This window comes from Leuresthes tenuis, unplaced genomic scaffold (assembly GCF_036924035.1).
Source record: "Leuresthes tenuis unplaced genomic scaffold, fLeuTen1.0.hap1 SCAF_19, whole genome shotgun sequence".
Classification (NCBI taxonomy): Eukaryota; Metazoa; Chordata; class Actinopteri; order Atheriniformes; family Atherinopsidae; genus Leuresthes; species Leuresthes tenuis.
Window position 1 is genome coordinate 32,257,837 of NW_027325373.1, and position 121,896 is coordinate 32,379,732.

Below are 121,896 nucleotides of genomic sequence, written 5' to 3' on the forward strand. Positions count from 1 at the left end.
ACAGTAGTCCAATCTTGAAGTAACAAATGCATGGACTAGTTTCTCTGCATCACCCTGAGACAGGATGTTCCTGATTTTAGCAATATTACGAAGGTGAAAGAAGGCAGTCCTAGAAACCTGTTTTATATGTGCGTCAAATGATAAATTCTGGTCAAAAATAACTCCAAGGTTCCTCACTGTAGAACTAGAAGCCAAGGAAATACCATCTAGAGTAACTATATAACTAGACAATTTCTCCCTGAAGCGCTCAGGTCCAAAGAGAACAACTTCAGTTTTGTCTGAATTTAAAAGCAGACAGTTCTGAGTCATCCAGGTCTTTATGTCTTTAAGACAGGCTTGTAGTCTGACCAACCTGTAGGTTTCATCTGGTTTCATAGATAAGTACAGCTGAGTATCATCAGCATAACAATGGAAATTTATGCCATGCTGTCTGATAATGTTACCTAATGGAAGCATGTATAAAGTAAAAAGAATCGGTCCAAGCACAGAACCCTGAGGAACTCCATGACTTACTCCAACGTGTGAGGAAGATTCTTCATTTACAAGAACAAACTGGAATCTATCAGATAAATATGACTTAAACCAGCCTAATGCAGTTCCTTTAATCCCAATAACATGTTCAAGTCTCTGTAACAGAATGCTGTGATCGATCGTATCAAATGCAGCACTGAGATCCAACAGGACAAGCACAGAAACAAGTCCGCTATCAGAAGCTAACAGGAGATCATTGGTAACTTTCACCAGTGCCGTTTCTGTGCTATGATGCACTCTGAATCCTGACTGAAACTCTTCAAACAGATTATTTCTATGTAAATGATCACAAAGTTGAGCTGCAACTATTTTTTCAAGAACTTTGGACAAAAAAGGGAGATTGGATATAGGTCGATAATTAGCCAACACTTCTGAATCAAGAGTAGGTTTTTTAAGTAAAGGTTTAATTACAGCAACCTTAAAAGTCTGAGGTACATATCCTATCAACAAAGACCGATTGATCAAATCCAAAATGGAAGTGTCAATTAAGGGGAAAACCTCCTTGAACAGTCTGGTTGGGATTGGGTCTAACATACAAGTTGATGGTTTAGAAGAGACTATTGCTGTTGTTAGCTCAGAAAGATCAACTGGACAGAAGCTGTCTAAATACAATTCAGGTTCCAAAGATACTTCTAAAGCTGCTCTACTTGATGATACATCAGTGATAATAATGGGAAGGATTCCATTAATCTTCTCTCTGATAGAAACAATTTTAGATTCAAGATTCAAATGCAAGATGGATGATTTTGGTAGGATTTGGTCCCCTTTCTTTAAGTATGCAGGTAAAAGACTCACAACCATTGTATTAAAAGGGATGTTAGATGGCAATGAGGGGAACTGGTTAACTGATGTTTTTGGATCATAAGGTTAGACATTAATTTACTCATTTGTTTTTAATCTATTCATTTTCCTTAAAAAAAAAAGATAGCCTTTTCTCTCTAAATTGACTGTTATTTTCTTTATTACTTTTCTTTCTTTGTTGATATGTATTTGCTGCATCGCTGTCAATGGTAACTGGACTGAGACATTTTGGAAGAGCAATCAGAACAACAAACATATTTTTGACTTCCCAGCTTCTTGTTTGTGTTTTCATATCCTTCAGATTGTCATCAATGTCAGGCAGTGTTGCTAATTTACAATTTCAATCAAAAGTAAAGATTCTTGAAGAGTTTCAGTTCACCTGCACAGGAAGGGAAATTTCTTCTGAAAACAATAAGCTTGGATTGGTGTTACGTCTCGCTCTAAATTATATTCAGTTATTTAAGTGTAACAATGGAAAGGACAACTATAGCTCCTTTAAAAACAAAATTAAACTTAGCTAAGCCCATCTTCAATTACAGCCAGAACCTCCACATCCCCCAATGAACACTGGACCCTCGTAAGGAAATAAATCCCACGTTATTAACAAAAACCTCTTGAATAGTCTGTACCTATCTCCTCAGTGAAAGATAGACACACAAGACAGAAGATCAAATGTGATTCATTGCACTTAAGTCTAAAAATAAAACACATCAATCTTGGGAACCACATGCAGCAATTTTTGTAGAATACAAACAAAATTACATTAAATGAGACAGGCAGAGAAAAGCAGTTTGATTTGGGGAGAGTGGATGCACAGAGCAGAGACAGCGCATCCTTCCCTCAGTAAACAATGACGCACCAACTGTTGAGTGTAAATCGAACCAGCGTGTGAAAACTGTCACGGATGATGAAGCACAAACATCAAGCTGCCAACAAACCTTGAGGGAAGAACCTGCTCCTGCAGATGATGTAACAATAATAAACATTTATGTAACTGTAGAAACCACAGTTTGGTGCTTGTTCTCCTGAGAGCTGCATGTTTGGAAAAGGATTCCTTCAGTTCAACACATCATAATATGGCAAATACAGGGATTTACTTTGATTTGTGTACATCATGGAATTGCTTTAATGATATCTTTGATATGCAGGTTGTGTCTCTACAACAAAAAACACAATATGGTAATTTCAAACTAAAGCTTTACATGGATCATTAGGGCTCCTTCTTTTATTGGAATGAATAATTCCACTCAAGTTTTAGATCTCTTTATGTTGTTCAATTGTTGGGTTCTATTTGTTTGTTCGTTTTATTAGTTTAGGATTTTAATGTTGGATGAGTTATGAAAATCCTAGTGGCTAACAAGAACATTCTCTGAGGGTTTTTTCTTATTTAAAAGGTAGAGGGCATAAGTAAATGAATGATCAATTAATGTCCCCAATGACCACAAGAAAAAAAAAAACCTAACATCCCCAGTGACCAACTTTGAAAACAACATTACCTTTATTTACATCACTCAACTCCTCAAGTGACCTCTGCAACCACAGAAAGGGCCCAAAACATCCCCAGTTTCCAATAAATGGACGAAATGACCATTAAAAAGAACTAAATTGATTGTTTTGAATGTCAAACAATCTAAAATATCTGTAAACTTTAAAATAGACCTCCAAAACCCTTCCTTACAAAGTAGATAATTAGAGCTCCTTCTTTTATTGGCATGAATAATTCCACTCATGTTTTAAACCTCTTTATGTGATCAGTCATTTACTGATGCCCATAAACCTAACTAGTGACTACTAAGATACCTTAAAAGAAAAGTAGGGGTACTTGTAACATACAGAATTGTGTAAATTATCTACAGACTAATCACTGACTTATGGAAAATTCACAATGACCAATAGAAAAACCAACAGAACTTTTAAAACGCGTTCTTAAAGTAGACTCCAAACCTGTTAAGGGTCTTGTTGAACTTAAAGGAACATTATGGTGCACTAAAATACATATAGGGATCAAAACCTTTTATCTGTTTTATAGCAGAACCTCATAACCACAAAATAATTTTGTTCCAGAGACGCCCACAAAACAGTGGAGCCTTTGTTTGTTTATTGAATGTCAGATTAAAAACCTCCATAACCTACAATTTCCTAAATAATAATAGAACTTCAAAATGATCACAAGAACTTCCTAAAGAACGATTTAAAAGACTTATGACATAAGTATAAGACCTTTAAAACAAGGACACATAAAGACCAGTAAATAAAAAGTAAATAATGACCAATGGAATAACTTGACCCATATGATTTCATAAAGGCTCTCTGGGTTACCCTTAAAACATCCACAACCTCGTCAATTACCTGTTGAACTCACCACTGATAACTACTGTGTGTATTATTATATACTTTTTGCCAATGAGCTCATCTATTAAATGCTCTGGTGTAGAGCATTTCCCTATAAACACCAAGGATATAATGAAAGAAAAAGTCTACAACCTGATGACCAACAGAACATCCTCAATAACAAACAGAAAAACCATCTTCTAAAACATGTTCTGAAAGTGGTCCAAAGACCTGTTAAGATACCTATAAAACTTATAGAAACAAACAAGACTGACATCTAAAATTAGCAACATAAAAAAAGAACCTCCTTAATGACTAAGAAAGTGTTTTGTACTTCCTTAAATAACAGTAAATATACTTCTATATCTTCAGAACTTCAGAAAGGCTTCCAGAACGTCCTTAAGATCAACTGGTATCTCCTCACTGACCACTAGAACCACCTGCTAGGCTGCAGAACCTCTTCAATTGATCATAACGGGGCTAAGAGAGATGCCAGTGGCATTGATCAAATCAGTGATTAATAGAATTTCAGAAGTTGTTTACTTGATATAGAATATATTTCATAATTTTGTCATCCCACGTAAGTTCCGGGTCAGTGTACATGACCTTTTTCCTAGGTTTCCATAGGTTCTTGTTTATTTGTAGTTGTGGATGTGTATCATCTGAAACCCAAAGTTAGAAGCCATGCTGGCAGAGTTCAGACTTCACTTCAGATGATAATGAGGTAAAGTGTTTGTGATATAGCCAAAAGCCGGTCCTATCTGGGTCTCACATGGAATCATCTAATGAAATTATTAAAAAATGCCGCTTCGAATAACTGGAAAGCAGGCTGAAACACATAATTGGTTAGATGCTTTTTTAAAGCATGCTAAACAGATTAGGAATAATGTTTTCACTTGTTCCAGTCTGGAGTTTTAATTAATAAGGTTAGAACTGCAATGTCTCATGACTCAGACATTAATCTGGTAAATTTAGGCTTGTCTGTCCTGGTTGATCCACCTAATCAGAAACCTCCAGGCTCTGTGTGTTCATACCAAAATATAACAGTTAATGAGCCACGCAGTAATGCGCACGTGATTGTGAGGAACTTTAAACAGAATTGGGGTTATTTGCAAAAGCCTGCAGCCATAATGGCAGCCTGAACTTATAGACGTGCATGCTTAAAGCTAACATGATCATATTCAGAAGATATAAAGCTCAGTATTCTAGTCTTGTAGGAGCATGCTATAATTTGCATTAACCATTGGAGATGCCAAGAGGTTTAGTTGATCATTATTAAAGGGTTAGGATGCAATGTTTTTCTACATATTCACCCAAAAAGGACATCTAGAAACTCATTGTTTCATTCTGTTAGTTCCTCCTGAAGACTGTGTAAGGCCTCTTTATTTATGACTACAACCATCTTTAAATTTCCCTAAAGGATCTACAATGACTTCGGGTCCTCCTAAAGGACCTAGACTCCAGCAAATGACCAAGGATATTCTCATTGTTTCATGATTTATGCTACATAAACACTTTTTCTGTTTAGTCATTTATTGTAAGTTTTCTTTGTATTTATGGTGCACACTTTTAAAAAAGATCTGTTTAGTTTTAGTTTGTTGTCCTAGTGGAGCTTGGTCCCATCATGTTGTGATGGGATTGGACACTCACTGCTGCGGCACAATAAAAAGGTAGTATATATCTGTGCTTAGTTTCAGAATATGTGCTTCTTGGTAACCCCTCTACTGTTGTAAATTTCTCTTTTCATCTCTAAATGTGCTTCAGGTATGCTAAAATGTCTATGTTTTGTGGAGATCAACCTTTGTGCCAGGAAATGGGATTAACAACTTAGTGAACATGCCAAAATGAGTCACTCGCTTGGCAGTCTATCATATTGCCATCTTCAAATGACAACTCAAAGTCAAATATAGACAACATTGGTTTTGAAATGCCATCCATTTTCTACATCTTTTCCTTGACTGTGTTGCGGGAGCAACAATATAAGCAGAGATCTCCAGACCTTCCTGATCCCAGCCACCCACTTCACCTCATCCAGTCGGACTCTGAGTTGTTCCCAGTTTAGCTAAGAGATCTAATCTCTTCAGCGGATCATGGCTCTCTACCAAGGCCTCCCCCCAATAGGACTTGTCTGAAAGCAGATAGATCCAGATGAGTCTACTCTGAGACACTCCTGAATGAACTAACTCCTCCTATCCGTTTGAGGAAGCACATTCCACCCTCTTGCATTTCTGGTTTCTTTCTTTTGGCCCTTACCTACAGCTAACTACAATAATAATGTAGATGACTGCTCTGTCTTTAGCTTTGACTTTTGGCTTAGGTTTCTCTCTACCAAAACAGACCGGATCAGGATCATTGCAGATAGTGCCCCGATCCACCTGAACATAAATGCACTTTATGTCAAACACTAGGGACCATGATCCATAATTCGGACTGAATTACAGACAGAATACACACGTGTAGAAATGAGGCATCTAAAGAAATCCCACAGAGATCTTTGTTTATATGTACATTCTATTTTTACATCTTTCATTTCCCCACCTGTTCAGTCTGAGTGCTTCTTCTTTTAAAACATTTTCACAAAGTGGTACCTCTATGGCAGCCTCTGTGTGCCCTGATAACGTCTTTCCTCTGACCACCTCGCTACACTCAACCAGTGAACACATCACACATATTTACCTGTAACGCGTCAACACAAGTGTGTTTCTACATTCTTCAGTTTAAACGCATCTATTATTAATCTTAAGATAAGAGATGGAGCCTAAAATGTCCTGGACATCTGATTCACACTTTAATTATTTACCATTCAGTGAGGCACTTGGTGTCCATACTGAACACAACATATAAGAGGCTTCCAGAATGTGGTTTTCAAAAACATATTGAAATCACAGTTACATAATGAATATAGATTTAAAGTGCTAAAGTGTTCCATGAATTACAGCTCTTTTCAGGGGCTTGAATGTAACTGGACGATTGACTCAAGTTGTTTCAGTTTCAGTTGTAACAGTATTGGATATTCCTTCATTGTTTCTTCTTCCATTAAGCAGGTAAACTGGGATTAAAAATCAAGGCAGTGGTAGACGATAACAAGATCAAGGCCTAAAGAGAAGACTTTACAGAGTTCACCATCAGCTTTATACCTTTCATTTGCTTCAGGAACAGAAAGGTCAGATTAGAATTAGTTAAAGAAAATATAATAAAAAGCCACATTCGGTCTTGAACAGCATTATTTGTAGAGGTGAAACTAAGATAATCTTGAACCAAATGGACGGGAAGAAAAAAAAAGACTGATTGGAAATCATTCGAACTACAACATGATGCACTGGTTCCATATTTGGTCCATTTGATTGGTTGAAGTGTGACTTTGATCAAATAGATGCTTTATCCAATCAGCTCCTAAACATTGTTTGAAAGTTTCAGTTTCCAAACATTTTCCATCAAAGACTTCTCAGATCGTTCTGTGAAACAAACCACGAGGTGCATCAGGTTAAGCATATTTCTTCCAGTGGTACTCGATCACTTGTGCTTATGATGCCAAAGAAAATAGATAAATTATTCATTTTGTGTCTCTTAGTGTACATAAAGATACTACCTATCCCAGCTCAGTGGGGTTGCTTTGACTTTATTATAACAAGCATGCAACATTCAAAGTGATCAAAGTTAGGACGAAGCATTCTCCACAGCAACAATCTGCTTTTATAGATAGATAGATAGATAGATAGATAGATAGATAGATAGATAGATAGATAGATAGATAGATAGATAGATAGATAGATAGATAGATAGATAGATAGATAGATAGATAGATAGATAGATAGATAGATAGATAGATAGATAGATAGATAGATAGATAGATAGATAGATAGATAGATGGATGGATGGATGGATGGATGGATGGATGGATGGATGGATGATGGATGGATGGATGGATGGATGGATGGATGGATGGATGGATGGATGGATAGATAGATAGATAGATAGATAGATAGATAGATAGATAGATAGATGGATGGATGGATGGATGGATGGATGGATGGATGGATGGATGGATGGATGGATGGATGGATGGATGGATGGATGGATGGATGGATGGATGGATGGATAGATAGATAGATAGATAGATAGATAGATAGATAGATAGATAGATAGATAGATAGATAGATAGATAGATAGATAGATAGATAGATAGATAGATAGATAGATAGATAGATAGATAGATAGATGGATAGATAGATAGATAGATAGATAGATAGATAGATAGATGGATAGATAGATAGATAGATAGATGGATAGATGGATAGATGGGACTGAAAATCAGCCCATTAAGACTATGTGTCAGCTGGTGCTCACTTAAATTTTGGAAAATTTGGACTTGGAAAATTAATTCAGCTGTACTTACATGTACCATGATCTCACACAGAGGAAATTAGAAGCAGCAGGATCTTTTGAGGGTTTTCTCACACAGCATCAGACAGACTTCAGATAATAACCTTTCATTTCCCTTTATGAGACTGGGACTGGAACAAGTACTGTGGTTCAGTTTAATGGTCCAGTCAAGCTGTAACCATGAACCTGTAAGCCTGCCTCTGTGTGGACTTTGAGGTTTTGTCAATTATTTCAATAGGAAAAGATCAGTTTAAGGGATGGAACTAAATTTATTGATGGACAAAAGATGTATTTTAATCAATTTTGTTTTCTGATTTGTCTCTGATGTATCATCAGGACTGGACACCCAGAGTCTAGATAGAGCAGAGTGAAAGAGATGGAATGAAAGTCAGTCGGGAAAGAGGATAACACAACGATTGGACAAGAGTCATAATGACAATGTGGAAAATAAATGTGATGAAAAGCCCAAACACCACAGAATGAGGGCAGATGTGAGGGAACAGATCTTTCTTTTCAAGGTTACGCAAAAGCTTCATGTCAATTTATTCAACGTGAACATCATGCAGACATATTAGACCCTTCATCCAGACAGCTAAGAACAGCAAAGAAAACAAGGCAAAAGCAACTATAACAACCTGTTGATTAGACAGTAATGCTGACTGGGGAATTCTGAACTCTCAGCAATTTAAGAAGCATTAGCTACACTGCTCTCATGGCTGAACTGAGATTGGTTATTCAGAAAGGCTCCACTGTGAGGTCCTCCTGGGTCAGAGGAGGAGGATGTTTAAATATGTTGAACCAAATCAGTTCTGTTTACACAGCTCAGTATCACAAATAGCCTAATTTCCTCAAGGCACTGCAGAGCATCAAACAACATCCTCTATCCTGAGATGCTCCAGTCAGGAAAAAACTTTAAACTAAAAACATGTTGGGGAAGAAAACGTTTCTCCTGAGGAAGTTCACAGAGAAAGTGATGGAAATGTTTGAGAAATAAACCAAAAAACAACAACTGGAGGAGACTTTTACACCTTCTCCATCACCTCTACATATGTGACCATGTATGAAGGCAAGTAACTGTTTTCAAAGCGTTTCAAACGTTGACCATTTTGGTTTCACTCTGCCAGCAGGTGGTGCTGTTGTCCTGTTTAACATGAACCCTTACAGCTATTTGAACCAGCATTATCTCCAGCCAAAAGAGCTAATGCTGGAAAACAATGTGTATCTATAATGTTGTCCCAGCCAAAAGAAGAGTCCTGCTCCAGAACACAGGAGATAAAGAAAAAAGAAACCCAGAAGGACTGACTGATGTGTGGAAGGCTTCCTCCATTATCATTCCTCAGTCCATTCCAGCACTTTTCATGCATAATTGAGACGCATTTTAAGCTTTATGTGTATAATTTTACGCTGTTCAAATAACATGTCAAATGGTTAGGGTTAGGGCAAAAATACAGGGCAGGACATAATTTCCTCAAAATACATAGCGTAAAAATCAAACGCAACAAAAAAGATTTGTAATAACACAGCAAAAGATGTGGCGTGCAATAGCGACGCCTTTTCATAGGACCTGGCTGTGCAGTGACTCACAGGATGACTGTGAGTTATAGTAGTCTAACCAGGTCTAACCAGGTAACCTGCTGCTCGGACGAAATTGTTCAATTTCTCTGTCTGAAGTGGCTGGAAAGGACTTTTTGACTGAACTGATGCCTGAACATCATGAATTAAAGTGACCCGAGCTGTTTGTGTCTTTGTGGTCCTTTTGTGTCCCTTTGCAGTTATTTTGCATCTCTTTGAGGTCGCTGAAATTACCCATCTATACTTCTGAGACACTCTGCCTCTCTAAGGTCCTCTTTTATACCCAGTCATGTTATTGACCTGTTGCCAATTAAAACTAATGAGTTGCAACATATTCCTCCAGCTGTTTCTTTTTCAGTACTACTTATTTTTACAGCCTTTTTCTACCCCTGTCAACTTTTTAAAAACCTGTTGTTTTGCTGTCATGAAATTCAATAATTTCAAGCTAATATTTTGATTAAATAATATGTTTTCTATATTCTAGGGTAAATAAAATATTGGTTTGTGGGATTCACTAATCATTGCATTCTGTTTTTATTTACATTTTCCAAAGCGTCCCAACATTTTTTGGAATTGGGGTTGCAATTTTGTGCTCCTTTGTTGTCATTTTATATCTTTTAGTGGCTTTCATGTGCCTCTGGATTTGTTTCTCTTCATTTTTCTGTTTCTATTTGTGGCCATTTAATGTTTCTTTATGTTTATTTTCTCTCTTTCTGCTGCCATGTGGTGTCTCTACTGCCTTGTTGATGTTGCTAATGTTCCTTTTTCTTTCTTCTCTCTTTCGAGTTTGAGACATGATTTTACTGTTGTCACACATGCACACCTACACACTGTCAGCCGAGTACTGTGTACATTTCTTAGGTATTTAAAGCCAGCAGAAGGTTTAATACACACTGAGCTCCCCCAGCAGGTTGAAAAACACCTCATCAGAGCCTCAGGAGGCACGTGTTGTTTCTGTTAGCTGCTGTGTGCGCCTCCTCTGTGAGACTTATTCACATACATGTAACATAGCATTCAGATGTCTGAAACAGTCGTGGAATCAAACCAGTGAGATTTCAAGAGATCACTAAACATACGACAGAAAAAAAACGTGTCTACAGATCCAACGTTTAGGAGCTGCAGCTTCCTGTTGTCTGTAGCCTGAAGCAAAGAACTGATCAGTACTCAGATCTGCTGCAGCAGTTCTGTTAACTCTGACAATGCAGCAGAATCTGACAGCAAGTTGGTGCTCAGAAACCTCTGGGAGCAGCTTATTTTTGAGCAAGGAGGTGAAACAGTGCAGAAATACACATGTAAGGTTCCAACAAACAATTCAGCTGCTATTTAAAACTCAGAAGCTCCTCCAGCTGAGTTCCAGAGAAACATTTTTAGTTTTAGTAATCAGTTCTACTGTGTCAGCATTTATTTGTAGAAAATATATATTTAACTCTCAGAGGGTTTGTTCAGAGCTTGCTGCAGATTGGTGACAGATATTCTTAAAAAGCCTAATCATCCATGTGGAGGAAACTAACAGAACCGGGCCTCAGACAGAACCCAGAGGAGCACCACACACAAAAGAGAGCAGCTTCTATCTGACAGCTCCACCTCATACAACCTTTGTATGATGCTGTAGGAGCCACATTCACTTCTTCTTCTGTTTGTTTTTCATGTGTTTTAAGTCTGGGTTCATGACACATGATGAGGAGAATTGAGACATAGAAACCTCAGAAACACTATTTTTACATTTTATGGAAATGTAAAAATCTCCTTGTGATCATTTTTCTGTATGAATGTCTTTGTCTTGTGCCTCTATTTTTTCTTTGTAATTGTTCTTTTCTGTCTGTGGGGATTTGTTGTTTTATTTCTGGTAGTTTGGTTTTTGTGGTAGTTTTGAGTCCTTTTAAGGTAATTTGTTATCTTTTATTTGCTTTTTCTGTTTTTTTTGTAGTGATTGTGTTTTGTTATCTGTTTTTTGGGGTCTGTTTTGTCTCCCACTAGAACATGAGTGCTTCTCAGTTACTGGACTCTCACGTGGTGTTGACATTGTTTTGTACACAAGGAAGAAGAGGAGTAAATACTGCTGCTGATAGAGGAGGAAGAGACAGAGGAGGACGGCTTCTTCTTTGTCTCTCCTCCCCCCATCTCTCCTCTTCCTCCATCTGCTCCCCCTGATGTAGTCTGAGGAGCCACCTGTGTCCTCCCCCTCCTCTTCCTCCACTTATTATTTCCTCTTAACCTCATTCACTTCCATTTCCTCCTTCTATTTACTCTTCATCTTCTCTCAGCCACCCACACCGACCTTCCTTTTTCTCATTCCATGCTGTCTCCTCGCAAACAGCATGTACGCGTCTTCCTCATGTGTGGCAAACCACTGACTTTCATCTTCGGACTCTGTCATGTCGGAGCGTCCTCCTGCAGAGACCCTCTGTTCTTTAATCAATTACCCAGCAGGCATGTGGGTGCCAACATACACCTGTGCACCCACTTTTTGGTCGCCATGCACCCGTGTGGAGCATGAAAGCATACAGTGTTGATTTGTTGTCTAAAACTCTGATATCTGAGGCAACGCTGCCCCCTGCAGCCTCTTCTCACCTCAACTGTAGACGGAAAAGTCCTCTCCAGTTCACTTTCAGGTTAATAAAAGCATGTGTGCGCTGTACACGTGTGTTGAGAGAGGTTCTGTGCCAAAACAGAGCAGTACATTTTCTAAACATCAAAGAGGAGATTTAGATTCAGCTTCTCCTTAAACAGTGAGTGAGTAGCAGAGAAGAGCCTCTCTGTGATGATGAAATGTTTAACTCATCGGAGCAACACAACACAGCAGGAGGCGGCCGGTCCAGTCATCTGGAAGAGCACATCCAGAGACATCTGACTGATGTGGGATCAGCTGAAGCTGCTCAGCACAAAGCAGGCTGTGTTACAGTTCAGGAGCCCGCTGTTAAAGTGTGACCTGAGCAGGATTTTAACCACTCAGTAGAGAACAGGAGAGCAAACCTTGAGCCCCGCCTCAGGGAAATAACAGAAGAGACTTACAGGCACCATAAAAACAGACAAGAAACAACAAAAAAAGACAAAAATAGATACAAACTGGCCAGAAAGACAGAGAAGCAAATTCACAAAAAGAGGTGAAAAGAGATGCCACAAAGGAAAACAAAATAACATAAATAGACATAAAATTGTTGCAAAATTATGCAAAAGATATTATAAAAACACATAACACATAATATGATAAGTATATTATACTATAATACGTATATATACACATAATAACCAAAAATAAACGTGCAAAACAACAACAAATAAGTGAACAGTTGACCAGATATCCAAAACTGATATGAGGACTATCAAAATTATACCTTAAATAAAAATACAGTGAGAGAATGCAAAACAGTCATAAATACAGAACGGAAATTTAATCACCAAAAAGAAGAAAGAAAGAAAAAAGAGGAATGGAAAACGCTCCCATGAAGTAACCACAAAGGGCAATGAAATGGTCACAAAAACCTACAAAGCAAATAAAAACTGGATGCTAATCAATTGTATAACAATGCAAAATTATGAAAATTATGAAAAAATCAACAAAGTGAAATCAAAAGTGAAATAACTGAAAATACCACAAAAATATGCAAAATTTCAACAAATAAAAAAAAAAACAATTAAATAGATATAGAAAAATGATATTATTACCACCAAGGACATATCTTAAAGAACCACAGAGAGACACAGTAAAATAATACAAAACACTGACAGATAATACACAGAAAACAACAGCAAGTCAATGACCAAAATGAAGAACTAAGAAAATAACAAAAACAGACATGAATTAACCACAAAGGGCCTCAAAATGAAGCAAAACAAAAATGTGGTCACAAAACAACCACAGAGAAACAAACAGAGAAAATAAGATGACTGAAGAATATCTGTAACAACATGCAAAAGAAGCATAAAACACACAAAATGACCTCAGACACACACCGCTACAAAGAGAAATTATGCAAAATGATGCAGAACAAACACAATTTTTTTTATATAAAAGTATCAGAAAAGGAAACTGAATTATATAGAACTCAAACAGGACGTTTGTGAACTGTGGTGACAAACCTTTACTTAAGTAAAATGTTGTCACGTTGCTCAGTTTGACAGTTTGACTGCCTATGTCCTGACAGGAAGTGAAAGCGTCCATTTGATTCTTGTGGGGTTTGCTGTCCCCTTGTGGCCACAACAGGAACTGCACGAGCTGCAACAAGCTGACGGCGACAGAACAACCGCTTTGTTTCCCCAAAACTTTATTCACAACTCGATCTGAACAATTTACATTCGCGAGAAAATATTATATTTTATTCATAAGTCAAAATGAATTACAACACAGTTTATGTGATGACGGTTATCAGAGATAAAACGAAGCATTTCACAGGAGTTTTAGATTTTCAGGATTTTTGTATGAACCTCTTTTAGCAGATAAAATGTGAGTTTAATTGTAAAAGTCCACAGAATATTAATTAAGAGGTCTAATTCAATTTGATTTGGTTTATTTATATAGTGCCAATTCACAACAAACATATCGAGGCACGTCAACGATACAGTTCAATTCATTGTAATCATAATCACAATCCAGTCAAAGCCAAATCATTAAATTCAAAACATGAATAATGTAAATGAACCAGCGTATCCACCTTTCAGAATGTGGAACATGGAACATGGACACATGAACAAAGAAAAACATGTAAAATTAGATTAAGCGCAACAGAACCATGGTCACGAATATTCCGAGGACACGTGAATGCGTCACAACCTTCTCCATTGTCACAATTCAGGTGTTTATTCTCAAAATTAGATTGATTTAATTAACAAATGTCACCCTTAAGTATTCTTTAATTGCTATTTAACAGAAATCAGATCAATGCATTAATCATCTGCACATAAAACACAAGAAATGAAAAATGTGCTTGTTTTGTGTTTTTTTGTAAAAAATTCGGTTTGTTTTCAGTCAGACAAATATTTCTGTTTCTTTTTATTGGTATTATCTATCTATGTATCAACCTATGTGTTTCTTTGTGTTTACTGAGTATTTTGTGTCCCCTGGGGTCTTTTCATGTCTCTCATGTAAACTGAAGCAAAGCGTTGGAGTAAAGATGACCAAAACAATATTTTCCTCTGAAAAGTGTGGAGTTAAATTATGAGATAGTATAACCTGGGAATGCTCAAGTGAAGTACTTCAAATCTGTTTATGAAATATTTTTAATTTCCACGACAGTTCAAATGAAGGAAATGGAACAGGGGCCCCTGACTCTGTGGCCTCCTGACGCTATGTCAGAGACACTTTTACAGGTAGAAAAGTCTCTAAAACAATCAATTACCCTGATAAGAATGTCTTACAATCTAAATAAAACACCGTGTTAACCTGAACACCAGATCTGTGACAAATTTTAAAAAATTATGAAATTACAGAATTAAACAGTAAAACAGAACAACTGCTTTATGGTCTGATCAATAAGCTTGAATTATTAGTTGTGTCATGTTGCCTTTTTGTTCAGTTGTGTTGTGTTTGTTTGTGTTCAGATGTGTTGTTAAATAGTAATTGGACTATACTTATATAGCTAAATAACATGGTTATTTTTTCTATTATTAGTTTTGTTGGTTTATTCGTGGTTTTTTTTGTTAGTTTATTTTTGTCTTTTCTTAGTTTATTTGAGTTCAGTTGTGATGTTGTGGTGTTTTGTTGGTTTACTTTGTGTTGGTTAAATTATAATGTATGTATCTTATAAGGATTAATATTGTTATATTCTGTATAACACGCGTTTAGTTAGTTAATTTAGTGTATTTGTGTTGTTGTGAGTCCACTCGCTGGCATGAGTGAGGAGTGTTCCCAGCCGCTTCCAGCAGGGGCGCTGTTGTCTCCTTCCATACCCATAAGCGGGGGAGTGAGAGGTGCATGAAATGGAGAAAAATGGCGGATCATGTGCAGGTAAGCGGAGGTTTCATGTTTTTGTTACCGACAGTTCGTCCAGGAGCGCATGGATGAGGCTGAACGCAGATCCGGGTGCGGTGTTGTCGGCAGGGAGGTGGTGTGCGGCCGCTGGGTGCAGCAGGTGGTGGTTAGCGGGCTGTCGGCGGTAAAAGAAAGGATGAGGCCGCCTGTGTTGACTCGTGGCCTGCTGTCACTGCGTTAGCTTGAGCTAGCTGCAAGGGGGGGGACGACAACAAACACCGGGGCGCATCGCGGGTTTCAACCTGTGTGATTCCAGTGTCCATGTCGGTTGGAGGCTCATCGCCGCGGGTTAACGGCATGTTTTCTCTGCATGTTTTTGTAAAGTAAACATTACAACATACATAGCTGGCGGCGGACTGGTAGCTGTCAAGCTAACACGCACTGTTGTACTGTCATTTGGCGCCAGTATGGTCCATATTAGGGGCATTTATGACCCCCAGGAGCCGGGAGCCGGATTCTTACTGAGGTGCTTTATGTACCTGGATGTGTAAATATTTGTTTTCTGTTTTCAGTTACCATTAGCTGAGCTCTGATGCGTGCTAGGCTAACGCTAGCCCCAGCCCAGACGTCAACTTCTCCCGCCCGAGCCCGTTTGAAAACATGACTCGGTCTGTTTAACTGTTGGTCGGAGAAATTGGCTCCGTGCCCACGGCTTGTGGATACAGGGAGCACCGGATTGACGATAACTAGGAGGGTTTGCACCTTTGTAGTTGATGTACGTAGCCATGCTCGGTTCAGCTAGCCTTCCTGAAGCTAGCTCCACTGCTCCATGGTTAGACCCGGACACATGTGCGGGAATTCAGGCAGAACAGGGTTTAACTTTCTGTTTCCCGGCTGGTCCTCCATGATGTCCTGAGAGAGACCTTGCTGTGTGGGATTCAGAGCACCATGATGCTGCTGCTTTGCCATCCTGGGTTTTTAATGTGAGAGCTAGAAGTTAACTGATAAGATTGACAGCCTTGTCTTTTTAAACTGAAACAGCAGCCAAACACAGCAGAGATTACATATAAAGAGGCTGTGTAACATGCAGGAGCTGCATCTGACTTTCTCTGGGATCCAGCCCAACATTTGCCTCGGTGATATATAACTGTATATGAAAAGAGACCAATATTCAACATAAATGCTACTATTTGATACATTGTACCAGAGTTAGCTTTAAGCTAATTTAAATCTGCTGTCCCTTGACAGGTTTCATTTAAAAAGTTATAGCAGTAAAATATCACAACATCACACACATTCACAGACATGTTATTCAAATGAAAACAGACATAAAATCAATAGATATTTAGTGGTTTCAGTCCAGCTCTTAGTATCATCAGGCAGAGGAAGCTGATGCTCCAAAAGCTGTATGGTGGATAAAGTTATGGATCAGTCTGTAGTTGAAGATGTTCTTGTTCATTTTATGGATACCTCTGAGCAAAAGTTAAGAAAGTGACATAGTGGAGGAGGAGCTGAGCCCTGTAAGATTTGAAACATTTATAAAAACTCAGGTGACAGTGCTCCTCCAGACTCTTCCAGTGGTGGTGTTGCATAGATTTGTTTATGGAGATTCTCCATAGAGGTTTGATGACCGTTTCCAGGCTTTTCCCCTGCATGTTATACAATTATGGCATAAGGGACAGAATCATGGAAGTCATTGCAGCATCCTCAGAGAGACTCCTTCATGTGTCTAAAATCTGACAAGTTGGACTTGTTCTTATCCCGAATGATGCGCTCCAAGAGAGGATGTGATCCAGATGGGAAATAAACTCTTCAATAAGTCATTTAATTTAATGGCATCTGTCTGTAAAATGAAGGTCGCATGACTGCTGTGTCCACTTTTAAAAAGTTATTCAGTTTATGGTGATTAAAAAACAGAAAATAAGACCAACATATGCTCAATCTGTTTACCTAAAATGTAATTTAAACATTTATTAGATTGTTTACAGATTTGATTACTAATCATTTTCCATCCTGAAGGATGGCTGTAACTGTTCAGTCAAAATTAAAAGCAAATTATTTAGTTAGTAAGCAGTTGTTTAGCCAATAAATGTCAGAAAAGTGCAAATAAGACATTTATACGTATAGTCTCCTACAATTGAGTTGTGTTCAGTTTATGATCTTAAAGAAAATCACATTCTCACGACTTAAATAGCAAAAACTGGTCTGCTTTCACACTGTAGATGTTCGAGAATAATATAGAAAATAAAGTCCCTTTTCCAGATGTTATTAAACAACTCTCATCTGCTAATAGCTGGCTCTTGAGAAAGTGTTTAATCGGCATTCAGTCCTGGATCCAATGACTGCACATTTGTAGCAGATTTTTGCCTTTGGAGCATGACAGCCGAGTTCAGCTCACAGAGAGAACGCTGCTCAGTTTCTCTTTACAGAAACTTGTTCACAGACTCTAACGGAGGCTCTGAAACTGACGGCAACAACTCAGAGACAAACAGAGACCAGACTGATGGATTTTACAGTCTTCTGTCCGGGACACGGTGTAATTCCATCCCCGTGGTGGTACTCACTGGACCGGTTGTGAATACACTGTAGCTCTCAGATCAGTGAGCGTAAACACACTGATGCTGGTGATAGGAAAGCGTTTAATCAGCTTAGATGAAAATGGCATAATAAGTAGATCTGTTTCATGAAAAAGGTAAGATTCAGCTGAAAGTTACACTGCTCAATCAAAACCACACATTTTTTAAGTACATTTCCACTTTCTTCAAGCTGTGTTGAATTTTCAACAAGTGACCACGCAATAAGAGACATAATAATCTGAGGCTTCACCCAACAGATATTTTATTATCCAGTCAGTTGATGGATTGGTTTAGTCCTCAAACTGTCAGCTGATTGTAAGAAATCCCATTTTTCCTCCATTGGAACATCACCAAGGCCACGCTGATGTCTCCAGTTGTCTTTTTTTCTGTTTAAAGGCAGCAGCAGTCCAAAGTATGTCACATGGTTTGTGTTGTCACAGTTTATTAATTTTGTGTTTGCCAGACGGAAACTTTTTCACTTTTATTATTGCATAAACTCAGTAAAAACTTTTAAGGGCAAAATTGAGAGTTCAAAACATTGTTTCCCTAAAGTTTTTAACAACTACTGACATCTGGTGGTCCAGTTGGAGATGTCAGCCATCTTTAAATCCATCCACCTGCCACATAAAAACAAACTGCTTCTGTGTTCGTTTGAGAAGAAAATCTGCAACTTTATCTTCTTTAAAGTCTTTTTATCTTCATTTACACGGGTGTTTGTTCTTGTTCTCTGCCTCGATCGATCCTGAAATCACACGCCATCATCTGGCGCCCTCTTCTTCTTTCTTTGCTGCTCTTTGAACCGTCCTCTTCTTCTACGCACCTTTAATGATGTTATTGTCGAGGTTCATGTAGAAAAACCCGCTGCACAGATATATTTGCTCATAAAAACAGAACAATTCATTCAAGAAGAGGATTAAATGTGAATAGAAAAATAGTTTTTTGAATATGTTTTTCCCTCGTTCTTCTAACTTTAATATTTTTGTAGATGTAATTTTTCGCTTTTCGTTGCGTTAACTTGAATTGTTTTGGGGGGTTTTAGACCTTTAAAGCCATCACACCGGACAGGAAGAAACCTTTCTGCAGTTTTCTGACATTATATGAATGGAAACATTAGTAGAATAACTGAAATAATCAGGCTAAGTTGCCCTAAAGTTAATAAATGTAAAAGTTGAAATACTATAGGTTACATCCTGATGTATTTTTAGATTTTACGCAGTATCCAGCTCACAAGCTTCTGACTGGATTAAGACAACCAGTTACAGCTGCTGCTTTGTTGGGTGTGACAGAGATGACAAATATAGATTACTGATGTGATCACAGCTGTATTCAAACCCGCAGCTTCACTGTTCCAGGCATGACTGTCAGTATTTTCTCTTCTTACTGCCCTTTATTCGTTGTTTGTTGACTAAAGCGAGACATTTTTAAACTAAATCGGTCAGTTAACGTTTAGTTTCTTTATGAAGATGGATGTGTCTCTTCATCTCTTTATTGTAATAATTGCATAAATGTATCTCTCGAGGTTGAGAAATGGCTTTAGTAATGCTGTCTATATCCATGTGGTGATTAGCCATGTGCTAATAGCTTTACGTTGAACATCTGTCACCAGTCGGAGGTTTTGTTGGCAGGACATAATCTCCATGTGTGCGCGTCCTTTGTTTTAGACGGATTAACGCCCGTTTGGAAACGTTTATTTAACTTCATAATTGAGTCATCTTCGGTGAAGTTACTGAACTTTTATTTACATGATTAAAATCTGTGTTTTTTTACCTTCACATGAAGCCTTAGATAGATAAGTTACTCAACTCCAAATTCTGAGTGCTCTTGTTGGCCTCTAACAGGATGCAGCAAACGATTGATTAGGTTCTGTTGTTTAATAAGATGAGAAATTCTTCATGAACCAGCTTTTAGTCGCAGTTATTTCTGGGTGAAAAAAAAATGTATTTCTCTCCAAACATTCCTCCTCCTGATATTGATATTGGTTATAATGGCGTTACTACCGGCATTATTTTTTTTCAGTAACGAGTAATCTAATGAATTACTTTTCGTTGCAACACCGTTGCCATTACTGAGAATGTGAAGTGGTGCGTTACTCCAATTTGGCTGAATGAAGCGCAAGGTGTCAGGTTTTGGCAACACATCAGCTGCCTGGAGAGAGCAGGGGTGGGGATGATGACACCGTTGTAAATGCGATGATGATTGGCTGGGTGGGCGGATCATGACCTGCTCACACTGTCTCATTGCACGCTCTGACTGCCAAACATAAAAAAATAGCGACAAGCCAGGGAAGTTCAAAGGTAGCGTCCTCACATTAGAAGTACCGGCAATAAAAGTAAAGGCAAAAATGGTTCTGTAACATGCAGCTATGCCCAGGAGAAAAGACTTTATCCACGTCTGCCTCAAGCAACTCTAATCTTATGAAGCACCTCGCATCCACACATGCTAACATGACACCTGCTGCTGCTGCTGCTAACCCAACCCCAAGCCAAAATATATCAATATCGTGTTCTGTTTATTGTGCAGTAAGTCTAAAGTACAGTTACAGAGATTTGCACTACTTAATGGCCAGATTTTCCTTTGTTTTTGTTTTACCCAAGTTTACACGTGTTTCTTAATTTTGCACTTGAATTTTATTTTCAATATTTATTTTTTATATTTTTATTTTTATGGATGTCATATGGCAGGCTGCAATCTATTGAGTTCAAATAAATACCAAATGTTCTAAAATACTGTGAATAGGGTTTTTATTCTTCAATCAGTTAATATAAACATCCTTAAACATGATCATCGTTAAAGATGTAATTAAATTACAGAATAGTGTATAGAACATGAAAAATAACATCAGTTACTTTGCTGTGTAACCAATTACTCTTACAGTGAGGTAACTGAGTTACTAACTCAATTACTTTTTGGGAGAAGTCATTTGTAACTGTAACTAATTACTTTTTAAAAGTAAGATGACCGAACACTTGATAACGGGACTATAGAGCAGCAGCTATTAGCTTTCTAGCTAACTTCCAGCTGTGTTAACATCTGTTAGCTTCTCTCCTACTGTCTCTGCTTTCATAAACTGTATTTTAACGCAGCTGAAATCCTAATAAAGCCTCTTATTTCCTGTTTTATTGTCTGTTATCAGACAACACAGTGACTCAGAAACGGAGGGTGAAATAACAGCACGACACCTTAACCCGCAGTCTCTGATTTTACAGATGCAGATGTTTTATTCTGGTTGGACTATGATGTGACTCAGAATATTAGTTCACATTAACAGCTTACAGACTGAAGCTGCTCTGATGGTGACAGAAATTAGCCACCATTTGTCCAACACAATAAACACAAATTGCCTCAGCTTCCTTCTGTTCTCTACTAGCGTCCTTATCAGCTAAAAGCCGACTGATTTCCATTAAAATGCTAACATGAAATGTTCCTTTGTATTAGTTCCGCTCAGTGGACTCGATATGGCTGTTTTCTGCTGAGATGCTGTACTATTGACTTTGTGCCATTGTGCTACGCTAACTAGCTTTTACAATAGTGGAGATGGAGTGATTTTCGATCGGATCGTCTCGGCGATCGAAGGGAGGATCGTGATCTTTTTTTTTTTTTTTTTTAATGGCGATCTTTAAGGAGATCTTGAATTAATTTAATGCCATAAGATGTAAAAGAAAAATCTCCAGAACCTGCGCTTTATTGTGTACTTAAAAATGTTTCTCATGCAGCAACATGTCAAAGCCGTTTGAGAAATATTTCCTGCCAGGCGGCTCATATTGCGCATCCAGTGTAGCCAGCATTTTTTTTTTTAAACTTTCTCAACTGTCTGAAATGGGACTGACTCCTTCGCCAGATATCTTGCAACAGCTGTTGTACACTGGGCCCATCTTTCGCTACCAAAATTTAGTCGATTTTGCAAAAGCTGCCAATGTTGTGGGCTGCCGAGATGCATTTGTGCGTAATCCGGCCGCAGCACCTGATATCGCAGCGGTGCTTTGGGCTATTTTTGCGGACAATTTTCCTCTGTTTTTGCTCCTCGTTGTTTCCGCCATCAAATCAAGCTGCTACAAACGCAACACGTATGCACGTTGTGCGACAGTGATAACTGTCCGTGTGAAACAGAGCGGCCGCTGTGAGCATGTTGGTGGGAGTTAAACGAAGCATCGAAGCAAATAATTTACATCGAGGATTGTTTTGTATTTGAGTTACTCGGTTAATCGTTTCAGTGCTACTTGCAGCTTTCTTATGATTAGGAAAAAATTATTTGATCTTTTGTTTTAGTGACCACCTGTCAAATTATTTATGATGAGTATCAGCCAATAACGACCCCAATGTGATCGATCGGAGAACCCTTAGTGAGCAGATGCTTGGTCACACATCTGGACGCACTGGTTTTATTGAGTTTTCTGGTACATTGTGTACAACATAAGTTCCACCTTCAATAATGTTGCCGGCTCAGTTCATCTGGACCTCTTCATTTGCTCAGGTGGTCTGCTGGATCCTTCTAAAAGGCGACGTTGTCTTTAGGAAACCTAACTCGTTCCACTGTTCTGGATACTTTAATTCGAGTCAGCAAAGTCTGCATCTGGAAATTGAAGGTTGTCTCTCCTGAGGCCGTCCATCTGTAAACTGATGCTTGTGAGTTGTAATCCAGTGACTGAACTTCCAAAGAAACAGTAAAACCATCTCCTGTGACTCAGCAGCCGGTTGAAGCCTCCATACAGAACAATTCACAGTTAAGTTCTGATGAATGAAGTCCGGCTCTCTGTGGGTGTTCAGACGCTCAAAAACACCTCAAGTTTTCCAAGTTTAGGAATGATTCTCACTTTTAATCTTTCTCCAAACAACTGCCAGATGGGAACAGGATGTAAACATTATGTTCTTTGTGACTAAATTTAAAAACAGTGCCGTTTATATCTGCAACGATGTACTGTCAGCTTCAGATGGAATCATGGAGCTTTATGGCGCTGGGACTGAGGAAACAGGTGATTTAAAGAACAAGTAAATGATCCCAAATGATGACTGAGGTGACAGAGTGGAGTTCCATCTGTCTGTGTGAAGGGATTTTTCTGTAAAAAAACAAATATTAAACACATCTTCCTGCTCTATGAGCCGCTCTGAAGCCTCCGCTTCAACCTATGCTCATCGATATATTTTCAGGCTACAAGTGATCGAATTTGGACGAGAAGGTAGAAAAGAGTCGTTCTGATGTGAGGATTGAACATAACAAAAAATGTTTCCGCTAAAAAATAAAAGAGCTTATTGATCCACAGAGCAGTAGCCTGTTCTGATGTGGATAGAAGGAGAAGAAACTGAAGAGAAAGAGAAGTCAGTCGTGGTTGAATTGTCCTGTAACGGTTGCTTTGGATCATGTCGGGTTCAGGTGGCTGTTGTAACACACACAGCAAAAAAAATCTAACTTTTTCCTGCTCAAATTTGATGTTTTTTGTGGGATATTTAGGTCCAAAGAGTTAATACAGTGTCAAAATAACTAAAGTCACATGTGAGGTTGTGCTGAGAGAAGAGACACCAAACAAGGCAAGATAAAAGGCTTTAAAAACGAGCAATTATACCATGGACCCCAGAGCGTTAAGAGGCTGTTTGTTGTCACCAGCTTCAAACTTCGGTGCCTCTGAGACCATTTAAAGAGTTTTCCTTCATCACATGGCAAAATAATAATAGTATGTAGGACTTTATTTATCAGCTACATGTATGTGTTGATATATTAACACGTGGAGACATTCAGCTTTTAATTAAATAACTGTAGCTAACATAAGTCCAGCTGCTGGAAACAGCTGCTCAACATCCAGATGAATAACCACTGACCTGCATCCTCACGTAGAGTCTGCAATCTCCTCCCTGATAAAACTGTGTTTAGGTCACATTTAAAAACTATAAATAAGAAAACATCCGCCTGCTGTGAGAGAAAACCAGAGAAGAAGTGTTTGATTTAATATTGGAAGCCCAGAAGTATCTGAGCTGGCACACACTGTAAATGTCCTGATCAGACCAGCTCCATCCTCCTGCTTCGGACCTTTAAACCTGCCACAAAGCATCATGTCGTGTTCACAGAGCGTGCACGTACTCCTGAGCGTGCACATACTCCTGAACAGGCCCAGATTTCACCAGCCAACTGTGCTTCAGCTTTTTAAAATAAGCTCAAATGGAAGATTTGTACTAACTTTCTCTCCATCAGCTGATCTATTTTGCAACCTTTTTGAATATTTTCTACATTTTATTATTATTTTTTTTTACTGTTTGAACCTCAGCTGGAAGCTTTGTGGTTTTCTTCTTCTTCTGTTTAATAAAACCGACTTAAGAACTGGCTCCTGGATGAGCGGCTGTAGATCTTATTTGGACTGCACTCTCTGCAGATGGTTTAGTTTTTTCACCTGGACCAAAGGTCTGTTGTAGCAGAGTAAAATGACCCCTCCAGCTCTCTGAGATCACCTGTTCAGGTTTCCAGCTTCCTGTATATACTTCCTGCTTGGTAGCACATACCTGGGTCCAAATTGTTCATCCTGTGGATAAACCCGGCTTTTCCATGGTATTTAATGTCCAACATATCTTTAGCAACATGCATGGGAATCATAATCTTTTCCCACCGGGTCCCCTTCTGTCATACGGACACGTTGAAAATTATCCCACTAACGATACCTGCTTTGTAGCAAGTGGTGGGCTTTAGCATCTGGTAGGGAGCCACATTTCTCCACAACTCTGCAATGGAGCGTGGTTTGTTCCAGGTCCAAACCAGGTCCAGGAAAACCAAACCAGTTCCAAACCTCAGCAGAAACTGGACCTTTACTGGGTTTCCCAACATTTTGCTGTTTGGCTCCCTGTGGGAAGGAAATGTCGAGGCTTTCTAAACTACAGAAGCCCAGAGGAAGAGAAGAGAAAGGAAGAGAAAATATGTTTTCTTTGAAAAGAAGAAAGTGTCCTAAACCACAAAGTTGAATTAAGTCCTAAAGAAACATCACCCTTCAGCTCGACCTTCACGTCCAGATGTCAACAACACACCCAACAGGAGACATGGTCCACACTTCAAGTGTTTCTCCTTCATACAAACACTCACGCAGCCTGTCTTATTACATATTTGCCTTCTACACACAGATTATTAATACTAAGATCATGATTATTCCCGGATTTTAGTGAAAAACTACATTTTTATTTCTCTTTGTGTTTGAATGACTCAAACCGAGTTGGGCCAGTTGATGTTGGACCTTTCAGGCGGTCAGCAGGGAGCGCCTGGTTTGATTTGCTTTGTGTTGCATTTTAAATATCAGGTGATTGTGTCCGTTTAATTGTTAGAAGTCAAAATCCAGATTAAAATTAGATTACCTGTACAGCTCCAGATTGGTTGCATAAAAGCTTGTTTTTGTTATTCATCTGAGAAAAATGGCCTTATTGTGCCTTAACCCGGACCCACGCAGATTCTGATAGATGTGCAATTCTGTTGAATCCAGGAAACCGCGTCCAGACGCCTGCTTGTTTGAATACTTTCAAACGTGTGATGTTGCTGTAGTTTCTGCTTGTGTTTATTAGTGCAGAGTCGGCTTCAGAGCTGCTTTTTCATCATTGAATTGAGCTGTCAGCAGAGCTGTTCATTTCGTCTGAGATTAGCTGTTTTCAGTTGTCATCTTTCCTTGTTTTTGCTTAAAATCCGACAGTTTTTAGATTTCACAAGACTCGAACTGATCCGAGTGCCCTGTAGAGAGCTCAGGACAAATACCGTTACTCCCCAAATAATCTTTTTTTTGGAACTTTATCAGTGCGAGTTAAATGTGTTTGTGCTCATGTCACGCAGCAGATGTCACGTGCAGTCAGGGTTTGGTGCCGAGCGCTTATCTGAGCTCTGCAGAGCGACCACGCGCCGCAGTGTCCTCACACTCAGGTGTGGGCAGCAAACGCACTGCCGCTCGGATGTGATGAGCAGACCCCCCCTCCCCCTCCTCTGCTGGTGTTCACTAACCTGACCGCACCTCCATTTTGAGCTTATCAGTGACCGGCATCTCGCTGCGACTGTGCGTGACTCAGCACTCTGCTGCCTGTCTGCTGCCCGTCTGCCACATTCATGCAGCCTGATATCAGCAGTCTGTTCTTCCTCAGAACAAAAGAAATGTTTATATTTATGTGGTGTTTTAACTGGAGACAAAAACCGCTTCAGGTTTTGGTGAATGACGTGTAGAATGAAGCTGAACTGTTGACATGTTTCATATTTATTCATCATGATTGTTCATGAAGTCCGTTCTCCTGTTTTGTTGTAAAATCCTGAAAGTATTGATCTCTTGTGCGTCACGTGCCTGCCGGCTGCTGATAAGTCTGACGTTAATGTCTCTGTGTTTATCTAGGGCCTTGCCCAGCTGGAGATCCTATGTAAGCAGCTGTACGAGACGACCGACACCACCGTCCGGCACCAGGCAGAGAAAGCTCTGGTGGAGTTCACCAACAGCCCCGACTGTCTCAGCAAATGTCAGCTGCTGCTGGAGAGAGGCAGCGTGAGTGTTACTCTGAGCCGGGAAGTCTTTTAGTCGAGTTGAAACCGGAGCTGTTTCTGGGACTAAAGTGACTCATGAACATCAAATATTTTTCAGGAAAAAGTGAAAAAAAAACCACTTAAAACTTTATTTTGATTTTAATTGGGTTCTTATCACCAATCATTAATAAACTTGATGGAAACGTAATTATTTATCTCGATATTTTTAAACTTCTCAGTCAGAAGATCCCATTGGTCCCATAGTTTTGAAGTTGTCATTGATCAGAACTGTAGAGATTTTTATGGCTTAAATGCAGATATCAGCCTAAAGAATGACGCCACAGATGATGTTTGACGCTGTCGCTGTTGAGGTGACGACGGCAAAGGTTGCATTAAACTGTTCTTCATCATTTTTACCGAATCCGAACCACTTCCATATCCCTGACATAGAGGAAAAAATAACATGAGCTCAGTTTGAGCCTCACAGCTTCCGTTGCTCGCTTCGCTTTCTTGGCCACTGATACGTATTTGTATTTACTTTTCCCTTTTCCTTTGGGTTTCCTTGGCGGTTATCAACCAGCTCAGATGTTATATTACTGTCACCTAGCGTGCTGCAGGAGTCACCGACTTAAATTTAATCTAGTTTCTACCATCTTCTGCACTTGCTTTGCTAACTTATCCTCACAGCTTGATCGATGTAAACTCATTTTGCAATGTAGCAAACATATCAGCTTTCTTAGACATTCGGGCAATTTCTTTAGATATTTCTGAGTGATGTTTGAAAGGTAAAAATATGAGAAACTTGAGAAATGAGAATGACAACGAATGACTGAGTCATGACCTTAAATTGTATCAAATGAATTGAATTTAAATGGACTGAGTTCATTTGAGAGAGTTTATTCACTCCAACCAAGCTAATGAGCATTTCTATGGGAAGAAATCAACAGAAATTGGTCCTCAATGCTCCTCAAAGAACTCAACACACCAGTTTGCATTGTTTAGTTCTGGTTGGACTAAAATATAGATTTTTAAAAACTGAAAAAATGACAGATTATTCTGTTGAATAAAGTACTACTTAAATGTCTCTAATATTTCCACTGATGTTATATTTTTTTCCCTCATTGCAGTCTTCATATTCTCAGCTGCTCGCCGCCACCTGTTTATCTAAACTGGTGTCTCGGACCAGCAACCCTCTACCCCTCGAGCAACGTATCGACATTCGTGAGTACCTTTTACTTTAAGGTAGATTGCTGCTGAACTGTTTATAAAGAAGCTTTTCCAGGGTCCATTTCCGATTGATTCAGTGTTCCCGGTATCTTTCCACCTTTTTGGCTCAGTAATCTCCACAATAGTTAAACTATTAAATAGTTGTGTAAGAGGAACAGTGGAACCGTTCGTAAACTTTTGCAACAATTCCTCCTCTAACAAAAATATCCGCTTCGTTTAACTCCAACCAACATGTTCTGCTCAGTGGTCGCCGTTTCACACGGACAGTTATTACAGTCGCACAACGTGCTGCGTTTGTAGCAGCTTGATTTGATGGAGGAAAGCGGAGAAAACAACCAGGAGCATTTCAGAGAAAAGAAAAGAGACATTACTGTTGTAAAAGCCAGTTAGCTTAGCACGATAGCACAACATCAATGCTACAGCATCTCAGCAGAAGAGTCCACTGAGCAGAACAAACAAAAGGGAACGTTAGCATTTTAATGGGAATCAGTAACTTGTTAGCTCAGAAGGACGCGAGCAGAGAACGAACATCCGATTACTTGAGCAGTCGATGGAATGAGCGATACTTGAGTACCAAAACTACTTTGTTTTAAGCAGTTACACTGTGAACACACACAACCCACAGAAATATGAAGCATTAAAAGATTATTCGTTTATACAGCTGAAGCGCTCCTTGAATGTCTGCTCATTGGCTGAATATCCAGGTGGATCAGACTGTTAGAAGTGATGTGCCTTCTGATCCAGCAGAACCATGAAAGAACCATGTTTGGTTCCCATTTGATTTCTGGGAAAAGAAGCAGGTCTAATGACCCCAAAGACTTAATCGGCTAATCTGCCCTTCAACTCGATCTCTGTAGAATGCATCCTGAAAACAGCCCCAGGCCATCTAAGTTCTGGGTACTTTTGGATGAAATGTGCCTTAAAGCAGCATTTTGTCTAAATGTTCTCAGGGGGTTTTATTGTAGATTGTTGTGCTGTTTTTGACCAGGAAGTTCCAGTTTTTGTTTGTTCTCATGGTCACCGCTCTGGCTCCAGAATGTTGTGTTAACCTCTGTTATACATAGGTTACACATAGGTTTATGTGATGCTGTGTGTCTCAAACGTGTTGTTTGAGTCTCATGATGTTATCATTCTGCTTTACAGGGAACTATGTGCTAAATTATCTGGCCACACGGCCGAAGTTGGCGGCATTTGTGACCCAGGCTTTGATACAGCTGTATGCCAGGATCACCAAACTGGGCTGGTTCGACTGTCAGAAAGACGACTACGTCTTCAGAAATGTTATCGCTGACGTGACACGCTTCCTCCAGGTGGGAGTGTGTGGTCATGTTGTGTCTGTTGTGTCTCATTCATGAAACTGCATCATTGTTCGGATCATTGGAGTCGTTAAAGGACCAGTAAGGGTGCTGATTAGGTTTGTGGTGTGTTTACAGGACAGCGTGGAGCACTGCATCATAGGCGTCACCATCCTGTCTCAGCTGACCAATGAGATTAATCAGGTAAGTTTTTACCTTCATTAACAGAAACAAGGTGGATTTAAATGATCTTTTTAAGGCACCTGAGCGGGTCACAGGTTCTGAGGGACTCTGATCAGGATTTTTGGAACCAATCACTGATCATTTGGAGCCTTTGATTTATCTATTTAGCTATTTATTCATTCTTTACAACATTGCAGGTGAGGTATTGAATTCACAGATAGTTTTGGCTGCTGTGATTGGCTGATCAGCTTGGTGGAGTTTTCTCAGCTGTTATTGTACAATCAGACAGAGAATTATTGATCAGATAGAGGCGTCGTTGACCTCCTTTTCTGTTTGTGTTTAAATATCAGATCATTATGACATTAAATGCAAATCGTTTTATGCTCATTTGCCTGCTGGGATGAATATTTTTTATGCTCATTTGCTCAGAGGATGTTTTGTTAAAGTTAGCAGTCAAATCAAAGTTAATCAAACACAAAATGCCACAAAATGAACAACAACCCACATTAAATCAGCCCTGTTTTTTCCTCCTCAGGCCGACACGACGCACCCCCTGACCAAACATAGGAAGATAGCTTCATCATTCAGAGATTCCTCCCTTTTCGACATCTTCACTCTGTCCTGCAATCTCCTCAAACAGGTTTGTTCCAGCAGAGCCGTGTGGAAAGCCTTCCCAGTCATTAAAAAAAAAAGACAATTTTCAACATTTAGATAAACATACACGTAAAAAAATGCACCGCATACATGCAGCAGTTATTTCAGTGGACTTTTATTTACTAATGAGACATTTAATACCGTCACTAATATATTTAAGTCAATTCTGATTTTAATTCCACAGACAGCTGCCCAAAACTCAGTGAGTTAAACACAGAAGAAAAACCTCACATAAACAAGCAAGATTTTCTGCTTTTGTGCTGAAGCAAAGTGATTTATGATAACCTGTTAGAACCTTTTAAAGGCTCATTAGCTTTTATAGTTTTTGAAAAGATTTGGACAAGCAAGTCAATAATTTCCAATAAAAGCTGAATTTTTAACCTTTTAAAATGTTTATTTCATCTGTGTAGTTTCTTCAGAAGCTCAGGAATAAAAATATTTATTAAGATTTCCATAAAACGGTCTCAAACCGTTTTAAATTAATTAAGAGATTAGGTTTTTGGGTTGTCAGAAGGGACAAGATCCACCGAGGAGACTTTTACAGGCATGTAGAAACTTCTGTGTGACCTTCAAAGACAGACCGTCGAACCAAAAACTACGAGATCATGATGAATGTTACTCATAATAAGTTGAGTCTGCTCGTCAGATAAATCCTCTGTTGTTCACTCTGAATAAAATGCTGTTTTATACATTTTAAACTTCTTTCACATGTAAATCAGGCTTTAAGTCTTTTAGTTTTAATTCTTTGATATAGACAGAATAGAGCCGTGACCCAACTCCTCACCCTTAAAACGGGAGATTTAACAGTATCAGAACCTGCTGATCAGGTCATTAAATAACAATTTACATATAAAATCTGCAAATAACAGCTTCGCTGGAGATTTAGGATCTTTCCAAGTGTTTGTAGACCTTGTCCAGCCTGGTGAGCAAACTGGGTTTAATTTACCATCAACAGGGGACACTGGTGGGTCTTTAAAAATCTTTGTAAACGTCTGAACCATCAGAGATCTAAAATCCTTCACCTCAGTGGGTTTTTTATGGGCTGCTCTCACTCCTGCATCCTGGCTGACCTGATCACAGTGGTGTAGATGTGTTAAATACTAGTGTGAACGCACTCGGGACACGTTCGGAGGTTTCTACGGACCTGGCGTGTCTCCCCGCCAGCAGCAGAGTTTCCACCGGAATGTTCATTCTGTAAAACTCTCTGAAAATATATTGTACAAGCAGCTGTCACTGCAGGTCCGTAGTGCTGGTCCCTTTTTTCTGAGTTTTAATGTAACTCTGCACAAATGAACTTGGAGCCTCAGGGACATGATAAACAGAGTTTGTGATTTCCTAGTAGTTTAGAAGTGAAGAAGCTTTTCAGATGAGAGGTAAAATATCTTCAAAAACCAAGAAGAAAAGGTCCAGTTCCTCTTATTTAAGTGCTGAGGATTAACATGACCTGAATGACTGAGAATCTACACCCACAAGAGATGGAAATAAAATCTTTCTGGAATAAATTAGAGTTAACATCTCATAACAAGGTCCAACATGTGCTAATACAGTTTTTAATGAAGGTCTGATGTCTAACAGCCACTGTTCAGCTTCTAGCTTTAGAGGCAGGAGACTTTAAAATCCAGCTTTACTGGAAGAACTGGAACCAGCAACGAGCCTGAGGAAACTCTTTACCGTTAAGTTGTTCCGTCAGTCTGAACGAGTTAGTCTCTGTGTGATCGCTGTGTTTCTTGAACATGTTGGAAAGGTGTGATCACAGTTCCACTGCAACAAAGAGGTAAAGTGGGATCGTTCCAGGGTGTCGGGTTCCCTCAGGTGGAGCATCATGAAGAGATGGAGCAGTAGGGGGCAGCACTGAGGGCCCGAGCCAGCAGTTCATGTCGTGTGTCTGCTTGTTTTCAGGCTTCGGGGAAGAACCTGAACCTGAACGATGAATCCCAGCACGGCCTGCTGATGCAGCTCCTCAAACTCAGCTATAATTGCCTAAACTTCGACTTTATAGGAACCTCCACAGACGAGTCGTCAGACGACCTCTGCACCGTACAAATCCCCACGTCATGGAGATCAGGTATCTGAAACCCGGCAGGGCTGCTCAGGAAAGAAATGTCACACATGTCAGTGTTCTTTTGGACGAGTGAACTGATTCTCTGCAGCCAACATGGTTCAATGTTTCTGCCTCCAAAAGACTCAAATGAAACGGCACAGATTGACTCGGGCTGGAACGGTTCGGACTCTCTGTCCTGAGCTTTAAAGGCTACCATGCTAACATGAAGTTAGCAACTTGGTTCTCAACAGAACTTTTTAGCAACACCAAAGTTCAGAGCAGTAATCACTTTCTAAACCATGAGTAACATTTGTCAGCATGTTTCATTGGCTGTTGACTGCACAGAACCATATTCGTATTGAGAAAGTCCGATTCCTGTCACAGAACCAGGCTCCAAGTGTCTCTTTTCGACCAACCTGAACCAGGTTCTGAACGACCACTGGTGACTAGATGCTTCACCAGCTCTGTCGTCTTTAAACCTGACAGAGGTCTAGTTGACACCCCTGCTGAGAGATATGATTTTACATTTATATCTTGCTATAGATCCGTGCACAGAATGGATGTGACATTACATGATGAGTAGAAATATTCACCCATAGTTCTTTAAATCATCATGAGGAACAAGAGTTAAAGAATGATGACAATGAAAGGCATTTTATTGTTTTATTTAAAAGTGGTAGCCTATAAATATGGATATCCAAGTTTACAAGGTGTACTTGAACGCACCACGCGGTTCCCTTTCGTTCATGCACAGTTAGTCTCTTCACAACCACGTAGATTCACATCAGTCCTTCAGATATAGTTTGACTGCATCTCATAATGATTTCAGTTGTCTGTCAAATGAAAGCTGATTCACACACACACGTTTAAAGCCAGCTGCTGTTTGAAAAAGGTTAAGATCTGTTTAAAGACACCTCTTATGGTCACTGCAGGCGCGATAACATTTTGATGGAACAGACTCCCAGATGTGGAATATATAGATGATAAAATACAAGAAATAGTACAAAATATTTGGGCCAAACTAATAATCCTGATTATTTTCATCATTATTGAGATCACTATTCTTCATGATTTCCTCCACTTCTCAGTAAACAGATTACTGCTTTCTCTTTGTGTTTGAATCGTAACTGAAACCATCTCAGTCAGAAAGAGGATCATTAGCAGCTCTTACTCCTGTCATTTTGCTTCTTTGTCTTTGACATAAAAATGTGTTTTTCTTCTCTCCTGCAGCATTTCTTGATTCCTCCACCCTGCAGCTGTTTTTCAATTTGTATCATTCCATCCCTCCATCCCTTTCCCCGTTGGTAAGTGACCGCACTCGTGACAGAACATCAGAATAACCTTGAAAGCTTCTGGTCTGAGATGTGTGTGTGCCTGTGCAGGTGTTGTCATGTCTAGTTCAGATCGCCTCCGTCAGACGGTCTCTCTTCAACAACGCGGAGCGAGCGAAGTTCCTCTCACATCTGGTGGACGGAGTGAAGAGGATATTAGCCAATCCACAGTGTCTGCCAGATCCCAACAACTACCACGAGTTCTGCCGTCTGCTGGCGAGGCTGAAGAGTAACTACCAGCTGGGAGAGCTGGTGAAAGTGGAGAACTACCCGGAGGTGATCCGGCTCATCGCCAACTTCACCGTCACCAGTCTGCAGGTGTGTGTGTGTGTGTGTGTCTGACACCCGGCCAGTTTAAAGTCATGTTTGGGTAAGGTGGCGTTACTCACCTGTCGCCCTCCTGTCCTCCAGCATTGGGAGTTTGCCCCCAACAGCGTTCACTACCTGCTGAGTCTGTGGCAGCGGCTGGCGGCATCGGTCCCTTACGTCAAAGCCACCGAGCCTCATTTACTGGAGACCTACACCCCCGAGGTGACCAAGGCCTACATCACGTCACGGCTGGAGTCGGTCCACGTCATCCTCAGGTACGACCTGCTGCAGCTTTGCTCTGACGGGACGCCCCAGTACAACCTGATGGACCAGACTTTTTTTTTTTTATCCTAAACTGGAGACAAAAGAGCCTTAAATAACACCCAGAATTGAGCTTATCCTTCACTTCATATTGCGGGCGATTGTGTGGAGAAACTAGTTCCTTTATATCAAATCTACAACACAAAGTCAGTGCGGTTTATATGGCGTCCACTCTCTGAAGCAGCTGCAGATTTAAAGCATCATTTCTGTTACCATGAGCAAATCAGAGGGTTTCTATGCCTCTCTGTCTTCCTCTTTATGTCTGTGGTCCCAGTTTGAGAGGCTCCATTTTGGTCAGAATAGCTTGTTCACATGTATTTTTAAAAGTCTAGTTTCGATATCTAATTTTTGATAACTAACACAATAGTTAGTAGTTTTTTGTAGTGCCATGTAACATTAGCAGAACTTCACATCTTCTCAGTTCTTATTAAAGCTGCTCATTAGAAGGAGTTTTAGTTTGTGGAGCAGATGTTCGAACATTGTGCGGTGCGTCTGTGTTATTCGAAGACACCTTCACAGCTGAGTGAAACAGGGCGACCACTGAGCAGAACACTTTTGTGTGGATTTAAAGAAGCATCGAAGCAGATAATTTACATCAAGGGTTTGACTGTCCTGTTAGGCGTTAATTGGATCAACATGTTGAAGATTAATTTGGAAAGTTGTAGTTCTTTACAGAAGACTGAGTTTAACGTTGGTTTGAGTTTAAAGATGAAGAAAGTGATGATCAGAGGAAACAAATCGAGTGTATTCTCTCCACAGAGACGGGTTAGAGGACCCTCTGGACGACACCGGCCTCGTCCAGCAGCAGTTGGACCAGTTATCCACCATCGGCAGGTGCGAGTACGAGAAGACGTGTGCTCTGCTCGTCCAGCTGTTCGACCAGGCGGCGCAGACCTACCAGGAGCTGCTGCAGTCTACCAACTCGAGCGCTGCTGACATCACGGTGCAGGAAGGTACGCTCGGACGACTTTATTATGTTGTTTAAGTTTTTTAGGGAAGTACAGTTTTATTGCTGTGAGGTCTCACTGCTCCTCTGCTCTGGTTGCAGGTCGGTTAACATGGTTGGTTTATATAATCGGAGCCGTGATCGGTGGACGAGTGTCGTTTGCGAGTACGGACGAGCAGGACGCCATGGACGGAGAGTTAGTATGTCGGTAAGTTCTTGTCAAGCACCAGAAGGCAGAGCGAAAACCATGTTTTATTAAGGTGGAAACTTACAACAAGTGATGCCAGCATCAATCTGCTTAAGAGCGGAGTCACTTCCTGTGAGGTTTCTCTTTTTCTTGGTGTTAAGCTGAAGGAAAAAAGTCCTGACTGCGCGCCGTGTTTTCAACCTCGTGTCTTTGTTTACATCAGAGTGCTCCAGCTGATGAACCTGACGGACTCGCGGCTCGCTCAGGCCGGCAACGAGAGACTGGAGCTCGCCATGCTCAGTTTCTTTGAACAGTTCAGAAAGATCTACATCGGCGACCAGGTGCAGAAATCATCAAAGGTGAGCTTTGTGCAGGGAGATTAACCCCGGCTGGCTCCGCCTTCCCTCATCTGCTGCAGATTCTACAGAGCAACACACAACTTCAGTCTGCTGCTGCTGTACTCTTAAATATGATGTTCATGCTAACTCATGTGTGCTTCTCTTTGTTTGAGGCAGAAACTGCAAAACGTCTCAGATAAATGGTGAAAAGTAGAAACTGTGTTGTTGTTGTTGTGTAGAATCAGAGAACATCCCAGTAATCTGTCAGGTTATTCACCAGAGTCAGTACCAGCCCAACAGCACACATGCTGTTTCATTACACTAAAACAGTCAAGTTATATTATTAAAAACTCAACCAAAACAAAGTGTTGAAAGTTCCAAAAGTTTAACAGTTTACAATCATGTGAAAAAATTAAGTACACCCTCTTCCAATTTTAAGGTTTCATAAAAAAAATCATCAGGTCCTTTAGCAGCAGATAAAATAACCTCAACTGAACCACAAGACATGACGTATTCCACTATTTCTGTGTTTTCTCCAAGTTTGAGTTTAATAAATAATGACACAGCAATATGTCATGTGTTGCTGTTCATCTGAGGTTGTTTTTACATCAATTTAAAATAAAGATTACTTTATTTTAAATCTATCGTGTCCTGATATGTAAAACCTTACAATTTAAAGATTACATATTCTGCCCTTTTTAACAATTTGGCACAATTGAAAATGAGACTACAGGTCTCAATGAGGCTAACATGTATGGATGAAGGTTAAAGAAAATGAAAAAAGTATTAGAATAAAAATACGCCATCGACGTGGACCCCTACGCTGTAGCCTGACGTACAGACGTACACCTCCGCAAAGGTCTTCTCTGTCGCCTGCGCTTCAACATTTAAAATCTAAGCATTTGTTCTTCAATATTGATGAGCTCCAACTGCAAATACAGCTGCTCCACTTTGGTTGTCATTGTTTACTGTTGTTAACTGTGACCGGAAGAAAAAGCAAGGATCTGGCTATAACCCCTGAAAACACACAGCCACCACCCCACCCCACCCCCCCTAGCGGCATGGTGAATTGCAGAGCAACGCGTTCCCTCGACGCAGAACTGAAAATGCTCAATGGCGGCGTCTCGTCTCGCCGTTGACGTGACGGAGAAGCATAAACTAGACTTTACGGTGTGTTTACGTACATTACCTGTTATCAGCAGCTGCTGTGTGATTTAATGCAGTAACACAGACATCATGAAGCCATTCCTCCAGTCATACCAAAAACACTTCAGCTCTATATATAGATATAGATAGTTAGTCTATTGATCCCAGAGAGAAATACTTTAGCAATGTAGCTGTAAGTTAGCAGCAGATGCTAGCAAACAATGCTTTCTCATCAACAGTAATGGACCAAGCCGGAGATGTACACAGCGTAACTCGTAGTAATGCATGTGTACCGTTAATTACTGTGTTTAAACATTTTGTATATATTAACCTTATTAAACAATTGTACTTGGAGACCTACATCTTTATCAGAAATATGCTGACGATGTTAACACACCGAGAGCGGTACACGGTGTTCAATGTTGCAACAAGAGTGAGGAGAGCTCTTGTGGAGGTATCCGCTGCAGGTTGCCTGTTAACTGAAGCTTTCTAGTTGAACAGCTCGTTCTGTAACTCAAAGTTATGTGGTAACAATAATGTTCATCTTTCAGTAAGTAACAGCAATAACTCCTTAGAAATTTATGTATGTCATCTTCATGCAGTAGCTAAGCTGTTAGCGTTAGCTAAGCTGTTAGATAAGCTGTTAGCGTTAGCTACTGCTAAAGGAAAAAATAAATCGATAAATAAGCCATGAGGAATTATTTCTCAGATACTTCCATTTCTCAGCTCTGAAGTTCAGGCTCTGAGAGTTGGAACTGATCCCTCTTTGTGGCTCAGTTTCTTCAGTCCAGTGTTAAACTGGACAAAGTTGTTAAAACAGTGGAATGAAAAGTGGTTGCTGCACATTCACAGTCTTTAGCTAACTCTGCTGGAACATTACCCTCAAATATAGTTTATCCACTGGGCTCTTAAAAGCCTCTGCTGGTCGATGGAAGATGCATGCTCTTCTGTACAGCTGACAGCAGAACATTTCCACCAGAAGCTGGCTTCATCCATCTAACAGGGTGTATGTGAGTGGGCGGGGCTTAGTAGAGGAGGTGGAGCCAAGTTAAAGTGTGACGTACTTTTGAAATGAAAATGACTCATTAAATGAGGAACTTTTCAAACAAAGTGGAACTAAAACTTCAGACACCGTAATATATGCTCCCATGAACATGAAGAAGGGATTCTTACAGAATATGTCACCTTTAAAGAGGATCTACTTTGTTTTTCACAGCTCTTAACAGTTTCAGTGTTAAAGTAAAAAAAAAACAGAAAGTAGCATCAGCAGAGCTGTTGGATGTGTTTTATGTTGGGTGGTCCAAGCTGACTTCATGTAATGAGTGTATGGCAGACATGCAGCATCATTAGCGAGTAAAACCATGTGACCATAGGTCATGAGATGTTTTGTCTACTTGTGGGTTGTGTGCTTTTAGTGTTTTAACTATTTGTGTTTTTGTTTCTTAGCTTTATCGACGATTATCAGAAGTTTTGGGGCTGAACGACGAGACGATGGTACTCAGTGTCTTTATAGGGAAAATGTGAGTAAATTTGCTCTTGTGGATAATCAGTCTGTGAGGAAGCATATCAGATAATTAAAGTTTCGAAATTGTTGAATGTCTTCATTGGTGGTTGGAGTTTACTCAGTCTCAACATGGAGCTTGTGTCACACGGTACCAATTAGCCAAAATTTCCTCACTGGGACTGAAACGATTCATCGAGTAACTCTATAAAAAAAAAATCCTTGCTTTAAATGATCAGCTTCTATGTTTTGTTTAACTCCCACCAACATGTTCTGCTCAGCCGTTGCCCTGTTTCACACGGACAGTTGTTACTGTCGCACAACGACGTTGTAGCAGCTTGATTTGATGGAGGAAACCAGAGAAAACATTGAGGAGCAAAATCAAAGAAAAGGAGGAAAAATTTCTAAAGTTTGGAAACATTTCAAAGAAGAGAGAAAATACTCTAGTGTGTCCATTTTAAAAGCCAGTTAGCTTAGCACGATAGCACACCGTCAGTGCTACAGCATCTCAGCAGAAAGCAGTAAGTTCACATATAGAGTTTATTGAGTGGAACAAATACAAAGGAACATTTCACGTTAGCATTTTAATGGAAATTAGTCGGCTTGTTAGCTGAGAAGGACGCTAGCAGAGAACAGAAGGAAGCTGAGGCCTGGACTGGGCGGTAGAGATACTTTTTCAGCCTGTAAGCTTCTGAGTCACATCATAGTCCAACCAGAATAAAGTGCTCATTTTTATAAGACCATGTTGCATCTGTAAAATCAGAGTGTTAACTGCTGTTATTTCACTCCGTTTCTGAGTCACTGTGTTGTCTGATAACAGACAAGAAAACAGGAAATAAGAGGCTTATAAGAGGTTAAATTACAGTTTAAGCAGAGACGGTAGGAGAGAAGCTAACAGATGTTAACACAGCTGGAAGTTAGCTTGAAAGCTAATAGCTGCTGTTCTATAGTCTTTTATCAATATCAGGAGGAGGAATGTTTGGAGATGAATGTTTTTTTGGACACATCACCCAGAAATAACTGTGACTAAAAGCTGGTTCATGATGTAAATGTTTTTCTTTTAAATAGTTTTTAACGCAGAAGAATTAATTGATAGAATACTCTATACCTAATCAATCGTTTTTCTGTCCTTTGCCTTATATTTCATCTCGGTTATGTGACACTCTCAGTCTCCATGGTAACTGGTAAACTCCACCTCATGATGAAGCCTGTTCAGAACTGTGGGCGGAGCTTGTTTTCTTACAGGAAGTTTGTCCCTCGCGTGTTCGGGTTAATTTGGATAAAATCTGTTTAAATAAATCTTTCACAACACCTTTGGATCACTGATTAATCGTTTTCTCTCCTTCAGCATCACAAACTTGAAGTACTGGGGCCAGTGTGAACCAATCACCTCCAAGACACTCCAGCTGCTGAACGACCTCTCGTTAGGATATCCTTCCTGTTTGTGTGTACATCTACATGTTAACTCAGATTTGTGGTTGTTTTCTGACCTCATGATGGTTTACTTTCCTAATTAATGTAACTTGTGGTTGGAACAGTCTGAAAAACAAGCTCACAGGTTAAATCGGAACAGAAAGAACATTTATTTAAAAAAATGTCCATGACTTATAGGGATGGTTTGGGGCAGAGTAGTCAGTAGCTTACCTGCAGTCGGCGGCTGTCAGAGCGTCGTCTGTTTGGAGAAGCAGGAGGACATCTCCTGTGTGAGCCAAGCTAACAGCTACAGAGAGCAGGGACAAGAGAAGAAGAACGTTCTTAAAGCTTAAATATTTAGCAGCAGCGCAGCAAACACCACACTTTTACATTTACAGATCATAAAAGCTAAAAAGACTCAAAAAGTAAGATCCAAAACAATAAAATACTGAAGAGTGTTGAAAATACTGGTACTTCCTGGGACTCCTCCTGCTGCAGCAGAGTCGCATTTAACCGTCTAAACTGTCACATCTCACTCATGCAAAGATTAAATCTGGTTTTAAAGGCGCCCGAGGTCAGGTTTACACTTGCACTTGTAGAACATCTTAATATATTTTATACTGGATTTTAAAAAGCGTGAGGATGAAGAGCGTCAAGCAAAGAGAACATCTACAAGTGTTTACTGTTTAAGCTACGTGTGAACATGCTTTAAGAGGACATTTTAAGTTCTTCCAGCTTTCGTGAGTGTTGGACATTTCATTTTCCAACCTTCCAATGCCTGTGTTGAACGCTCTCCTGGATGTGTGTGTGTTTTCTCCTTGACGTTTTCCGTGCACGTACAGCAGTGTGAGGAAGCTGGTGAAGCTCAGCGCGGTCCAGTTCATGCTGAACAACCACACGGTGAGTGTTTCCATCCAGTGGTCAAGCAGCTCATTTCACAGCTCTTTTTTTTTTTTTTTTTCTGTGTAAGAAGTGTGTTTTTGTCGTCTTTCTGCGGCAGAGCGAACACTTCTCCTTCCTGGGGGTGAACAACCAGTCCAACCTGAGCGACATGAGGTGTCGAACCACCTTCTACACGGCACTGGGGCGCCTGCTGATGGTCGACTTAGGTAAACACACACACACACAGAGGTTAATATCTGACCAGCCAAACATGAACAAAGCAATCATCAAGGAGCATGCTGGGAAACCATTTAGATAACCTTTCTTGCTGATGTGAAATATTTCCAGCTGTTAACGACGTTAGGACGCAGGAAAGAGTAGCGTCATATCAGGAAAATTAAATAGATATTTATTAGTATAGCACATTTAAAGACAAATATCACAAACTGCTTCAAAGAAAAACAGATTGACCAAAAATGATCAGGGCCTGAGTCCAGAGATCTCAGGCCCTGATCACATGACCTCAGGGGCCTGCTGCAGATGGATGCAGAGCTCTAAAAGTCCAAACCAGGATCTTAAAGTGGACTCTGAGGTTGATAGTGGGACGTGTGTGGACTTAGTTAGAAGCCTCGCAACAGCATTCTGAACAACCTGCAGACGTTCCAAAGAGTTTTACAAAGAATTACAATAATCCAGAGCTGATGGAATAAATGCAGGAAGAACAGTTTCCAGTTCAGACACAATGGGACTGAACTGGGACTGAGATTTGACATGCTGAGTGGAAAGTTATCCCTGGGTTCATGATAGAGGATTTAGCAGAAGAAGAAAGGGGACCCAGAGTTTCCATGAGCTGTCTTACACAGATCTGTGGGGCACAAACTCTGTTTTCTCTTTATAAAGGTGGAAGACGCTGTCGGCACCTGCAGTGCTCTGACATCCAGGAAATATGCATTTCTGTCATGAAGGCAGAACAGTTAGCGCGACAGCATGATTGGCTCGTGTGTTTTCTTATCCATGACATCACAGCGTTAGGAGTGGCTTAAACATCTTCTCCACTGTTTTGTGAAGACAGAACATGGAAAAAAAATCTGTTGAAAAGTTCAACTGCACCACGAACATCTGTAAAATGTTTCTTTTGATCTTTTCTCTGATTTCACTCTGAACACGTGGGTTGAAAATACTGTGACATCATGGAGCAGTTTGCACAACAGAAACGTGCATTTTATGTACTTTAATGGGCATTTTGTGTGTTCAGGTGAGGACGAGGACCAGTTTGAACAGTTCATGTTGCCTCTGACGGCTGCGTTTGAAACTGTGGCTCAGATGCTGAGCACAAACACGTTCAATGAGCAGGAAGCCAAGGTGAGACTATGTGGTCATCGCACACACAGCCGCACAGTTACTGACAAAATATCAGCTGAGGAATTGAGAGCTGGATGAATTTCACATTTACTGCATGAAAAGTAACGTTTAAAGCGAATTCTGTGAATAAGAAAAAGTAAAATGGCCTGTCAGAAATGACATCACCACAGAACAAAGAGGTGTGTTTAATATGAATAAAAAGAAGGCTGGATGTGAGCGTTCGGCTCAGCTGTAACCGTCTCCTCGCCGTTTCCCCGCTGCAGAGAACTTTAGTGGGTTTGGTCCGAGACCTGCGAGGCATCGCGTTCGCCTTCAACGCCAAGACGAGCTTCATGATGCTGTTCGACTGGATGTATCCTTACAGCTGGCAGCAGGTTACCTGAATGAATCATCTGAAATAACTTTACGTGTGTGAAGAAGTGTCTTTAACCAGCTGTGCAGATATCCAGCCTATATGCCCATCCTGCAGCGGGCCATTGAGCTCTGGTACCACGACCCGGCCTGCACCACACCTGTCCTCAAACTCATGGCAGAGCTTGTGCACAACAGGTAACACGCAGCTCCAGCAGAGGCCGCCCCAGCGGCAGCTTCTCCTCTTTTTGAGCTTATTGATGCTACAGATGGAGGAGGTGATGATACAGACCCCTGAAACCACTTTCAGTTCAGTACCATTTTAATGCAGAGTGCTCCAGAAACTTGTTGTTAATGTGAGTCAGAGGGATTCTTTTATCCACACAGATGTTGTAACATCATGAACACCTGTCTAATATTAAGCAGATTTTCCTCATTCTGCAGAAACAGCTCTGACGTGAACAGTGAGGGTATCCTGGCTCGTCTGGTACCAGGATGTTTGGAATAAATCCCAACTGATTGTGATTCTGACTCTTTGACCATGAACAGGGTGGTTCTGACTTTTTTGGGGGGAGTTTTACACTTGTCAGACACCCTAATATATTCTCCCAAGAACAAAAAAAGGGGGATTTTTCCAGAATATGTCACCTCTGGTGTCCGTGTGAATGTCAGGATTGCTTGGCCCAACACTGAATCGTAATCAGATGAGCAGTTACTCACTTCACCCGTCAGCCAGTTGATCACAGATCATTTCCCAAAGTTCCTTTATCCCTTATCCTTAAAACTTAAAGTTAAATATTTAGATTTTATTTCTTGAATGTTTATTTTGGCTTAATATGAAATCTTCACCTGTTATTTTCACTTCCTTTTTTGGAAAAGAGTTCCAGAAGAGTCGGAATAATTGATTGGATATGTCGGGTAGGTACTGTGATGATGTGATAAAAGTTTTTTTGTTTGTTTGTTTTTTTCCTTCAGATCCCAGAGGCTTCAGTTTGACGTGTCATCACCAAATGGCATCCTGCTGTTCAGGGAAACCAGCAAGATGATCACAACCTACGGTACTGAGGCCAGAATCCAAACCCAGCTTCACTCCGTTCGCGACCTCAGACTCTCAGTCCTGGAAACTTGATGGAAAACAACAGAAGCTGTGAAATGTTCTGAAATCCGTCCCTTTTATTTTCAGGGAATCGCATCCTGACGCTGGGAGAAGTCCCGAAGGACCAGGTGTACGGCGTGAAGCTGAAGGGCGTCAGCGTGTGCTTCGCCATGCTGAAGGCGGTGCTCAGCGGAAACTACGTCAACTTCGGGGTCTTCCGTCTGTACGGCGACGACGCTCTGGACAACGCCTTACAGACCTTCATCAAACTACTGCTGTCCATCCCTCACAGTGACTTACTGGTACGCTGAGCCGCGCCGCTGTTCATCATCAGACAGTCGAGGCTCTTTTAATGTCTGTAAAAGGGGTTTCATGTAACAAGAAAACCTCGGACGTACTGACGCCATGAAAGTTTTCAGCAACTTCTAGTTACCATGGTTACAGCTGCTTAACTGTTACAGATGTATTGAAGAAAACATCATATTACAAATGATCATTCAAAGAGCTGCGTGAGTATGACTCAAAGAGGGAGGGAACGTAAGAATTAGAAGCATAAAATCAGATCCTGGTGAGAAATAACTGCTGTGATCTCTGATCGAGTCGTAGAGGAACCTCTGACCCGGACGTTCTGCTCTGGTCCCTGCAGGATTATCCTAAGCTCAGCCAGTCCTTCTACTCTCTGCTGGAGGTGCTGACTCAGGACCACATGAACTTCATCGCCAGTCTGGAGCCACACGTTGTCATGTACATCCTGTCTTCGATATCAGAAGGCCTCACGGCGCTCGGTAGGCAGCCAGCGCTCAGATTGGACTTTGAGGAGTGCGTTTGTTGCGGTTGCTACATGTGTGTGTGTGTGTGTGTTTCAGACACGATGGTGTGCACCGGCTGCTGCTCCAGTCTGGACCACATCGTCACCTACCTGTTCAAGCAGCTGTCGCGCTCCACCAAGAAGCGTCCCGCTCCCATGGCGTCGGATGATCGGTTCCTGCACATCATGCAGCAGCACCCAGAGATGATCCAGCAGGTGGGGTGATCGGCTGACACCTGAGACACGTTTCCTCTCCGTCATACACACACACTAAGTTAAAAATGTGACTGTCACGCAGATGCTGTCCACTGTGTTGAACATCATCATCTTTGAGGACTGCAGGAACCAGTGGTCGATGTCACGGCCTCTGTTAGGCCTCATCCTGCTCAACGAGAAGGTAAACGTCGCCACAGGTGCACCTCCTCAGAGGCTTTGCTGAATGTTTTAACCCGTGTGTTTGGTGTCCTGTAGTATTTTGCTGACCTGAGGAACAGCATCGTCAACAGTCAGCCTCCTGAGAAGCAGCAAGCCATGCACTTATGTTTTGAGAACTTGATGGAGGGAATAGAGAGAAATCTACTAACAAAGAATCGGGACAGGTGGGTCCACGTTGTTTATTCGTTCATTGTTTCAGTTTCAGAACTCACTGGAGGCATTATATGTCCCATCTGACCTGTAACGATCCCCCAGAAGGAGCTGGAGAGTGTCGATTGGGAGAGTGACGTCTGGGTTTAACTCCTGGACTCGTTGGTTCTGAGACCCGACCTCAGATAAGAGGAAGATGATAGATGGACTTTATTTATATAGAGCTTTTTTAGTCCAGTTGACCACTCAAAGCGCTTTTACCTACAAACTCCACCCATTCACACACATTCAAACAGCACATCTTAGTCTGTACAATTTTCAGGCTACAAAATACTTTTTTCTCTATGGCACTCATTCACACAGCCCTGGACGCGTTGTTAGGCAATGTGGGATTCAGCGTCCTGCCCAATGACCCTTCCACATGTGGTCGGGGGGAAGCTGGAAGTCCAAAGTGTTGAGCCGCTGTGATAGTTTACAGAAGGTTGATGGTTCCTGTCGCAGTTCTGCAGCTTTGTTCTGATTAAAGCCTTTTCACCCTTAGCTCCTCTGCCAACCTCCTCTGTCCTCAATTTGCATTTAAGGAACTGAAAAGGGAAGCGTAACAGAATGTTTAAATCCTTTTTCAGACGTCCATGCAGATAACTGTGGCCCTGCACAGAAAGAGGTCTGCAGCACATACACACAGTCAGAGTCCACAGAGAATTCACACACATCCTCTGACGACATTTAGACCTCATGGACATGCAGTGTAACACCTTTGTTAAGGAAAATGGTTCAAGCTCCTTCCTCCCTGCAGGTGGGAAGCTTGTTGCCAGTGGTTCCGTTGGAAGGTGAAACGGTTGAACTCGGAGCCGTTTCCTCCTCCCATCCCGTCTGATCTTACTGCTGTGAACACCTGTGTGTTTGTGTTTGTTCGCAGGTTCACACAGAATTTGTCGGTGTTCAGGAGGGAAGTCAATGACAGCATGAAGAACTCGACGTACGGCGTCAACAGCAACGACATGATGAGCTGACATTCCACACGGCAGAGTCTCACCCAGCTGCAAACCGAGCTCACCCCACCCCTCACCCCTCCCTCGCTGCTCCACAGCCTCCCCCCTCTCTGCATCCGCCTCCCCCCCTCTATCCCTCTCTCCCTCCCTGGGCCCGGATGCCTAGGGATCATCTTCTCACCTCCGACACGACGTTGGTTCAACTCCCCGCCTCCTGTTTTGATATAAGCATATATAAATATATACAGATCTATTTTAAAGCCAGTCTGCGTTGCTCTGACTTGTCTGGCTGTTCTCATGGGGGGGGGGTTTGGTTGCATGTCTAAGCACTCTAAATCACTGATGAAGAAGACGAGAGTGCTGTGGCTGTAAGCAGAGGCAAACGGGACGACGGGGACGAACGCCGGTAAACGTAGTAATCCGCTTCTGCCTGCCTTGTATAGAAAAACACACAAAACCAAGTGTACATTTCTTTTCGTAACATTTTGAACAATGTTTATAATGATCGAATTTAAAAACACGAAGATGAGTTGAGGAAAAACAAACAAAAACAAACAAAAAACACGTGTGATTGAGCTTTTTACAGTGTAGTGAGTTAGTGCAAACTGTCTGTCTGCGTGGGGAGCCAACTTTCCACAGGAGGACGGGTGAGTCACATGGGAGGGTGGGGAGGGGGGGGGTGAGCACTCCAGCAGCTTGCCACCGTGAGCACGAAGCGGAGGTACACACACTAACAGAAAGGGAGAGTCAGAGCACCCATGTTGTACATTTTTTCTTAGTCTCTGCTTGAAGTGATGTAAATAGTCCCGCAGCTGCAGGCTGGCGGCTCGTAAAGGGACAGTTCTGCTGTTTTTGAGTCCAATTGTAGGTCATCAGAGTTTCTGCCAGAATTAGCCTCTGGAAACTGAAATCTTCAGCTTCTCGTATTAACGGCTCTTTCTGGAAACATGATACTAAACTGAAATCTTTGGATTTTGAACTGTTTGACTAAATAAATTATCTCAAGATGCAAATGGTAATGATCTGTACCAAAATGTAATCAGTTCTTCCTTTGCTCATGCTCCAACTCCCCAAGTTTCATGAGATTCAGTAGAGATGTTTTTCAGTTATCTTCACAAAAAAACAGTGGCAGACAGCAATGATCCCACAGAAATGTGTTAAAAATCGCAATGTTTCCTGATTGTCTTCAGTGGTTCTGAACTGAATATCTTTCAAATTCTGACCGGACAAAACATGCTGTAAATAATCATAATATATAAGAATAAGTTTCTGTATTAAAACTCTTCAGACTGGCCAACAAATGACAACCATTACACTCTTAACCAGTAATAAACTAAATAACTTTGGACCAGTTTATTACAAAACATGCGGTAAAAGACAAGACAGCCTTAAAAGGACCAAACCTGCTGTATAATAATATATAATAATAACTTTGTGTTAAAAGTCTTCAGACTGGCCAACAACCGCAACCATTCAGCAGTAATAAACTGAAGAACTTTGGACCAGTTTAGTACAAAACATGCGGTAAAGGTGCATAAATGTGGACTCATTCTGATATCATTCCTGTAATAAAAATCAGTGTTCAGACTGGGTTTTAAAGCATGTAAAACAACGGGATCTGGTCTTTAAACAGCTTAAACCTTCAGAAATCAGTTCAGAACTAAAGCTAAAGCTGACGGATCAGAAGGAAACATGAGTATTGGCTACCAGGCAGAGCTGCACATCAGTGGGCTTAAAGCTGTTCTGATTGTTCCCAAAAACACGAACAACCAAACAATTCAGAATAACTGAATGAACAACTTGGCTCCAGCTCAGTAGAGAAATAAAATGCTGATGTGCGTGCAGCTGTTTCATTTCAGTGTTTAAAGTGAAAACAGAAAACAGAAAATAATCATTCATTGCTGATATTTGAAGTCCTTTCGAAAAATTTCTGTTTTCTCTGACTTGAGCTCATTCGTGTGAAACAAAGTATTAAAAAAATGCAGCAGTGAGGTTAAAAAACCAGCAGAACTTCCCTTTATCGTGCGCGTCGGTGCGCGGCCTGCAGATATCGTGCGCACACGCCTGCTGCTTGTCAACGTGTAAGCAACATGGTCGTGGCTACATGTTCCCCTCTGGTAGGCTCGGTGCAGTTTCCACCATTTTGTTTACACTCTGGATTCCTCGGACCAGTTTCGGGACGTCCCCCCTTCAGGTCCTGCAGCGGAGTCCTTTTGGTGTGTGCGTTGTTGTGTGTGCAGAGTTTCTCTCTGTTGCCTGGTGTGTGTGTGTGTGTGTGTGGTGTCTCATGGTGAATCTGCGATGGAGCTCAAACAGCCAAGGTGCGTGTGTGTGTGATTGTGTGTGTGTGTGTGTGTGTGCGCCAGAGTTCAGGACAGACTCAATAATCATGAGGGGAAACCAGCGTGGAGACATCGGATCGCCTGAAGGAGTCCAGTTTAGCATGAAACACCTGAAGAACCTCGGTAGAAGTCAGAACAGTGTAAAGGAGTCTTTTAGCAACGTGTGTTACTCTCTACGATGTTGCTGCTAACTGTTTGTGACAACTAGCTCATCTCTAACCATGTCAGCACTCACGGATGTTCCTAAGTTTTGGTTTGTGTCCCTGATGTGAATGTGTTGGGTCCATAGAGTGAATAGCTGTTTGAGTTGTTTGGATGTCTGCTACATATAGTGTAAGCATTGTGACTGCAAATAAACCTCATTGATTTTTACAGCGCTGCCTCACGCTCTCTTCTTCCTTTACTCGTGTGCTCCCTGTTCCTTAGACTATTGTTCTCTACCTGTGACAATATATCTTAAATAATAAATTCTACTGCAGCAGTATCACTTCTGTTGGGGATCAATAAAGTATAAACTGAAAACTTATGCTTCTGTTATGATTCCAGTTCCTGAACATCAGAAATGAACTGCAGCTGAAGTTTTATTGATTTCTTCTATTACAAACAAATGCAACTTAAAATAAACAACCACTAAATATTGGCACGATAAAAATTTACAGTAAATACAGAAAAGTGTGTTTGTAATCAGGGTCGAGCCTTTATCTCGGAAGCTCTGACTTTCATTGATGAATCCTCAGGAGCATGACATCTGGACTCCTCATAAGAACAGCAGGATGGGTCTTTACTGCTTCTTTGCTAACTCTGACCGTTTGGACATGTGCACAGCGTCGTTGTAGCCTTCTCTGTTCCGGGTGATCTCGATGGCAAAGAACTGAACTCTGGTGGCTGAAAACCAAAAAGAAAACATTTAATTTGCGTTTAACAAGAAAGTTTGGTCCATTCTGAAGTCAAGACTCACCAAATATGGTGTTCTCCTCCGTGTAATCCTTCTCACAATCCAGACGCAGCAGAGTGCCATAGTTAAAATCCTCCACCAGTCCCTCGAACTGGTTGCAGAATGGACGCCACCTCTGCAAACAGTTTGCAGTGTTATTGTTGCATCTCAACACTGACGACTCACTTCTTTCATTCATTTCTATCAGATCTATCAACAGGATTCCCTCCTGTGGGACGTAAAGGTGGAAATGATGAAGCTCAGTTATGAGGGAATAAACCGACCACATTAACAAGCATCTCACATATTTTTATATAATTAAAGACTTCAGGGACCCAAATGATCATTTCCATGACCGTTTCCAACCTTTGACAACACATACATTAAGTATATTTAAGCGAGGCCTGGACCGATAATCAAATAAATTAATCGCACGATAAATTAAAATGATCTCAATAATTCTGTCGGAAGTGTTTGTTTGACTCGTCTCTCGCCTCCGAGCAGGCTTGATGACAAGAGGGCTCACTCCGTGCCCGGTCTCAGCACCAGGGCGTGTTTGTTCCGTAGTGGAATGAACAGAGTCATCCAGTCACTTTGTCTCTGTGGGGGCCGCTGGCATTGGCTACACACACAGAGTGCAGCAAGTGAGCTTCGTGCAGAGCAACGCGAGGGAAAAAGACTTGCCAAGCCAAATGCCACAGCCCTGGTGTGGGAATATTTCCGCTTAAAGCCTAACGAGCCAGTATGCCGAATTTGTTCAAAAGTGGTGGCAACAAAAAAAAAAAAAAAGGCAACACAGCAAACTTGCATGCCCACCTAAAGTATAATTACCCAACCCGCTTTTCCCAGCCGAGATGAGCACGAGATGCAGAGCCTTCGTTCCAACAGTCAACACTCACTGAGGTGTTTGATCAACATAAGTAAATAAAAAACGAAACGGCACAAAATGATGTGCGCACACAGAATGTTTTTATTCAAGTGCAATTTTTGATAACAGAGACTGAGAGTCCATTTTATTTTTATTTGTTCTATTTATTTAGGATATTTAAACGTTCTTGAAATTACAGTGGTATAAAACACAGAAATTAAAATGTATTGTATTTGAAAGGGTGTGCATTATTATGATATATTATGTTGACAATAATATCGTTTATCTGCAATAATTTGTGGAACAATATATCGTTCAGCAAAATTTCTTATCGTCCCAGGCCTAATTTAAGCTAAAACAAAATTGATTGTTTCTTTTTGCCCTTTTTTCACGCAACTTCACGTAGTTTTGTTACTGAAAACATTCCCAAATTAAACGCACCAGTGGAAAGCAAAGACACCAACTTCACATGTTGATCGTCTGCCTTTTGGACAGTAAGCAACAGTTTCTAGTACCAAACCAGGACCGGTACCAGAGAAAGAGGTTCCATTTATCCACAGGTGTCACAGTGCTGGTTACGTTGATGTACAACCACGATTTATAAATCTCATAAACCAACAGAGCAAAGAAAACGTATCACATGTTGAAAGTTAAACTTTTAACTACTTGATGACAAATATCAGCAACACGTCTTAAAAATGTTGGGACAGAAACAACAAAGAGCTAGAAAAGTAAAAGGTACTAAAACATCACATCACTTAACAACAGGTCAGTAACGTGGGTGGATATAAAAGGAGCACCTTTTCAGAAACAGCATCTTTATCAAAAAATCAGCAGGGGGTGGTTCTTTATTACTGCTTCTTCACCTTTGATACTATATATCAGATTATGTTGTTTGGTAGGCTCAGGCAGTGGGGGGGACATCAGGAACTGCTCTGCAGTGATGCTCTATACATCTTTCTGGTAAACGTTGAACCACTGTCTTCAGACATTCCTCACGGTTCTGCTCTGGGCCCGGTGCGGTTTGTCCCATACTTTCTTTCTTTAGGTGGTATAACACATACATTTAAAGATGCATCCCACCATGATGCACAGATGATATTCAGCTGCCTGCAGTCCAGACCTTTCACCACCTGAAAACATTTGGACACAGGACTGCTGAGCAGCTAGAATCATATCAGACAGGAATAGGACAACATTCCTCTCCCAGAGGTTCAACAGCTGGTCTCCTCAGTTCCAGATGTTTACAGATGTTATTTAAAGAGGAGGAGATGCTACACAGTGGGAAACATGGACCTGCCCCAACTTGTTGATTCCATCAAATTCAAGCTGAAAGTAAAAATAATTGCATCACAGATAAAATCCAGTCCCCAAGAGTCTTGATTTGTTGGGACTTTCCATGTGTCGATGCCTTTAGTTTTCCTGAACCTCAGGATCCCTCGTTAATACAATGGTGCTGCTTTAGGACACACATCTGGCCATGACTCCTGAGGCTGCTGATCTTTATCACATTAAAGAAAAGTCATCACAGCCCAGAGGAACATGTTAAATTTAATGGTGAACTTTCCCTTTAAGTAACTCTAATAGCTTGAATAATGGCAGCTGGACTTCACCTCTTTAATTAATTCCTTTCAGAAAAGTCTTACTGTATAACTGAGAATCTTCATCCACACTTCTGAAGGTGTGACTCAGGAGTCTGCACCCTCTGACATGAACCAAACCTGGATCCATCGTATTTTTAAACTAACGGCTCTGATGTGACCTCTTCTCCTCCTGCAACCTTTAATCTGAGCTGACCAGCTCGTCCAGATGTTTCTGCTGATCTCTCAGGTTCACCTGCTTCCTTCATGAAGCACGTAGTTGCTTCATACAGAAGCTGTTTCTGCTCTCTGGGTCACTAATGTGAGTCAGTGGGTTTACAAGATGAGATTAACTTGATTATAGCTATTAGTTGGGTTATGCTCCTTATCTGAGCAAGGATAATCATCCTTTGTTACATGGTGGTGAATGAATCGAATCACTGGCACAAAGCATGCAATACCACAGTAGATAAGTGGCGCTGTACCCATTTCAACTATCCCTAATAGAGCCACTTCCGGTTGCCGTCTTCACCACCACCAACAAAACTAAGGCATTCGAGAAAGATGGCGAACGAAGAGCAAGATGAAGCTATGTCCCTCTACATTTGTGATGAGCTGGTTATGGCACAAACGTGATGCACAACGGCGCATTCTCCATCCTGTTGTTTGTTTCTTTTTGACTGCGGTGACAAGAACAACAGTGATATCGTCTCCTTCAACTTCCGGGTGACGATCGCGGGAAAAAATCTCGAGAATGCGCAGAACGCTCGATCGAGTTATCTCGGGGTCTTGATTCGATCGCAAGTAACCCGATCCGATTTCTTGTCGGATTAACCTTGTTACATGAGCTGAATAACTCAATCTTATTGTAATTTAGCAGTTAATTCGATCCGATTGCCCGCATGTAACCGCACTGAATGTGAAGGACAGAACAACAGAAACTGAACAGCTGTAACGAACGATACAAGACCAACTGACCTCTTTAGCCTCGACAGACTTCAGGTCGTCTTCTTTCAGCTGCTTCACATCGAGATCTTTGAAGGTTTCTCTGAAGCTCCTGTAGATTTTGTCGTCCAGCTTCGTCAGCTTCAAGAACTTCGGATCGACAGATGAAATGAGCTGAAAGTAGAAACAGACGTCAATCCTCATCAGCTCAAACATTAGTTATTTTCCACAGGCTGCAACTTGGAGGGCTGGGATCTGAATAAATGTGAGTTTTATTATTGTTGGCTGCAGTGACCAGCACAAAACGCTGCATAAGACTCGAGTCTCAGATGACCTACGACGGGAGTGGAACAGTTTATTTTTGACGGCGAAGTTCAGGCCACAGTCTGCATAACCCTATCTGTGTGTGCCAAACATTTTGACATCAACTGCTTCCACAATTTGGGTCAGTACAATGCAGGACTGGCAGCAAAGCCTTGGCTAGAAGAGGGATCGGTACCGCCCATCCGTGGGGAAAGGACACACGATGCTGTGTGCTTTGTGTTTCTATTGTTCGATTACAACGAGCTAATGCTAACCGTTAGTTCATGCAGGTACAAACGATGCTGAAATAAATTATTTATACTGCAGCTTGTGTTATATTACATTCTCAGGGTCTGACTCTGGCTCAAACGTATATGGTGGCAACAATGTGTGGGCAGCCATGAGCAGTGCTGTGCTCAACCGTTGTCAAGAGGGGGGCGGAGTGAGCATTAGCAGCCGCAGCAACCGCTTCAGCGGCACGAAAATCCAACCGCCTCAGCGCACGAGTGCTACAGAGAGTGCACAGAGAGGGCTGCTGTACTTGATGGGTGGAAGGGTGGCTGTCAAGAAGCCATTCTTAAGGAAGGGAAACAGGGAGAAAAGGCTGAGCTATGCCAAATGACAGAAGAAGTGGACTGAAAATCTGTGGCAACAGGTCTTATGGAGGGATGAATCCTCCCCAGAGCCCGGACCTCAACATTATTCAAGCAGCGTGGGATCATCTGACAGAGAACAGAACAAAAGGCAGCCAACATCCAAAGAAGAGCTTTGGGATGTCCTTCAAGAAGCCTGGAGAACTATTTCTGAAGACTACTTAAAGAAATGACAGAAAGCTTGTCTAAGAGGGTTCAGACTGTGTTGGAGAATAAAGGAGCTCAGACCAAATATTCAATTTAGTGCTCCTTAGATTTGTACAAACTCTGTTTCTGCCTCATATTCTGTATTTATAATTATATTTGACCATGTTTCAGTAAATCAGTGAAACTGTTCCCCGTTTTCATGGAAATAAAGAAAGAAATGAGGGCTGATCAGGACTTTTATTTTATGTTGAAACTAAAGCAAACATGCAGCTGGTTGGTGGACTTGTGCAAGTGTGAGTGTGTGAGAATGAAAACAAACAGGTACGTTACATTGAAGTAAACCTCCGCGTGGTTATATGCCTTCATCGCCCACATGACTTCAAGACGCGGCTGAAAGAAAACCCAAAGTTGGAATATTTTGACAAATCAACAATTCTCCAGAAATCACTTTTAATTCGAGTTTTATGTGTATTTATATTTCCATGATGTTGCGGTTTATCTTTTGAGTGTTCTGATGAAACCTCAGCTTCATCCACACACTCTGATAAAGATTTACGAAGATGAGCACTCACATCGTTTCCATAAGCTTCCGCTGGCAGAGACAGAGCATGTGCAGCTGCTGAAGCTCCCTCCACACCCTGCAAACACACACACACACACACAGTCACACAGACTTCTGTGGCGTGAACTAAATGTGAAGCCCTTTGTGCGTGTCCCTTTAATTTCCAGCATCATTTGCTATGGTGATACAACCTCGTAGGAAGAGAAGAAGCTTCGCGATAAATCCAGAGCTGAACCTGAAGCTACTGAAACTCTCAGGTGGACGTTTAAATTCAGGCTCGATTTCTGTCCTTGAAAATCAGGACCGACTTTATTTGTGCTTGAGTAAGCATGAATGCAGCTCAGCTCACTTTTAACTGTCAGTGACAGAAACAACTTGGTGTGGATCCACACAGAACCAAAACTTGTTCAAATGTCTCTGTTGCCGTTGTTTCACATTCCGCGCGCACCTGAACTCAGGTATGACGCAGAAAGGTCCAACTTAAAAGACACCAAACATCTTTAACCAACTATAAGTTAAACTTATCAAACACAGATAAGAGACGTGCAGAAACTCTTCGGTATCTTTCCGCGTATCTTTATTCTTGTCTGTTGTCACGTGATTTGAAACCAAACAGCTGATCTGAAAGCAGCTAACGACACAAACACGGTTCAAATCAATTAACGCTCATTGTCATAAATAATAAACGCCACTCATCAGAGAATAATGTTTCTCCTCAGTTTCTACACGTGTTTCTTCTCTGCAAGCTAACGTTAGCACTTCCGACTAACTCCCGCGCTTCTTTCGTAAAACGTTGAGTTTTGTTTGTCTTTATGTCTCAGGTTCGTTTCGGGTTCTGAACCGAAGCCGTTCACAGAAACAACTCTGACACATAGTGAACGAAGACTTAATATTTTGAGTTTAAAGACCTACCAGCGCGGACAGTCCGTTGTCCGACGCCATGTCTCCGATACGAAGATCGCCTCTGATTATAGATGTATCACTACACTGATAGTATATGAACTGTACGCATGCGCTTTTCCTTCACATACCGAATTAATTCAATATTATCCACGTCTAAACTTTATTTTATCGATTAAAAAACAACTATAAAAACGATGATAATCATAATTGCTAAATAAGCAATCAAAATAATATATTTTTGTATTAAATACAGAGAGCCAAACTCTCAATCCTGATGGTCCAGGTGACCAAACATTTTCGAGGACAGTGTGAGTCATATTTTGAATGTATAAAATCTCTGTTCTACAAAGGTCACGCCTCATGACGTCATGTTTGTTAAAGGGACAGTGTCATTTTTATAAGCACATCAATTTTGAGCGTCTTAATTTTACTGACTGAATTTATTCATACAAAGTTGAAGAAAAGCGCGATGTTTTCACACAAGACTTCAAACAGAACAGCGCACTGGTTGTTTTTCAACGAACCCAAAACCAACAACAATAATGATAACGCTAATAACTAAAAATCTTACTTTGTAATAAAGTTGTTTTATTGAACAAAGTCAAAAGGAAACAGAATGACCGAAAAAGTTATACCCTCTAATTTGATACTTTCTGCATCAGATTTCACAGAAAGAAGACAAAATACTTTGTTTGTTCCTCAAAAGTTGTATTTGTTATAAAAATCTTAATTTATTACCCCATTAAACACGATGAATAATCTTTCTGACCAGCCACAACATTTGATCTTTGAAACAAATCAAAATGTAACTCCAGTTATTTTCATACTTACAAAGTGATGAGATTTAAAAGTAATAAAGATTTCTTTGTTTGGCTCCATGAAGTGGAAGAGAAACAACAACATACTAATACATCAAAACAAATATTCAACTAATATTTAGAGCTCAGAGAAGTTTAGATTTTCATGTGGAGAAATATTTCTGTGAATAAAACTCATCATTAGCCGTGAAATCCTCCATGGCTGCACAAACACAGAAAGAAGCACCAAACAAAGAAATTATTTTAGATTACGGAACCCAGCAGCAGCTCCAATACAGTAAATACAAAGTCCAGCATAGAGCGGCTGAGTGAATGAGGTCTGGACTCTGTGGAGGAGAGCCATGGGTTCAGAGACCCTGTAGAAGGACAGAATACCTGCTCTATGATCCAGATACACTCCTACTCTGGAGGACTGAGGCCCTGAGATGGAGGTTTTCTTGTTGTTGTACCAAAATGTATAACTGTTTTGGTAACAATATAAAGCCCAAGATTGGTCATTACGTCCAAATCCACATTCATCCCCTGCTCTGTTGAGGTTTTTGTATGCAACTGCTATATAAACTTCTCTCCCTCTCCACTCCACCTCCCAGTAACAGCGTCCAGTCAGACTCTCTCTACTCAGGACCTGAAACCAGTCCGCGAATCTGTCTGGATGAGCAGAATAAGACTGATGTTGTTTCATAACTGTCACTTTTCTGTTCCCCTCTGACAGTAACATCTGTGTGTGTGCTGTGTTTGGATCCAGTGTGATTTCACATGAATATTTTAAGAAGTCAGATCTGCTCTTTGGTTCTGGTTCTGGTTCTGACGATAAAACATCCACTTCAGTGACTGTCAGTGAGCTGTTTGTCCATTTCCCTCTCAGAATGTCCTGTAGTTTATCTCTGATCTCTGACACAGCTGCTGTCACATACTGAAAGTACCTCAGAGGACGGATCTTGATGCTGGATGAGTGTGTAGACTCACTGAGTGCTGACAGTGAGGGGTAGTTGTGTAGAAACTGGTTGTGATCCTCTGTGTGTGAGAGCTGCTGCAGCTCAGCATCTTTCCTATTCAGCTCAGTGATCTCCTGCTCCAGCTTCTCCTGAAGCTCTTTGACTCGACTCACTTCAGTTTGCTGCTGGGATCTGATCTGCTGCTTCACATCAGAGCTTCTTTTCTGGATGAGACGGATTAGCTCAGTGAAGATCTTCTCACTGTGCTCCACTGTTTTAGCAGCAGACTGATTGATGGCCTCCTCCTGCTGTTGAAGCAGCTTCACATCTTTCTCTCCGTCCTGGATTCTCTGCTGGATTTGCTGTCGACTCCCCTCCAGCTCTCTCTGCCTCTCGGCTCTTTCTGCAGCAGCTGACACTGTGTCGTGGCCTTTATGTTCACCCACAGAGCAGAGATAACAGATAGACTTCTGATCAGTGCAGCAGAACATCTTCATCACCTCATCATGACGAGAGCAGATGTTCTCCTGGAGGTTCCTGGAGGGCTCCACCAGCTTGTGCTTCTTGAATGGTGGTGAATCATAATGAGGCTGAATGTGTTTCTCACAGTAGGAGACCAAACAGAATAAACAGGACTTACTGGCTTTAAGTTTTCTTCCAGAGCAGAAATCACAGGCCACATCTTCAGGTCCAGCATAGCAGAGCTCAGCAGGAGCAGTTTGGAGTCCAGTCTTCTTCAGCTGCTCCACTAAAGAAGCTAACATGGTGTTTATCCCCAGGACAGGCCTCGGTTTGTATGTCTGCCTGCACTGAGGGCAGCTGTGGATTCCCTTCTGATCCTCTTCCTCCCAGAAGTCTTTAATACAGTTCATGCAGTAACTGTGTCCACAGGGAATAGTCACCGGATCCTTCAGTAGATCCTGACAGATTGAACAAGAGAAGGTTTCTCGGTCCAGCTGAACTCCTTTCTGAGCCATTTCTCAGCAACCGTGACTAAATCACTTCCACTTCCTCAAAGCTGAAACTACTTTGAGCTCTGACCTATAAATCAGAGTTCAGAGATAACCTGTCAGTTCACCACGTGTTGGTTACACCCATCATCAATCTGCAAATCTGAAGGGGAGGGAACAAGGAAGCTGCTGCAGAGTGAAGCTGCTGTGTTTGAGAGCAGGAAGTGTGTTTAACCTTTTTTACACTAGTTTTTTATGTCTGAATTACAGCTTGATTTCTCTTTTAATCCCTTTATAAAGAAATTCAGTTTTTGTTCAATTATTAATTGTTATGTTCTCCTAAAACTCCTAAAAAGTTTATTTCGTCACAGTACTAAAGTCACAAATAAAGTAGATGAGCTTCATCTGAAATAATGTAATTAGTTTTTAACTAAAAATCAGGATGAAAAAATAGCTTTTACCTCTGATTAATATGATCCTTTCCCTGTTAATACACCAAATGACAATACAGTCCCATAATGCAATTGTACATTTTACACATAATATTGTATATTAAAATTATATCCTCATCAAACATCAAACCAAAATTAGTATTTTATCTGTTTGAAGAGTTTGACCAAGCTCCATCATATCTTAAAGATCTCATAATTGGATATTTTCCCAACAGAGCACTTTGCTCACAGACTACAGGTTTACTTGTGGTTCCCAGAGTTTCTAAAAGCAGAATGGGAGGCAGAGCCTTCAGTTATCAGGCCCCTCTCTGTGGAACCAGCTGCCAGTTTGGGTTCAGCAAGCAGACACCCTCTTTACCTTTAAGATTAAGCTTAAAATTTCCTTCAGGTGACCCTGAAACATCCCATAATTATGCTGCTATAGGCCTAGACTGCTGGGGGACCTCCCACGATGCACCTCTCCTCCCTCTGCTCTCTTTACTCTCCATGTACATATGACATTATTGTTGTCATGAACTTGTGTTTCTCTTTCTCAGCAGGTATCCCTGGCCTGGTGTTATGCTGATTGTTGTCCCCTCTTTCCTGTCCTCTCAACCCCCAGCTGGTCGAGGCAGATGGCCGCCCATCTTGGTTCTGATGGAGGTTTTTTCTGTTTAAAGGGAGTTTTTTCTCTCTACAGTTGCCTCGTACATGCTCAGAACAGGGGATTGGATTGAAGAGAAGTTTGAATGAAATCTGTTGGTTTCCTTAGCTATTTAACTTTTTAATTGGCACTGTGTGAATTGGACCAATTTGGAATTCAATGAATTTGATATGATTTAATTTCAATGAATCGGATTGCATATCCTCAACAAACATACATAAATCCAAAATGTATGAAAGCTGATTTTCATATTGCATCAATAAATTATCACTTACTTGAGCATTACATTTATTCTTCATTTTGTTTAAGTGTACAAATTTGATGACACACTTTCACTTTAATACTTTACACGATGAAGTGACAAAAGCTAAGTCTATGTGTATTAATCCTACAAATTTGGCCCATTCTGTGGGTTTTTTTAATGCAAATGTTGTTGTCCCTCTGTTCTTCTTATGAGTGCTGGTTTGTATCCAGCTTTTTATGGCGGCGCTGCTCTTTACTGCTTCCCTCAGCCCCTCTCTCATGAGAAGGCATTGTTAAAAGTAAGCATCCAAAACTCACATTACTTTAAAACGTAGAGTAAGTTACAATTTAACCAGTTTGAACATTACAAAATGCCACCTTATAATGATAAATAAGGAGATTTCTATCAGCTAGCCCACATCCCGGTCATAACAGAGCTAAAGATTTATTGGGTGGCAACACCCATTCCGAAATCCCGCCATTCCGACATCCCGCTATTCCAACATCCCACCATTCCGACATCCCACCATTCCGACATCCCGCTATTCCGACATCCCGCTATTCCGACATGCAAACGTCCCACCATTCCGACATCCCACCATTCCGACATCCCGCTATTCCGACATGCAAACGTCCCACCATTCCGACATCCCACCATTCCGACATCCCGCTATTCCGACATTCAAACGTCCCAGGTGAGTCCCTTCTTTCTGTTCATGCAATTTAAATGTTTAACACATGTTTACAGATAAGCGTTATTAAAAACACAAAGTCTCGGCAACTGGAGGAGGAGAAGCAGACAGTGGTGTTTTTAATCACACACTCCAATGCCACTTGTTTCAACTTCCGAAAATTTAATCCAGGAAAAAAAGGATTACAAATATGGACCGAAACTGCTCCATAATACGCACAAGAATCCAAAAGAAACGAAAGTTAACAAAAAAAAAAGCAAATAAACAGCATGAAGTGGTCAAAATTGGTTTTACGCATGCCTATGTGCGTCTGGCACATGCGTCTTCGGGCTCTCCCACGTTGGAATGTGGATAAAGGCTATATGTTCAGCTGTAATGTCATGTAAAAACAATCTCTACATGACATTTACTCCCAGGTGTGACCAGTTAGGACCTTAAGATATCAACAGGCTGTATAAAGCCTTGCGCAACGGCTGTGTGTTTGTGCCAAATGTGCAAAGCCCATCCGCGCTTCCCATAATTGGAGCGAGTACTCATAAATCACGTGAATAACATGAATACACGTTTTTACTGTATTTTGTTGTGTTTTATACGTTCTATGATGTCATTTCCCTCCTCTCCTATTGGCAAGGCAAGGCAGAGTGCTCGCAACTGTGTCCTGTGCAGTAGCCTGATATCTGTAATTGCAATTATTACTTTTGCATATGATGACAGCGTGCAAAAGACGCATGGGCTCTGTGGAGAGCTCCGCTCCAGCTGGCTGCTGTGACAGCTCACTGACATTGTATTTCTGCTTAAGCAGTTTCAGTCTCGCCAGAGTTACATTAATATCTGTATTTTTATATTTGATATTTCAGGGGATTTTGATAATAGATTATTAAAGTTTGTTTGCGAGGCTGATATGCCGGCGCAAATACGCTTCATTAGTGTAAAATGTTTTGGGTAAAACATAGGCTATTAAAAGGAACTGTCGGAATGGCGGTATGTTAAAAAAAACATACCGCCATTCCGACCATAGGAGGAAAAAAAGTGTCGGAATGGCGGGACGTTTAATTTAATTCCGACAATTGGAGGCCAATGTCGGAATGGCGAGATGTGAAATGGCAGCATGTAACCAGATTTATCTTACAGATAACCTATTTAGAACATTCAGCTTGCTAGCGAAGGTTCATGTAGTAGCAAAAAAATATTAACTCAATGTAATATGTCACTGTTAATCTGAGGTTGGATTTTTATGTAAGAAACGGACCTTTAATATGACTTGTTATGTCTTCATCCATAAAGCTTAGAACAGAAAGAAAGTGGCTGTTCTTCCTCATGACTGTATGCTAGTTAAAAACAGTTAGCTATATTAGCTAAAGTTATTTATATATATTTTCAATCAATAGTCTAGAGATAAATTCTACATAGTTTAAACAAATATTAAACGGTAGACAGGAGTAGAAAAAAACGTTTTCATAAAGTTAAACTTTAAACTTTTTTATAATTAGTTTTTCCGCTCTTTTCGGGTTAGGGTCGTTTTCGGGTTAAATGACCTTACTGCGCATGCGCACAGTGAGTTCTAACTTGCCACTCCTCTCCAATAAAATGGTTTAATGTGTAAATTCAAAGATCCTGGTACGGAAGAATCTAAATGTCAGGATGTTGCTTTCTTTTATCAGCTTTAAATTAACAAAACACATAACGAAAGAAAATCACAATTGTCTTTTTAAAGATTTAAGTTGTACATCTGTAAAAACAACACACTGAATGCGTGTTTGTGTGTTTAGATCGGTCTCCGACACACATGCCAGGACCCTCTCAATCGATCGTGTTTGCGTGAGATGCGCGTGCTGCAGGAGGACGGAGCGCGTGCTCGTTGACGTCACACAGCGTCGTAATACCGACGCTGATTGTTTTCTCCCCCCTCCTCACATCAGAGTGGACTGACCCGCTGGAGCAACAGGAAAACAGCGTCCTCCTCCTCCTCTTCCTCCTCTTCCTCTTGGGGTCACAGCAGGGAGGGCTTTAAAGGCAGCCTGCGCCTCCTCCTCCTCCTCCTCTTCCACCCTGTATCCTTCCTCCTCCTTCCTCCTCCTCCTCGCTCGGAGCGTCTCTTTTTTTCTTCTGGATGTTTTCTCTCTGAGCTCCGGCGGCTTTCTCTGCGTCGCTGTTGGAGGTAGGACCATCTTCATCTTCCTCTTCATTTATCCGGGGTTTGTGCTCTGTTTTCATCGTGTCGACGCACACGCACTTATCTCCTGACCCTCCTCTTCATCCGTAATGAAGCCTCCAATCCTGTAGGCCACATGACGCCTTCAGATGCCGCCTTACCGTCGTCTTCACCCCGTTTCTGTAAAAACAGTTGATTTTAGGGACCTGGTGTTTATTTTAGGCCTCATCAGTTTGTTTCTGATGGAAAATCAGGGATGAAGCTCCTTTCAGATGCAGTCAGGCTCATGTAGGACCGGGAAGAGCTCCCCTTTCCATCACGAAGGCGTTTCTTAATTATCTGGTGGGTCTTTAAATTGTTAGAAAATTATCCAAATTCAGCTTTGACTCATCAAAGATGAAGAGGAGCCCTTTATATTTACTAGAAAACCAAAATACTTACAGTAAATGACTCCAAGAACCAGTAAATTATGGTTTATTCAACTGGGATGAATAATTGAAGCTTTAAAATGTTATGAAAGGTAATATATATCCATTTTAAAATCTCTGTTTGATTATCAAACAGTCAAAATTATTGACTGATTTCAAAGGCAAGAATTAATAGTGATGTTTTGTTGTTTTATTTCACTAAGATGTTATTTAAACCAGTTGTTCTGAGGAATATGTTCTTAGAATGTCTTAGAACATGTCTAAGAAGTCTTAGAATAATGCTTTCGACTGAATTATCTGTTGACCTGCAGTTTAAAGCACAAACATTTTCTGTTCAGATTAATACAAAACCAAAAGAAGAATATGATTTTCATATTTAAAATGGTGGTAAAACCAAATATTTGCATATTTTTAGTTTTTGGAAGTCTGAAATGAAATAAACTAATGAAATGTCACAACATAGTGAAAAGTGGAGCAGTTAAAATATTTTTTTTGGTTAAAAACAGACAAATCTCATGTGTCATCAGTGTTATATTTTAAAGGCTGCAGCTCAAAGTAACTGGAGTCAGTAAAATTCAAAAGAATGTTTTACTAACAGTCCCAATTAAATCCACAGTGTTGAAAATCAGACATAAAATCAGCAAATCAGATCAAAAGAACAGTCTGAAATGAGTAAATGTGACTTCCTGGACATGCATCTGCTGATTGTTTTATTGATTACTTCCATTCATTTTAATGGAAGGACTCCAGAGCTGAAGTTTAGGTTTTTGAATGTCTCATTTCACCCTGTTTGAGGTCTAAAACTCAAAGACATTCAGTTTACTGTTGAGTAATGAGTAAATGTGATATTTGAACATTTTGGCTCTCAGAAACAACTTGAATAACTGATCGGTGATCAGAAATTACTCACAATCTAGTCCATTCTCAGATCATTTTTAACATGTTTAAAAACAAGTGTTTTCCTTCTCAGAGAATCTTATGATATCGTCAGCAGAGCTGCATCGGAAACATTTTTTAGACACATTTGAAATAAAAAAACATCACATTTCTCTTTGTTTGAGTTTTTGCACAGTCAGTTAATCTGTTAATATAACTACAATGTAGTTTAGTTATCAATGAAAGTAATCGCTAGTTTAAGACAGAAATCGTATTATTTCCTGCTCAGAAACACACGCTACGATGTTGTTGATCCTGTCGGATTTTGTACATTCAGCCGATCACTTGTAAAGTGTGCGTGAGGTCCATTAGATGACCACACACACTGAGCTGAGCTCCATTGATGGCTTTCTGGCAGCTAAAAGCTCTCAGTGATAAGACTATCAGACTCACAGACACTCAGACTAATGTCGCTCAGATACACACATGCACACAGACACACACATGCACACACACACATGCACACGCACACACACACATGCAGAATTTTACTCCAGTACCACCACTCTGAAGCTCAGCTCAGTGTATTTTCTGCTGTCCACGTTTATCTGGCAGAAAACACCTCCTGTTACCTCCCAGCTGACAGTTTGAAACTGTGACAAGTGAAAACCAGCCAGTAAACAATCAATACTTATATTGATGATTTAAACTGGAGTCTGCAGCCTTGCTAACAGCTCAAAGAAACAGGAACTTCACCTGCAAGATGTAACTGAAATGGCAAAGAGATACAAGAGCTACTCAAAGACTCAAAATGACGACAAAGAGATACAAAACAATAACAAATAACAATAACCCCAAATATGTGAGGCAAGAGAGATGCAAAACCATCATAGAAAAGACGCTCAACAACGACAGACACAACTCAACAACAGACATCACAGAGACACAAAAAAATCAATAAAAAACAACTGTACAGAGAAACAAAATAACCACAAAAAGAAACAAAACATCACAAAAAGAAACAAAACATCACAAAAAGAAACAAAATAACATCAAAAAGAAACAAAATATCACAAAAAGAAACAAAATAACCACAAAAAGAAACAAAACATCACAAAGAGAAACAAAATAACCACAAAAAGAAACAAAACATCACAAAAAGAAACAAAATAACAACAAAAAGAAACAAAACATCACAAAGAGAAACAAAATAGACTGAAAAACAGTTTCTTTCCGACTGCTGTCAGATCCATATAAGCCTCCTCACTGTGATAATTGCAATATATTGTTTTTTTAATACATAGTCATATCGTTTTTTATATTGTTTTTTATATAATCATACTGTTTACACAATTCTTATATGTCTGCACTGAAAGGCCTGCACATTACTTTTCATTGTACTCGTTTCAATGACAATAAAAAAAATCTGAATCTGAAAATAAACACAAAAAGATCACATCATCAGCATCACCAAGAGAAACAAAATAATTTTGGTCCATTTTGACATGCTCAGACTGAATGTTTCCACCTGTTTCCAGTCTCTATGCTGAGCTCAGGCAAAATGTTAAACATTTCAGAAACAGCCTGAATGCAGCTCTTTTACTCATCGTGTGGTATTTGTACTGAATGTTGAGCAGGAAGATGTTCAGGAGTTCAATGAAAGCTGCTTCCCAGTCTGCTCAGATCAAGTTCAGCTGAGGATGGCCAGCAGTGATGTCCTCTCTGGCTGATCTGGTGTCTGTTTTAGGGCTGAGCCGGCGACATGTGATGTTTGGAAATAGATGAAGCTCGTGGCGAGGTTGTGCAGACTCTCTGGAGGGAGGAGTGTAACCACAGCAGTAACAGTTGAGGAGCGGCTGGGCGTTGGCCCGGCTGGGGGAGCTGATAAACTGGAGGGGAGGAGGATGAGGAGGAGGCACGTGAAAGAGGCCGGTTCATAGGAAGTCAGGATATTTTAGCAGAGGAAATCCTCCCCTAGCAGAAGCATTAGCACACAGGCTTTCATGTGGTTAAGATACAAGGTGGGTTTCCTGTGTGCACAGCTGTCCTTCCACCCTCCTCCACCAGCCATCCCTGAGGAGGTTCTGATAACAGCCAGGCCTGAATATGACTCACTGGTGCCTCTGTCTCCTTGTCCGATCATGTCCAGCCCTCCCCCTGAGAGACAAACTGTGTCTGGGATGAAGGTTTGAAATTGGATCGTTTGTTCTGAAAACAACTCAGAGGACACACAGGCACCAGTTATACAGCGTTCATAAGCAGGCTAACACAGCATTTATTAATGCTTCTATAAGACCAGATGCTAGTAAACAATGCTTTCTCATCAACAGTAATGGACCAAGCCGGAGATGTACACAGCGTAACTCGTAGTAATGCATGTGTATCGTTAATTACTACGTTTAAACATTTTGTATATATTAACCTCATTAAACTTGTACTTGGAGACCTACATCTTTATCAGAAACATGCCGATAATGTAATGTTAACACATCGAGAGCGGTACACGGCGTTCAATGCTGCTGGTTGGAACTGATCCCTCTTTTGGCTCAGTTTCTTCAGTCCAGCGTTGAACTGAACCAAGTTATCAAAACAGTCTGCTTGCTAAAATTGCTGCACACACACAGTCTTTAGCTAACTCTGCTGTAACATTATCCTCAAATATAGTTTATCCACTGGGCTCTTATATCCTCTGAGGCTGCTGGTAGATGGAAGATGCATTCTCCTCAGTACAGCTGACAACAGAACATGTCCACCTGAAGCTGGCTTCATCCGTCTCGCAGGGTGGATATGAGTGGGCGGGGCTTAGCAGAGGAGGTGGAGCTAACTTCAGGAGTGACATACTTCTGAAATGTAAATCAGAACAGCTCGTGAAATGATTAACTTTCAAACAAAGGCGAACTAAAATAAATACCAGGGTTATGTTTTTGGAGAGATTTACACTTGTTGGTGACTTCAGACACCCAAATATATGCTCCCATGAACAGGAGGAAGAGATTTTTACTGAATATATCACCTTGAATCAACTGACAGCTTTGATATATTAAACTGTCAGTGTGGTGATGTTCACCACACTGACACACTGATCAAACATGGGTTAATCCACCACTGGGAATATTACGTGTCAGATGAACAAATCTCCCTGTTACTGGTTAAAATCAGAAGTTCAGCTTTTTAAAGAAATCGTAGAGATTTTTTTTAACTCTTCCTTTAAAACATCAAGCAGCAGAAATTAAATTAGCTTTTACTCTGACTTGGGATCTAGCTGAGTCATTCCCATACTAATTCATACTAAAATTTTAGCCTGGGATGAGATATTGTGTAATGAATAATGCATTTACTCCCTCTGTACTCTGTTCTGTCTCCTCAGCTGCGTTAAACCAAACAAGAGGAAGGTTTTTTTCTCCAGCAATGCAGAAGGTAATTGATCATCATGCATCATCAATAACAGCTCAAGGAAAAACAAACATTTACTGGCATGACAATCCTCTATGATGTCACACAAACCAAAAGAGGTTTTTTTTAAGCTGGAGAGGAAGTTGTCAGGGAGATATTACTGACAGGAACTATGAAAACACGACTCAAGTAGGTAAGAAAACTGCTTCAGATGAACCCTCTGAATGTTTCTGATCTTGTCACAGGTGGAGGGACGGGTAACCCCGGTCAACCTGCCATCCTCCAGGGGCCCGAGTGCCCCGGGGTCTCCCGCCACTGGCATTGTGGTAAACACCCAGCTACACAAAGACACTTGGAACGGAATTAAAAAACTAAATTTCAAGAAAAGTTGTTAAATTTGTTATTTTTTTAACCTTTATTTAACAGATATAAATCCAAAGAAGTGATTTTCAGAGTCTTCACTGACCACCTTCATCATATTTAGAAAACAACCAAATGTAGAATCTGAAGCGGCAACACACTCAGTAAATGTTTTTCCAGTCATGTTTCCCCATTGTGTTCCATAAGTTTCCTTTTAATAACATGTTTTAATGGTTTGGGAACTGAGGATACTGATTGTTTCAGTTTTTCAGAGGAATCTGTGTCCATTCTCGTTGAATCCAAGATTTCAGCTGCTCAACAGTCCGTGGTTGTTGTTGTCCGATTCTCCTCTTCATGATGCTCCATACATTTTTAGTAGGAGACAGACTGCAGGCAGGCCAGTCAAGCACATACACTCTGTGTTTATGAAGCCACGCTGTTGGAAGTTGTGCAGAATGAGGTCTGGCATCATCCTGCTGAAATAACCACGGACCTCCCAGGAAAAGATGTCACCTTGATAGTAGCATCTGTCTCTCCAAAACTCCAACATCCACCTCTGCATCAATGTTACCTTCACACATATGAAGCCATCCATGCCATGGACACAGTTGCACCCCCATACCATCACAGACGCTGGCTTTAAACCTTTCTCTGATAACAGGCTGGATGCTCTTTCTCATTTTTGTAGAAGCAGACGTCAGTTTTTCCCAAAAGCAGCTGAAACGTGGACTCATTTGACCACAGAACACGTGTTCACTGTCTTTCTGTCCATCTGAGATGAACTCGTGTCCAGAGAACTGGGCCGTGTTTCTGCAAAGAGTTGATATATGGCTTCCAGAATGCTGTTACTGTAAACATTTCTGTCTTTCTTTAACTCCAGAACAACTTTTATAGAGTGTGTTGCTGCATCAGATTTTGCATTTATTTTTATGAAGTTGGTCAGTGAATACTGAAAATAGATTAACATCTCTGGAAATGTTTACTGAAGTACATGTTCATGTTATGTGTATCTCAATCCTTCCTTTTCATGTAAGTTTTAGTAAAGAGTTGTTATACAAACTGAGAGTTTAATTCAAATCATAAGAAGTGCACAGTTTAAATGTTGAGTCAAATTAAACGATAATCTTTGTTTCATGTCAATGGTAAACTTTCAATGACTAAAACCTTGTCAAATGCATTTTTAAATGTCCTCAGGTTTTCCTGTTAGAATATTTCTGATTAATTTCCTGTCCTGTTGTTAAAATGAGCTCCACCAGCTTTAACAGTGTAGTAATTTTATAACAGATGATAACATTTAACAATAAATCAGGAACAGAAAATGTTTTTCTGTATTTTATATTAACTTTTGATACTTAACGTTATCCATCACACTTACCTGTAACATATTGAGGTATTAGTTCTTTAGTAAAGATGTGAATGTGTGTGGTTTGGTGTTCAGGCCCGTTTAAACGACCAGGTGGTGGGTTACAGAGACCTGGCCGCACTGCCCCGAGACAAAGCCATCCTGCAGGTGGAGAGACCCGACCTGATGACTTACCAACCACATCTGAGTTTCTCACCACTCGACCGGCCGCGCAGAGAGGTACACACAGTGCACGTACACAAGCACACTTCACATGTAGCAGCTGACTCTTTGTTCCGTAAACAGAGGACAGAAACAACAGCCCTTGGACCAGAACAATTCAATTCAGTTTTATTTATACAGTAACAAATTGCAACAAACGTCATCTCAAAGCACTTCAAATATACAATCTGATTCATTGTAATCCAATTACATCCAGTTAATTAAATTTCAAATTAGTCCAATTCATACAGAGGCAATTAAAAATAATTCCAAGCTAAGGAAACCAATAGATTTCAGTGAAACTTCTCTTCAATCCAAACCCCTGTCCTGAGTATGCATAAGGCATAAGTCATCCCTAACTATAAGCTTTATCAAAAAGGAACGTTTTAAGTCTAATCTTAAAGGCAGAGAAGATGTCAGCTTCCTGAACCCAAACTGGCAGCTGGTTCCACAGAGAGGGGCCTGATAACTGAAGGCTCTGACTCCGATTCTACTTTTAGAAACTCTGGGAACCACAAGTAAACCTGCAGTCTGAGAGCAAAGTGCTCTGTTTGGAAAAATATCCACCTATGAGATCTTTAAGATATGATGGCTAAAAGTGTAGAAATATGACCTCTCCTGTTAGTTCTCATCACTGGACTCAGCTGGAGATTTTTTGGAGAATTTGTGGGGCTGCCCAATAATAAAGAATTACAGTAGTCCAATCCTGAAGTAACAAACGCATGGAGCAGTTTTTCTGCATCACTCTGAGACAGGATGTTCCTGATTTGAACAATATTACTAAGGTGAAAGAAGGCAGTCCTAGAAACCTGTTTTATATGTGAGTCAAAGGACAGATCCTCGTAAAAAATAACTCCAAGGTTCCTCACTGTTGTACTGGAAGCTGAGGAAATGCCATCTAGAGGAACTACATAACTAGACAGTTTCTCCCTGAAGCGCTCAGGTCCAAAGATAACGACTTCAGTTTTGTCTGAATTTAGAAGCAGACAGTTCTGAGTCATCCAGGTCTTAATCTGAGCCCAAACACTCTTGCAGACCTTGTATTAAAAACCTTCTGCTCTGCATTGGTATGCGACAGATAAAGTTTGGACTTTGCAGCAGAACCATTTTGTGACTTTAAAGTGAACTGATTGTGTCTGTCTCTGCAGCGCTCGCTGTCGCCTCCCTCCACATCTCCCACCATGTCTCCTGAGGTAAGAGCTGCTTCACATGCCCTCGACTAACATTAATTCATGTTGTTTTTGTATCTGTAGTGTAACATTTTGCGTCAATTAAGTCAGAGATCTTACCATAAATGCTCCGTCTGCTATACAGCTGTATGCAGATGGTTCTATATGGCAGTATTTTTGTCCATGTGGATCTGGCTGTTCTGAACTTGTTTGAAGGCTCCAGGTTTAGTTTTATTTTCAATTTCACTTTAGCTTTGGACTGAGACTCTGAGGCTCTCTCAGGCTGGTCACAGTACAACTTTTTGCATGATTCATGGCAACACATATATATCTGCTGCGTTGAAGTCACCCTGCACAATCTGAAGGATTTGGGGTGTTTAACAGACACAGATCGGTCCGGTTGAAGGTGTCCAGAGATCTAACTGTTGTAGATTAGTGGGTTGTTGATGTTGAGGACCCAGGTACAGACAGCAGACCAGAGGTAGAGTGAAAACTAACTTACATTTTTATTTAAAACTGAATTGAAAAGCGCAGCCAGACTGGATGACCAGAAACTAAGCTTATGAGAAAAGACAAAAGCTCAAACTAACCAGACGATAACCAGGAGACAGGAAAACAGACAGCAAATGGGAACAAACAAAGTACTGAAGGGACTGATGAGACAGCAGCTGAGACCAATTAACCAGAGACAGGTGTGTAGGAGAGCTGAGGAAACCAAACCGAGGGAACTGGGAACTGCTACTGGAGAGGATGGGAAACTAAGACAAAATACGGTATTTTTCAGGCTATAAAGCGCACCGAGTTATCAATGATTGACTGCTAACGGGTCTATTTTCATACATGAAGCACACCAGGTTATAAGTTGCATTAAATTAAACAAAACTCAGAAAAGTCAAACTTTATTCAACTCACTTGTTGTACTGCGTGACTGATAGCGTTGAGTTTGAAATCTAGTTCGTAAGCATGTCTCTTAACAGGAGCCATTTTTGGGGTAGTGGGTATAGAAAATGAATGAATGAATGCACACACCTTAATGTTGAAGCACAGATCGTATTACTCCGCGAGGCTCGTGACTACGGTGGCCGTAATGCTCAATCCATCAAGCAGTGCAGCTTCGTAGCTTACCAAGGCCGTGCTAAAACATTTTGACAGTTTTTTGAGCGTTGTGTACCACATAAAATCGGTTCTAGGTCAGAAAGCACAACCGGAATTAATTTGTACATTAGGCGCATTGCATTTTAAGGCGCACTGCCGATTTTTGAGAAAATTAAAGGATTTTAAGTGCGCCTTACGGTCCGAAAAAATACGGTAAACTAAAAACTAAACTGAGACCAGGACTGAAAGATAAGACTGCATCAGAATAACTGCTCAGGCAAATTACAAAAGAGAGACTAGAAACTAAAAGAACATGATAAACAAACGAATACAGATGGAGAATAAATCCAAAACCCCAAAATACTGAAAACAGAATCACACAAAAGACAGAAAAAACAGGACAAGAAAATCTGACCCAAAGACACAAAATACATTTTAGTCTCTAATACAAAGAAGTTGGTCAGTGAAGAGTCGTGTCTGTTAAATAAAGTTTTGAATAAAATAATTTGTCCTGATGAATTAACTCAAATCTCTTCTCAAAGTGGCACCACGTATTCTTAAAACTCAGAAAATGTTATTTCTATTGCAGATTTGATCTGGAATGGTTGACAATAAAACAAATCTCTAAGTTAGTGGTCAGTTAACGAGATTTCAACGAGCGGACCCTCAGAAATGTTCCACGCCTCACTGGAGGGTCTCAACCTCAAACATTTGGAAAAACTACAGTTTGACTTGACTCATCTGGTTTTTCAGCTTCAATCGAAGATTTGTCTTCCTCACAGTGTTAAAAATGTGACATTTGTTGCTGCAGTTTGCCTGCAGCTGCTGAGTACAGAAAGTTTCTTTGTTGAGATGACTGAATCTTTGCTGGTTGCTTCAGCAGTCTAATGTCTGGCTTCAACAAAGCTCACACAGAGATGTCTTTATGCTTGCATGACGGTTACTTATTCATTCAGTCACCTCAGTTCAGTAAAATGACCCATGTTTGAGTTAAGACCAGATATTTCTCTGTTTCTTTTGAAAGATTAATTATCAGTGAGCAGAGTGGAGCAGGGGCTGATGGGAGTGTCAGCGTCATGTACACCTGGTGAAAATGCTCAGTAAAGTCAGAGTTCAGAGTTCAGATAATTGACTTTATCTCAATCCATCAACAGAAATTTGGTGTTTCTGAATGATACATCTATCAGACTGGGAAGTGTCCAGCAGGTGAAGGTTTAACCAGACTGTTTGTTGTTCAGGTGAAGGGTTAACCAGACTGTTTGTTGTTCAGGTGAACGTTTAACCAGACTGTTTGTTGTTCTGGTGAAGGTTTAACCAGACTGTTTGTTGTTCAGGTGAAGGGTTAACCAGACTGTTTGTTGTTCAGGTGAACGTTTAACCAGACTGTTTGTTGTTCTGGTGAAGGGTTAACCAGACTGTTTGTTGTTCGGGTGAAGGTTTAACCAGACTGTTTGTTGTTCTGGTGAAGGTTTAACCAGACTGTTTGTTGTTCAGGTGAAGGGTTAACCAGACTGTTTGTTGTTCGGGTGAAGGTTTAACCAGACTGTTTGTTGTTCAGGTGAAGGGTTAACCAGACTGTTTGTTGTTCAGGTGAACGTTTAACCAGACTGTTTGTTGTTCTGGTGAATGGTTAACCAGACTGTTTGTAGATCAGGTGATGGTTTAACCAGACTGTTTGTTGTTCAGGTGAAGGTTTAACCAGACTGTTTGTTGTTCAGGTGAAGGTTTAACCAGACTGTTTGTTGTTCAGGTGAAGGGTTAACCAGACTGTTTGTTGTTCAGGTGAAGGTTTAACCAGACTGTTTGTTGTTCAGGTGAAGGGTTAACCAGACTGTTTGTCATTCAGGTGAAGGGTTAACCAGACTTTTTGTTGATCAGGTGAAGGGTTAACCAGACCGTTTGTTGATCAGGTGAAGGGTTAACCAGACTTTTTGTTGATCAGGTGAAGGGTTAACCAGACCGTTTGTTGATCAGGTGAAGGGTTAACCAGACTTTTTGTTGATCAGGTGAAGGGTTAACCAGACTTTTTGTTGATCAGGTAAAGGGTTAACCAGACCGTTTGTTGATCAGGTGAAGGGTTAACCAGACTGTTTGTAGATCAGGTGAAGGTTTAACCAGACTGTTTGTTGTTCAGGTGAAGGGTTAACCAGACTGTTTGTAGATCAGGTGAAGGGTTAACCAGACTGTTTGTCGACCAGGTGATGGGTTAACCAGACTGTTTGTCATCCAGGTGAAGGGTTAACCAGACTTTTTGTTGATCAGGTGAAGGGTTAACCAGACTTTTTGTTGATCAGGTGAAGGGTTAACCAGACCGTTTGTTGATCAGGTGAAGGGTTAACCAGACTGTTTGTTGTTCAGGTGAAGGGTTAACCAGACTGTTTGTCATTCAGGTGAAGGGTTAACCAGACTGTTTGCTTTTCAGGTGAAGGGTCGCAGAGCAGAGAGTGACAGTGGATCACCTGGAGGATCCACACTGCAGCTGCAGGCCGAACGCAAAATCAGCATCAGCCTGCAGCATTTCCACCGACCAGGTAACAAACCACCCTCACGTTTGTCCTCGGATCATAATGGGGACTCTCCACTGACACGACCCCATAACCCTCATAACTGGATGTCCAATCCCTAACCCCCAATCCTAACTTTGGGCCTCACTTACAAATAAATTTAAAATTAAAGTTGTTCTTAAAAACTCTACATCAGATTCATGAACGTGTTCTTAGATAAGGCCAATCTCTTTGTAAACTGAAAGGACATAGCAGCCGTCCCTAATTTGCATTAGTAAACAGCTGGAGATGCCCATATAAGGGCATGAACCTGGAAAGGTCGCCTGCAAACACATCCAGCAGCCTTTAAAGATGCCAATGGTGCGCTTCATTGTGTAGCCTGTACGTATACACATATGATTAAATAAAACCTCCTGGTGACTCTGAGGGATGGTCTGTGGTGTAATTATCCAGGGGGTCAGGGTCAGATCATAATAAAAAGCCTCTGTTGTAGAACATTAAATTTTTAAAATATATGTACCAATGAGCCGTGCAGCAGCACCAGCTGCTTCTTGTTGGAGCTGACCACATTCATCAGGTGGTTCTAGGAGTCCAAACGAGTTGGACATTGAGGTAATGGATCTTTGAGAGGGCTTTAATGTGCACGTTTGCAGTCTATTGCACTGATGGAGTTAGGAAGACCAGCAATAGAATGAACCCCCCTCGAGACTTGTTCTTCAGCTGTATGTGGAAACTTTAAATGTTCTGTGGCCAGTTGATTTATTTGTGAATAAAGGTGAATGACACAATCCTCCTAAAAAGTGTACAAGTTTAAATAAAACCACATTTTAATCCTGAAAAATCACTTAAAGTCTGTAAGAAAACCACATTTTGACAGAGATGTCAGAGATGAAGGGACACGGTAAATGGGAAAAAGTTCACATTAAGTGACAACACTGGTGAACACTTGGATACCAAAACTTCTCGTGAACATTGGATTTCCACATCGTTTTCTTTTATTTTTCCTTTTTTGATCCTTTTCTAAAGTCATGAACACAACTATGAAGTTATGATTTTTTTTTTCATATAAAAACAACAGAAAATCAGTAAAGGAATGTCAGTAAGAAGCAGTAAATTGTCTTTCAATCATATCCTGATACTGGCTTCGATGTTTGAGTGGCCAAGAACTGGTGTTCATATCTGTTAGTTTAATTTGTTCTCAGTGTCCAGAAATCATCAGTCAGGAAGAGGAACAACAACTCAGTGGGCTCAGCATTTGGCAAATCTGTCTCCTCGATAGCCAACAGGCTCATCAAAGTGTCTAATCCCATGGTACACTTCATCAGTATTCAGAAAAACCCAGTCCTCATTACTGCTGACACACTGGTTTCCATCTACGTCCACTTTTTCCCCATCATTACGACTGTCACCCTCTGCCCTCACTATCCTCTCTGAGGGAAATTCTCACTCTCTGAATCTTCATCAAAGATTTGAACCAAAACATCTTCTCTTGTTACATATATTTATTCACTCAAATTTCACCTGAGCATCTTCCATATAAACACTTCCTCTGAGGTGCATGAGCTAATGGCCATCACTGATACAGTATCACCTTAATTCAGGGTATAATTCAGATAAAACATGTCTCCCATCTAGTGGTAGAGAGTCAAAACAAGAATTGAGGTGTTATGTGGGACTTTCAGTCTGTTTTATTCAGTGTGAAGGCTTTTCACTATTCTGGAATGATGATGCGGTTAAACCAAATTATGGTCCCCATATTTACAGGAGATCCTCATAAGTTGGTCCCTACAATGATATAAGCTAAACCTAACCAACATCACAGCTAAACTTAACCTAACTTTAACTTAACTCTAAACCAGACATCACTTCCTCTGTGAAACCTCCACCAAACCTAAACCTAACCTCAGCCTAAACTTAATGCCCCCTTAACCTGATCCTGATGTGAACTGTAAAGCTGATTCTAAGCAGCTTCTGAAATGACATGAACAAATTAACTTTTTAAAATCTTAAACATCTTAAAAGGCACTATACACATTAAGTGTGGACCATTTACAGAGATGGTTTTAAACTAAAATGTGTTAACACAATGTAAACAATAACCCTCCAAAAATTATCCAGAACACCAGAAATTATGTTTTCTCTTATTTCATCAGACCTTTGGTCCTTGGATATTACTTACAGTCCTTGTTTGGACCAGACATGGTCAGTGATTATACGAGAAAAGGTAGATATTAAAGATATTAAGATTAAGATTAAGATATTAAAAACAACAACACACAAGCCCGAAATTTTGTTTGGTGGTTTGTTTGGTTTACTTTGGTGGACATCAGGTTGGTGTGATTTTCTTACAAATGCCCTCATAACCTCAACTACATACTCACAACATGAGGAAAACAAGTACACACATTCACACACACAACTTTTTAGCAGGTTTCCATCAGTTATGAGGACATCAGACTAACTTACATTATTTGTATATAACAACTAAACCAAATCTTAATGAAATTAATCAACAGAAACCTTTATGAAATGAAAAAAAAAACTTATTTCAGACTAACTTCACGATCCAGAATTTTTGTTTTAAAATTGAATTAAAACCATTTAAAAACAGGATAGAAACTAAAATGAATATGTTTTTTATTATAAAACATGATTTATTTGCAGGTTCCATAGTTTGGATTCAGCTTCTGTGAGAAAAACTGTTGATTTTTCTAAATTGAGTCCTCGTTCTGTTTCAGATAACGGCACCAACATCTACAGGAAGCCCCCCATCTACAAACAGGGTGAGTTACAGACCGTTTCTTTCCTTTTGTTCGCCTCTGTGTTTGTCACTCAGCTGATTCTCGTTGTTGCGCAGAACTTAACAAACACGTGGAAGGTAGCGGAGTGATTCAGTCTGCAAAGTTTCCAGCAGCTCAGCCTCCAGACCCCAACCAGCCCTCCAAGATCGAGACAGAGTACTGGCCCTGCCCCCCATCGCTGGCCGCCATGGGTAACGCACATATTAAACACGTGCGCAGTAATCGTTTGCTCAGACTGTGAGCGCTCTCATATCAACTCTGAACTTTTACAGAGATCGAGTGGAGAAAGAAGAAGGAGCTGCCAGAGGAAGACGAGTTTGAAGATCTGACAGAGGAAGCCAAAACGCTGCAGGAGCAGGAACTGGAGAAGGTCTGTCAGTCAACACCTGCTCTCCACCAGTCGTATGCAGACAATGTAATAGTTCCACATAATTTCCACCTTGATGTTAAACAGCACTGCATTTCCTCTGTTTTTGGTGATTCCAGATCAAGTCCAACCTGGGCCGTCTGATCCTGAAGGAGGAGAAGGAGAAAGCCGTTGACTTCCGGCGGAAGACGCAGTCGCTTCCCGACAGAACTCACATGCACGGCAGTAAGTCGGTCAGTCGTCTTCAGACGTCTCAGCCTCAGGATGAATCTCCTTTGAGATTTGGTTCTTTCTTTTCTGACCGACAGGTTTGTCAGCAGGTGCATCGAAATCTCCTTCACGCTCCGGCCTGACCAGAGTAAGTGTTACTCTGTGATGTAAGAATACATTTTTGAGATGTTGCATCTCGGTCTATGTTTTCTAGAGGAGTGAAAACATAGACCGTTTACCTTTACAGAAAACCTATCCTCTGTTTTTATCAGTTATAAAAATACTTGTTTATCCCATTCTGACCATGAATGCAGCTTTTCACTTCATTTGCTGAAATTAGCTGTTTTAGCTCCTGTCTCTTTAAGGCCCACCCGCCTGAAAAATCCCACTTTGGCCAATATCTGGAAACCTGCAGTCAGTCAGCACCCAGTGTTTGTGGTGTGTACTTTGAAGGTGTGCCTGACCGAGGTGACATCAGTTCAGCAGGATCAGTGTCGCCAACCAACCTGATCTTTGAAAACAAGCCACTATCTCAGATAACTGACTGTAAGGTCATTATCCCACATTCACAGACCTATTTAAAGGTGTCATATTCTACCTTATTTTAACAATTTGACACAATTTTCTGAGGTCTTATTGAGACTTCGGTCAAAATGCATTTTGAGTTACTTTAAACAGTCTGTTTTCAGGGTGGAGACTTAGCAAGTGCTCAACCCCGCCCTTTTGCTGAGGTCAGCAGCTACTCATTCCCATCTCCAACACCTCCATTGGTATTGGCGAGGGGTGAGCCCACGTGAAGGTGGGATCCTGTTTCGTCTTTGGGCTGAGCCTAGCCACGCCCCTGGAGTCAAGGCTCAGCCACCTTTATCAAGGCGAGGTGACTTTAACTGTTTCGTGCCACTCAGTCAAGGTCTTTTAATCGCAGCTGAGTGTGAAACAGTCGGGATGAAAGTCAGCTCTCCCAAATCTGAGGCCATGGTTCTGAACCGGAAAACGGTGGCGTGCTCTCTCTGCGTCAGAGATGAGTCTCTGCCTCAGGTGGAGGAGTTTAAGTATCTCTGGACCTTGTTCTCAGTGATGGTGAGTTGGAGTTAGAGATGGACAGACGGATCGGGGCTCCGTCAGCAGTAATGAGGGCGCTGCTCTGGTCCGTTCTGGTGAGGAGGGAGCTGAGCCGGAAGGAGAAGCTTTCAGTTTACTGCTCCATCTTTGTTCCAACCCTCACCTATGGTCACAGATCTGGGTGGTGATCCAAAGAATGAGGACGTGGATACAAGCAGCTGAAATGAATTTCCTTCAGAGGGGGGCTGGGCTTACCCTTAGAGATAGGGGGATGAGCTCCACCATCCAGAGGGAGCTCGGAATAGAGTTGCTGCTCCTCCACATAGAAAGGAGTCAGCTGAGGTGGTTCACCTGTTTTTTTTTTTGGACACGTCCAACTGGGAGGAGGCCCCGGAGCAGAACCAGAACTCACTGGATGGATTATAAATCCCATCTGGTCTGGGAACGCCTCCATATCCTCCAGGAGGAGCTGGAGAGTGTTGCTGGGAGAGGGATGTCTGGGTTTCCCTCCTGGACCCATTGGTTCTGAGACCAAAGGAAGATGAAGATGGATATTCACCAATGTAATTAATTAACACGGAGTACGCTCATGAAAAATAACTTATATCCACATGAAGGATGTGGCTGTAAATGTGTAAGAAAAAAATAAATAAAAGTTGTCCTCTTAAATTTATTGATCCAGAACAACTCCTCTACATATTTATACTGACTATATTTGTGCTTTCTTTTAAGTATTTATTTTGTAGTTTTTTTTTAAGTTAATAAAATCTTGATAATGATTAAAGTGGCATTCCATACTAAATTATCCCAATTATTATCTGGTGTCCTGACAGGAAATAAGCAGTTAAAAAAAAAGATGAGTGTAAATTAACCTCAAACTAATGTGATTTTGTGTGTTTCAGATGCAGTCGGCAGAGTTTTCTACAGACGGAAACAAAGGACAGCCAGGTAGGAATCCTCACTCACTTAAATGCAGCAGATAAAAAAGAAACTGGAGAAACTCCTGCAGCTTCAAACACAAAATCAGTTCAGCTCTCACTGCCACTTTGGTTTTCTTACACAGCGACAGAATGTTGACGTAAATCTTTTCATTCTCACTGGTTTTCATGATTTTACTCAGTCTGTTAAATCTTTATGGTATAAAATTTTCGTGTACAAACATCTTCAAAAATGAAATTATGACTGAATTAAGAACTCCTGTTGAAGAGGAAGATGCTCAGCAGCTTGCAGAACATCTGTTTCTTCTCATAAATCAGCTGCAGATGTGTAATCAGTGAAACCCTAGACCCTTTGTGTGACCTTCCTGTCGTGTTGTCATGTTTTGCAGCTGCTCAGGTAAGTGTGTGCGTGCATGTGTGCGTGCATGTGTGCGTGCATGTGCATGGCCACTTAAAGCTGCTGCAATGCTGCGCTCACTCCTGCATAAAGACTGTCGGCATGTTGCTGAATCCAGTTCTGATCAGTCTGAGTCCCTGATTGAACTCTTTTTCTTAGCTTGTTTGTTTGAGTGTCACGATTGCTAACAAAGAAGAAACCAAGGAAAGAATAAAATTAGAAAAAAAAAGTATACATTTCTTTGTTAATCTTTTTCTGAAAAATATGGATTTTGCATAGATATGATCCGTTTAAAAAAAAAAAAAGATTCCTTCATTTTAATCTATTTATTCCTATTTAATTAAGCCTTGGTTTTGTCATTATTTTTACTTATTTATTTTCTTCTTCTGTTGCAGTTTTTATTCTTTTTCACAGATTTTCTGTTTTTTCAGGAACAAACGTTCCATGGTGCAAAATCAAGGTGCGATTAAAATGCGTTAATTTTTTTGACGCATATATTTTTGTGTAATTGATTAATCTTAATTAACTCGTTAAAGTCCGTGCCCTACTTTTATTGTTGTATTATTCAATTATTTTTCCTAAACAAGATTATTTTTTTAAAGCTTTTTTTTTATCTGTTTGTCAGTCGTCTCTAAAACACTTTGAATTGTATTTATTTTGTAGAAAAGGTTCCATAGAAACAAAGTTAAGATGATTTATTGTATAGCTGCACAAAAATCTGGTATAAAAATAATTTTTTTGTTTATTCAATGAATAAACTCATGTTCAGGTGTGGATGTTTTTTCACTTAATGTAACCTGCATTTATATTTGCAGTTGTTACTTCATGTTGTGTCGTAGGGTCAAAACATACTCAACTAGAAGGTGAATAAAAGCTTCAACAAGGGATTCACTGCCTGCAGAACTGAGAGGATCATTGTGGTTCAATTCAGTCTGCTTTATTTTCTCTTAATGAGTCTGTTGTCTCTGGGTCGCGCTGACATTGCTCTCTCCACCTGTGATTCAGGAAACAAGAAGGGGCACAAAACAGTGTAAGGACATGGGGTCAGTAACAGCAGTAACAACTGATGTCTGGATTCTGTTTGTTATTTGTATGTTTATGTTCATGCATTTAGCAGACGCTTTTATCCAAAGCGACTTACACTGGTAGGGTAAGGGGGTCTTGCCTAAGGACCCCTTCTGGAGGTAGTACCTTTCATGCAGGGGTTTTGAATCCAGGTCACCCAGATGAAAGGTTGCAATCTTACCACTACACTATCCAGTCCTTATTTTGTCATTTTAGCCACATAAAATGACTAAATAACATTAAAAAGATCAGAAAGTGGGATAGTTTTGTTCATAGTAGTTGAATTGAACATGAATTCAGAAAAGGATCAAAGAAGGAAAAAATTAAAGAAAACCATGTGGAGTTTTTTCATCCAAGACGCCACCACGCAGTGATGTCATCAGTGATGTCAACGCACGCAAATTAGGTGATTAACTTTACTACCTTCATAAACTTTGGTATCTCTTTATCTTTGACCATTTTTAAGCTGCAGCCTTTTGAAATGTTGTCAAAATTCAAGGTTCTCGCCATAAAACATTAAAGGGTTAATTCATGCACTTCGTTTGTTTCTGTTCGTGTCCGACTCTGGAGGCCAGAGTCCATAGAAATAAAGCTATGACCGAGTAGAAAAGAGACGACGCTGCTGATGGCAACAAGATGAATCCCAGCTCTGATAAACTCTGACATCAGGTTTCTCATTTCTGTGGACAAAGGCTGAGAGTGAAGTCGTTCTGACCTGTAGAGAAAACAGGCGCATTAATTAAACAGATGCGTGCTTGTGTGAAATCTGCATCCTAACGACCTCGTCAGGCGCCTTCATCCTGCTTGGGATGGCTCAGCTTCTCTGTGGTGCTCTTTGTGTTCAACACGTCTCAGCATCTGTGTACAGAGTGTATCTGAAATGTGTTTGTGTAGAACGGAGAAGCTCGGAGGGAGCGCATGGACAGAGGAAACTCTCTGCCGAGCATCCTGGAGCAGAAGGTGAGATCTGCTGAATCCAGATAAACAAGAACATGGAGTGAAACCAACGAGTCCGCAACAGTTAACTATTACAAAAAAGTAAACTTTAGTCTGGAAAGCATGAGATGTGCTAAAATACCTAAAATTTTAAGATTCCAGCTACTCAAATGTGACAGTTTGTTGCTTCTCTATAACAATTTTGACTATTTTTATCTGATTATGATCAAATTTGACATTTAAACTTAGATTGTTGTTGTCTGATACTTTTTAGATGCAGGGCTTTATGGATACTTCCTGGTCTGGGAAATGACGCTCTTTGTGTTTCTGTTTGCTGATCAGATTTATCCGTATGAAGCATTGATTGTGACCCACAGGGGGCGCAGCAAGCTGCCTCCCGGAGTCGACCGCACTCGGCTGGAGGTGAGTATTGGCTCATCCGTCTGAAAGATGTCAATGACAACAAACTCTGATGTGTGTCGGAGTTTCAGATCTCACAGATCTTTTCAGCTCCAGTTGAAGTCACTCAGAGTTGGTTTTGGTTCTACTTAAATGATGGTTGTGTAATGTAGAACCATAGTGAAGTAAACTGGACAAAATCCAAACCATTGAGCAGTTAGTAGAGGCTATAAACTTGTGGTAGTTCTGTACTGAAATGTAGGGAAGGCTACAACTCTGACACAAAGCAAACCTGTTCCTGAAGGTTCAGAACATACCAGAAGATCTGAGATGAAACTATTTAAAGCTTCATAGACCAACAGAAGGGTTTAAAATCAACCCTCTGATGGACAGGAAGCAGTGTAGAGACATCAGGATGGAGGGATATGATCCACTTTTTTGGTCTCAGTGAGGACTGAATCAGCTGTCTGATCATCTTTTATTCTCCAGGTGATAGTCAGCTGACTTCATAACTGATCTTCTATGACTGTTGGAGTTCAGGTCTGAGTCCATAATAACACCCAGATTTCTGGCCAGGTTTATGTTTTTTTAACATTACAAACTGAAGCTGAGCTCAGATTTTTAACTTTCTTCTTTGGCTCCAAAGACAATGAGTTGTTTATTTGTTCTGACACTTAACGCGTGTTTGTGAGGGATTATAATCCCCAGGTGATGTAGATCTGTGTATGGTCCTCATAACTATGATAACATATTTAGTTGCTTTACATAATCTGAGTCAGTGGAAGCATGTAAATGTTGAATAAAAGAGGCCCCGGGATAGAACCCTGAGGAACTCCACATGCTGTGTTTGTCCGATCAGATGTGTTATCGCCTACAGACAGAAAGTATTTTCTGTATTTTAAATAAGATTCAAACCAGTTTAGTTCTGTGGCATAATGTCCCGCCCAGTTTTCCAGGAAATATCTTGTGGCTGACTGTATCATACGCAGCGCTGAGATCTGGTTACAGAGAGACAGAAACGTTAAAGCTAATGTGTTTAAACAAGCAGTTTCTAAAGACATTTATGATCCCCGTGGCTTTTAAATGCTCCCAGTATCTTAGCATTTTACGTATTTAAACATATATTTCTTTTGTGTTTTTATATACTTGTAACTATTAATATGGCTTTGTGTTTCTATTAATAGCAGATGATACTGTATCTTATAGTTGTTATAAATATGATTTATTACATTTGTTTGATTTGACTAATTTAGTTGTTTTACCAGGTAGTCCAATTTAGATTAAATCTGTCCAATCTCTGTCAAGTAAATGGTAGAAAGCACATAGTGCTTTAGTTTTGGTTTCACTTCCAGTTCCTTTAACAAACTACTGATTCAGGTCTGATTTGGTCTTCTCCTGTCCCGTCAGAGACATCTCTCCCCGGAGGACTTCCAGCAGGTGTTCGGGATGCCCATGGCTGAGTTCGACCGTCTGTCGTTATGGAGACGAAACGAACTGAAGAAGAAAGCCCAACTTTTCTAACAGGATGTGACCTCATTCTCGACAAATACTTGACGAAGCTCCTGCTTTGAAAAGAGCAGGAAACAGAACACAGGCCATTACTTCAGATATTCAATCAGCAAACAAGCGATTCATCTCCATCGTACTAACCGATCACGTCGCTGGATGAGCGCCGGCCCTCGTGGAGCGTTTGATGACGGCCGGTTCTGATCCACTCCGACTAACCTTAACTGATGCACTGACATATTACCTGTGCTGCACTTATAACCACTACTGCTTGCAAGTCGTCACTATGATATATCAACCCACCTCCCACCACATCATCATCATCATCATCATCAACAACACAGTCCATGTGTCATTTAGTCTCACAGAGGTTACACCTCCAGAGGTTGACATCTTAAAGAGAGGTCTGCATGTTCGCAGTTGTCTTTGGGATGGATTTGGTGTTTCTGATATTGGGCTGGCAACAGGGGTAGGATAACCGCGGTAACCTATGTTACATGAGTCACCTACCACAGAGGGCGCTCATCTAAGAGGTATTTGGCCATTTATATGACATTCCTACAGGATCCTGACAGGAACAAAAATACAGAGTCACAATTGACGTTGGCCAGCGCCTGACATATGTCCACTGAGTCGTTTTTGTTTGAACAAAACTTCCTGACTTTTACTCCTGAGATTATTCGTGACCAAAGACAGTGAGCTCTGATTTGTTTTTGTTTAACTGAAGGAAATTCTGGATCATCCGGTTGTTTATTTGTTCGAGACACTTAACAAGTGTTTGTAAGGGATTAAAATCCCCAGGTGATGTAGATCTGTGTGTGGTCCTCATAAATAAGGAAGCATATTTAGTTGCTTTACATAATCTGAGTCAGTGGGAGCATGTAAATGTTGAATAAAAGAGGCCCCAGGATTGAACTCTGAGGAACTCCACATGCTGTGTTTGTCCGATCAGATGTGTGATCACCTACAGACAGAAAGTAGTTTCTGTATTTTAAATAAGATTCAAATCAGTTTAGTTCTGTGGCAGATGGTCCCGCCCAGTTTTCCAGTAAATATGTTGTGGCCAACTGTATAATATGCAGCGCTGAGATCTTATTTGGCTCTTTATACGAACTTCCTACAGGATCCTGACAGAAACAATTGCGATTTGCGATCGTGTTGATTATTTCTTAGTTTGTCTTGACTCGTATCTAAGAACTGTAACATCTCCTGCAGCAGCGATTTTCACCTAATTTGAACCAAAAAACATCACTCTGCCTTGCATCATGGCTTCAGCTAAAACACTCACTTGTTCTGATACATTTCCACTCACAAATCCCTTTAAATATTTATCTGCATGCAGATTTGTGACACTTGAAATACAGATTTCTTTTTAACCAATATTTTTATTGTTTTCTGGTAAATTTTAAACTGTAGCTTAACTCACTTTTCCACTCGTGAACTGAAAACAGGTGGAAACCTCATTTCTAGCTTGTAAGTTGTTAATAATTAAATGATGCAGATAGTAGTTTTGGGGAAATGAGCAGCCTCGTGAGATGTTTTCAATCTGCAGACATGAAATTTGTCAGATGATTCACGTTAGAAAAAAGTGTCGCTGTAAGCTTTTTCAATCCGTTTCATACTTTACTCTGTTGTTGATAAAGTGACAAATAAGGATCAGGTTGTTTTGTGATTTAAACAAAGCTTCTGTCTTTCTCTGAATTAATAACAAAACTGTTAACTTACATGTTCGCCCACCGCCACAGAACATTGTTTTTTTTTTAACTATCATCTGATTGGCTGTTACAGAGAATGTGAAGCTCACGTTATACAGTGTTGTATTTTTGGTGACTTTTGGTGCACCAAATTTTGGGGCTCCCGCAGGCATCTTGGCCATCTTGTTTACAGGGATCCTGCAGAGTAAGACCAGGAATATATTTGCTTTTTAATCATGTAAACAAATTCCTCTGTTGTGGGTGTAATTGTTCACATTCTACGTCTGTTAACGTGGGAATCCACGAGAGGGCACACCAGAAAAAGAGAGTTGTGCAATTGCAGACTTTCTTTACAAGCTTGTCCTTAAAACTCCCCGCCATTATTACCGCTGGCAGCCATATGACCCTACACTACCTACGCGATCAAACAACAGTCCAAAAAAACGCAGGATTCACGAGGCAGCCATGTTAAACACCCGTATCTCTCATTTAAAAAGCAAGTTTATTCCTGAAATAACCTTCAGAATAATGTTGACATGAACAGATCAGTCCATTTGTATTCAACATGATGATCAACATGTCATCAATCTGTCCAATGCAGGTCAAAATTATTTTAACAATATATGCAAATCTTTATTAATAATATAGCACCTGATACTGACTTCATAAAATTAACACTAGCTTTGTTATTTAGGAGAAAATCAAATTTCAGCTTTTTATGAACACATTTTACACCAAATGACTGAAAAGTGGTTATTAAACAATTCAACTCATAAACTTTATCCATTTAGGTCAAAAACAGTTTAGAAAGTGCAGGAGGAAGCAGCTCGGTTCTGATTTTAGTCTTTAAGATTGATTTTCTCCCTTTCGCCATCAAATTTGACCATTTACACCAAGTTTTAAGTCCAACTAAACCAAAGCTGTCCAGGTATCTACAGATAGCAGAAGATGGCGCTTCTGTGCCAACATCCAACTTTTAATGACATACTTTGAAGTTCTTTTGAACCTACTTTTCAGCAGGTTGTAAAAATGTTCTGACAGATATGATTTATATGCATTAATAAGCAGCCTGTCCGAGCTGTTCGGGGATGAACATGTTGACACTAAAGGACGTGAATGAAAAGTATTATTTTTATTATTTTAACTAGTTAACACTCAATTGTTGATCTTTGGAGCCTGTGACAGCAGTGATGGAAACAAAGTGTGGATGCCCACACAGCAGGGGGCGCTCTGTGTAACAACATGTCTTCAGATTCTCTTATTTTGATTTACATGCAACATATTAAGATATGAAGATACAGAAACATGAAATGTTCATATCAAAGACTCAGAAAAGCGGAGGGTTGTATGACCTCACTGATTTAATTAGCCATCTACATTATGGGCTGAAAACTGAATCTGAACGCTTCATGTTGGACGAATGAAATACATTTATTAAAGTGTTAAAGATTTAGTTTTTCTCTCGGTCCAGCAGAGGGCGCTCTCAGATATAAATACAACATACTGAAGCTTGAAAGAAGCAAATTGTAGCACACTTTCAGAGACCCGAGGACTCACCTGAGACGTTACCTGCCGGCAGTCAGAACTCTCTTCATGATACGACTCTGCTGGTTTTTGCTCTTTTACTCGAGTCGCTCAGCAGCTGTTTTTATTTATTGTGTGCAACTTTTATTTGTGTTTTTACTGTGAGCTGATTTATCTGGAAAATATTGTCTTTATATTGAGCACTGTTGTTTGTCCTCACCTGGCACTCTTACACCTGTACAGGTGGATGACGTCCGTCCATCTTTCAACCTCATCATCCTTCGTTTCTGTCGTACGACTTAAATAAATCTAGTAAACAATTTGTTGTGTTTTTTAACACATCCAGCACCTAGAAGTTATTAATGAGCCGTCAACCAGCAACAACCTGAGTCAGTTTTACCTGCACGGACAGAGACACACACGGGAACCACAGACTAACAAAACCAGCACATCAAGACGCACAAAACAAACAAAGAGGCAGAAAGGCTAAAAAAGACGAGACAAATACAAACATGAATACAATGACGAGAGATACAACAATCAGACACACAACTTAGAAGCAACACAACATAAGAAACTAGATAGAAAAAAGTGATGAAAATTACTGCCAATGCACACACAAAAAACCCCCTGAAATATCACAATCGGATCGAAACAACTAGAGATGAAAATACAAAACAAAGGAGAATACCGAAGAGACACAAGATGACCACGAAAAGATGCAAAACAATCAGAAGTGGAAACAAAGTTACTTACAAAATCACTGAAAGAAAACACAAAGACGACATAAAACAGCTCAAAACTACAGGCCCCAAAAACTGAGACGATAGAATACAAAATGACAAACCAGATGACATAAAACGTGTCAAAATGACGACGAAGAGACAAAAACCATCGACAGGAAACAAACAAAACGGCCCCGAATGAGCTAAGACACAAAACTTTCTCCTCCCACACCTATTCTCCACCTTCATCCTGCTCTCACTCCATCCTTTTTCCAGAGGTCTGCCTCTCTTGTCTGCTCTGACCTTTGACCTCAGAAACACACACTCTTCGACACACTACACTTACACGCCTCCGTGTTTCCGTGGCAACGCTCATCGCCTCCGCTGTGCTGTGTTCAGATGCCCCCGCCACCGGAGTTCTCATCATCTCTGACCTTCAGGTAACCATGAGGAGGCCCATGTTGCTAAGCGACATGAGAGCACCAGCAGCTCCCACGCTGGCCTCTGATTGGCTGCCTGGCAGCGTCCTTGGTAGCATTGAAAGAGACTGACAATGGGCTACTTTTCAGTTTTTTATTTGAATGGAGTGAAACGTCTACATAAATGAGGCCTCGCAGTACATGAATTCCACAAAAGTTTCAGATGAAGCTGTAAAGAAAAACTGGTTCTGTACATTCTGTGAGATATGTTCTGAGAAACGAGGCCCAGCAGTCTTGACCTGCCCCGAAATCAAATAACACATGATCAGATCAACCCCACCCAGGTCCCCATCACACCGGAAACACACCAGAAACACCTCCACCTGCTTCGTCTTCATGTTCAGACGCTTATTTTCAGTAATTATAACAAAATGCTCGACTTTCAGCAGTCGTCCGAACGGCTGGTTCTGAAACCGGAGGTCCGAACGTCCCGGAGCATCGCAGGCTTGTTGCTCAACTTCTTTCTCAGCTCAGAAAGAAATTAAGATTTTCTCCTAAAATTACAGGTTTGCTTTTTAAGAGTTTTTAAGAGACTCAAATGAAGGTTTTCAGAAATGTTTGAAATATTTTTTAACTTTATGAAGAAAATCTTCAGAATATTTTCAAAAACCTGAGATTTCATAAATATCTAACCTTTTTAATAATAATATTCATTTTAAATTGGATTTTTTCTGGAACTTTTCACACTTTTAAGAAGCAAATATTTATCTAATTACCATTTCTTTGATTTCATCTTTTACTTTTTCAGAAATTTAATAGAAAAAAAATCTGATTCTTATCAGTTTTTGATGTTCAACTTTTTTCTTTGATTAAACCGATAGATTTTTGTAATAATTCATGAACAATTGACATTTTCCAGAAATTCAGATTATTCAGAGAAAATGCCTTTATCAAACTAAAAAAATCCAGAATAAGTTTGAATATTTTCTTGTTACTTAATCAAACCTTTTGATAAAAGATTTTTGGTAATTTTAATGAAAATATTTTTAAACATTTTTGTTACATTTGTTTTGTATTTTTTGGATAACTACATGATATTTACTTTAGGGAGATTTAAAAAAAAAAAGATTTTTTCTGTTTTTCTAGTTTCGTTCATTTGCTTTAGATTTTTTTGGATCTTTCCATCATCTCGTCTCACGTCTTAGAACCAAAACATGACATCTTTTAAGATTTTCTCACATCCCGTTGTTGCTTTATGAGCTTTTAGGCTCTGCTTCCCTTTTTCTCTGCGTGTGTATATCGCCCCGTCGTCCTGTGGCTGAACTCGGCGAGTATGACGTTGAAATTACAGCAACCTCTTCCACATTCAGTCGGACCCGAAGCTTTCAGCCACATCCTGTCGTCTTCCCTCATCGTCAGCTTCTATAAGATTTGTTTCAGAGTCGTAATGAAGCGGAATGACCGTTCAACTCTCCTCCCCCTCCTCCCATCAGCTCTGGGTAAATAAATCTATGTGTTGTTAAAAAAAACAAAAAAAAAAAAAAAACAACATCACATTGAAAAGCGGGAACAATTAAAATATACATATATAGTATAAATGTCAATACTAGCTCGGCGGAGCTCAGTCACACTATCGTTGGCATAAGAAAGGATGTGTGTGTGCCTGTTTGTGTGTGTGTGTGTGTGTGTGTGAGTGTGGGCACAAACACAGCGTTGAATGACCGTCACTCCCCCCCCCCAAATCAAAAACAAAAACAAAAACAAAGAAGAAGACAGGAGGCCGGCACACAGGTGTGGGTGGAGTACCGGCGCCCTGGAGTCTCTGTTCAGTCTCAAACGATGATATTTACTCGATGATAAAATAAATAAGCGCTCGGACTGAAACGCCGCATCCCCTCGGCTCTGAGAGGACGGGGGAGGACAGGAGGGGGAGGAGGAAGAGAGGAAGAGGAGGCGAGGTGAGGAGGAACTAGGCCTGGGCGTTGGTGCCGTTCTTGTCCGGAGGTCCGGTGCTGGCCGGCAGGTTGTTGAGGGAGGGCGGAGCCTCCTGCTGCTTGCTGTCGCGGCGGGGGGGCATCCGCTCGTTGATCCGGTCCAGACCGCGGGCCTCCTCGAAGCTCTGGATCTTATGCTGTGGGTTGAAGCCTTGGATGGCTGCGAGGAAACGGGAGACCGTCAGATAGAAAAGAACCAAAACCGGACGCTAACAGCTGAGTCAGAGAGTCACCTGGTCTGAGCTGGTTTCGATTTGCACTGAGGCGACTTTAACGGGTCTGACCCGGTTCAAAAACCCATCCAGAACCACATCGTTAGTTAAGGTCCAGCTTTAGTACAAACAGAACCATCTGCTGAGACATTTCTTTGTTATTTCGTCTTTTTTTAGTCACGTTGCTTCAACTTTTTTTTTTTTTTTATTTCAAAATTGTTTCATTAATATTTTTCTTTAAATCTTACAGTTAATGTTCTTAAATTGTTTCTTTTCTAAATCATTATTGATTAATTGTATTGATATCTTTTTCAGATGAAAACATCTTAAATCTAACATTTTATTAACAGTCTACGACAATTTTTTACATAATTTTCTTTTAAATTAAAATTTCTGGTTTTAAAATGTTAATTATTATTTATATATTATTTTTATTAAAAATTGCTAAAACATATTTATCATACTTAATCCTCAGTAATTTTCAGACTTTTCTATGATAACTTTTTTATATATTTTTTCTGAATCACTATTACTGTCATTTTTAATCAATAATGTTTGACTTTTCAATATATTTTCAAATATATTCAAATACTGATTTTCCAGTCAAGAGTTATGTCCATTAAAATTTTTTACCAATAAATAAATTAACAACAAATTTTATTGAATTTTCGCAGAAGCCTTTTTAAAACAAATTATATTCTTTTCTAGAAATTTTATGAATAATTTAATAATTTTCCAATACAGTGAAAATTTCTCCTAAATCACATCTATGAGAATCTTATTTTTAAGAATCTACATATTTAATTTGATATGATTTTTTAAAAATATTATATCATTCATACATATATATATATATATATATATATATATCATTGTAATGTCACCTTTTAAAGCACATTTAAAAACAACTGATGTTTGACAAAAGTGCACAAAAACAAATAATACATCGTAAACATTACACGTAAAAACTGAATAAATAAAACTGCTTTTGTTTATTTACTTTTTATTCATTCAATTAATTTAATTTTCCTAAATTTCATCATAAAAATTATAAATGTATAATAATTGCTGATATTTATTACCATCATTATATACTTTCATAATATCTAATATTTGTATATATCAAGAAATGTAATAATCATCTGATCATTACTATTTATAGATATTTTTTATGATGTTCTTTTATTAGTATTTTTCAAACACCTGGTTGATTTCTGACTCTGCTGCTCGCATCAATATTATTATCATCATTAAATGTACACGAATTAGACAGACCACAGCACGAGGGTGACTGAGTGAACCAAGAGAGGAAACTTACTTCAGAACAGGACAAAGACAGCATGAAGACAAAGAAACAGAGTTATTTCACTGTTATTACAGCTGATCACATTTTTTATGTCACAGAGGGAAAAAAATGCACCCTTTTCTAACTGTTAAAGTTTCTGTTTGTAAATCAGCTGTTACATGAGTTTGTTTAAGTTTGATTTGTCGGGTGAAACGGAACATTTGGTTCTGTGGAAACTTGTTCGGATCCACACAGAACATGGTGGCCCGTTTCAGCTGATGGCAGAGTAACAATGTGTGAACTCACTGCAGGTTTTACTCCTTCCCTGCTCACAGTGGACAGAAGAACCAGCTCTGTTTTATTCAAGGAACAGTTTGTAAAACTCCTGCTGGAAATATTACACATCTCTGGATTAAACTAACATGAGTGGCTACATGAATGAGAAATGCTACTAAACTTAAATGATAAATTAATTTATAGTCATATAGAAAGTGAAACAAATATTTTCATTTTAAACTGCATTCATTTAATATTGTGTTAATGTTGTTATTTATTTACTTTGACACTATTTTCAATTCTATTCTTTATTTTGGAATTGGAATACATTAAGTTTATTTTCTTTATTTGTATTAATTTCTGTATCATTTTCCTTTACATTTTATTAATCTATTAATTTCCTCCAAATTATTTTTAAGAGATTACCGATTTGCTTCTGTCGTGTTTTTCTTTGCATTTTTTACTTAAGTTTTTACATCACAGTGAAGTGGAGAAGGCTAGCAGCGTTAGCGGCTAGCTTAACTTGCAGTCAGAACAACAGCCTAAATTCAGCTTAAGATGACTTAACAGTGACAAAGAGAACACAAACTGTTCCGAACTGTTGAATTAACAAGTAATTTATGTAGAAGCTTCGATACCGGAAACACCCTTTTTACTACTTCCGGTTTTAGACACCATCTTCTGTAACTCGAGAGCCAATGACAAATTCTTAAAGCCCGCCCCCTCATTTGAATAACTAAGTTGAATGTAAAAAGAAAACATGGAAATAAATGACCTTCGGGAACTAAAGAAAAAATATATCTAAAAAAATGTACAAAAATTGTATTTAAAAATGTAATATGAAATTAAATTAAAATAAATAAATAAATAATTTGGGGGGACTACATTGATAGATGAGACTAATATATCAACAAAGAAAGAAATTAAATGGATTCCAATTAAAACATTTTAAAAAGTAAAATTGAAAACTAAGTGAATAAACACTGACACAAGTTTAAATTATGCATCTATTTTAGAAGCATTTCTTATCATATAAACTTATTTATTTTGCTACATATTTATATAATATATCAATAAAAAATATATATACTTTTTTTTTTTTTAATCTAATTGGGATTATGGCAGTTTCAATCCTCCATAGAACCGGATAACAAACTACAGTGAGTCACGCTGTGAGAGCTGCATCCATCCAGTCATTTACAATCATGCCAAGTTTATCTGAGGCTGTATTTACTTGATTATAAGCCCTTAAACTTTGATTTGCTGCAGAAAAACTGGTTCCAGATCAGCAGCGACTCGTTTCTGGTGCTGCAGAGTGGACTTTCTGTCTATTCCAACAGTTTTCTGTCTGAACACAGAAGCTTCCAGAGTCATAGACAAACACACAGAGATGGAGACAGACGGACAGAAAGGGTTGCATACCTCGTGCTTCTTCTGCCTCTACGGTGGCTGTGTAAGCGTGAGTAGAAGTGCCATGCCCAAAACCAATGGAGAGAAAGTGGGAACGTTAAATATCAATGCAGTCAGTCAGTCACGTTAACATGGAATCAATCATCATACAACCCCTCACCCCACCTCCCCTCCCTCCCTCCACCCCTCCCTCCATCCTGATCAGGTTAGAGCTACATGATTCACAGAGGAGGTGCAACAACAATCATCATCATCGTCATCGTTGCCATCACGGTTAACAAAAACAGGAGGATGTGTCGACACCATGCTGCCCTGAAAAGACAAACTACAGTAGGAAGAACAGATTTTCATAGAAAACTTTACACATAAATCCAAAACTCGACATTCTAAAGAGGGTGAAGATGTCTAAATTTGACTCATCAGTTGCTTTAAAAGCAGGGCCACCTTGGTTCATATCAATTACTTTACATAAACCTGACACCTACTGTTTTTAGACTCTTCCTCAGCCTTTTGAGAGTGTTGGTGATTGGTCGGTATGATACTAACAGAGTTTGTAAAGATGAACTGACTGGCTCTACGTGGCGGTTTGACTGTTAATCGGATAAACCGACTCAATAAATACTGAAGTAATCACATGATACAGTTTTAATATCTTTGAGGGACTAGCGGCCATGAGTTGTATCAACATGGTGTGAATAAAGCAGCTGAATGATTAGAAAACGTTCTTCAGATTAACAAACTGAGGATAAGCATCTCAAGTCAAATCTGTTTCACTCACAGAAGACTGACATTTCTGATTGATGATGTAATTACCAACAGACCCGACTTTAATGTTTCCTCAAAGTCTGGATGTTTGATTCTGAGCTAAAGTCACATATTCACTGTTGTTAAATGCATTATTTGATATGATTTCATTCTTATCATGAATCAACAAGTTTAAAACTTCCTGAAAGTTTTCTAGTTTTTCTTTTAATCCACTTTGGTCCCAACTCGCTCTCACGTTTGTCTCTATGAAGTTACGAAAAGGAACTGATTCATCTCCAATAATAAGAGGCCTGACGCCGGTCAGTTTGTTTCCGTGCACGTTGGTTGTGATAAATATTTTAATTCTGAGTTAAAAAACGTTGAGGTCCAGCGTGTACATGTGTAAAACCTGAGCTGTGTAAGGGTGAAAGCATCAGTGAGGTTTGGAAGTAGCAGGAAGTGCCTTTGCGCTCTCTGGCTGTCTTTTTATGGCAGCATGGTGGAGCTCTCTGAACACCACCTGACATGTGTGTTCCTGTGTGTGTGCTGAAGTGTTGATGATGAGGAGGGGGGCGGTTTGTCAGCGGTTAGTTTTGGGGTGTGAGTGCAGGCAGGGGGCAGTTAGTGTTAGCTGGTCTCTGGTTAGTGTTTGGTGGGATGCTCGGCTGCGTTTGTGCTCACCGCTCTGAAGGGTTTGTCGACCTCCGGATAAAACTCCAAGAGGCAGCGTTCCCGTCGGGGTCAGACCCTTCAGCTGCAGCACGCTCTCATTCTCCTCTCTGAAAACACAAAAACAACACAAAGTTAAGCTGAGCAGACGGCATCGAGACTGAAACCAAAACTGAGCTTTTCCAAAAAGGCCTCCAGGCATCTTTTGGATGCATTTTTAAATAGAATTTGATTGAGTATTTGAATCAATCTTTCTTTTTTTATTTATTTTTTATTAAAAGTACTCTTCTAATGCAAAACCTCATATCTCAACCTCATGTCCACACGTTAAGACAAAGACCGTCCTTTAAAGCAGGTTTGGATGTTTAACCTGCATCAGATTTTGATTGGCAGTCTTAAACAGGTGTGCTCCAGGTGTGTCACTGCGATGCCTCTGATGTCAAGGTTATAAGTGTAAAAAAACAAAAAAAAACTCACTCCGAGCTGCTGCCAGCAAAAATGAGGTCAGAAAGCTGCTGTTATTATAGTTTGAACCATTTATCACTTGAAAACATCTCAAATGTTTGAAACCAGTTCTGAGAAACTCTGGTTTCTGATTAGATACTGCACATGTTTATGTGCGGTTGGTGTCTGAAATCCTGGATGTGGCTTCTCTGCCAGTGTGTGGGTGGCGCTTTCCTTTTTTTAAATCCTCTGTTTTATGTGACTGCAGTTCAGTTCTTAAGTGTAATGGAACAGAAGCTCTTGTATGGTATAAAACAAAGTGGCGTTTCAGTGTAATGACCTTAAAACCAGTCACTGGTTTATGAATCGAAGCTGAGACAGGCTGTTTAATCAGCCAGCTCCTGCCACTCTGTGACAGTGATCAATTCAACAATAACGTGGCTGTAATGCTGTTCTGAGCTCTGAAATAACTCATTTCAGAACAGGAACACTCACAGTTTAAGGACAAATTATTCTGACACACTTCTGCAAGATTAAAGGAGGACAAATGTAAATCAAGTAAGAAGTCATTAGCCTTATACTAAAGTAGAGCAAAGGCTGTAACTGTATTTTCTGTCTAATAACCTAATTTATTTGACTTTTAAAGATAAATCTGTCCTTTAAAGTCATTCATTGGAACAATCGAATAGTAAAATTACTCCAATTTAAAGAGTCAGAACATTTCAAACCTTACTGCTCCTCACCTTAAACATAAAAATGTAATTTTTTAAATCAAAACTGACCTCGACAGTCCGAAACACAACACACACCTGAGCACAGAGAAGACGCGGGCCATCTTTCCAATGGCCCGGATCTTATTCCGGATCACCTCCTTCCTGACGGCTGGAGCGCCGCCTGCAGAGCAAAATGAGAGGACAGGAAATGAAATGTGAGGAAAGAACATGACAATCAAGCACGAGTTTCACAACAAATTCTTCAATTTACTCCGGTTTAAAACATTTAAACTCGTGAATCAGTTTTATTAACTGCATTATTTCCCACAGCTCAGGAAATTATAAATAATTTTTAATAGAAGTAATATTTCATGTGTAAAAATGTGTCAATTATCCTTGTACAAATGTGAATTCAGTATGTAAAATATTTAAATATTGTGTATCTAAATCTGTATGCACATGATTCTGTTTATCATTTTTAAATATTTAATCTGATGTAATGGAACATTGTTTCCCCCTTCTGGCTGGAGGATGAACTACAAATACACTGATCACCGTTCATTGTTAAGGATGCTTAAAATGCATCGAAACCACAGCACCAGCACAGAAGAGTCACCAGAATAAAAAAATGCAGACTTTAAAAGGCTTTAAGATAACTAATGTTAATCCCTGACGACACACAGATCTACATCCCAACATTGACCAACATTCATTAAGTGCCTTAAACAAATACACAACTGGATGGTCAAGTATTTCCTTCTGTTAAGGAATGAAATTTAACCTCATGGAGGTTAAAAAAAACCAAAGGTTGCTGTCTTTGGAGCCAAAGAGAAAATGTTAAGAACGGTTTAAATCTTCCAGTCAGGGTTCGGTCCACATCATCACACTGAGAAGCGCGATTGTTAAAGTATTAAACGAGATCCAGTTAAACAAGTTAGTGGTAACGTTTCTGTCTCACTGTAATAGGACCTAAGCGACCTAACCACAACATATATACAACATACATTTAAACTACAGAAACTACTTTCTGTCTGTGTGATTGGACAAACATGGCATGTGGAGTTCCACATGGTTCTATCCTGGGGCCTCTTTTTCAACATTTACATGCTCCCACTGACTCAGATTATATAAAGCAACTAAATATGCTGCCGTAGTTATGGGGACCATACACAGATCTACATCACCTGGGGATTATAATCCCTCACAAACACTCGTTAAATGTCTCAAACAAATAAACAACTGGATAATCCAGAATTTTGTTCCGTTGTCTTTGGAGCCAAAGAAGAAACTGAGCTCAGCTTCAGTTTGTAATGTTAAAAACCACAAACCAGGCCAGAAATCTAGGTGTTATTATGGACTCAGACCTGAACTCCAACAGTCATATCGGCTCAGTTGGAGAATAAAAGATGATCAGACAGCTAATTCAGTCCTCACAAGACCAGAAAAGTGGATCATATCCCTCCATCCTGAGGTCTCTACACTGCTTCCTGTTGGTTTTAAACTCTGCTGTTGGTCTTTAAAGCTTTAAATGGTTTCATCTCAGACCTTCTGCTATGTTCTGAACCTTGAGGAACAGGTTTCCTCTCCGTTCTTTAGAATTAGAACATAGAGAAGCTGCTTTCAATTTTTATGGATCATATATGAGGAACAAACTCCCAGAAAACTGTAGGTCTGAATCAGCTCTTCATCTTTTATATCAAACCTGAAGACTTTCCTGTTCACCACTGCATTAGATGGATTGATTTAATGGAACTGAAGGACTTTGATTGATAACACAAAGTGTTCCAATACTACACAACCAACACCAGTGTGACAGGAGCTTGATTTTCCTGCAATGTGTTTGTGAAAGTTAAAATGTTAAAACAATATGTTGCACTAAGAGAAGTTTTATATTACTAAGATGCACAAAGTGCAGTTGTATTTGGGTTGAATATGCCTAAAGAAAATAAGATGGTTTGAATTGTAAGAACTGTAATGGCCTTGATTAGTACTCATATCGGTACTCGTATCGGAAAGTACTAAAAGGTAAGTACTTGTACTCGGTTTAAAAAGAAAATATGGCATCGGTGCATCCTTAATGACTTTCACTATACAGTACCTCTCTCTGTTTTACTTTTCTCAGATTTTAATGCTTTCATGTTCACTGTAAAGCCCCATGGATCACATTGTTCTTGAATTATATGTTAGAAATAAATTAGTCTTGTCTTTTGCACAAGATTATAATTCAGAAGAGTTTTACCTATGTTCAAAAACATAATCTGCTCTGACTGCTCATGTGTTGGAGAACAGAGCTGTTTCGTTGTGTCAACCTATCCACTGGGCAGGCAAATGTGTTTCAACGTGATGTCACAAAGTAAAGAAAAGTCTGAACTACAAATGAGGCATTCAGGAGCAGAGTGTCCTGTGGGAGAAAATAGGTCACTCTGGAAAAGCTTGTGTAACAAACTGAGACGAGATGCAAGAAAAAAAACATCAACACCATCATAAGAGCTCTTTCATACTGTTGTCTCGTATTATCATTTTTGCTTTGTGACACTTTCTCATGGTGTTGTGACATTAAACTGGAGATGTTGGTTGCACACACACATACTGTTACAATGCAGAGCAGAATAAACAGAGCCGTGAGGGTTTGGAAAGTCCAAACCAAATCAGCAACCACTTAACACAATTTCCTTCCTGGAGATGCCTTTTTAAAACTTGCGCCGGATGTTTCTGGTCAGAATCTTCTACGACCTGCATGATGTCATCAGAAAGGAGGCGACAAGATGTAATCAAATGAAGCGTCTAATGGTGGTGTGTCTGTTACAGACCGTCTGAAAACAAAGAACCGGCGACTCGCCAGGTCGCATCAAGAGGAGAATGAAAGCTGTTCATGTTTTACGTCTGCAACTACAACTGGTTACATCTAATATGTCATCCACTACCCATAAAACCAGTCACCTGTTCTGAACTATGACGTCATGGAAAAACATGTTAACGTTCTGTCAGTCCATTTGTGCACACAACTGATTTATAAGTAAGCATAAAGTGCTCTCTGGTCATCTGAGAATGGCTCCCTGTGCACTACTGAATTACTCGTTTTTAAATAATTGTAACAGCTTCAACCAGAACACAAAGTGATGCATATCTTCACGCAACTGTAGCATCATTACACCATTAGTCTTTTTTAGAGGTGTCACTAACACAGAGGAAGGGCCGCTGATACTAAAAGGGGCAGAAATCACACGCTTGCAAACACACACACGTGATTAAAGACGAACCAGCAGCAGAGCTGTGACACCGAATCGCTCTACGATTGTAAATACGACCCCTTTTAGCAGCTTACACAACCCTTAGACTTCCTTCAGGGTTTCACTTCCTCATCAGGCTTAACTGCATTTGATTAATCGCATTCAGTGTTAAACGCCCACGGCAGGTCACCATGGAAACATGCCAGTCTTTACACTGAGGGTTTCTCTGACTGCTCACCGGAGGTATATGGACACATGTTCATGGAGCTGTGCTGCAGCTTGTCCACAATCAGTGAGCGCACATCAGTGAGGCACACTGTGGTTATAAATGCATCATCCTGCTGCCACAAACACTCCAAATATGTGGATTTTTAATCAACTGATAAGCACAGAGAGCTGACGTGCTTCGTGCCTGTGCTGTGATGAAATACTTTCTTTGTTCAGACAGGTTCCAAACTGTGTGAAATGACTTGTTGGTACCTGTACGTGGAGCAAAATTCCTCCTTTATCTGCATCGTTACCACTGAACCAATACAGGAAAGTCATCAGAGACGCAATACAAACCTTTAAAGACGTGAACATCACCAATGTTAAAATCTAAAATAAATATGCTGCCACAGTTATGCGGACGACCCACAGACCTACATCACCACATCGACCAACATTTATTAAGTGTCTTAAACAAATAAACAACTGGATGACCAAGAGTTTACTTCAGTTAAACAAAAACAAAACAGAGGGTATTGTCTTTGGAACCGACGGTTAAAAATCTGGGATGTTAAAAACCACCAACCAGGCCAGAAATCTGGGCGTTGTTATGGACTCAGACCTGAACTCCAACAGTCAGTTATGAAGTCAACTGTCTATCACCTGGAGATTATTTCCAGGATTAAAGGACTAATGTATCAGAGTGTTTTAAGCTGCTCCATGCATTTATCTTCCTGTAACAGAGTATTTCCTGGTCTGCCTAAAAGATGATCACACAGCTGCAGCAATAAATATCAGCCAGGGAAATTAAAGCTGTGAATTTGCTGAAGTTTAAGGAGTCCAATAAATGAAGGAGCTGCAAAAAACCACATAAATGTGTTGGATTTACAGACTCAGAGAGAGCGTCGAGTCTTTAAATATTGAACATAAAATAAGTTGGAAGAGTCTGATGGGAGGCTTTCTTACCTTCACACGTGTCGTCGCCTTCGGACATCAGCTCATCATCGGAGCAGATGTTCAGCACGTTAACCAGCATCTCCGTCACTGTGAAATCAGACCACAAACTTTCACAAATAAAACACTGTGCAGAAAACGTTCAAACTCCACAACGTCTGTTGGTTTGAGCAGATAAAAAGCTCCCCATAAGACTGAAAACATTCGTGAACACTAATCTATCTAATCTAATCTATCTAAGTGAATTTTACTTTAAATTCAAACAAAAATGGCTCCAACCTTTCTCTCCAACAAAGGGCAGAGACCAGGTGAAGACGTCCATGAAGTTGGGCAGCCAGTAGGGGTGAGGGGAGCAGTTAAACTGCCGGATGTTCATCACATTGTTCTCGTATTTCAGCACCGCCGCTGAAGACAAAACAAACACATCAACATCTCCACATCCAAGGACTTTCCAACCCGTTGCCAAGGTTTCCATCCTCCCTTCTCATACCTTTATTGTTGTACACGTCCAGGTAGTTGGGAGCAGAAAAGATTGTGATTAAAGACGGGAAGCCTGTCGTCTGACTTTTCCTGTACATTCGATACCTGACAGACAGACAGACAGTTGGACATCTGAGCAAACACTTTAATCATGACGAAAGCATCATCTGAAACAGACTGCAGACAGTAGAAGCTCTGACCAATCAGAGAGAGATCCGACTCACCCTGCATCCTGAGCTTCATGTGCTCGTATTACAGACAACAGATTATTGTTCATCAGGAAGTCACATACTGCCGGGTAACTGAAAACACAAACAGGATTCAAATGAGGAGGACATGAAGCTTCCCGTCGCTCGGAGTTGCAACCATTCAAACCAAAGTGTTACAGGAGATGCAAATGGTGCTAAAATTAGGGCTTAATTAAGGTCGGGGCTTTGACACAGAAGGTGGGGGAGGCGCCGATCTGATACACTCAAAGATGTCGACTCACTTCAGCGCACGCCTTTTACACTCAGAGCACACACGCCACCGCAGCTACTTCTCCACACAAAAAATACCCTGCAATTACTTTCCAATGTAAGAAAAACTCTTCGAGGGAGAGTCTATCTTTCCTCTGCTGTACTGAAAGCTCATAGAACCATGGATGTTGTGCACTGTTACACTAATTCCTAACAATTTTAGTGACCATGTGACTTTTCCTTCAGTGCCTCCATGAGGTTAAATTTCATTCATTCATTGTAAAATCTCTAAGAATAAGCAGAAACATTTTTTGCTGCTTCTGTGGTTCAGTGACACCTTTCCTGCCACCGCGGCTGCTGTTTGGAGCGGTGAGCTAAAAGCTGAGCTCAGACTTTCAGCCAAATGAGAAGTCAGAGAGCTATGAGACCCAGCAGGAAACACTGGAGCTACTCAAACAAACTGAAGCTCTCGGAGCAGATTTCTCTCCTCTGTGACCTCCATGTGGTGTCAACACTGCAAACTCATAACAAATATGAAGACAGAGCAGAGAATGCTAATATTTATTTTCAGTATCAGCGTGACAGCGGATTTAACCAGCGGTCACTTATCCAGAGATAAGCCATTGTTTGGAAAAGCTTTAATCAGCTCAGATTAACAGCTGTCCCAGCAGCAGAGACTCGTACCTGTAGAAGAAAGAGCAGCCTCGGACACTGTTGTGGCAGAAGTGTTCCTGGGTCTTTTCTGAGCCGTAGTCCTCCCCCGGGTCCGACCACAGCAGGTCACACATGGGCCCGAAAGCTGGAGGTTCCTTAAACCGGTCCAACTGCACACAAACAGAAGGAGCATCTGAACTAATCTGTTTTCTGTCTTTCTGAAACTAAAATGTTAGAAATTAAAGTGATTTTTATGAAGACATGGCCAAAAGTTTTGGGAATGACACAAATATCAATCTCCACAAAGTTTGCTACTTTAGTCTTTATGAGAACAGATCAGAGGAGTCCCTCTTTACCATAAAAATTAACTTAATCCCGTAAAAAACAAACCCATTTCTTCTGCATTTCAGCCACTAAAGGACCTGCTGACAGGCTGAAGATCCCTCTGTTCTGCTGACTGAGTCAGCACAGCAGACTGGATGCTTTAAAAAGAGGGTGGTGCTTGAAATCATTGTTTGTCCTCCGGTAACCATGGTTACATGCAGGGAAACATATGCAGTCATCAATGCTTTACATAGATAGAGCTTTACAGGCAAGATTACTGCACCTAAATCAACAATATTTCAGTTTTGTTGTAAGAAGGTTTCAGGACACCCAAGAGAGTCCAGCAAGCTCCAGGACCGCCTCCTAAAGGTGATCCAGCTGCAGCATGGGGGCGCCACCAGGGCAGAGCTGGTTCAGGAACGGTGAGGCGAAGACCTTTGGAGGATGGCCTGGTGTCAAAAAGGGCCGCAAAGAAGCCGCTTCTCTCCAAGAAAAACATCAGGACTGACTGATGTTCCCCACAAAGCGTGGAGCATCCAGAGAAATGACTGTCTGGAGAACATCAGTCCTGTGTCCTGCAGACAGTAAAGCATCCTGAGATGGTACCAGAACACCCTCAGCAGCTTCTCCCGACCAGGAACAGTTTGAAGAACAAAGCCTTTTCCAGTAGGATGGAGCACCGTTCCATTAGGAAAAGTGAGACCTGAGAGGCTCGGGGTACAAAACATCCACATTTTAGGTCCATGGCCAGGAAGCCCCTCAGGCCTTAATACCACTGAGAACTTGTGGACAAACGCTGACAAACTCCAGGCATTGATGATGCAGCGATGGCTGCCAACAGTCAGGACTTGGCCCAAAAGTCGAATGACAGCAGCCAGGACAAATATCGACTCTTTGCTTAAACTCTAAGCCTTTGAAACTTATGAAATGTCTGTAATTATACTTCAGTTTACCAAAGAAACATCTGACAGAAAGATCGAAAAAAAAAAACAATATTCGTGTCATCCTCAAAACTTTTGGCCACGGCTGAACATCTGGATCAGCAGTGAGACACACTGAGGGACTTCAGCAGCAGAGAAGGTGATGTTACTCTTCCATATTTCTATACTTGTGATATTTTATTACTGCACTCTACTAAAAACTCCGCTCATCTGTGTTTGAGGCCCAGTTTTAACAACAGTTTGTAAGTAACAAACCCATCATGCTGTGCTTAACCAGCTGTGTAGAGCTTCTCCTTTTTCACCTGTTTACTATTCATGCCACTTCTCATATGAAGCAGCAGAGACATGTCTCCATGTCTCCTTCTCACCTTCCGTATGTCATCCAGACAGGTGATTTCAGGGCTCAGACCTCCGTGCACGCAGAGGAACTGCTGGTTGAGGAGCGCAGCCAGAGGCAGGCAGTCGAACGCCTCCATGCAGGCGTCGTATACCTGCTCAGAGTACTTTATTTTACCTGAAGGACACACACACAGGTCAGATTACTGAACACCACTGCTCTGTGAGATTAAACGGTTAGAAGACCAACGGGAGCCGAGCGGCACTCACACTCCTGCTTGAAGGTGAAGTACTCTGTGAGATGTCGGCACTCGTGGTTGCCTCTGAGGAGGAACAGGGTGTTGGGGTGGTTGATCTTCAGAGCCCAGAGGTACAGTACACACTGAAAACACACATACACACAGGAGAGGGTCAGTCCTACACCTCCAGTTGTTACAGGCAGCTTTCTGAGGGGTCAAACTCAATATTCACTCACTCCTGAGGGAACCATCTGCCTCTTCAGCTGCTGAATGTTCACCTGTGCAGCTCAAAAACCACATTTCCTCTTAAACTCTTCCCCCTCTTTCACTTTAGTCATAATAATGTAGAACAGAAATCACAGGGGACATTTCCAGAATGAGGATATATCGTCATGTAGCTGAAATAAAGCCCATTTAAGATCTTAAACTGTAATAACTGCCTCTGCTGTAATGCTGAATGCTTGTAGGGCTGCAGAAGGTAATCGAGTCTTCTATACATTATTTTATTGATTTGTAGAGTAATCAGACAAGAAATTCTTCTGCATAAGTAACTATTTAAAAGAGAACCATTTACATCATGAATCAGCTTTTAGTCACAGTTATTTCTGGGTGATATGTCCAAAAAAAGTATTCATCTCCAAACATTCCTCCTCCTGATATACTGATAACAGGACTATTGAACAGCAACTATTAGCTTTCCTGCTAACATCCAGCTGTGTTAACATCTGTTAGCTTCTCTCCTACTGTCTCTGCTTTCATAAACTGTATTTTAACTCAGCTGAAATCCCAATCAAGCCTCTTATTTCCTGTTTTATTGTCTGTTATCAGACAACACAGTGACTCAGAAACAGAGTGAAATAACAGCAGTTAACACGACACCTTAACCAGCAGTCTCTGATTTTACAGATGCAACATGGTCTGATAAAAATGAGCGTTTTATTCTGGTTGGACTATGATGTGACTCAGAATATTAGTTCACATTAACAGCTTACAAGCTGAAAAAGTATCTCTACCACCCAGTCCAAGCCTCAGCTTCCTTCTGTTCTCTGCTAGCGTCCTTCTCAGCTAACAAGTCGACTGATTTCCATTAAAATGCTAACGTGAAATGTTCCTTTGTATTTGTTCCGCTCAGTGGACTCGATATGTGAACGGGCTGTTTTCTGCTGAGATGCTGGAGCATTGACGTTGTGCTATTGTGCTAAGCTAACTCACTTTTTACAATGGACACAGTATTTTCTCTTTTCTTTTCTTTAAAATGCTCCCAAATTTTAGACATTTTTCTCTGGTTTCCTCCATCAAATCAAATGCCCCAGGTGCCTTACAGGCAGTACTCGGTGAATATCAGTCTGATGAAAAAATTTATGCTGATAAGTATCACTAGCTGTTTTCAGGTCAGTCTGCACAGTCCAGTCTGATGGCGTAATTATTTAATCGAGTTGATGTGATCATTGATCGGTACAAGATCGGAGATAAAAAACAGACTCCAGGGTGTAACCAGAGCTGAATGAACCTTCAGGATTGATTAACACTGGAGCTCAAATTGTGCTCTGTGACAGTCAGAATCTGAATAGGAATCCTGTCCAGCTTAAAACTAACCTGTTTGTCAGGAAAACAGCTATTCAGTGGCTGAACATCCAAACAAACCCACAGTTCTTTTCAGCCGCAGTGTTTCTGTGCAGCATCGAACCACCTGTTTAATCTTAAGCTGTTATTTTCTAAAGGTGCTGACAATGAGTCAAATCTGCAAACTGCTCTTACAAACTCTACAGGACTGAACATGGACCACAGCTCGGCTTTGAGGTTTATCTCTGAGATGCTGTGGCTTTGTCATGACATTAAATTAAGTCTTTTTGTCATTCTGCCAGGTTGAAAACTGAGCTACGATACACTGTGATATTTACCATCCAAGATCAAATTAAAGACATGCACAGCACCCAAAAAGAAACACAAGACAGCTTCAACATCAACATCAGCTGAAAATAGAAAAATGGATTAAGCACAGACCTGCTCTGAATACCTAGACACACTCACGCAGCTGTCCTTGACTCAGAATAACCAACAAATTCATATCAAACCACACTGTAATGTGTAATGTGAGACTACTGTAATTCTTTATTATTGGGAACTTCTCATCAGGAAGCAGACACCTTCTCTACCTTTAAGATTAGGCTTAAAACTTTCCTTTTTGATAAAGCTTATAGTTAGAGATGGCTCAGGTGACCCTGAAACATCCCATAGTTATGCTGCCATAGGCCTCCCATGATGCACCTCTCCTCCCTCTGCTCTCTTTACAATAATGTGATATGCACATAGAGAGCAGTCATGAACATCAACTGGCGTGATGTTATGATGCTTGTTGTCTCCCTATGTCATAACCTGTTTGTTTCCAGATTGGTTTTCAGAATCTTTTACTGGTTTTTAAGGCTCTTCATGGTCTTAGTTAAAGACATTTATCTGCTTTGCTTTCCCTCCTTTTCTGTAACCCTCAGGTCTGCAGACGCTGGTCTTTTATTCATTTCATCATTTTGGACTAGAACAGCTTTCCTGAGGACCTGAGGGCCGCTGTGGGTGTTGATATTTTAAAAGCAAACTTAAGACGTGCCTTTTTAGTAAAGCTTTTAATTTAATCTTATTCTTTTATGTACTTTAGAATATTTTCCTTATATTTAGTTCTGACTTAATGATTTTACACACCTGTAAGTCCATGTGTGCATTGTTGTGTCCATGTGAGAGGGTGGTGTGGCTGTTTAACTCTATCTTTGCTGTTTTTATAGATCATGTAAAGCACTTTGTGCTCTGTATTTTGTATGAAAAGTCCTATACAAATAAAGATTGATTGATTGATCAAACAATAACTTGAGCTCCGAATCATGGCTTTGACATTCGGCACTCAGGCTCTGAAAAACATGTCACCCTGAAGACAAACTGTGACATTATTTAAGCTCAGAGAAGCATCAGCTGCTTCAAACTGTGTCTGAATGTGAAGTTTTGTGATGTTTGTCTCTGAGTCGGAGCCAGGAAGAGTTCCAGGATGTCCAGTAATCCTGAACAAAGAAGCAGCCAATAAAAACGTCAGCACAAGGCTCCCCGCCAGCAGAGCGGTCAGAGACTCCGCCTGAGTGGGGGGCTGCGAGAATGGCATGTGTGTGTGGTTAACAGTGTGTGTGTATTAGTGTGGGTGGTTGCAGAATGTGGCAGTCAAGAGGGTGAGGAGGCCAACAGTACGTCTTTTATTTCCCATGAATACGCTATGCAAATCTGTGCAGTTTTCTGCAGCTCCCCAAAAGTAAAGCAACACTTTTAAAATCACCTTTAACGCAAAGTAAGTTAACACAAAGCTTGTGTCACACTTTCCGTCGCGAAAACTGATGATTAGTGAACCAACATGAGCTTAAACTGAGCACAGTTTACAGCAAGAAGGCCTAAAGGCTCAGAGACTCTGCATAAAGGGCCAGAAAAACAGATCAACCACAAAGAGCCTCAAAACACTGAGATACATCTGTTTCAGTTTGGAAAAAAGAAGATCAAGTTTTTACAAAAACTGACTCAAGTCCCTTGTGGCTGGAAGCTAAAAACAAACCTCTGCTGCAGTTTTATTTCAGAGAAATTAACTCTTCTTCCTTGAGTTAAACATGAGCAGATGAAGCCCCACAAACGAGTGAATGCGTCTCTGTTAGAGAAATCCTGGAGTTATACTATGAGAAAAGCTGCAAGAATAAAGATTGATGTGATGGGAGGGCTTCCTCCTATCTTTTGGTTCTCATAACACTGTGTAGAAAGCAAAATTGTTTTTGACTGTCTGAATACGTTTCCCCATAACATTGAATGGCTGGTAATGTTAGTTTCCCATAATATTGTGTGGCCAGTAAACATAAATAATATAAATAGCAATAGTACCACTTTGTGAGTCAGACAACTCTGAGCCAGCTTCCTGACAGGTTGTGTGGACTTGTCTCTTTCTTGCAAGAAATAAATGTTTTGTGTTGATCGTATCCAGCGACTCTGAGCCTAATTTTCAGAGAATTTTTCTGACATATTGGTCCTTCGAGCCGGATCCTTAAATCCTTTCCACCACTCAGGATCGGAGCTGAAACCGTGCATGGGGGAGTCCAGGACTCCTAACTGAAGTCCTCTCAGCAGAGTTACTGATAGAGGCTGGCTGCCACTGGCTGGAGGAAAGGTGACAGGATCTATTTTTGAATCAGTGGCCAGACTCGCTGGATTCTTCATATTCGTATTCTTCATTGTTGCCAACCAGAAAATTTCGGACCAACCAGTGGATTTATGGTAAGGATCCCTTTGTGTTACTATTGTTGACGAAAAATAGTGTCATTAACTAAGGCAAAAATAAAATTAGGCAAAAATTTGTGATTACCAATTAAGTTAAATTGTTGAAGTGGTGAAGCAGCTGCTGCAGACCTGTGCAGTTAGCGGTACTGTCGTTTGTGAAATGACACGAGTAATGTTTTACTGACTAATTCAGTTACTTCATTTAATTAAGACATTTGCAAATAATAGTGAGGTGCAGCTAAGTACCCAAGCGGCCTTTAACTAAGTAGGGGCATTGCTATTTTTTTTTAAAGGAAAAACATTGCTATTTCGAGAGCAGCTTATCAAAGGGCGTAGCCTTTAGCTTAAGACGGTATAGTTGTGTTGGATTAACCCATGATAAGTAACATAAAATCAGTCAGTAAAGGTGAGTGAGTCCATAGTCTGTGTGAGAAGACTACAGGAATAAATAACTCGGCGCTGCGCGTTAGAAATGGAATGTTTGAAAGTTTGTGATGGGAGATTGCAACAAGTAAATCCATCTTTGTTTGTTTATTTATTTGTTTGCTGCAGTGTTGTTGTTATATTTGCTATGTATGTATAAAGTGTGAAACAGCTGCTGATGGTGTGTTGATGTTGCTGGTGGTAACGACAGGAGTAATGTTTCACTGACTAGTTCAGATTGAGTTGAGTTGGTGGTGAAACAGCAAACATTGGAGTCTGGTTGCTGTACTGTTGTTGCTGGTGACATAACGACAGAAGTAGTGTTTCATTGACTAGTAACATTCCCATAACATTGAATGGCTGGTAATGTTAGTTTCCCATAATATTGTGTGGCCAGTAAACTTAAATAATGTAAACAGCCATAGCACCATTTTGTGAGTCAGACAACTCTGAGCCAGCTTCCTGACAGGTTGTGCGGACTTGTCTCTTTCTTGCAAGGAATTAATGTTTTGTGTTAATCGTATCCAGCGACTCTGAGCCTAATTTTCAGAGAATTTTTCTGACAGTCTCCTACCTCGATGCTGAAGTAACCTCGGTCCACGTAGTCTCCGAGGAACAGATAGCGGGTGTTGCTGGGGGACCCGCCCACCTCGAAAAGCTTCATCAGGTCAAAGAACTGGCCGTGGACGTCTCCACACACTGAACACACAAACACAAGCTGGTTCAGATCCTTCAGACAGTCCGTAAAGATCAGCAGAGGTGTTTTTCCCTTTTCAAACAAGCCAAACCATACCATTCCTGACACCTCAGACTTTGATGTGTTACAAGCTTTGACAACACATTTGTGCTGCATGATAATAAAGTCCAACCAGAGGGGGGAAGCATTTGATTTGCATATCAAATGATCCTTTTCTATCTGCTGAGGTAAAGGTGTAAAGTTATTTCAAAGCCATTTTAAGCCTAAGATTTAGTACTCTCATGGAGAAATCTGGTCAATATCTACATTCAAAGAAAGAACAGATAGGTTTTATTGCTGCCTTGAGAGGAAAAATAACTGCATATGTAAAGGGGAAACTTTATCATCCTGAAATGGACCGGCAGAATATGTGGAAGAATCACTTTTTGCTCCCAAAGTGAAAGTGAAAGAAGAAGAAATTCTTGCTCTTTTTTTGGTTGATTTTACAGAAGATCCCGTAATCCTAAAAGATTAATAAATCCTTATGACCACTGGTTTGTAAAATGTCCGTAATCTTTCATTTTAAGATATTTTAAAAACTCCAAAGATAATATTGGCACAGTTTTTTCTTTTTATTTTACTGATTACAGAAGAACTTCCTTGAGAAAAAAAAAAGGGCAGATTTGAAAACCGAGGCCCCTTCCTCTCTGCTGTGCTTCAGCTCTGCCTCCAAAGCAACACTAACCAATCAGAGTGCTCCTGGTTAGCTTTCATTCAATCAAACAAAAAGCTTTACTTTGTTTCTTTTGAAGGGAAACACAAAACGTTCTCCCCCAAATACTCAGAATTACTTTAAGAGTAACAGATGTTAGAGTTTTTTGTTAACATGTTCCTTTAGAGAACTACAGTTGGGAGTCTGCAGCTGGAAATCAGACAGCTGGGTCCCAGGACCACAAGTCAAAGTGTCCTTCAGCAAGAAGCTGAACCCCACGTTGCCTCTGATGTGTCCATCAGTGTGGAAAGGTGTGTGATAGAAGACTAAGAAGTGCTGTGAGAGTGTGTGAATGCGGCTTGTAATGTAAAAGTACTTTGAGTGGTCATAAGCACAGTCCATTTATCACTTACAATGTACACCTTATCAAGTCCTAGCCCACATTTCATAAGAATATCTGAAAGAATTAATATTTCATAGATTTTTTTAAAGCGTACGTTCATGTGTCTGCAGACTTCAGAAAGAACTGTTTGTAACAACAAGCACATTCCTCGGATAATTCAATTCAGTTCAATTCAATAATACTATTAACCCTCAAAGGGAAAGTATATTGCAGCAGTATTCATTATCGCTAAAGATATGCTATCGCTAAAGATATGCTATCGCTATAAATATATACACACACACACACACATATATATATACACATTAGGGCCATCAATCGTTTAAAATATCTAATAGCGAATAATCCATAGATTGTCCATAGTTAACTCATGATTAATCACAAAATACATGTTTTAATATGTTCTAAATGCATACTCCTATCAACATGGTAGCAGACAAATAAGCTTTCTTTCTGCACATGTATTTTATATTTACATTTGCAACCCAGAAATAATTTTCCTGATACATGCTGTCCAGAACAGTCTTCATCCAACACGTGACAACAGAAGAACATATTGATCTGAATGCAACATTCTTTCCTCTGTGTAACATTCACACTTCAAGAAAATAACTTCACATGTTAGCTGCTGACAGAAGGCGGAGCTTCCAGCTGCTTTGCTCAAACTTTGCTCCACTCTTTTCTTCCCTCCTCTGACCGTCTTCATCTTGGTGAACGTTTCCATAAACGTTATTTTTACCACTTTTGCTGCATTCAGGTTTAAACTGGCTACGCATTGAAGTCTGATTTATCTACAGCATCCAGAGTTCTGGCCTGCTCCTGGCCATCTTGCATCACAACCACCCATGATGCATTGTGACACAAATAACAATGACAAACTATGATATCTATATATATATATATATATGGATGCTGTAGATAAATGAGACTTCAATGAGTGGAACGTTCGACAGGGGAAGGAGATATGGGTCTTCAATATTAGAAATCCCCAATTTACCCCCTGGTTTTCAAAGTCTGTCATAAAGTGTCAAATTTAAACGATGGCTAATGACGCCTGCAAATGTCGCGTTTGTTCCGTTTAACCCAAAGTTTTCTGTGATGATGACAAAGAGGAGCGTGAAGCCCCTGCAGCCCTGGATCTGATGATGGTTCACTTGGTTAGTTTAGCAAGATTTAACAAAAAGAAGGAAATAATCCCAACAAAGCTGGACAAAGTTTTAAGAAGTAAAACACAACAGAGGACAGTGGAAAAGGAGATAAATATAGTTGGAGGGTGTGAGTATGGAGGGATGGATCTCTAAGCTGAGCCACATGTCAGGAAGGTCAGCTGTGGAAATAGACTGATGCATCTGTTTCCAGAAAGTCCCGACTCGCACTCACACTGCCTCCGCATTACCTCAGCTGGCGGGGAAATCCACCACCACGGTTGGGGGTTTACCTGTGATGGGAGCTTCCACTTCCAGCATGCATTTTTCCTGGCGCAGGATGCTGGCGCCCTCGTTGATGATCCGCAGGGCCGTTTCCTCCTCCAGCCGACCCTCCTTCACCAGATGGGCCTTCAGCACCTCCAGGCTGGGCCTCCCGTCCACATACAGGTCTTTGACCGACAGGCGTGTACCGGGAGGATATGGCACCGCTGCAAACACCAGGAAACAGGCGGGTGAGATGTGACGTCAGCAACACAAACACAGAGATAAACCTGAGGTTCACTGCTAGGACAGAGAGGCACGACTACTTCCTGTTCAAAAGTTTTTGCCTTATAGAGGCAGAAACAATGGTGCTGTGCACCTTTTCTCCAAACTGTGACCCTGGGAGCCGCACAGCTTTTTTTTCTACGTTTTTGGGTCGTCATAACTCCAGATATCTGAAACATCATGCAGGCTGTTGACAAAAGATCTTTTCTCGTATTCAGATTCAAACAAGGAACTAATTCAATATATTTTCTACATTCAATGCAAGTTCTTAATGACTTCCATTCTGTCATGTTTTCATGGTGAACTAAGATGTCTGAAACGTGTCCGATTCTTGGTTCTGGAGGGCAGATTTCAGCAGGTCACTGTCTGCAGGGAGCGTCCTCCCAGCCTATACGGCCGATTCTGGGTCAAAGGTTAAACAAGTGCAACAAGCACAACCTGCATGAGGCATCAATGGGCAAAGGAACAGTGGACAAAATAATGTGAAGAAAATCAATCCCTTGGAGAGCATTTGGCCAGATGAGTCTGGAGATCTGGGGTAGCCAATCATTCTTCTTTATTTTGGGTCCGTCCAAAAGCACCAACTCTCTGAGAGTCATTGTTCAGAACTATTCATTTTATTTGGGATTAAAACGATGTTTCAAAAAGCAGAAAAAGCTTTTTGGGTCCCCAAACTCAACATCTGCATATAATAAAATAAAATACTTGTTTGGAAAGCATTTACAAAGAAATGTCTCAAACCAGAGGACTGGTGTGATACATTTATCACCGTTTCTTTGAGGCTTCAAGAAGCTAAATTCTAAAAAACTTTGGGAGAAGTGAAAAATGTATATAAGCACCTTCGCTTGTCTAATGTGGATTTCTGAATGTTTTTCCTGGTTTTGTTTTCCACTTTTCTTTCTTGTGTTGTAGTTGAAACTAAAAAAGGTGGATTAAAAACAACTGGATGGAAACCAAGCATCCGTCAGGCAGCAAAAAGATGGTTTTCCAATTTTACCCCTTCACCATTTCTGCTTTAACTTCCTAATATCTCGTTTTGCAAAACTGTTTGTTAGTTACTGAGCTGGAACTGGAAATCTGTTGGATAAATAACTGAAACATGATAAATAAGTGTCAAGATGCCAACAAGCAAGCAACAAGCAACTTAAGAGGCAAGAACAGCCCAAAATAAATAATATTCAGCATCTTACATTAAAGGAAAATACAGATGGCACCAAATGTATTTCCAGTGCTGGATGATGCACTCAGACTGAAACAGATCCAAATAGGAACACAACAATAGAACAGACTGAACAGTTACAGCCATCCTTCAGGATGGAAAATGATTATTAATCAAATCTGCGAACAATCCAATAACTGTTTAAATTACGTTTTAGGTAAACAGATTGAGCATATGTTGGTTTTATTTTCTGTTTTTTTTAAATCACTGTAAACTGAACAATCTTTTAAAAATGGACAGTTATGCAACCTTCATTTTACAGAAAGATTCCATCAAAATAAATGACTTATTGAAGAGTTTATTTCTCATCTGGATCACATCCTCTCTTTGAGGGCATTATTCGGGATAAGAACAAGTCCAACTTGTCAGATTTCAGACACGAGCGGCGAGCTGGAGGAGCAGCGTCACCTGAGTTTGAGTTTTTATAAATATGACTCTTATATTTCAGATCTTAAAGGGCTCAGCTCCTCCCCTCCACTGTGTCACTTTATTAACTTTTGCTCAGAAAAATCCATAAAATCCACAAGAACATCTTCAACTACAGACTGATCCATAACTTTATCCGTCATACAGCTTTTGGAGCGTCAACTTCCTCTGCCTGATGATACTAAGAGCTGGACTGAAACCACTAAATATCTATCTGTTTTCATTTGAATCACATCTATGATGTTGTGATATTTTACTGCTGTAACTTTTTAACTGAAACCTGCCAAAGGACAGCAGATGTATATTAGCTTAAAGCTAACTCTGGTAGCATGAATCAAAAAGTAGCATTTATGTTGAATATTGTTCATGGTCCCTTTTTAATTTAAAAGAAATAAACAACGGAGGTTGTTTTGGATCTTTCATTGAGAAAGAACAGATTCAGATTTGACTCACTCCGATCCCGTTATTTACACCCCACTTTTATTGGTATCCATCATTTACGGATATACCAGTTTTCTCTGAAGAACAGACTACGGTAGGCCCTGATCTATTAATGCCCATTAAGTTAAAAATAAATCCAGTAAAAAATAAATAAATAAATCCAGTATCCCTGATGATCCACTTCTGAGTCAGCTTCTAAAGCGAAGACCATTTACAAGGAGTTAGTTTTCAAAATTCAGGATATAACGGTGTGTCAAGGCTTGAACAGCAGCGCAGTCTGTCTCCTGGAGTAAATACCGAACACCTTAACTCCTGGAAATCTCCACAGGTTCACAAAAAGATCTGTCAGATCAGCAGGAGGAGGTAGTGCCACAGCTCAATTTAAAGGAAGGAAAAAGTAGATTTTTCTTTATGTCGAACAAAAAAAGAAAGAAAGACAAGCAGCTTTATCTGCAAATATCAGGCCCAAACTGAGGATAATTTTTACACACAAGGTGATCAGAGATGCACCCGACACACTGTAGATAAGAAATCTGACACACCTTACTTTCATGGGCGGGCCATGAGCAGCTTTGAAACCTGAACCGTCACAGCTGAGCAAATCTGAGGATTTTACAACCATCAGGGTCTGAGTTTTACCCGAAGATGTCCAACCCGCTCAGTCTTTATTGTGTGTGTTGTTGTTGCTGTGCTAGCCGTGTTAGCATCCAGGGAATCACCGTGATGTGAACCAGCTGGCGTGCAGACCCCACTCACTCTTTATTATGCTGTGGACCTACACTTACTCTCATCTTGTTTAAATGCTGGAATCCACTTTGACTAAATGTGGGATCTGCAGAAAAAACGTAATGCTCCTTTAGAGCAAACCCAAGAGACACCTGCAGCCTTTTCTCCACGCTGTGCAGAACCCGCTGATCTATTTACAGGATTCAACCCGGTGAAGTGGACGACCACGCAGACTACAGACAGAAACAAAGCAGTTTGTTTGTGGTCACATCATTGTTTGTTTAACATAGAGCTGGGCAAAATAAAAAAAAAAAAGATTTTTAAAGAAAATGTGTTTTCTCTTTAACTTCTACCACTGTTGCTCCCTCTGGGCTTCCGTAGCTCAGGCGTTGACCTTCCCCCTGCATTTACTTCATCAAAATGACAGCATGCAGGGCAAGGCCCAGTCTTTTCTGTGGTTTGGAACCAGTTTGTTTTATTCCAGAGTCAGACCTGGAGCAAACCACGGTCCGAGATGTAAAGAGTCCACCACCGAGCACCAACACTGCTACATAGCAGGCAACATTAGTGGACTCATTTTCAGTGTGTCCGTATGACAGGGAGGGAACTCTGGACAGATTACAGATGCCGTCTCTATGCATGTTGCTAAAGATATGTTGGACATTCATACCGTGGAAAAGCCGGGCTTTATCCACAGGATGAACACTTTGGACCCCGGGTATGTGCTATCAAGCAGGAAGTATTTAGAGGAAGTAGTTGTGTTTCCATGCAAACGTAACACGTTTTTGTAATATTATCCAATCTAGCATGTTAAAGTTACGTAAAACTGACACTTTTACCTATGTTCTCAAAGGGAAACTCAGTTAAATGTACATCTCCCAGAGGAAAAAGTGTCTTTGCTTTTATTCATTTTATGGCGCAAATAAAAACAAAACTTGTTTTGAAACATTTCTCTGCCATTCATAGTTCTTCTTAAAGAAAGAAAAACAGATCGATTAAAATGAAATATCTAAGCCTATGTAAGCCCTATGTTTTAGTTTAATTTCAGTGCAGGAACCTGCTTTGACTTGTGTGAGATCTGCAGAAAAAAACAAATGACCTGCAGCTGGTTCTCCTCGCCGTGCAGACCTGGTGGAAACTATTTACAGGACTCACAAGATAAACCTCCTAGATTAAAAACGTAACCAAAGCAGAGTTTATAATGACATATTGTTTATTAAACATTTGAATTTAACATAAAAATTTGCTCTAACATTAAAATCAGATTCCACCTCCAGGCTTTCAAATGTGACCATATCTTGTGTTTCACCTCAGAAAAGACCCCGATCCTCCTGCTTCAATAGGCTCTGAGGAAAACTTAACCTACATAATTCCTGCTCCAAAACCAATTATTGGGAGAAAAAAAAGGGGGTTCTAATAATCAGGATAATTCTACAAAGCCTTCACGTTTTAGTGAGACTCTTATCAGTTCAGTAATAGATCCAAGCTCAAAGTAGTCCCCAATCTCAGTGGACGGTAACGAAGGAAGTGTTGCCAGAAAGTTTCCCAACAGAACGAGTGTCACAGTGTTTAGTGTCCTCAAAAACAGATGTGGGGAAAAGCGGGTCAAAAACCGTTGGGTTCTGCTCATCCTGTCAGAGTCGGATGAAAACCATAAACTAATAAACTTTTCCCTCATTAAAGCACTAAAAAGCCGACAGATAAACGTGCATCAAAGTAGAAAATCTTTTCTGGGATCTATGTGATGTCACAATCTGACACACACACACACACACACACACACTGGTCTACTTCAGTGTGCTGCTCTGAAACCAAACCAGGTCGCACACATTCAGCCAATCACAACAGCTCTCCTGAACTGGTTCATCAGCAGCAGTGGAAACCAGCCACAATCAACCCTACAACTGTGAGGCCGGCCTCGAGCTTCTGAAGAGGAAAACCACAGCTGTGAGGAAAAGGCTTCACAGACCGCAGGAGGAAGAGGCAGTCAAATAATCAACGGCACAAGAGCCAGTAGAAGACTTCATAATGAACCTTCACCTGCAGAGTAAATAATGGGTGATAGTATTTAATCCTGCTGTTTAATTTGGGTCTTTACTTGTTGTTGAACTTTGTCCCTGTTGGACACCGTACGCTCTGTGGCTGCAGCGCAGTCAGATGTAAGCAAAACAATGCACGAGTCCAGCCTGATTCACTTCTTTATCTGCAGCTCTGCACAAACAAAGCTAGTCCAAACAGTCCAACAGCTCCTGCTCTGCAGCACATCCCGGGCGGAGACTGGGTCTGAATCCAGGAACTTGGCTTTCGTTTCAGCTGCAGCACAGCGGTGGTGTTTGAAGTGTCTAACTGTGGTTCAGGAAGCTCATTTTAGCCTTGAAGTCATTGATTGTTTTAAGCATACCTGCACACAGAGTCATTTATCCAGCACAGAGGACGGCTCTTAGGTTGTAGCCATTTTTCTAGGAATTATCTGTGTTTTTGCAACATTTTACCAGCAACATTGTAGAATTGATCCAGGAAGTTCAGGTTGTGAGTTTAGTGTGTAACATTCACTGCTGCTGTCAGAGCAGTTCCTTCCTCTTTTTTAAACTGTGACCACAGTGCAGCCTCTACAGATAGAGCTCCACAGTAACAGACTCCGCTGAGGCCGTGGTGTAAAGCTTCGCTATTGGTCACTGAGGTCAGACAAAGTGACATCACTGCATGTCTATGAGCCTTCATGGCGATTCCCAGATGGCACAGACGTTGTGCTGGGAGGTAAAAAAAAATATCAGTAAAATCCGAAGGACTTCAGCAGCTTGTTGCCATGGAGGAGTTAAAAAAAAAAAAAGAAAAAGAAAAAAAAAAAAGCTGTGTGGCGAGAGCGTTGCACCACGATTTCATCTCAGCGGCCATGTTAAGAGTTTCAGCAATGGTTTGAACAGCTGCATGACATCTGAAGGTTCACCTTGATGCCTGTTCTTCTTCTATCAGGGAATTGGATTGAAGCGAAAACACTCATCATGCTGACCACAACTGAGCAACAACACACCTTTAACCAGAAGCTTTGGAGTTTCTGTCATGTGTCAAAGACATTCAGAGGAAAACTGGTCTGTTATGATGACGATTTCATTTTCATTTCTGTGCTAAATGAAGCTGGTTTATGGGTAACTTTGAAGTTATTGGTTAGTCCTCATGGCAATGCGTATAAGCAGCACACCGCTTTTGGTACTCATTGCGGGTCCTTTACACTAATACTAAGCTTTTGGCGTGTCATATTAAGACGTTCAAACATTATGTAATTTGGTTAGTGCAAAAGTATGGGCAGCACTTCACTTCCTCAAAATACATAGGGTAAAATGACTATAAATAACACGCTAAATGACTTGGCGTGCAATAACCAGGCCTTTTCACAAGACCAGGCTGAAGAAACACACACACAAAAGGCAACAAACAAGTTCAGAAACACACACACACAATGCAGTGAGTGTGAAACCAGCATAATGGTAAAGTATCTAAACTTTATGGTAAAACTACAGTTTAACTGACTGTTTATCCAACTGTATGTTAGATTGGTCCAACAGATTGCTTCGGTCTTGACATGTTAAAGTGTCTCTTATTTTTGGATTGTGAACTCTTTAATGGATGTTAATCATTCATTTCAATCAAATAAAGGGGCCATTTTAAGAGAAAAAAAAAAACTGTAAATATGTAAATATTCCCCTTGTGGTTTATGAGCAGGGCTGCACAATCAATACTGACATCACGATTATTCACCGATTTTAGTGAAAACAAAGTTTTTATTCCACTTTTCTGTAAACAGGACCCCGCTTTCTCTTTGTGCTTAAATAACTCAAACCTGCATGCAGTTTGTTTTCAGATGCTTCTGGAACTCTGAAGCTCTCTCTGCAGATGATCTGTTCTTGGTTAACATCACTCGCTCTAAATCCAAAGGATTACCAAACAACAGATGATGATCAGCTCTTTGGTTTCTGTTTCAACGCTCTGCTTTCTGTTCCTGTAGAGCTGTCCTTGCGTCGCTACTCGTCCAAACTTCATCCAGGAAGCTTCTAGAACAGCTGTGATCGGCCCATACAGGCAGGTGGTCAGCAGGGAGCGCTGGGTTTGCTTGACTTTGAGTTGCACTGGCAGCATTTTAAATATCGAACATTCGTGTCCGGTTAATTCAAATTTGATTAACTGTGCAGCCATCTTTGTCAGTAGAAAAACTCCTCTGTGATTCATTCATGCCAGATGAGGGGATCAGTCCACCATCAGTGTGTGTGTTCACACACATCAAGCCAGAGTCACAGAACCAGCTGCATGATGAAAGTTTACACAAACAGAAGGTTTCTCTAACCTCAGAAGTGGATCAGCTGTGGCTCAACCTCCACCTGTAGTTTCACATAACTCAACGACCTCATATATGTCCAGGCTTGAGGGGAATGTGTAAAAAAGGCCTTTTGTCTACCTTGTACTGTTATTAATCTACCACCTCAACCCTACCTCCTTTTCCCAGTGAGTCATCACCCCACCCTTACTGACAACTCATTGAGGTGTAGCACTTAAATTAATGCTGACAGCCTTTTCAAACTAAGATACTGTGTTTAAACAGGCTCTTTAAACACAGGTACGCCCACTAAAACAAGACGATTAAATGTTTTCCCATTATCAGTAGTGAGTTGATCCTCAGAGCTCCGAGGGCCACAACAAACATGAAACTGGAGTTATGTGTTATGTTTCAGACCCTCGTGAGAGACGTTACAGCCTGTAAAACTCAAAAATTGAGCTGTGATCACCCTTTCAGCCCCGTGTGCAGCACACTCAGTAAAAATGAGCTTGTATGGGTCGTATTCCCATAAATGCTGATCAGACTTGGCGCTGATTAATATCCTCATAATTTGACTATTATATAACATTCAAATGAATATGCAATAGACAAGAGATTGAATGATAATCAGACACTTTCCCTTTGTACTCAAAAGCCTCAAGAGTGTGTGTGTTTTTTCTTTATTTTTACTAGTGTAAAAAGTATTTTAGAAACTTTTCTGTGGCTCCTACCTTCTGGACGACTGATTCTGTAAAACTGTTAGCATCATCTGTCACTTTATATTCTTGTAAATCAACATTTAGTTTGTGAACACTGAATAAAAACAAGCAGGAGCCCAGAGCGGAGGTAGGCATGGAGCTCCGTCCCGGGACCCAAAAAGAGGACACTGAAACTGCTCATCCTCAGGTCCAGCTCCATCAATCATGAATGAAGACACAATCATTACACATGGAAGGCAATGCAAACAGCCCAACTGATTCAGTTACCATCTGTAACTAAGCCAAAAGACCAAAGCAACCAGAACAGATCCATGAGTGTGTTCATACACACAAAGAATGCTGCAAACTACTGAGGTGTCGAAACATGTCAGAAAACAGACAGCGATGACACCTCCAGCTATCAGAGGTGCGATAAAACAGGATTATATGTAAACAGATGCCGTCAAGCGTTTAAAAGATGATCAGTTTGATAAGAAACTCAAATAATGTGAGCATATAACTCCAGTATGAAATGATTTAACTGGTTTCAACTGCTGCAGCTTTGGTCCCTGCTCTGGAAAGCAGATGTGAGAAATCATCTGTATATTCTGACATTTCATTGATTAGACAGCTGCAGTGATAGGCAAAGGTTTGGGCAACAATCATTAACTCATACACTGCGTTAGAAGTCTCAGTGACAAAAGAAAAATCTCATATTCATCAATATTTTAACCTGTCAGGTATTTTCTTTGAGTTTCAACTGACTTTTCTGTCTATAAAAGTTAGAAAATAGTAGAAATTGTCTTATAGTGCCTGTTGTTATAGAAACAGGCTGCAGCTGAATGAGCAGGTAAAGCCAATCGCCTTCATGAGTGGCCTGCGGCCTTAAGACGGCAGATTTAATGAGACGCTCTCTTAAGCCTTTCTAACCCCCTGAGCCTATCATACCTGACCACCCCTGACACGCAACCTGCTGCCTTTCTGGGCGTCACAAATTAGGACCATTTTATTTTCCAGTTCCAAGACTGAATGAAGTAACACCAAAATCTAATTTGTTGTGTGTGAAATGTTAAATAATTTACAAGAGAACTGACAAATGGTTTTACACCGGTGAAGGTGAAGTTTTAACTTAATTTTTAAACCAATTAAAAACTATGAGTTTTGAGTCTTCCAGAGTCTGTCTGTGTTCAAAGGGGCTGATTTCTAATAAAGACGTGAAGGGAAATGAATGATTTCATTAACCAGTTGAAATCTATTTATTTACCTGATTGTGATGGATTAAATTGTGTATCACAGCAAAATGCCCAAAACATAGGGAAAATTTTATGCTTTCCAAAGCCTTTTTATGAACCAGAATTCATGGATTTTTAAGACATGTAGGCCCCGTATTTCAGCAGCCTTAAAAGTCATTACATAGTGTTTAAAGTACAGCTTTAAACTGTTGGCAGGTGAAGTGTTTTATATCCAGACTAATTTAACACACATTCAGTCTAACACTGCAGGATGTATTTTCATCCTTGAGCTGCTTGGTTATCGGCCACATGAAGCCACATGCCTGCAGTTTTGCTCCAAAACAGAAGCTGTGTGTCCGGGTGAACCTGCGCCGCATGTGTGCCTTCACAGCAGGATGTCAAACATCTGGCGCTCCGAACAGCTAAGCTAAGGCTAACTCATTAGCTGCGGCTGGATTGATTACCTGGCTGATTGATAAACCTGGCGGCCTCTTTCCGTTTTGAGTGGGCAGCCGGCTTGATGCAACAGCCCTGAGTAAATGAGCCGTTGGCGGGGCTGGCTGGTTTAACATCCCGCTGCTCCGCTCACACTTAGCTCCCCAGTTAGCCCCCGCTGACTTCCTGACCCTGAGGGGAAATTACAGAAATAGATGCCACGTACCTTTGATGGGTCGTTCAACGGTGGAGAGTTTGTTTTGGTCTTTGGCCGACATTCTCACTCCCTTTGGGCTGCAAGTAGAGAAGGAGCTAAATTCCGGACAAAACTTGACAAATTCCTTCCTAGCTAGCAGGCTAGCTGGGCTGAGCTAGCCGCGCTAGCTAGTGATGTGGCTTGGGGCAGCAGACAGGGCAACCGGACTCGGCTTCAAGGCTGAGCTGGACTGAACCCTGACGGGGAAGGGAGCAGAGAGGGAGGGGGTGTCTTTATCCAGCGATTTCAAGCTGCTCCTCCGCGCTGCGCTCTGCGGTAAAGTGACGCCGAGCCGCTGTCACTGTGTTGGATGAATCGATGGTCCAGGAAGCGGCCCGGGAAGCGCCGATCACAGGCTCCAGAAGCGCGGCGCCTCAGATCATATCCCGATTTTATCCTTTTATTCTCGGACGAGGTGAATCTGTTACAGGCCGCTGCGCTTTGTTTTTTTTTTTTTGTTTTTTTTTTGTCGTGATCCGATGTGTCGTTCAGACCCTCTGTCGGATTACAATAATCCGCCGCAAGAGGATTTCCTACAACATGGCTCAACGCGGGGATTTATGGGTAGTGTAGTTTTAATAAGATTGTAAGGCGCCGCTGAGCTGCGAACTTCCAGCAGCAAAGTAACGAGTACATTTACTCAAGTACACGTCAAGGCGCTTTATTTTACTCACTGTAGTTTAATTTGAATCAAAATGAGTAAATACAAAAAAATCTACCCTTACAAAATACATGTCTCACTCAAAAAAAGGGATATTTACAATCTAAAAACCCTTCAAAATTAATAATTTACAGTTGGTTATATAAATAGTCAGCAATTACATACATTTCTCATTTAAATAAATATAAATAATTAAATTTGGCTTTAGGAACGAAACTTAAAACCTAAAATCTCACTTCAGGATTAAAGGAAATCGTCTCAGATTCTAGTCTCAATATGAATATGGTCTGATTACATGAGTCTTCTGTCAGGAACTGAAAATGAAAATCTGTTTATCCAACATCTGAAGATGGAACAAATACTTTCAATTATCAGTCAGGTCTTTCATATCTTGAATGTGAGGATTTCCTGGAGAGAATTGTTAGCTAGAAATAATAATCCAACAGTGATTCTAAAAGTAACACATTCCCACTGCTTTTTTCATCCAAACCTCAAAACAACAGATGAGGAAAACCAACATTTTAACAGATAGAGCAACAATCTCCTGTTTTTACATCAGTACCTCAGTGGTGTAAATCTGAGCTGCGAAAGTGGGAGAATTCACTTCATTGTGTGATATTAAAAATGAAAAAGGATCTGAGCA

At 40.5% G+C, this 121,896-nt stretch overlaps 5 protein-coding genes across 7 annotated transcripts; 2 read left to right on the plus strand and 3 right to left on the minus strand.

Moving 5' to 3' along the window:
- The first annotated feature begins 15,491 nt into the window (after positions 1-15,491).
- xpo7 (exportin 7) lies at positions 15,492-48,242 on the plus strand. Its single transcript, XM_072372357.1, has 27 exons — positions 15,492-15,562; positions 26,436-26,582; positions 27,688-27,781; positions 28,931-29,097; positions 29,221-29,286; positions 29,801-29,905; positions 31,819-31,984; positions 33,191-33,264; positions 33,343-33,609; positions 33,703-33,875; positions 34,681-34,874; positions 34,970-35,075; positions 35,278-35,413; positions 37,985-38,058; positions 39,388-39,468; positions 40,289-40,352; positions 40,453-40,561; positions 41,590-41,696; positions 41,960-42,048; positions 42,138-42,245; positions 43,023-43,105; positions 43,231-43,445; positions 43,790-43,928; positions 44,010-44,167; positions 44,250-44,348; positions 44,423-44,550; positions 45,456-48,242. Exons 1-27 carry the CDS (start codon positions 15,530-15,532, stop codon positions 45,547-45,549), a joined length of 3,276 nt encoding a protein of 1,091 aa, XP_072228458.1. The 5' UTR covers positions 15,492-15,529; the 3' UTR covers positions 45,550-48,242.
- A 194-nt stretch (positions 48,243-48,436) lies between these two features.
- pbdc1 (polysaccharide biosynthesis domain containing 1) lies at positions 48,437-54,823 on the minus strand. The gene is made up of 6 exons (XM_072372359.1): positions 54,775-54,823; positions 53,873-53,938; positions 53,631-53,690; positions 52,231-52,371; positions 48,829-48,940; positions 48,437-48,755 (listed from the first exon to the last, which is right to left on the minus strand). The coding sequence occupies exons 1-6, from the start codon at positions 54,802-54,804 to the stop codon at positions 48,652-48,654; spliced, it is 513 nt and encodes a 170-aa protein (XP_072228460.1). The 5' UTR covers positions 54,805-54,823; the 3' UTR covers positions 48,437-48,651.
- Positions 54,824-55,410: 587 nt separating this feature from the next.
- On the minus strand, positions 55,411-57,553 carry LOC140277371 (tripartite motif-containing protein 16-like). The gene has a single exon (XM_072372358.1). It carries the CDS (start codon positions 57,493-57,495, stop codon positions 55,822-55,824), a length of 1,674 nt encoding a protein of 557 aa, XP_072228459.1. The 5' UTR covers positions 57,496-57,553; the 3' UTR covers positions 55,411-55,821.
- A 4,070-nt stretch (positions 57,554-61,623) lies between these two features.
- On the plus strand, positions 61,624-82,711 carry dmtn (dematin actin binding protein). Of its 2 annotated transcripts, XM_072372108.1 has the most exons (15): positions 61,624-61,656; positions 66,322-66,371; positions 66,593-66,673; positions 68,146-68,289; positions 69,420-69,464; positions 72,958-73,066; positions 75,778-75,822; positions 75,897-76,031; positions 76,113-76,210; positions 76,327-76,432; positions 76,516-76,565; positions 78,382-78,427; positions 80,774-80,839; positions 81,158-81,238; positions 82,622-82,711. In XM_072372108.1, exons 2-14 carry the CDS (start codon positions 66,363-66,365, stop codon positions 81,169-81,171), a joined length of 948 nt encoding a protein of 315 aa, XP_072228209.1. In that variant the 5' UTR covers positions 61,624-61,656; positions 66,322-66,362; the 3' UTR covers positions 81,172-81,238; positions 82,622-82,711. The 2 variants fall into 2 exon arrangements, with proteins under 2 accessions (XP_072228209.1, XP_072228208.1); XM_072372107.1 differs by lacking the exons at positions 80,774-80,839; positions 81,158-81,238; positions 82,622-82,711 and adding an exon at positions 78,807-79,028.
- A 5,329-nt stretch (positions 82,712-88,040) lies between these two features.
- On the minus strand, positions 88,041-121,149 carry ppp3ccb (protein phosphatase 3, catalytic subunit, gamma isozyme, b). Of its 2 annotated transcripts, XM_072372105.1 has the most exons (14): positions 120,563-121,148; positions 110,595-110,792; positions 107,940-108,064; positions 102,684-102,795; positions 102,446-102,591; positions 100,843-100,982; positions 99,925-100,002; positions 99,711-99,805; positions 99,500-99,625; positions 99,233-99,310; positions 94,926-95,010; positions 93,685-93,782; positions 92,272-92,298; positions 88,044-89,236 (listed from the first exon to the last, which is right to left on the minus strand). In XM_072372105.1, exons 1-14 carry the CDS (start codon positions 120,612-120,614, stop codon positions 89,052-89,054), a joined length of 1,545 nt encoding a protein of 514 aa, XP_072228206.1. In that variant the 5' UTR covers positions 120,615-121,148; the 3' UTR covers positions 88,044-89,051. The 2 variants fall into 2 exon arrangements, with proteins under 2 accessions (XP_072228207.1, XP_072228206.1); XM_072372106.1 differs by lacking the exon at positions 92,272-92,298 and having other exon boundaries at positions 88,041-89,236; positions 120,563-121,149.
- Between the last annotated feature and the right edge of the window lie 747 nt (positions 121,150-121,896).

Coding starts and splice junctions, on each gene's coding strand:
- dmtn (XM_072372107.1), top strand. Junction 68,290..69,419: donor TCGACCGGCCGCGCAGAGAG/GTACACACAGTG, acceptor CTGTCTCTGCAG/CGCTCGCTGTCGCCTCCCTC. Junction 76,211..76,326: donor AGGAGCAGGAACTGGAGAAG/GTCTGTCAGTCA, acceptor TGGTGATTCCAG/ATCAAGTCCAACCTGGGCCG.
- xpo7 (XM_072372357.1), top strand. CDS start 15,530: ATGAAATGGAGAAAAATGGCGGATCATGTGCAG. Junction 29,287..29,800: donor TGACCAATGAGATTAATCAG/GTAAGTTTTTAC, acceptor TTTCCTCCTCAG/GCCGACACGACGCACCCCCT. Junction 34,875..34,969: donor TGACATCACGGTGCAGGAAG/GTACGCTCGGAC, acceptor CTCTGGTTGCAG/GTCGGTTAACATGGTTGGTT.
- pbdc1 (XM_072372359.1), bottom strand. CDS start 54,804: ATGGCGTCGGACAACGGACTGTCCGCGCTG. Junction 52,372..53,630: donor ACGCGGAGGTTTACTTCAAT/GTAACGTACCTG, acceptor TTCTACTTTCAG/CTCATTTCATCTGTCGATCC. Junction 48,756..48,828: donor GGAGGAGAACACCATATTTG/GTGAGTCTTGAC, acceptor TTTGGTTTTCAG/CCACCAGAGTTCAGTTCTTT.
- LOC140277371 (XM_072372358.1), bottom strand. CDS start 57,495: ATGGCTCAGAAAGGAGTTCAGCTGGACCGAGAAACCTTCTCTTGTTCA.
- ppp3ccb (XM_072372105.1), bottom strand. CDS start 120,614: ATGTCGGCCAAAGACCAAAACAAACTCTCCACCGTTGAACGACCCATC. Junction 99,806..99,924: donor CATGAAGCTCAGGATGCAGG/GTGAGTCGGATC, acceptor TCTGTCTGTCAG/GTATCGAATGTACAGGAAAA. Junction 99,311..99,499: donor GCCCTTTGTTGGAGAGAAAG/GTTGGAGCCATT, acceptor CTGATTTCACAG/TGACGGAGATGCTGGTTAAC.